General features: G+C 43.2%; 5 protein-coding genes across 6 annotated transcripts; 1 reads left to right on the top strand and 4 right to left on the bottom strand.

Moving 5' to 3' along the window:
• Positions 1–17,383: 17,383 nt before the first annotated feature.
• Positions 17,384–33,156, bottom strand: uqcrc1 (ubiquinol-cytochrome c reductase core protein 1). The gene is made up of 13 exons (XM_080727562.1): positions 33,082–33,156; positions 28,851–28,991; positions 28,216–28,302; positions 27,319–27,448; positions 26,443–26,641; positions 25,814–25,893; positions 23,156–23,271; positions 22,510–22,653; positions 22,197–22,357; positions 21,972–22,057; positions 19,849–19,937; positions 19,529–19,604; positions 17,384–17,908 (listed from the first exon to the last, which is right to left on the bottom strand). The coding sequence occupies exons 1-13, from the start codon at positions 33,142–33,144 to the stop codon at positions 17,844–17,846; spliced, it is 1,437 nt and encodes a 478-aa protein (XP_080583688.1). The 5' UTR covers positions 33,145–33,156; the 3' UTR covers positions 17,384–17,843.
• A 1,294-nt stretch (positions 33,157–34,450) lies between these two features.
• On the bottom strand, positions 34,451–62,248 carry ttll3 (tubulin tyrosine ligase-like family, member 3; the record flags this gene model as incomplete). Its single annotated transcript, XM_080728359.1, has 13 exons — positions 34,451–34,951; positions 36,538–36,713; positions 37,234–37,493; positions 39,072–39,315; positions 39,806–39,954; positions 40,461–40,842; positions 41,229–41,343; positions 42,178–42,306; positions 42,405–42,460; positions 43,824–43,992; positions 45,822–45,877; positions 47,545–47,643; positions 62,206–62,248. The coding sequence occupies 13 exons, from the start codon at positions 62,246–62,248 to the stop codon at positions 34,451–34,453; spliced, it is 2,379 nt and encodes a 792-aa protein (XP_080584485.1).
• Positions 62,249–79,003: 16,755 nt separating this feature from the next.
• LOC308287626 (RNA-binding protein 38-like) lies at positions 79,004–93,645 on the bottom strand (the record flags this gene model as incomplete). The annotated part of the gene is made up of 4 exons (XM_080728855.1): positions 93,221–93,645; positions 89,482–89,605; positions 88,821–88,875; positions 79,004–79,340 (listed from the first exon to the last, which is right to left on the bottom strand). Exons 1-4 carry the CDS (start codon positions 93,434–93,436, stop codon positions 79,004–79,006), a joined length of 732 nt encoding a protein of 243 aa, XP_080584981.1. The 5' UTR covers positions 93,437–93,645.
• Positions 93,646–95,723: 2,078 nt separating this feature from the next.
• rae1 (ribonucleic acid export 1) lies at positions 95,724–105,865 on the bottom strand (the record flags this gene model as incomplete). 2 transcript variants are annotated; one of them, XM_080728853.1, is made up of 13 exons in its annotated part: positions 105,833–105,865; positions 104,330–104,443; positions 103,793–103,897; positions 103,392–103,484; positions 103,195–103,281; positions 102,591–102,677; positions 101,919–101,990; positions 101,228–101,335; positions 100,508–100,614; positions 99,343–99,418; positions 97,966–98,160; positions 97,783–97,868; positions 95,724–96,134 (listed from the first exon to the last, which is right to left on the bottom strand). In XM_080728853.1, coding segments are annotated over exons 2-13 (1,107 nt in total). In that variant the 5' UTR covers positions 104,420–104,443; positions 105,833–105,865. The 2 variants fall into 2 exon arrangements, with proteins under 2 accessions (XP_080584979.1, XP_080584978.1); XM_080728852.1 differs by lacking the exon at positions 95,724–96,134 and having other exon boundaries at positions 97,779–97,868.
• A 9,031-nt stretch (positions 105,866–114,896) lies between these two features.
• Positions 114,897–143,709, top strand: LOC308287241 (bone morphogenetic protein 7-like; the record flags this gene model as incomplete). The annotated part of the gene is made up of 7 exons (XM_080728356.1): positions 114,897–115,302; positions 128,754–128,943; positions 134,768–134,916; positions 138,712–138,918; positions 140,729–140,802; positions 140,923–141,033; positions 143,560–143,709. 7 exons carry the CDS (start codon positions 114,897–114,899, stop codon positions 143,707–143,709), a joined length of 1,287 nt encoding a protein of 428 aa, XP_080584482.1.
• Between the last annotated feature and the right edge of the window lie 470 nt (positions 143,710–144,179).

The following is a 144,179-nucleotide window of genomic DNA, read 5'->3' as shown; positions in this document are numbered from 1 at the left end:
TTGTAGATCAGCTATTTTCGCTATGTTTGTCTCGGGTCCTACCTTACCTCATTGTCCAGTCCAGTGAGTGAAAGTACAAAAGTATTAGATTAGATTAGAATAGACATTTAGACTGCATTGTACATCAGCCAGTCACATTTGGTGAGGGTATCTAGACATTTAGACTGTATTGTACATCAGCCAGTCACATTTGGTGAGGGTAGCAAACCGTTTGCCCTGTTGCGGTTCTGCTATGCCACAGACAACTTCCTGCTCTTTGTAGAAAATGCAGTCTCGCCCCTTTGGCCAGACAAAACCATTTTTCATTTTTCCAAGTTGATTCATGCAGTTTATCTCTAGCCCCTCCTTATTAATGGTAACAATCTGCCCCACATATGGCTTTCCCTCATATTTGATTATGACAAACTGTCCTTGTGTGTATTCATCTGAGGAGGTGTCTGAATCCTCAGCTTGGGCCTCTCCAATAGATGCACTTGTGTCCAGCACCTGAGTAGAAGACCTTCAGGAGGAGACATTTAAATGTAATTTATTTGTCAGGTAGATTGTTTTTAGTAGTAAAATGTAATTACTAGCAAGTCCTCAAGTTTGCCAAGTATGTTATACTCACTGAGCTCCGGAAGCTGTTTTGGGCCTGCAGCTGACCTGGGAAGGGGGCAGTTCCGCAGATGGGCCACCACTTAGTTAAGGAAGAAAAGGAATGAATGGATGACATAAGTTACTTTATTGTCATTAAACAGGTACAATTACAGGTATCATAAAATTGGCAAAGAGAATGATTTAGTTATACTTACTCATCACTTGTCTTGTCACCTGGCACCTCAGCCCTGGAGACTTGGTCGAACTGTAATTTCTGTGGGTTGTGACAGGTGCAGATCTGAGGAAACTGGCAGAAACAACTCAGGTCTCTGTAAACTATCTTTCCCGGGAAGATAGAAAGAACCTGGTGCGTAGTGCTGATGCCAGTCACTGGACGCACTGATGGAGGGACCATTTCATCCATGTTGGATATCTTCTCTTCTTCGATCCACATGACAGTGACTTTTTCAGAGGACTTCTGTAAATACTCACACAGATCCCTCGGTGTTTGTAGGTCACTGCCTCCGAGGACATACATGTCTGCCTTACGCTTCAGCACCCCTCCCACACCATCAGGTGCGCCCTTTCCATGGGAACGCTCTGAAAAGTTCCAGGTGACCCTCTTGAATCCCCATGTATAAGGAATGCTGCTCATGAGGAAGCAGTTTGTGCGATTCCGGTACTGGGTTGCTGGCCCATCACTGAGGACATGCAGGGTGTCAATTGCATTGTCTTGTTTTCCTCGGAAATCATCAATAACTGGCTTGATGTGTGCCCACACAGCACGCTCATCATGGCGTGGTGGCATAGCACTGGGAGCCACTGACTGAGTAGGCAACTCCGGTATGCACTGTTGCCTGCTGCCTATTGCCACCAAAATGAAACGCCTGAATCTCCGTGTTTAGTTTACATGCATAGTTCTCAGAAAAGTCTATATGCAAGACCATTTCATTGGGTTGGATGCTCTCCTTGATGTGTCTGAACTGCTTCACCTGATGAAGCCAGTTGAGCTGATGACTTGCAATCGCACTGAGCCTCTGGTTGAACACATCAGTGAGTCCAAATTAATCAATTTATTTGAATTGTGCTAAATCTATAACTAGTAGTCCTACTTTTTTTCCTTCTTTTTTTTTGTTTTGCTGTATCCAAGTAAGGATAAGAACAGCTATGGTTTTGTTTAAATGCCCTTCCTCCATATCCATTCATTCATCACTATACAGTATGTTTGTGTATTTTGGAAATAATAAAATCACATTTTCTGTACCACCCATTTTCTGTTGTCAAGTGTCTTATATTAACTGCTTATAACGGATAGTTATTATAAAGTGTTACCACAATATAAGGTTTAGGTTTCTGTGAAGGGGTTTCTGCTCTGTCTGATGAATTTGCTGTATCACCGAATGAAGCTAAATTAAATTATGTAAAAATGTTTAAAACGTTGTTTTAAACATGTTAAAATGTTTTAAATGGACAAAAGAAACATGGGACTTGTTATTTATTGTTATGTCTGTAGGAAAATACAGTATATATCATCTGGTGTGACAATCAAGTCATCTGGCGTGACAAGCAGATATGTCACACCAGATGACGAAGTGTCACACCAGATGACGTTTTCTGCATTTAGGACTACCTTGAGGCTACCAGGTACACATTAGCATGCTAACAACATGCTAGCTATAACAAAACAACCTAGATTTACATGTAATTATGACCAAAGTTTCAAATAACTTTTGCTTTATTAATGAAAAAGGTGTCACACCAGATGACATCCAGAAGTGCCACACTTGTCAAAGTTTCAACAAGATGGCATTTCATGAAAATGTTAAAATCATAACTCACCTCAGACACCTGTCTTGCAGTTGTGCTGGGAGTGCTGAATAGCCTTACAGAAGAAGGACCTCTCTAGCCCAGTAGGTGTCCAAATTATTGCCTGTTTAATTTTTCCAAACTAGTGTCACACCAGATGATTTTGGTTTGGGGGACAAAATCTTTTTGATCAGAAATGACTGAAAACATTATGCTTGGACTTTGAAAAGATATAGGCTCACAAATAGAAATTTTTTTTTTGCCTAAATTCATTTTTAAATGAATTTTAGCAATTATTTTTCTTAGTTTTATTCAAGTTCCCACTTTGAGAAACAAGGTCGGGACAGTCACACCAGATGACATTTACCATGTTTGGTTGAAGATTCTGAAGAAATGAGGAATGAAATGTTTTAATCTTGAGTAAGTTCACATAAAGCTTAATGTCCTGCACAATATTCAGAAGGTTTTTGACAAATATATTTTTTATTTATACATGTTTGACACCGAGGACAGCGAAAACGCTACGTCACGTCACCCACCCACGTATGTACATAATGATGTCAATTTTATCCCCCGTCCAGACTTACACCACAGTTCACTTGAAACTGTATGGATTGAGGTAATCTTTGAACATGCCAAAAACATACTAATGTGCGCTGTCTATAGACCACCTGATCAGAATGATTTCTTTGAGCTGTTTGATGAGAGCTTAGCAAAGGTGGACGGTACTGAGTATCACATTTTGGGCGACTGGAATGTGGACGTTTTGCGTAAAGACGCACCCATGTTCAAGTCCTTTGATGGGTTATGCAATCAATACAGCCTCACTCAGCTTGTCACAGTACCCACCAGGGTGACAGAGCACTCTCAAACCCTCATAGATCTCGTCGTAACCACTGACAAGTCCAAAGTCACCGCTAGCGGGGCTATTGTATGCGGTCTTAGTGATCATTATATGATCTACTCTACCCGTAAAATACACAAACCCAAGGCTAGTGGCCACAGAACTGTCGTTGCTAGAAGCCTGAAGAACTACTCCAGTGAGGCTTTTAATCTCAAACTAGCGGGTGTAGACTTTTCCCCAGAGCTGCAGTGTACAGATGTCGAAGAAGCATGGTGTGGTTTTAAAACCAAATTGACCAATGCTCTAGACGACGTGGCCCCCTTGAATACCACCAGGGTTAAAGCCCGCCAAGAGCCATGGTATAACTCAGATATTGCAGAATCAGCTAAACTCAGAGACAAAAAATACGATGAAAAACGAAAGTGCTGCAAAAAGCTTAGAAAAAAATACAACCATGACCTCAAAATCCACATTGAGCATCTTACTGCTCAATGCAAGAAACTTAGAAACCAGACAACCGCCCTAGTTAGATCCGCCAAAAAAAACTACATCGACGACAAAATCGAGGAATACAAAAACAAACCACGAGACCTATGGAAGTTGCTTAACAACCAATTAGGCTTAAAATCAAAAACCATATGCCACAACATAAACATCAAAACGGACGCCGCTCTCATTTCTGACAAAGGAGAAGTGGCTACCCATCTTAACAAAACCTTTACCACCACAGCCCGTTCACTGGTCGAAAGACTGGTCGCCCCATCTGGGCGGTATGGTGAAGAATTTGTTAAAAAATTCTACAAAAAACTGGGCGTCAGAAAAGACAGCTTTAAACTTTCCACAGTGACAACTGATGAAGTGTTTAAAAAATTGAGCGCCCTACCTCAGCACAAGGCCACTGGCCTTGATAAAATCCCAGCTAGATTTCTCAGAGATTCAGCCGCCACCATTGCTCCAATCATTACCCACATAATTAACCTTTCCATCGAACAGGGTCATGTCCCCCAGGACTTCAAACTAGCAAAAGTAACCCCCCTGCACAAAAAAGGTAGCAAACTAGACCCTGGAAACTACCGCCCCGTTTCCATTCTTAGCTCCATATCCAAAGTCATGGAGAAAATAGTCTACGAACAGATTGCAAGTTATCTCGATGAGAATAATCTGATTTACGAGTTCCAATCTGGATTCAGAAAATCCCATTCCACTGACACATGCCTTCTCTATTTGACTGACCAAATCAAACGCGAAGCGGATCAGGGCAAATATAGTGGCATGGTCATGATGGACCTCCAGAAGGCATTTGACACTGTGGATCATGCTATTCTGATTGAGAAACTAAAAGCCATCGGTCTTGACAGCGCAGCAGTGAGCTGGATGCAATCTTACCTGGTGGGGAGGGAACAGGTGGTGGAGATTAACGGAACCCTGTCCCCCCCCCTCCCAGTAAGCTGTGGTGTTCCTCAAGGTAGCATACTGGGACCTCTGTTGTTCCTAATATACGTGAACGACATGGCATCTGCTTGCGACTGCAACCTGTTCCTGTTCGCGGATGACTCGGCTCTCCTAGTCTCGGGCAAGGACCACTTGCAGGTTGAAAAGACACTTAACTCTGAACTGAGTAAGATCTGCACATGGCTTAACGACAACAAATTATCAATTCACCTGGGAAAAACCGAGTCCATCCTCTTTGGATCAAATCATAATCTCAAAAAGGTAGATGACTTCACAATCAAAGTGGGTGACAAGGTCATAACACGAAAAAACGAAATCTCTTACTTAGGATGTATCCTTGAAGCTAATCTTTCCAGCGAAAAGATGACTTCAAAAGTAATAAAAAAAATCAACCAACGAACTCGTTTCCTACAGAGGATCGCCCCAATGGTCAACTTCAACACACTGAAGACCATAGCTGGTGCAATAATCCAGCCCCTCTTTGACTACGGAGTCCACGTATGGTATCGTGACGCCCCACAAGCCCTTAAAACTAAACTCCAAACAGCCCAAAATAAACTAATTAGGGTCCTGCTTAACCTTCCCTATCAGACTCACCTCACCGCTACTCACCAGTTAAGAGTAGGGTGGCTCAGAGTAGATGACAGAGTACAGCAACTTGCAATGGGCCTGGTGTACAAGATACACCACACCACTATGATACCCAAGTACCTGTCAAAATACTTTATAAACGTTAAGGATGTCCATAATTACAACACCAGAGGCAGTGCCACAGATCACGTTCAACCCAGAGTCAACTCAAAGAAAGGGTCGAACTCGTTCTTCTGCTACACCACAAAAATGTGGAATGCCTTACCGAAGGCCATAAAGGAGTGTGGATCACTAGCATCCTTTAAAAATGCCCTGAAAAACCACTTACAGGCAGCAGCCGTTCGCAACTGGTAAAAAACCTAGCCCAACCCTACCCTCCCTGCCCCTTCCTTGTATATACTGTACATACTGATTGTTTAGACTTACTGTTACCTGCCCCTTCCTTGTATATATTGTATATACTGTACTTACTGATTGTATAGACCTACTGTTTTCTTTTTTTCTTTACATATCTACTGCATAGTACTGTGTTCTATTTGTCTGTCATTCAATGTTATATGAGATACTTTAATGGTTTCCTGTTGAAATAAGCTTAGTCTTTTCATGGATCTCCTTTTAGTAGACCTTGTACCAGTGAACTGTACCGTCATGAATCTGTACATTTTCCTATGCAAACTTCTAATAAAGCCTTCAATCAATCAAAATCAAGTTGGGCTCCCATCGACTTTCTATACAGGAGTCAGGAGGAAAATACCCAGAAAAAGAAATCTGCTTTAAGCAGGATGTGAGGGGTCTTTGACATGATGCTGAATCCATTGCAAGCATTTGTTTTGCACAAAAAACATTCCTTGGGCTAACAATGGCCCCAGAAAATGATGGTTTAGTGATGAAAAGTGATGAGTCATCACTTTTCCACAGTTTTGTGGGCGTTTTATGGGGCCAATGAATGTTTTTGTGCAAAACAAAATGCTTGCAATGGATTCAGCATCATGACAAACCCCTAGTTAGACCCCTCACATCCTACTTAAAGCAAATTTTTTTCTCTGTATTTTCCTCCTGTATAGAAAGTCGATGGGAGCCCAACTTGATTTGGCCACTGTGGGTATTTGCAGTGAGCAGATTATGGTAGATTTTTTATCCTGGCTAGTAGACCTAATTTCCTGTCAGAATCAGTTGAAAAACAAAATAATAAATGTTTGTCCAACCTCAGCCTTATTTTTACTGGACTAGTTAGTCAATGGGAACTAGACCAGGTCACCTGGTTGTGCCAGACCCGCAATGAAAACTAGTATGGCACTTAACTAACACATGAACACACAGGATTTTATAGTCTCAGCAACAAAGCGTAGTGAGCTTGTAGATCGGCTGTTTTGACTAGTATGGCACTGAACTAACACATGAACACACAGGATTTTATAGGCTGAGCAGCTGGAAATGTTTGTGAGCTTGTAGATGGGCTGTTTTCACTAGTATGGCTGTGGGGCAAATGTTTTGCAGCACTGAACTAACACATGAACACACAGGAATTTATAGTCTCAGCAGCTCGTCAGCCAACTCAACTCAGCTGGTCCCGTACAGGTGACGGCACTCAAGGCAATCAGCCGAGCAAGGGAAGGGAGGGGCAGATGAGCAGTCAGAGGCAAACACAGGCACACTGAGGAAAAGAGGGACACTGAGGAAAAGAGGGACCGACCGACCGACCGACCGACAGACCGACAAAGCCTTATGTAGGCCGACCCCCTGGGTCTGGCAAAAACACAGAACCGGCTGAACCTCTCATCCTGACCTTCCACCTTTCGCCACGCTTCTCCTAACTTCTTCACTCCTTCCATTACAGGAGTAGTTCACCCCCAAAACGACAGAATTGACTAGTCACACCATGGAGACATGAGTTCAATAATATTGTTTTGTATGTGTTGCATTCCTAAGACAAAACATTTATTATAGTACATTTCCCCCCCTTGATTCTGGATGGGGACCCAAATACAAGGCCCTGGATGGGGAGTTGGGGACCCAAATGCATTTGTGTGAGAATCAATGGGGGTACATTTACTTGACCCTTGACCCTAAATTAATTAATTCTGACCCAAATGCATTTGGGTCCCCATCCAGAATCAATGGGGGTAAATTTACTATAACCATTTTTTTTTTGTCTTAGGAATTTGACAAATACAAAACAATATTATTGAACTCAAGTCACCATGGTGTGACTAATCAATAGAAAAAAAAGTCATTTTGGGTGTGAACTACTCCTTTAATTCCTTTTCAAGTCACCATGGTGTGACTAATCAATAGAAAAAAAGTCATTTTGGGTGTGAACTACTCCTTTAATTCCTTTCACAGGTCTCACCTCTTCTACTATTCAGCATGTTTCAGTATCACCACTACTATGCATCTAACTGACATTAGGACATTTGTACAGTTTAATCCAATTTAAACCAATGTTCTGTGACATGAAGAAATAGCCCAACATTATCCACTTATAGATCCAAATATAGATGAAATGTTGACTGCATGTTTGTTGTCCTTTGGTTATTATCGGTACTGTACTGCTGTAGACACAACAGACACTACAGAATTCATTTGTAGCATATGTATAGTACCATAGTCTAACTTGACTCGGACTCATGTAGAAGGTAAGAATCTTCATGGAAATCTGATGTGCATGTTGTTTCACTCTCTGTTAGGCCAATTCCACATTTCACGCTGGCTGCAGGGAGCAGAGATGACTCATGCAATCTCATTTAATGTAGTAACACCATCAGGCAACTGAATTCTTTATTTGAATAAAGCAATGTTTTGAGACTTAAAATAGCCGTTTATTGTTCTACATCATTCAATCTGAATGGAGATCCGTGGTAGGGAAAAATAGGATTGTCCTTGTCTTAGGTCAATTTCCTCCCCAGTCTTCTCCCGTTATCAGAGATGCCCTGTTGCGAGTGATGCACATAGATTAGACTTGGGCCCATTCATTTGTGCTTTATTGGCCACTGATGCTTGTAATTAATAAGCGTGGCTGATATCAGTGCAGAATGAAAGAAATCAGAGTCTAAAGAAGGACAAAGGATTGTATTATATTTAATAAATAACATGTGAATTCTCATAAGATAAAACATATATAAACACAAGAAATAGAATTTGAATTTTATAGTTTCACATTTTGCTCTTTTTTTTTTACTGCTGCACGGACAAAAGGCCAAAATGGCCTACATTGTCTTCATTGATATGAATTGGCACAGTCTGTTACAGTTAGTAGCATTATTTCTAATTCATTCTCTTTTTTTCCCCCAAGAGGCAATCTGTGGAGTGAATGAGGAATGAAATGATGCAATAAGAGCTGAAGTCTAATAGACAGAGACTGACTGGAAGGATACAATGATATGTATTTTTTTGTCATTCCTGAACTTGTGTGGCGTTATTTCTAAACCGCTATCAATGCCACAATGTGAAAGGTTTACCCCAAAGTCAATTGCCTGGGCACCGACCTCCAAGACCCCAGTCATTATTTCCTCTTGCCGATGCGCGCCATCAGTTCTGCATTGGCTGCTGCCTTGGACCTTATGTCCTGGTTCTTGGCCAGGTCTATGAGAACACTGAGGATGCTGGTGGGAACGTCAAGGGAGAGGGCAAAGCGTGAGCCCTGCTGAGCTCTCTTGGGGACCTGGGAGGAGGGGAGGCGTGGGTGGGCTCTCACTTGTCGAAGAAGAGGGTGATACTCCGGAGGGAACAAGGAGCTCAAGACACCACTCCGATTTAGAACGTCAACGGCCAATATGTCTCTCTGGGTGTCTTTGGCGGAGCTGCCCCTCTGGCCCTGGATAGACCATGGCAGGAGTAGAGCCAGACACAAACACACACGCATGCCTCTCATGGTCAGATGTCTGTCTGCAGGGGGGTGGACAGTCGAGGAGACACATTTGTTAATGGCTCAAAAAGTAGAGTTCAAACACACACAAAATGCATTGAGCTTCATGCAACCTTTACATGACACAACATTAGAATGTCTTTCCTTGTGAATATCATTAATATTACATTTCAGTTACTCTAAGTGATGTGTATTATTCAGGATTTTCATTTAAATAAAATTGGTAGTTTTAAAATGCCTGTGACAGGTCATGCTGCTACTATAGCACCACAATTTCTAGAATGTATCAATAAACTGTCTAACAGTAAAGTAAATTAATAGTGTAGTTTCAAAAATTGTCAGTTATTTTGAGAAAGAAAATCAATGCTAATTGAACTTACTTTAAGTCACCAATGTGGATGGATGGTAACTTGACCAAAAGGATGCTCTTAATGTTGTGAAGCAAGGCTTTGGTGATGCTGTCCTCTGATCTTCTCTGTCCTCCAGCTTTAGTCTTCTGCTATGTGATGAGTGACCACTGTAGCAAACAGCCTGATACTCAACTGGACTCCTCTCTGTTTGTCCAAGACTCCCACATCCTCCTTCACGTCACACTACCCATTTTCCTCCACTCCTCCTTTTACATCTCTACAGGCCTTTCCCTCCCCTCTACCCCCACCCATTTCATCTAATTTCCTCTCCATTCATGCTTCTTTGTCTAAAAATAACGGTGATGATAATTGCAATATTTAGCCATTTCTGATGTCCTTCACGATCGCACCATCTTTTATGATTTAGCCAATCAGAAAACGAATGTGTTTTGTGTGATTACAGAGATATTTTTATCTTTTTAAATCAATTTATTTAGCTATTATGTCCCCAGGTATGAGTCAGCCACTAATAGCCTGAGAAATAAAAAGCACATACTGTAGATGAATAATACTATGTCATGCAATAACACATGAGGCAGAGACAAAAGGACTGGCTAGTGGCTACTATAAATAATTATTAGGAGTTGTACTTAAGATCGTTTTGGTGGCGCTGCAGCAAATATTATTTGTAATATACATTACAATGGTGTACGTTGTGTCAATTATTATTGTCTTGTTGTATGACAATATATTTATATATTTTAAATGTACTACTTATTTCAGCTGTTTCTTTTATACATAAACACATGAAAATAATGTCTGTGGATATCAATTTCTGAAACAGCTTATGTTAGGATTTGAGCAGGACCAGGAGAGGACAAGGAGGAAGTGGCTGTCAACCCCAGGAGGAAGAAAGGGCAAGACAAACCTTTCCTCGTCTCCTGAGTCATTTCCACTCTGGCCCATCAAGTCATGGTGCACACATCTAACTAATGATAACCACTGTTTTAACATCACTTCTTAGACAACCTAAACCTGAGTACCGGGCCCTCGGGGGGCCTCTGGGATGAGAAGCCATCTCGGTGACCTTCGAAGCACCATTTGACATGGGGTTCACCAACGTCACGCAACCTTTTTACATCAGCACCCTGCACATGAGTGAGAGACACTGTAATGTGGAGGAAATAGTACACACTTAACCATGTTAACCGTGGCATTCCCTATGTCCCTATATTATAGTATACACAAAAAAAAACTATAACAACAAAAATCTAAAAATAATTCTACAAGAGCACAACTGAGCTATCGGCCTGAACTAGTGAACTACTAGACTACAGAAGGTAATTCATGCCAGTGAAATTGTTGCAAAATAACTACTGTAAATAAGTATTGCCCTTGAGGCCAAAAGACAATTATCCTGCATCGGTGTAGGATAACAAAGATAGGTTGAATTGAATTGCGTTGTTCTACTGAGCCCCAACAGCACTTTCACTGCCACAAATAAATACAGAATGACAACATTGTGAGAATGTGTGATGATCTCACACATCATATGATTCAAACTGTATTTTCATATGGCATTATCCTGTTTTGTGCCCGAGGTTGTGACGTTGGCGCTGGAAATGTACTTTACTCATGCTGTGCGCACTGTAAGATGTGTCAAACAAAATTATCAAGAGAACAATGATCTCGCGGGTCTCTTCTGGTGCTTGGATTAGAGAGAAATGATCACTTTATATTCATTATATCAATTACGTTTTATATATTATTGTCCAGTTTGTTACAATTCAACAAATATGCTGCATGATTTATATGCGATGTATAAATGCCACAGATTTAGCAATAACTAGAAAAATATTGTTCCTTCGAAACAATTGTGGGCTCGCTTCAAGCCAGAAAACAATGGCTATAAAAGCACAGAATGTCAAGATCGCAGGCAGTGCTCTCTTTGACGTTACTGACGTCAAAGATTGGTCCATTTTGTTCCAAAAATGTGTTGTGCAAAAGTTGACCCGCTGGTGGCGCTATAACAGGCCAATGTGAGAAGGTTGGTATCTGTTCCTTGACCTATTGGGAATGTGCTTGCAAGATTTCACGCACATCCCAGGCTGTGTTCATGATTTGAGGTGTTTTTGGCTTTGGACACTTTATCGCTGCTTGCAGCTATATTTATTATTATTATTTTATAATTTTTTTGTGTGCACTTCATAGGCATGTTAGATAAAGGTCCTTAGATTGCTTGTAGAATGTTTCATGCAAATTGCAAAAAAAATCCTAGAATAAAAACGGGTTTAAGCGTTTTACAAACTGCTCAAAATTATATAGCGCCCCCCTTTGGCCATTTGGGGTAAGATTGGTTTCAGTGATATTTGAACTAACCCTCTACACTATTTTGTCATGAAAATGTGACTTTGCTTGTATGTTTTAGAGGCAGAAGAATAATTTGCATAAAAATGCAATATTGTTTGAATTATTTAAAAAAGCATGTTTCAATGTTAAAGAAATCCGCTCTGACAGATCTTTAGATATCGGTCCAAAGTTCACGTAAAAAAAGTTTTGTGCACGTGACGCGAAAATTCCAGAATAAAAGCGGGTTTACGCGTTTTACAAACTGCTCAAAGTGGCGGAAAATCGAAGGGCGGAGCTTACTTAACAACGACACAGATGTCTTCCGCTTGAGTCAAAGCACGCGTGTAACAAGTTGCATGTCTTCAAACGAAACGAGTCATGACTTATGCCCGTTTGAAGTTTGAATTTTCAGACGCTTTGTATAGCGCCCCCCTTTGGCCGATTGGAATAAAATTGGTTTCAGTGATACTTTGACTAACCCTCCACATCTTTGCCAAATGCCATGAACGTGTAACTTTGCATGTATGATTTAGAGGCCGAAGAATAATTTGCATAAAACCGCAATATATATTGAATTATTAAAAAATCATTATTTAACGTACAAACTTCTCACCACATAGCCTGTGTAGATATAGGTTCAAAGTTCATGTGAAAAAAGTTTTGTGCACTTGACGCGAAAATCCCAGGAGGAGATAGATTTTTACTGTTTTTCATATAATTCCGAATTGTGGGAGACCTAAAGGTCAGAGGTCAAAAGTTAGAGGGTAAAAGTTGTTCGGCATGAGGAGACGCATAAGTGTATACAGGTTTCATGGCTGTATGTATAACACAGCATGAGCTATACCTGTTCAAAGATCGCACTTTCGAAGGCTTCCTACAGCGCCACCATTTGGCCGATTGCTATAATAAATAATAGCACACTTCGCCACTGTAAACTGAACACATTGATGTTTTTATTTTCATTTTCTCACTAAGTATGTAGGAGTAGAAAGGAACCGAAAATCCCGTCTACTTACTAGATAAATAAATAAATAAACTAGAATTGACAGAGTCAATTTTGACAAGTGTGCCTGCAGCTCGCTAAATGCGCGACCTTGTGCGGCGGTTCGGACTGTGAGACCATCCGCCGAGTCGTCCGCGTTTCGTTTTGAGAGGGTCGTTCCCCCTGAAAAACGCGTTCTGGCACGAAACGGTTACGTTTCGCGCGTTTGTGACGCCCCCTATGGGTCGAAGTGGAAATGCTTTTGGGGATCTGTTGAGTATGCCACCCGCAACCTGTGGTTGAAATTTAGTGTCGACTCGACCTTTTGTTTGTGAGTTAGGGCAATTTTTTGCCAAACGGGCCCCTCCCGCTAACTTTGGAAGCGCGTTACGAACGAACGGTATGGACTATCAAAATATCCTTTGACTATGTTTATTGCGTGGCTTCATAGATCATGTGTACCGGTTTTTAAGACATTTGAAGAAAATATGTAGGAGAAGGAGCAAAAACTCGAAATGGTGAAAAATCTCGCCCTGTTCAAATTCGCGTGGCCTATATGGAGAGATGCGTCTTGACCCAAGGAATCCAGGGAAAAAATAATTTTAATTATCCGACCTACGGTTCAAGACTTACAAGGCAAGTGGTCCGTTATAGCGCCACCATGTGGCCAAGTGGAAATGCTTTTGGGGATTCGTTGAGTATGCCACCCCCGACGTTTGGTTGAAATTCAGTGTTGACTCGACGTTTTGTTTGTGATTTATGACTATTGTTTGCCAAACAGGCTCCTCCCGCTAACTTTAGAAGCACGTTACGAACGAACGGTATGGACTATCAAAATATCCCTTGAGTATGTTCATTGTATGGCTTCATAGATCATGTGTACCGCTTTTTGTGCCATTTGAAGAAAATATGCAGGAAAAGGTGCAAAAAGTGTGTTTTGGAGAAAATTCAAGATGGCGGAAAAGCTATCCTGGCGCAAATGGGCGTGGCCTATATGGCGAGATGCGTCATCACCCAAGGAATCCAGGGAAAAAAGAATTGTAATTTTCCGATCTACGGTTCAAGAGTTACAGGCCAAAACGTAAAGTGGGCTGTTATAGCGCCACCATGAGGCCAAATGACACTATTATTTTTTATTTAATCCTTGAAATCATTATGAACCTCCTCTCCAAGTCTTGAAACTGTAGCCCCTATGGTTTGCGAGAGACAAATAATTGAATGTGAGTTTTTGCGATTCCCATTATAAGTCAATGGGGAAAATTAATTCACTAATAAATTAATATCAATTAAACTATAGAACCTTTCTCTTAGCAACTTAATAGCACACGATTCCCGCGTAAGCCGGTCGATTTGACATATGCCGCGAGTGTGTGGTGCAAAAACTGTGGGAGGAGTAGCGTGCCAAACTTTTGGGGAATTGCATGGACAGACTTAAATAAATATATAAATATGAGCAAGAACAATAAGTGTCCCCATGCTATGCATAGGCACACTTAATAATGACAATATCTAAAGTGTGCTCGCCAGGTACTGGCGAGCCCACAATTACAAAGTGTGAAGAAAGAATATAGCAAGCTCATTGTGAACACAATTAGCTCAATGTGAAGACAAGAATCCAAGACTTGTATCTTGGGAAATCATAGAGAATACATATACTTATCAAATAAGGCTGAGAGTGTCCTTTTAAGCGAGAATATATAATGCAAGCACTATATTATATATTATTCTGTCCAGTATATAGTTTGTTACAATTCAACAAATAAGCTGCATGATTTATATGAGATGTATAAATGTGCAGTTTTTAATTGCAATTCACAGATTTAGCAATAATTACAAAGTGTGAAGAAAGAATATAGCAAGCTCATAGACAGTTCAATGTGAAGACAAGAATCCGAGACTTGTACCTTGGGAAATCATAGAGCACACATATATACTTATCAAATGAGGCTGAGAGTGCCATTTTAAACGAGAATATATAATGCAAGGACTACAACTACAATATGATTTAGTCTGGCCTTTAGATATAAGTGCTTTATACAATCTGTGTGGGATTTCTTTTTCTCTTTTTTTTTATTTAATGGTGAGTGGTTTGACACCAAAGGTTTTGAATTGAAGCAGGGACGTGCAGAGAATGTTAGAGGCAGGGGCTGAAATTTCTAAAGGGGCCTTTTGGTGAAAATATCGAAAATAGCAGACCTCCTTCGGCTATTTTTGGTACTTGATACCACGCAAAATTAAACTAAATGTTCGTATGACATGGAAAGAGGGCATTTGCATTTCTTTCACCTTAGTGAAAACTAGGGATGGTCCGATCAGGTTTTTTGGAACCGATCACCGAGCACCGATCACAAAAGTTTGATCACCCGATACCGATCAATCACCGATCCGATCAAGTTATTATTTATATATTATTTATATTTTCTAAATGTTAATGTTTTAACTTTAATTAATTAATTCACTCATGAATTCATTTATATATTTGCCTTATAGTTATTTACCAGCATTACTATGTATTTATTATCATAGCAGTAACTAATTATTCCTTCAGCACTGTGGAAATCAATACCCCAAAATGGCCTCAAGTGGGCATACTGAACGGCTGGTTGATTGGATGCACCGATCGGATCGGATCGGTAAATTTACCTTTTGATCTAAACCACCGATTATCGCCGATCACGCTTTGATCGGCCCGATCCGATCCATTGCCGATTGATCGGTAACATCTCTAGTGAAAACTGCGTTCATGGTCTGGAGAGGGCACTTTTTACAGACGGGTAAAAGGGCAGGGGCTCAAGCCCCCTTTGATGTCTATGTGTGCACATGCCTGAAGTGAAGGATGGCGGGGCTGACTCACATGGAGCAGTCTTTGGCTGTAAAGGGGTGTTCAACGCATGGGGACACCCATGTCACCGGTGTCACGCTTTAAGGTGGATTCAATGCAATACCCATGTTGTTAATGTTTGTCAAATGCTTCCTTTTTTTTGGTCCATAGGAATAATAAAAAATGTTTTGTCAGCAGTCGCAAGTTCTGGAGATTAAATATTATGTTCTGGAATTGTAGAGGCTTCAAGAAAACAAAGTTATAAATAGACTTAACCTTTTGCAATGGAAAATTCTATATTAAACACATTTTGTTAGCAAAAGATTGTATTCAAATGAAAAGGAGGTGGTGTGTTTTCAGCACCAATACTATTTTTAAGTCAATACCATTTCAAGTCACACCCGCACCCCCGAACCTCTGAATGACATATTGTTTTAGACAGAGCCGAACCGAAATAAATTCGTCTCTAAAAGTGGAGTATGAATCGGCCCATAATTTGAAGGGACATTGGGTCAGTGGAGTAACTGAAGAGAATTGATAATTCTTATTACAAAGTACAGGATGAAGGCCCTAACATGCCTCACATTAATGACTGCATGGTGGGATGAAGATGGACCGTGTTTGATTCATTTTTGCCAAGTTTATTGAAAACATTTAAAAACAAAATAATAGTCAATATTGGGGAAAAAAAGAATGCAAGTTCTCATCCTTATATATGCTGTGTGGTCTCAAAGATCTCTGAATTTCAATACAGTGTCCTTATTTGCCAGGAAGGATACATACTAAACTGACCACCACTAACAAAAATAAGGAATCCGCTTTATTTTCATCTTGATGTGGAATATGGTCAATGTGGTGCTAAAGAGGTCATTGCTTTGTACGAACACTGTACAGTGACAATTCCAGCCACTCATTTGTATACAATAGCTTCCATATCTAAAACTATGACTGTTTTATGTGACTGGTCATGAATCTGTATGAGTCAGCTGCAACGTCACCAACCTATGTAACAAATGCTGCACTTGCATGTAGCCGTAAATTGCACAACTGCCCATAGATAGAGTTGCCCATAGTTGGGAGTTATGCAATAGTATTCATCGTGGATAAAGAATTTCTTTTCAAATGTAATCTCGTGGTTGTTCTTTGCACCTTTATTTCCTCTACACCAAATATTCGAATATCAAAGTCACTATTCGACGTTGTTCACCAAAGTCGAATTTTCGCTTTTTTTTTCTCTCTTTAAAAAATATAGTTTATAAAACTTGGCTAGATAGGAATAGGAAGTCATAAGAATGAGTTGTCAATGCCCCTGGTGGATGAATTTGTTAATGCTCTATACCAGGGGTTCTCAAACCTTTTTAGGCTGTGACCCCCAAAATAATCATATTTGAACTGGGGTCCCCACCCTGACAAGCACTTGGAATTGTAGGTATTACATTTAATGTGACTCGGTTCCGCAGATAAATAGTGTGAAAATGGCAGATCTACATTGTGAGCATGTAGATCGGCTATTTTCACAATGTTCGCCTCTTGCTTACTTAATATTTGACAGTTTGCAGAGTCATGTTGAATATTCGACTATTCGAATACTTTGAGGTCGAATAATTCGATTACTAAAAATTACTATTCGTGAATGCCCTAGCACACAATGACCTCTATTCAAAGAAAATTAAGTTTCACAGACACTGGCAGGCTGGCAGTATCACAATGAACAGAAAACAAACTCAAATGTTTATAGTATTTTATTTTTATCGGAATGAGAGCTTCTGTTATGTACAATAGGATAGATAGGACAGAAACAAAATGTTACAGCATTTATAAATATTTTTCTGCTCCACAATGAATGGTTGTAGTATCCTGTACTGATTGTATCATGTCCTGATATCAACTGCAGATGGACCATTACAAGTTCGAGTGCCCATTGCCCACCCAATGTAAAGGAGAATGGATTGGCCATCTGTGGGTGCCGTCAAAAATAAAATCATCACCTTTCCTAGGATGGGAACGTGGATGCGGTGAACAGAGGACAATCCTGGTATGTGCAAAACGTACCACTACAACAACTACGGGCACAATGTTTATATTTGTATTCATTTGAATTCTTTGATTCTTCTTCTCCCTTGCATTGACGCAAGAACAAGAGCAAGCAGGGGGATGGGGGGGCTGGAGCAGAAAATGGACAGTGGAGCAACAACGTGAGCGAGAGCTTAGAACCTGAGCCAATACATGGCACTCCGCATCCGGTTGTAATCTGGTAGCTGCTCGCAGGGGCCTGCAGGAGAGAGGCAAAGGGGTCACGGTTAGACTGCTCACTACTATTGCATGCAGGGTGATTTCTATTGCATTGCATTGTTTCTTGCCCAATGTTTCAACCAAGTCTGCACTTTGTCAGGTGACATACAATACACAGTAAGGTTGTCTATAATGTGCTAATGTGTTATACCACATTCATAATGCATTATAATGTACTTATAAGACTTATAACACTAATTATGCATAACAACCTACTATAACAATGTTTATGAAGCATTCCAACTTATAATAATAATAAAATGTATAAGTGATGCTCATAATACATTATAAACTCAGTGGAACAGCACATTATGACTACAACACTTTAAGGGCAGGTCTATAATGCATTAAAATCACATTTGGAAATCATTATAATGCATTTATAATGCTTCATAACACTCATTAATGTTTATAATTATGTAGAACTCCACCAGGCACTTTATAACTAAGTTAAGGTATTTATAAAGTGATGTTCGTTCCACTGAGCTTATAATGCATTATGACCAGAAATGTTATAAACATTGTTATAAGTTGTCATATACGATTATAAACATTTGTAATGAGTGAAATACTGTATAAGCGCATTATAAATGTGATTATAATAATGCAAACAGCATTATAGCCTGAAGTGTTACCCAGTACACTTCCTCACCTGATGCTCACAGCAAGAAATTATAATGAACCAAAATAAACACAAAAGTAGTTGGCAGTATTATTATTATTTTTTTTCTTGCAGTTTCCTGAAGAAAATAATTAGTTTAAGTGCTACTGGAGGGGGTGCACGTGTGTGCACATGCACTGAGGTGGAATGGTATCGACAAAATGTCATTACCTATACATTTCTGCCATATATTCAGGGGTGAACAAAACCTTTTTGGGGTAGTTGTCAGGGGAGCACCTGGAGACATGCACCTTTAACTTTTACAGAATATTTGACCATTTGTATTGTATTTTATATACAAATAGGTCTTTATGACCATATAGGAGGCTACAATGCAAGCGTGTCTGTGCTGATTTAGAGCACATTGAGTGCAACAGAGCCATATGAATATTATTTGCGCATTTAAAAGCAATGAATCCGTTAAGAGAACAGACGGCAGACTGCTTATTTTAATTGACGACAATCCATCAGACTTCAGACTGTGTGTGTGTAGGACAACAGTTATTTTACGAAATAAATAACAGTAAAGAGAATAGAGAAAAGACACCGGCCATGGCCGAATCATTGTGCACCTGATAATTGCAGTAGCGTTTTATTGGAGCTGCAGCTCTGTGCGCACGTCTCTCCTCTACCGCAACGTTACCTTGGCCAGCATGAGCCAGATTAACTCACCTAATGCAGAGGTTTAATGCACTTCCAAAGTGAGAGCCACTTCAATAGCCACTAGTTACCGACGCTATAAATAAACTGTTGGTCCCGGCAGCGGTACGCAAGAGCGATTATTTTGTGTGATCTGCTGCCACGCAACATTTATTTTTACCACACATGCACACTAGCGGACCAGTTATGTACACCCTTGCTTATATTGAGTTTTGTTACAGAGCACATGGCAAAATACTCTAAGTGTGGGCTCATTGAACGACTCCAAACAGAACTCACCAACAGCAGTAATAGCAGGACACTTGTCATAAATGTATTTTGAGCAGACTTCACGGACCAACTTGGGTGTTACAGCCTAAAGAGACAAATGTGGCACAGGAAAAAAAAAGGCATGTGATAATTATTTTCACAATAATTGTTTAATCTGTTAATTATCTACAGTCTATGTGATTCATTTAGAGCATTTTATACAATGAAATGACGGTAAAATAAGATGAAGTAAAAAATAATATGGTTATTTGAGCCCACAAAGATGGTTTACCTTTCAGTCACAAAACATAACTATTTTAGAATGAGTGTTCTTTAAAGTGCAAACTCACATCGATCCGTGCGTCCCACTCAGCCAGGGGAATACGCCGACCGTAGTTGAGGACGTGTCTTCCGATGTCGTCACAGATCGGCGTCGTCCCTAAAAAGGCGATAACCATGTGTTAACTCTTTTTGATGCCACAGACATAGATTGACTAGAATCATTAATTAGGCAACCAGGCCACTGACGTAGGTTGACGAGAATCATTAATTAGCCAACCAGGCCACTGACGTAGGTTGGCGAGAATCATTAATTAGGCGACCAGGCCTCTGATGTAGGCTAAATGGTAAATGGTGTATTTATATAGCGCTTTTATCCAAAGCGCTTTACAGAGATTGTGCATTACATTCACCCATTCACGCACACATTCATACACCGGTGGCGGAGGAAACCATGCAAGGCACCAACCTACTCACCGGGAGCAATTTGGTTGACGAGAATCATTAATTAGGCAACCAGGCCACTGACGTAGGTTGACGAGAATCATTAATTAGGCAACCAGGCCACTGACGTAGGTTGACGAGAATAGGCTATTTTTGTTATAAAACAACTCAAAATACATTATTTTTGCCGATTTTATAAAACAGGTGTTTCATACGAAACACTTGCTTGCCTCCAGTGGCAGATCATGTGTCTGAACGAACACGCGGAAGTGCACGATCCATTCTGGGTCTGCTTTGTTGTGATTCTGGTTAAAATGGATTATAAATATAAACACACACAGCTCCTCACCCGTAAGTCGGATTTTCAATCCGAAAAAAGATCTGAGCAGCTGGTGGCAACCCGGTTCCGATCGTTACCATCACATGCACGGAGCGCGTGCGTGGAGCGCCCGACGCAAAAGTAGGTATTTGCTCATTTTGTTAGAATGGTTGTATGAGTCTAACTATGGTGGAATTTAGCGTCACCTAGGGTACTGAAAAGAATGGACAGAACGGATAGATGTGTCAACAGCGTTTTTTTGTGGTCTTAAAAAAAACACTGAAATGGGCTGGCATTGAAAAAGTTAAGACTTGTGACTGGCAGAAGCCTGTGTGTTTTCTTAAATGGTTGCCATGTATACGTGAGACTACATAAGTAGGCAGCACAGAATACTGGATTTGATATCAAAAGATATCTCTTTTATTTTGCTGTATAAGCATTCTACTGTAAAGCAGAGTATGTTTAGCCTGTGTAATGATGACTGTGTTCTCCAACATTACAGCTAACACCCCTCATGCCATTGTGTACATGAAAACAGTGTACTTTTGATTACAGCTTAGAGGAAGCCTTTCAAACCAGCGATAAAAGTGCTAAAATACCAACAGCTACAGCAGACCATCTCACAGCCAGGCTACAGATGTAAACTTTTAGTTATCTTTGATAGCCCAGGCCTAGGGCATGTGCACCAGCTGGTTGTGAGGGGCTTACAAATGGCCGGCCTCTCCAAAAGAAGGGCCAAGCAGTTAGCAAGGAACCGCTCAGTATCAGCCATTATAGGAAGCTGCTCAATTTGGAGGCAACGTTGTTTTCTTTATCCCAGGGGTCTTCAACAGGGGGTCTGGGACCCCTAGGGGGTCCTCAGAGTTACTATAGGGGGTCCTCCAAATCTTTGAGTGATCGAATCTTTTTTTTCTCCTTTTTTATATTAACCACTTGAACCCTAGCTTCCATATTCTGAGAACTTTAGCCAAAAATAGCAAATCTGCAAGCTCACAACGCCTCGCAGCTTAAGGCGTTATGAGCTTGTAGATCGTCTATTTTTGGAAAGGAGGTTTGGTGTAGAGGGGAAAAAGAGCAAACTAACAGAGGGAAAGGTCAAGTTTATTAATTATCGACAGTTAAATATCTGAATCTAAAATACACTGGTGATTGTGCTGTCAAACAATTAAACTATATGGAATCTATGAACAGGTTATGGGGGTCCCTGCTTCATCTCTCTCTCAACTAAAACGTTGAGGACCCCAGCTTTATCCATTTTTATGTCTGTTGTAACTATATTGTATGTAACAATTTTCTGCCGTCTAGGCACTTTTTAACTGTCTGTTTTCCGACTGCACTGTCAGTGTTTATGTCCTTTGCCCAAGGCAAACTTGTACTTCTGTTTATGCGGACATAAATACATATTTCAAATGTGCGAGTTTGAGATCGTACCGTTCAGCTGTCCCACCAGGCTGGCCTTCAGAGCCATCTTGCCCCTGGCAACATCACTGTCCGTCACTGTCGTGCACAGATTCATCCTTCATGTACAGAGGAAGATAAAGTGGTCACACATCAGAAACCTTATTATCATCTATAAAATAAGACACAAAAGGCTTTTTAAATGTCATGTCAGTGTAGTAGTGTGTGTGTGTGTGTGTGTGTGTGTGTGTTTCTAACCAGGCATTCTGTGACCAGTGCATCATGTCTTCAATTGTCATTCCATTGCTGACAAAGTAAATTCCCAGAAGGCCGGTGTCAGAGTAAGAAGAGTGGAAGGCCTGGAAACTGTGACAGAGGTTGTAATCCACCGCCATGCGGGCCAACCGACTGCTCAGGTGCTGCAAACACAACGGATGCACTTTAACTTTTAAAGACGTCATTATTATTAGATAACAAAACAAAGATTTATTCAATTCATTATCTCTTTCCTAATCAGCATTAACCGAAAGAAGGGGTGTAATGTATACCGTCAGTATTCAATTCTCCTAACCTTTCCACCACCGTAGGTGATGTCGTAGCTTCCGATGATCGAGTTGGCCACCATGAGCGGCACAATGTCCGGGCTGGCCGCACTAGCTCCCTCCACAGCGATGGCGACGTGTGCCAGGGGCATGCCGTCGTCGCGCATGCGGACCTGAGAATCACAATACGTTAACAATCTGAGTAGGGATGTCACTATATGACATTTTACATGACGATTAATTGTCACTCAAATAATTGCGATTAACGATTTAATTGTGTTTCTGTCGTTGACAATTAAATTTCTGTTTGGCTTTTAGGCTTTGAAGTTGCACATGGTAGATATGACACATAACCTAAAATACACAGAAATTACTGACATATTTGACAACTTACCACTATCATAACATTGATAGTGGAAATAGCCGATATACAAGCTCACAATGCGTCGCGATGAGACGCGACACGTTGTGAGCTTGTAGATCTGCTATTTCCACTATTTCTGAAAATGTATGAACATTTTTCAACATTCACGATTATGACGATTATGTCAAATAATTGCGATTAGATGATTATATAATAATTGTGAGTGACAGACCTAAATCTGAGTTCTGTGACTGCGACCAAAATACGCATATAATGCTTTATGCTCATCCTCTGATCTGGTATTCTCTCACCTCACTGCCTGTGAAGCGGCAGGGGGACAGCACAGGGACGGCATCATCCTGGTACTCGAAGGAGACATTACTGAAGTGAGTCTTGGCCAAGCTGACCAGCTCGTCGTGGTTCACACCTGCACAGACGAACACATGCTCATTAAAACTGACATCCACAGGAAGGTTGAACGTAAATGTTATTATGGGCCGAGCACTGGACCAGTACGAAGCCCTGTTAAAATGCAAGGACAAATTTATTATTAAGGCCAGAGCACTGGACCAGAGCAAGGACCTATTGAAATGCAAGAATTATAACTTTGCAATAGTTGCACATAAAAGGGAAAGCAAAATGGCTCAACACCGCCCCCTAGAGGATTTCTAACATTCAGTACACACATCATGTCCAGACTTAAAGAAAAAGACTCTTGGATCCATGACCAAATCTCACATTTATAACGGGTTGTACATTAAGTCCTCCTAGGAGGATAATCAGATCCAACTCAAACTCCTTGCTCCTTGTCCGTGGAGCAGGAAGACCTATCATCATAATGACTTAAAGTGCCAGTTCAGTGAATTAAGCTATTTGTTTATAGACATAGTTTATATGTAGAATTGTTGTTTCTAAACCCCTGTTAAAAAAATTGGAACTTTATATTGCAGCATTGTGATATAAGACTGCTTTACGTTTTTTAATCATAACTGGGGTGTCATATTTTAATGCTTGTCACCGTGGTGCGTAATCTGCGCATCACGGTGATAGCTATTAATTAATTACATCTGATAGCCTATGAGATCAGTTACTAGGCAAATCATCACTTCTTCCAGCTAGCCTGGTCGCTAACGTCCACACAGTTGTTGTAACGTCCACTGTTGTTGCTGCTGCTGCTCCCCCACACACACACACACACACACACACACACACACACACACACACACACAAACACACAAACACACGCACACGCGCGCGCGAGTTTAGCTGCTGCTAGCCTGCTAGCATTAGCCACGTCCCTCTCTCTACAGTAGCACCATTAGGTCTGTCTGTGTGTGTGTGTGTGTGTGTGTGTGTGTGTGTGTGTGTGTGTGTGTGTGTGTCTGTCTGTGTGCGCATGCGCGCGTGCGTGCGTGTCTGCACGTCCTGTGACGACGACACGAAACACTGGAGAGTGATATTTTACTTGAGTAAAAGTATCACTACTACTGCAATAGTTTTCAAATGCATCAAATATTTTGAAAATAGCAGATCTACAAGCTTGACACATTGTGAGCTTTTTTCTTTTCTTTTTTTTTATTTGGAGAAAAAAATATATAGCCTACTCAAGTCAAAGTACCTCAAAATGATACTTAATTAGAGTACTTGAGTAAATGTACTTAGTTACTTTTTTGAGTAAAAGTACTTTTTTAACACCCCTGAAAACGGAAGCAGATACTTCCATGAGTGGACGTGGCTTCATGCTGTACATAGGCCACGCCCCTACAGTCCTTGGAAGACAGGCTAGAAAAATATTGTATTGGATTTCAAACATTTTAAAACCTAACTTTTCAAACTTTTTGGTTTTTTTCATCATTCAAATGTTGTCTGTTGGTTAATAATACATTACTCTACGTGTGACAAACTGGGAATACACTTGTTATCATCTTTATTTGACTGAACTCCCCCTTTAAACTTCAGGTTCAAGTAAGGATAGAGGAGCAAGAAAATATCAGGCAAGAGAACTTATTTTTTGCGTGGCTATTTAGTTATCGCTATAGTATTTTCTTTCACTCAGAACAGAAAAATGTTGCATGGTGCTTTTTAACGGCCGTTAGAGAAGGCTGCATTTTAAACATGAACGTGATTTAAAACTTAGATTAGGAAATAAATGCACTTTTGCGCAGCAGCATAAGACTTCCTGGTCATGTGATACTCTCACTCATTTGGGGAATTGGAGTGATTCTCTTCACAGGCGGGTGCCAGATTACTGTACAACGCGTCAAAGGCACAGGGAGACATCAAAGAGTTTGACGAGTCGGCGCGTCGTGGGCATCAAAAAGTTAAGAGCAGTAATTGAGAATCTTCGACTGATTTACTGGTTTCAAGTCATTTGGAACTAGTTCCTTAACTCTCAAATACCGGGAACACGCCCGAGTCGCGTTAGATTTGAACCACTTTAACCATTATTGTATGCTTTAACCTTGGAAAACTAGCAGATATACAAGCTCACAGCGCGGCACCGAGTGCCGCGCTGCGAGCTTGTAGATCTGCTATTTTTGAAAAATCCTGAAAATGCGTGCAAGTCTTTGAATATCTTTGACCCGATCTCTAAATCCTTCCTCTAAATCAGTGGTTCTCAAACTTTTTCATGTCAAGGACCCCCAAAATTACAGGTATTTAGCCACGGACCCCCATCTCAAAATATGTTGTTCCAGGGACCCCCCAGAAGCAAATATTTGAGTTACAAATGTTCGCTTTTAAATAGATATATTCAAAGACTTGCAAAGAAAAATCATGATTTTTCAAAAATAGCAGATCTACAAGCTCGCAGCGCGGCACTCGGTGCCGCGCTGTGAGCTTGTATATCTGCTATTTTTCACTGGTTAAAGCATTCAATAATTCTAGGCCTAAATGGGTTCAAATAATCTTGATACCCATCCCTACAAGACAGACACTATGGTCAGACGGCCAGCAGGAAGAGCTCATACCTCCAGCAGCAGCCAACACCATGCGGGGAGCCTTGTAGTGGCTGTTGATGTACTCCACCAGATCCTGACGGCTCAGACTCCTAGGTGGAATCAAAACAAATATTAGAATTTAGGCATTTAGCAGGCGCTTTTAATCCAAAGCGACTTACAATAAACAGCATCTTTATTACACTCAACATTTCTTCCTCTTAATAGATTTCTTAGGTCATATGGACGTTTAAATATTGCTGGTACATCAATCTTTTTTTTTTGGCTAGACTTTTCAACCAATCCACACACTTTAAAATGCATTAATGATAACATCACTTTGTTAGAAGTACGGAGTCAATTATATTCTGTGCGTTGGATCGTGTAGCTCAAGCAGTGTTCCAAGTACTCTGCATGTTGATTTATTTCATACGTTAGTGAGCTGAACTGAATCCAATGACTTCCTTGAAAATCAAACAAAGTACAGTATGCTTTGGAAAATGGTCTGCATTCATGCCAAGTATACCGTTAGTCATAGAGTCAATGGGCTAAAAATGCTGCCGGAATGGTCCCATTATATAAAGTCAAGTCTTTTTTTGTTGATCTATCACGAAAAAGAAAACTAGATCTTGGTCGATCACAAAGTGATCTCACACACATACCTTGCGTTGCTGGAGGGTCCTAGGACACTGTGTCCCAGAGGGGTTCCCTGGAAGGCTGTGGCGTGCAGCAGGTCCAGGCACACTTCCTGCAGGTTGCCTTCAACCTCCTCGAGCTCCCGCAAGACCACACCTCTCTGCTGCTCAATGTCTGCCTCGCTCAGCGAGCTGCTCTGCACAACCTCTGACAGCAGCTCCACGGCTAAGGACGCACAAGAAGGGGAGGGGACACAGACAGGAACTATGAATACACAGAATCTCTGCGTATCTGTCCCAGAGACTGACCAACTTCAGTTCAAACATGCAGACTGAGTGAGGCAGCTCGCTCCCTACTGGGACGCGAACCCCAGCCCCCCACTCAGCAGACGAGGAAGCAACCTGCAACGCCAAGAAGGCTAGCCCGCTTGGCGGAGCGCGTTACGGCCAGATCTCTTGCAGGGTCGTTACACTACCCCCTCCTCACAGAAGCGCACCCTCGCGGTTCACGCTTCACTGCCCACGGCCGGTCCCTCACGTCCCTCACGCGAGGGCACACTCCACGGGTTCGCCCGTCGGACACAAATGTAACGTTTTGCGGACAGAGTGAGGCAGCTCGCTCCCTACTGGGACACGAACCCCGGTCCCCCACTCAGCAGACAAAGCAAGCAACCCGCAATGCCAAGAAGGCTAGCCCGCTTGGCGGAGCGAGTTACGGCCTGATCTCTTGCAGGGTCGTTACAATATTTCATTTTCCATTCCTAATGTTTTGTGTGTAGCACCAATGGAGTACAGTAGAATTATGATAGTAGGAATATGATTTGTATTGTACTAGTCATCATCATAAATGTGCAGAAGGTTAAATCTTCATGTTGTTCTAGACTAGTTAAGTAATCCTCTCACCTTTGGGAAGGTCTTTGGCCAGGGTCTTCATGTAGTAGGCAGTGTGCTCCCTGGAGGTGTAGGCACTCAAGTGAGCACCCATGGACTCCACCTCCTTCTCCAGGGCAGACTGGGGGTAGTTCTTGGTCCCCTAGAAAGGCAAGGCATTTATAAAGAAATTGCAGAACGGTAGGAATGACATGGATAGAGGAAGGAGAAAGCAGTGTTAAAGCGCATTTAATTTTTTTTATGTACCAGTGACGTTGTTAGATAAACAAAAATGTCAACATTCTGCACCCCAAGACTGGATATTAACTCATTTAGTGCCCATGAAATTTACGGATTATAAAGTCCACGATGCCAGTCTCAGGTTGGCATCACCCCCGTTATCTTATTTTGAAGGCCAGAAGTCCACAGCGCAAACACTTCCGGTCTGACGTCATCGCGTCCTGCGCCGGAACCGATCGTTGTCCACGTGGAGTTGTGTAATTGCGGACCGGGAGCTTTTATACATGTGTAACATAAGCGAGCATCTGCCTCCATCCTAGCTTCTAAAGTGTAGTTTTGAGATAATGGACATTAAAGATGAGATCCCCCGTCCACCTCAATGTTATGGATGGGACTATTTTGTGCTCGTGGAGCCGTGATGATGCGAAATCAGCGACGGATTTCGTCTCCGGACCTCCGGCCATTGTTCTCGGTAATGTATCCGCCGTTACAGTAATATATTACTTTTCACGAGTATACTCGGGATTGGCACCATGTGATACTCGAGTATTTTTCACGAGTCTTCTCGGGATTGGCACTATATGAGTTAAGTTTAATGCGTCATTACAGGTCTTTAAGACACAGGATACACAGAACAAAAGTCATATTTCTGAGTGATATATCTAGGACAGCTGTTTGCAAGATATCTACCTTAAAAGCCATGTGCTCCAGAAAGAAACCTGCTCCATTGTTCCTCTCACTCTCGTAGCGACTGCCAGCACTGATCCACAGACCAACCTGAAACAGAGTGAAGGGTGTAATAATGAGATAACATCCACTCAATATCAACAGTACATCATCACATGAAACTGACCCACACCAACACCTACAGACATGATAGCAATAAAGCCTTTTGGAATCATCTCCACTGAGGTAGGGCTGTCACAATTATGGAATTTTACTTGACGATTAATTACCACACAAATAGTTGTGACAAACGATTTAATTGTGTTTGCCGCTAAACATTGGAACATAGAAGAATTCGATTTCTGTTTGCCTTTTAAACAAACAACAACATTGAACAGGGCAGATATTACAAATCATATAAAAAATCACTTGCATATTTAATAACTTTAAAAGCATCAAGTTTTAAATAGATAGAACGATAGATCTACAAGCTCACAAGATTACACAATGAATCATGTGAGCTTGTAGTTCCGCCATTTTTTTTTTCTTTTTGTAAAATGGAATAACATGGAAACGATTACAGTATGCAAAAATAATTACAATTATCTAAAATAACAGAATGTTTTAATGGTTGGTATGTATGCTGTAGTTCTTCTTACCGTGCAGGTGCCATGTCCGGTCTCCTCGGAGGCGATCCTCAAGCCATTGTCCAGGGCAGTGAGGTGGGTTTCTGGAGCTCCTACCAGGCTCTGGGCATAGCTAACTGATCCTTGTCCACGCCTCAAAGACAGGAGGATGGGCTGAAGTCAGAAATACATTGGTCAAAAGGTTAATTAACAGAAATGTAATCCATAGCCGTGCATGGCGGCAGAAAGACGTTGTGTCGTCTCATCTCTGCTCATTGACAGTGCGCAGTTATGTTACTATAGTAGCGACTTTAAGCAACGCTACAGCAACGGCAGATGACAACGGTAACCGGAAATGATCCGCGCTCGATAGATAAACCTGCTGTCGCCGCAGCCGTCACTACTACGGCAGAAGGTCCCTTCCCACGTAGCGCCTACTCCGTCGCCATGGGAACCAAAGCGTTCAGTGAAAGCGGTGGGAACCCGTCGCTATTAACTGGACACTGGCACTGCACATTACAGCCGAATGAATACTTCGTCATACGATGGGGATGTGCGCCGAAAATAGCAGATCTACAAGTATACAGTCACAAAACGGGGACTGCCCCATAGGTCGAACTCCTGTTGGGTCGAACCGAGGTTAGGGTTAGGTTTAGGCATAGTTTTACTGAGGTTGGGGTTAAGGTTAGGTTTAGGAGGTCGGGCCAAAGGGTGTTCGACCTAAGGAGATGTTACCTCACAAAACTTCACGGAAACAACGCATTGTGAGCTTGTACAGTAGATCTGCTATTTTTTACCCATGACCCACTGTACGGGTCGGCGAAGTATAAATCAAGCTCAAACGACTGGGGAGCAGTTCTCACATTAATTCATTTTCTTGTGCAAATATATAAGTAATCGGCAATCGCCAATTTTGGGGCTGACGGTGGCTGATAGGAATATCAGCCAACCTCACTGCAGTCTGAAGTTCAGAGTAAACTTGTATTGCAACTTATGTGTTTTCACTTGACTGTTCTAATTTACATTTTCTTTTGAGAACACAACTCTTTAATTGAACAGACGCACAAACCCAGAAAAATAGGTTTGTCAGTGAAACTACCGTAGTGACATCAGAGATGTAAACGGCAAAACTATTAATGAGAGAAGGAAGTACAGTAAAGTATCCTGTTCTACATGCCACCAATTTGCCGGTCAGAGTGCTGGGTGATCAGAGGAAAATAGTACACAGTAGTACCAGGTGAACAAAATAGAACTGCTCCCGTGCACACGTCTGTGTGTGTGTTAAAAAACCTCCCTCGGTCAATTTGGGTCAGTGAAGTGAGGTTCAAATTGTTAATAATTGCGGCGCAATTATGGTGAACAAGTGGCCTCGCATGTCACTGATGCAAGCGACATTTGATGCTTTCTAAGTGTCAGGGCTTTTAGATTAATAATGAGTTGTTCTCTAATATACACCAGCAACTTCAAAACATGATAGCTTGACCTTGCCTGCCCTAATGTAATGTCCACAGGAAGAGTGGATGACCACAGGCAGGCCACCATTATCAAAGCAGCTACAGGGGAAATTAATACATAGGCGTCTGAACAGCTTTAATTCATGTAATCTCAATCTGTTACCTACATTCCCACCTACTTCTGAATCACGTTTGACAGACATCATAACACAAAGGACTGTCTGCCGCACTCCATATTTAATAAAGCAAAAACAGCCTTTTTAAGTCTCTCTAGTCTCTACTAATGAATTATTATAGTGGGTTCCGGTGGTCCCCTCAGAGGTTTCTCTCTTCCCACCTACAGTACAGAAAGTTGTAGAATCCTGTACTAACTTAAGCCTCTATCAGAGTCCAAGGTGAAGAGCTATCCACCGCAAATTCTAGGTGGAAAGCTTTCCACCTCAAGTCAGAAAATAAGTGGAGGCCACAGGGCTCCAGGGTGCGACCTATTAAGTCGCATATGCGACTTAATTTCATAAAGTGCGAGTAAAAATGTAACCAGGTCGCGCTGGTGCGAGTTGGAAAAAAAGAGGGAAAAAAAAGAAAAAAGAAAATCCTCAATCGAAGATCGCCTGACGCCTCTCTCTCTCTCTCGCTCCGTCTCTCTCTCTCCCTGTCTGCCTGCCTGCAGAGGCTATGCTCGGCCCCTCCCCTTCTCTTTCTCTTTCACTCACATACAGTACACACACAGTACTACACACACACACTTTATCGTTGGTCCGGTGGTGGCTGGTGGGTCACACGCAGACAGACAGACAGACAGACAGACAGACAGACAGACAGACAGACAGACTCTCTCTCTCTCTCTCTCTCTCTCTCTCGCTCACATTGGATAGATATTACATATAATAACCTTTCTTTGTATAACCGTGCTTTTTTCTGTTGTCATCGTGGATCGTGGATGTTTCCACCGTTGGTTACATTAACCTACTGTTACGTTAAAACAGCTGTGTGACTCGTTAAGTTCCTCAGTGCCCAAAATGCGCTTCTCACTTCATAGCCAATTAGCTCAAATGAACGGCAGCTGTACATTTTTCTGTCTCGGTGTCTCGTGTGTGTGTGTGTGTGTGTGTGTCTTTGGTGTAGCGTGTGTGTGTGTGTGTGTGTGTGTGTGTGTGTGTGTGTGTGTGTGTGTGTGTGTGTGTGTCTCCAAGTGAACGTTTTCTGTTGATATCAAGCAGCTTACTTCCCAGTATCTCACTCTAAAACCATAAGGACAATTTTATTTTTCCATCATGCATGAAAGCAGGCCTATTGCATTTAGTCTACGTTGTGCAAGTTTAAAGTCATAGTTCTATATTGCATTTGTTAGCCGAGATATTCGTAAATCTTTCTTGAATTAATGTCTTTAGTTTGCAAATATTAACTTGAAGCAAAAATACATAAAAACTAGGCTACAGCTTTTTTTTTTACTTATCATGAGACATATTGTTATCGGGGTATTCAACAACATTATATTGAATATCAAAGGCTTTCCTAATATCACACAGCCTTAGTGCTGACCTATTTTTACTGCTGCTCATGCAGAGAAACCTAAAGTTCAGATTAAAATATTTAGCAAATATCACGTTTGGGTCATTGTCAATCTTTACATCAAGGCAAATTGAAATGGCTTATGGTATGGAAATGAACACAACTGTCATCAGTATAATAAGGCTATGTATTAATACCACACTAATACGCTATACAAAGAAAAATATGGTGCTACCTAATTTCTGATGGTGCTACTTAATTAAAACGTAGGTGGCACCAGTGCTACCTGTGAAAAAGTTAGTCTGGAGCCCTGGGAGGCCATCATAGTCAGTCACGGTGAAGTCCTATTCACCGTGACTGACTGGTCCAGGTCGACCAATCAGTGAACGGGGTGAAGAGCCTATCTGTCAGAAAGTAAAAACAGAGAGATGTGTAGGGACTCGCGGTGGAAAGCTCTTCACCCCGAGGAATGATGTAACGTTGTAGTTTTATGACTCAAAAAGACTACACCGCGGTGGATAGCTCTTCACCGCGGTACCGACTCTGATAGGGGCTTAACAAGTGCACAAAAATCTTCTTCACTTATATTTTGGTGTTCCCAGGCAACACATATTTTTCAAATGGGGGTCCGTGGCTCAATACGTATCAAGTTGGGGGTCCTTTACATAAAAAATGTTTGAGAACCACAGATCATTTCACAACTACCATAGTTTAACAAATCCTGTCACTTGCCAGAAAAGTAGTCATACAAACACCTTGAAATGACATTTCACACAAAATATGAATAATTTAATAAAAGATGTTTTTAATTGTAAAGTCACGTTATGATTAATGATCTCGAAACTTAGTTAAACTACTGTTACTTACTATAACTATCGACATCTGTTAGGCACAACAAGATAGATACAGTTGGCTAGATAGCTTAGCTAGGGTAGGAGGGAAGATGAGGACAATTAAGTGACAAAAGGTTGGCTTTCTTTAACAAACAGTATATGAGATTAACGTGATTAAGCAATGACCTGCTGGTCTGCATATCACGCACAGAAAGGGTATTCGACATGCCAGGTGACTGAGACAAGAACATAACATGTTTCTTCACAGTTGACCTTGTGTTTGCTACCGGCTAACAAGTGATGCTAACCATGGATGTGATGCGAGGCTAGCAGCTAAAGACTTTAGCAAGCGGTTCCGTCTACTTCAATAAACGTCAGTAGCCTTTTATATGGGACGTTTTCCTGACCCAAACACGGACCAAAATCATATTATAAAAGCTATAGATTATTCCTGTTTTAACTTACACTGCGGGTTTTGGTGAGGGTTCGACCCAGAGTGCTGCCGACTCGGCACACGGACGCCGCCATTTCTGCTGTCAAGCTGGGAGAGTGGTCCTGTCACAGGTCACGTGGTCTTCTCTGAGCAGCACTGCGTTGATGACGCGGTGGGTAAAAAGGGTCTCTGTTTCCAAACCTCTTTTGATAAATTACAGTTTAGGCCTAGTTCATGTTAAAAGGTAAAAATAAAAATAAAATAAACGTGGCAGCCAGCAAAAATTGCATTGTGGAGGAAATGTATGTGATGGAGAGATTTACACATAGACTCAGGAGCTGTTTATTGAAAAATGACACTACGGAGGACTGATATGGACTGAAACATAACGAAAATGATGTAAAAAGTTGACCCTGTGAATGTCTGTACAAAATAAATGAATACGAAATAAAGAAAATAAACGGAGGACTGTAATTGACAAAACATGCCCCCCTCAGCATTAGAGAAGCTGAACATAATTATCATATCAGTCATCAAAACTAGATGTGTCATGTGTGTCAACAACTAACATGGTTAAAAAAAACTGAGTTTGAAGTTAAATGGCCTTATAATGGGTGTCTCATAAAAATCAATATCAAATATTTATTATAATATTGAATAAAGCAAAGGTTCTGGGCACACAAAAGCCTAGACGTTAAAATGAAGTGTTATAGTGAAATACGTACCCCTTTAAATCCTATCGGAGTCCCCCACGACAGCGGGCTATACTACTTTTTCCCTCTAGTCTACACCAACTCTCTTCTGCAAAGCCCAATCTCAGAAGCTCACAATTATTGGTTAAACAGAAGTTATTGACTAGACAGAACACAAAACAAGTTACATGTGAAATACTTTATTTTTAGGTAGACCAACAGCTTAGGGCAAATTATATTGACTGAAGTATTGTGGTCTCTCTCGATAATCCACTTTCTCCATCAAGAGTGCTTGATGTCGTGTTGATCACAGACATAAAAAAGTAGACGCCTCTTCCGGCTCTCTGGTACCCGTCTCGCATTGATAGGCATTTTTGATTGACATGCTTGGAATTCTTCAGTGTGCGTAACAGACATGGAAGGTCGGTAGGCAAATCAGAGGCAGGTGGGGGCGGGTCTTTTCGTACGCAGCTCTTAAAAACAGCTGCGTCGCGCAACACTAGGAACTGGCTCTGTTGAATTGAATTGTAGTCCTTGGATAAGTCCCGGAAAAGACACGCTGTGATTGGCCAGTAGTTATTATTTTTTTGAGTGGCAGTCTGCCCTCGACACCTCCGCTTTTCTGCCTATCAAGTTGGACGGGTCGCTCCAATCAAACTGCAGCGGTGGACCAGGTATCTAGCTTTTTATATCTGTGGTGTTGATTACACTACCCAGGTGGCAGGTGGCTCTTAATCTGTCTCTGATGGAAGCTCTGATGCCGCGGGAGGTTTCTGAAACTGATCATAGGGTGTGATACTCTGGCCGTGGAGCTCCTGGCGGGAGGCGACTCCTTGTCTGGATCATGGAACGGCTCTATCATCCTCAAAGGTAAAAAGAGACCTTGTTGCCTTCCTGGGGTGAGATGGCAAACTGTCCCTGACCGATGTTTCAATACCTGAGGCCTCCTCCAGCAGTCCAGTGACTGTGCCTGGGCACCGATGGGCAGGTGGAAGCTGTTGATCTTGCCCATGGGCATCAGCTGAAGCCTTACAATCTCGAAAGACCTTGTTTTTTCGATCCAAGGCTCCGCCTTGACCTTGGAAGGGCCCCGTCTCAGGGCAGGAAGTGCAGGCCAATGGGAGGGTTTTGGACGATGAGCAGGATGTGGGATTTGGGAGCCCTCAACATTTAGGCTGATTCCCACGTAATGTGGCACTTCCACTGCTGCCTGGATAACACAGGAATAGAGTGGGTGAATGAAAGAGTGCACATTTTAATGAAATAATACTTAATGGCAAGAAACACATAACCTGAACACATAACCTCAAATATTACCAAGGATATACCAGTAAGACTCCCTAATCAGAAGATAAGCGACTGTGAGGTCGGCAACCTCATGTTGGCGCTAGAAGAGGGGCATGTGAGAAATCAGGGGCAGAGGTTGTGGTGTGCCAGCCAAGGAGTGTGTGAGCAAAGTCTGCAAACTGCAAAGTTTGGCATGGATATGGGCAACGGTGTCGGAGATAAGAGTGGGGCAAAAGTGTGATGTGACGTGGCGTAGCGTGATGTGACGGACAGACTGACGGACAGCCGGTGGAGCTTTTCATAATATGCGACCTGGCGGTCGCAATAATCATACTGTAGACATACAATGTTACAAAAAGAACTAAAGATGTTACAATTTATGCATTAACGTAGATGCTCAGTAAAGGTGTCTACACACCAAACAGCCTACAGGAGACTCCTTCTGACTGTACACAGACTGCAAAGAACTGCAAAAAACTAAGCACTTATTTTTTATTTTATTTTTTTCAGACGACGCCGACTGTAGTTACTGTATGGCAGTGGTGCCAGGTCTGCTCCTTATAAGCAACGTTGATCCTGTTTTCCTATAATGTTGCTAGATGTGGGTTGCTTTTGTTTGGGCTTGTTTCTGAAGTGTAGTTGCTTATTTGGCCTTGCTTTCAACATTATTTTATAAAATAACTAATGTAATAGAGTTCAGAGGTGAAACTGGTCGCGCTTTTGGGCTTATTTTCATAGACCTGGTCGCGTATTTCACTCACAGAATCTGGCAACCCTAACCCGGCCGGAGGCAGCTCTGTTCTCCGTGCAGAGGAGGGAAAAAAAGAAAACAACAACACGGGCACTTGATGGACTATTACTAGCCTACTACTAGCTTTGCTTTGGATCCGATTGGAATAGGAATTGAGAGTTGAGATTGAGAATATGGTATTTAGTAAAAATATGCGACGGGAAAATGTCTCTGGCTTGTTTTGGCTTGGTTTTGGAGCAGTAGTAAACTATTCTACAACTCCCTCAATCTTACCGACGGCGAGGGGCGACTGAACAAAACTGAGCAAGTCCAGTTTTCCAGTTTTCGGTCGATAAGGTTCCCGACCCGCTGCCGAAAACCTGACGATGAGCTCCCGTTCGGCAACAGACGCTTTCCGCCGCCGAATCGTCGCCGAATCTGTGCGGTTAAAAGTGGCCTTAAGTGTCATGCATTACAAAGTAACTAATATAGGAATTAGACCACCAATCTAGCATCTATCTAAATAATATAATTTAGCATCTGCCAACAATCCAAAATAAAGTGCATCTATCTATATACCACCACTAACATCTATGGTGCACAGAGTGCATTTGCCAAATGTATTAAGCGTTGGTAGAGGAGGTGGAGTCTGAAGAGTGGGCCAGGAGGAAGATCACTCTTGGCCACTGGATCATTGGCCTGGTTGTCATCATGGAAGGAGGGATAGACTACCTGTGACAACCTTTACTGATCATAGGAACAGGCCAGCTCCTCCTTACCTGCTTGTATATGAGCTGAAACTCGCCGGTATTTGCTGTCCTGTCTTGCCTGCGGTCCAGGACAACCCTCAGTGTGTCCTCCTGCACAGCAGCACACAGACGAGCTGTCACTGTGGTGGAGGGGGCCATGGTGGGACTGGCATTTATCTCTATCAGCCACGGGCACATGTCACGGCCTAAAATATCAGAAGGAAAAAACAGATAGGGCAGTCATGATCATGACATTTTACATGACGATTAATTGTCACCCAAATAATTGCGATTAACGATTTAATTGTGTTTTTGTCGTTGACAATTACATTTCTGTTTGGCTTTTAGGCTTTGAAGTTACACATGGCAATCATGACACATAACTTAAATATACAAAGAAATTACTGACATATTTGACAATTTTATACTGAAAAAAGAACATTGCTAGTGGAAATAGCCGATCTACAAGCTCACAACGCGTCGCATCGCCTCAAATAATTGTATTAGACAATTATGTAATAATTGTGACAGACCTAGCACGGACCAATTTTTATGTGTGTTTATGAGTAAAATCCCATTTATTTTCCTACAAAAAATAATATATATATTTCAAAAGATGGAAAATATTTTGAAATGTAACGTTTTGAGATCTTCTTGGAATTGGAAAGTGGCTTCACTCTGCCTCTAAACTTGCAGCTGACAGCTGAATCCACCATCCCATTTTACCTAAAATGAAGTCAGCGCCGTAGAGTTCAAAGGTGTTTTTGCGTGACTCCACCAGGTCTTGTGCCGTCTGCATTGCATGGATTACAGCCATCTTCATTCCTGGGACCACTATGTCCCCCCAATGAGCTTCTCTGCCCTGGCTGGACAGAAAGGCCCTGAACTGGTCACAGGACCACATGTTGTCAGCAGGCACATCTGGATGGCGTAGTCGGGAGGGTTGCAGGTGCTTCTGAATTGAGTTGTTACACAGGTGGACAGAGCTGGTGGAATGGAGGGAGCAGACAAAAGAGGTACAGACCAGAGAGTCAAAGAGAATGGAACAGAGTAGTAACAAGGACAAGAAGGAGAGTTACGATTGGAGCAATGGATGAGGGATTATACAATATAATAAGATACTTTCATCACTTTTTACAAGTTTTAACATCCTCAACTCATTTTTGAGCGGTCCTAACCGCTCCTACATCTGGTTCTGTCTGTATGAATGTATGTCTGTATATGTACCGCCCGTCCCGCATTGGCCAAACTTTGTGGGACGCTCAATGAAATTAACTCACAAAAGGCACCGCTCATTTCACACTGGGTGTGACTTTTATTTAAATGGGCAGTGCCATGGCAGGAATTCATAAACTGACAAAAGTGCATATTATTCGTTCTATACAGTAAGTTCTGTATTAGAATGCCATCTAATCAGGGCCACTGTCATAGCTGTCTAAATGAGGGTGAGGATATTGGGATAAATGGGTCCTATATCCATGTGGTCACTCCTTACAGCTCATTAGATTTGTTCACACAGCAAGGGGGCTTGGGTGGTTCCCGTTGTACATGGGGTTAGCATTTAATTGAGGTACTTAACATTTTGACCAAGCATAACACTGGACCACTGGTCACTCAATATGATGTTTCCATAACAACTGCATCTTGGATTGGATTTATGATGCATGCCTTACGATATATGCCCACATATCACATATCAACACACATTCACACACACACTAACAGCAGAGGCAGCCACAGGGGCGCCACAAGCCCTTGTGGTGCCTGACTCGCAACTGGCTGTTGGGTGCCCCCCCCCCCCCCCCCCCCCCCCCGCGCGCGCGACAACGCGGGGTAAACTGCTCGGCCAAGTTGATATTCCATAGTAGTAGAGCTGGGAAGGGATAAGTTAATTCACATGAGGTGGAAAAATGTTTGATTCTTACTTGCAATGTATCAGATCAGATCAGACTATGACCATTGGATCTCCACTGGGTGAGTGTCTGTGACTCTGTGAGTGAGTGAGTGCAGACTCAGAGTGCGTTGTGGACTGCGCTGCGGCCCCGCCCCCAGATCAAATGGATCGGCTTGGCTCTTTTTTCTTTTCTCTCTCATTTTTTGGTGCCTTTTGGCAACGTGATGCCTGACTCACAGCGTGTCATGCGCGTCATAGTAGCGGCGGCGCTGGGCAGCCATGCAGCCTGCTCGTCAGTTGGTTCAGTCTTGCTCAGGAACACTTCAACATTCTTTATTCATTCGGATCCCCATTAGCTGTCACCAAAGTAGCAGCTAATGGGGAGCAACATGATGCCAGCTCGGGATCTACCAAGTAACCTTCCCAATAATAGGAGACCACTCTACCTCCTGAGCCACTGTCACCTCGTATTTTGAAAAGGGTTTACATTTAAAATCCTGTAATACCTTGACCTTGACCGTTGCTGTCTGTTTCCGTCTGTCTGTTTCCGGGCCGTCTGATTCCGGCCACAAGTAGGCCATACATGGCCATGAGTGCACAAGGCGCAAGTTGTCACCTCGACAGAGCGCAGTCTAGTTTCGGTTGTTGTACCTTATTGTTGCTGTCTCACCTGTCCAGTGTATCTAGAGAGTACGGCTGCGTGCAGAAGCGGAGGTAGCACTTCCTATAGAGCCAGATGGTCAGAGGGTTCCAGTCTGTGACCAGGAACCATTGGCGCACGTCAAACTTGGTGTCGTGGACCAGCAGGGGGCGCTCTAGGTACTTCTGCACCACCCATTTGCTGTCCTTGATCAGGGTTGGGTCGCCCTCCACCACCTGGAGGATCTCATCCAAACGTTTGGCGCACACGATGCCTAGAGAGCAAGGAGAGCTTTAGCTCGGTCAGGCTCAGTTTGGTTGGTTGACTTATAATCTATTTCAGAGGTCTTCAACGTTTTCAGGCCAAGGACCCCTTAGCTGAGAGAGAAATGAAGCAGGGACCCCCACAACATATTGTATAAAATTGTGTTGCAGATCAAAAACGTTCATAGATTTCTTAGACAGCTTAGACTTGTTTGACAGCACTGTCATCATGTTGGAGTAGTGTGTATTCTCAAAACATTTAACCGTTTGAACCGTCAAATGCTCTTCTTTTCCCCCTACACACCTCTTTGCCGATACATGCCTCACAAGCTTACAAGGCCTTGCAGCGCGAGGCCTTGTAAGCTTGTAGATCTGCTATTTTTGGCTAATGTTCCACTCAGAATAGGCGCACAAAGATTTGGCGGCCCCCCTGTAGTAACTCTGAGGACCCCCTGTTGAAGACCCATGATCTATTTATCCTGTTCTTCTCGTCCTTTGTACCTCTGCCCCTGGACTTGGCTCCAGGTTTGATGATCCAGATGTTGTGGATGCCATCGGTGTCCAGCTGTGGGCTGACGTCCCGCAGCCTGGACAGCATCGCCTGGCAGCGGTTCACAAAGTGAACACTGTCCTCAATCTCCACCCCATCACTAGAATAGTAAGAGAAAGAAAGAAAGAAATAAAGAAAGAAAGAAAGAAAGAAAGAAAGAAAGAAAGAATGACTGAGGAGTAGGGCTGTCACAATTATTACATAATCGTCTAATCGTCTACTTATTTGAGGTAATCGCACTTATTTTGCATAATCGCCATAATCGGTTCCATGTTGAGAAATGTTAATATAGTTACAAACACTTTCAAAAAGTATAGCAGATCTACAAGCTCACAACGCGTTGCGATGATTGTAGATCGGCTATTTCCAAACAGAAATGTAATTGTCAATGACAAATACACAATGAAATCATTAATCGCAATTATTTGAGTGACAATTAATCGTCATGTAAAATGTAATCGTGACAGCCCTACTGAGGAGAACACAAACACTCACGCAGGCACGCACACACACACACACACACACACACACACACACACACACACACACACACACACACACACACACACACACACACACACACACACACACACACACAGTGCTTACTGAACGGCAAGGTAGTAGTTTTTGATCAACTCAGACCACTGCTCCGGTGTAAGTGCTTGTGATGCTTCCAGGCTCATGTCGATGTCGTTGTGCTCCAGACTGTCAAGGAAGTCCCGGCAAACCTTCAGTGCACTGTCAATGGTTTTGGAGGGAACCAAAGGTGTGTCTCGCCTTTGTTTCTTCTTATCTTTTATAAGGTGGAGGAACAAAATGTCAAATCCATGGAGGTACAGTATAGTGAGACAATAATTGCTCTCAGTGAGCAATGACTTGAAACAGAGATTCTTACTCTGAGTTAACTGATCCTTGATACCACCTTGGCTTTGCGATCTCTCCACAACGCACTGCAAAATACTGGTGCAGGCTGTCCTTCTGAAATCCTCTACAAAGTGACATACAGTTACAATTGGAATTTAGCAGGTATTAACCAGGGTGACTTACAAGTGCAAGATCAGAGTTTAGTTTAGGCATTTAGCAGAGTACATGATCAGACTATTATGTACCGGTACCTACAAGGACCTGTGTTTGAACCTGACCCCAGGCTTGTCTTGCATGTCCCTCATCTATCTCTGCCCTTATAGTCTCTAAACTGAAACACACACCTATCTGAAATAAAGCATTAAACAAAACAAAAAAAAAAAAAATCTAGTAGACTTCAAATGTTTCATAATCTTATCAGACTTATAGAGACTTGCCAGTGGAATCTCAAGCGGGGTGGGGTGATTGGTTGAAAAAACGAGGAAGTATGGTGGATGAGAAAGTTCTCACCAATGAAAGCATGTTTATCATCCTCCGCTCCAAGTCTGTAGCAACGTGGGAAAAAGGTTTCTGGGTCGGCTGAGTCAAACCAGGACAGGTTCCTTAGGTTCACACATAACCCCACCTGGGAGGGAAAGAGAGGGCAACGGATCAAGGGATATTAAGGAATATCAAACTTCAAATAAATTCTCCTGAATGGTACGAAGGCTGTCCACATCATGAACTCTCTCCGTTCCTGAGCCTTGATTGTAGGGATGGGACGATATGAAAATTTCATATCACGATTACTGTGACAAAAGAAATCACGATTTACGATATTATCGCGATGATCAAAATCCATTATCCTGGGGCAGAAACATTTACCAAAAAATAGCAGATCTACAAGCTCACAACGCGTCGCGTTGCGAGGCGTTGTGAGCTTGTAGATCGGCTAAAGACATTTGATAGAGAGTGAAAAAAGACTGTATCTAGTACGTATATTACCTTTTACCAATTATAGAGGGTTTAAGTGGTACCGGATATGCAGCTCGGCAAATAAAAGGTGAATTGATCCCAGTGCATGATGGAGGACAATATCACGATAAATCAAATCTCCACGATACGATTATCGTGAGTGTTTTTTATCACGATAAACGATATGATCGCTTATCGTCCCATCCCTACTTGATTGTGACATTGACCAGCTCGTTATTTATTCTTCTCCAGATATTACATTAGAGAATACATTTAGCCATTCTTCTAAACAAGTATCTTTACTCTATAGCCTTTTGACCCAAAAATGTATCATCTTTACAAGGCAGCCTACTACTCATTCCCACCAAGTTTAATCAAAATCCAGTCTACATTTCTCAAGTTATTTTGTTCAAAAAGAGATACAGAGATTACACACACACACAGGAGCAATTACAACCCCCTTCCTGCAGGCACAGTAATGATGATGTCCTACTTGTAATGATACCTTAGTGGTGAAGCTGCCTGCTTTTGCAAAGTGGTTTGTAATTTGCTCCTTGTGTAACATGCGGTTGTCGATGGCATCTCTGCGATTTGTCCAATAGAAATACACTGTTTCATTTCGCACCATGCGGGACTGGGAAAAGACAAGAGGGGCAGAAAAGCTTATTATCTTGATGGAATAAATTAGATAGAACAGCAAAGAACACAAGCCTGGATGTTCAGAAATGTTACCATTATGTCATACATTCCGCCGGAATCAGCCTCTTTCTCTACATCTTCCATATTGTCTGCGGAGAGTGAGTACAGATAAGGAACGGAAAGGTTAGACAGATGGGTGAAATATCCACATTGATTGTAACGGCAAATCGTCGTTGTCGGGCAGACACCTCGTATTCCAAGTTTCAAATTTGTAAGCTTTTTCACCAAGTAAAGCCCAGCTTCATCATCATACAAGGCTGTTGCACAAAAGTAGTGAAAACTATTTTCACTAGTTTAGTTCATTTGTGAGCGGTGGTCACACCGTCTCCTATACGTGGCCGTGTGTGTGGGTATGTATGTATGTATGCGTCCGTCCGTCCGTCCGTCCGTCCTTCCGTCCGTCCGTGTCTGTATGTAGCCTGCAGTACCTTTTCTGACCACACATGTTAAGGGAGGGGCGCTGTTGTTCAGACTCACATTCACACACACACACACACACACACATACACACACACACACACGCGTATGCACGCACACACGCACGCACACACACACACACACACACACACACACACACACACACGCAGCCTCCACCGCTCAGTTCACACGAGTGTGATTTTTGGAGCTGTGTGAAGCACAGGCTCCCTATACGTGGCTGTGTGGGTCTGTGTGTCTGTCTGTCTGTCTGTGTGTCTGTGTGTCTGTGTGTATGTAGCCTGAACTTCCTAAACTTCGGCACGCTACTAGTCCCACAGTTTAGCCACCACACACTCGCGCCATATGTCAAATCGACCGGCTTACTCGGGAATCGTGGGCTAGTAACTTGCTAAGAGAAAGGTTCAATAGTTTAATTGATATTAATTTATTAGTGAATTAATTTTCCCCATTGACTTATAATGGGAATCGCAAAAACTCACATTCAATTATTTGTCTCTCGCAAACCATAGGGGCTAGAGTTTCAAGACTTGGAGAGGAGGTTCATAATGATTTCAAGGATTAAATAAAAAATAATTGTGTCATTTGGCCGCATGGTGGCGCCATAACACCCCACTTTACGTTTTGGCCTGTAACTCTTGAACCGTAGGTCGGAAAATTAAAAATATTTTTTCCCTGGATTCCTTGGGTCATGACGCATCTCCCCATATAGGCCACGCCCATTTGCGCCATGATAGATTTTCCGCCATCTTGAATTTTCTCCAAAACACCCTTTTTCCTCCTTTTCCTACATATTTTCTTCAAATGTCACAAAAATCGGTACACATGATCCACACACACACACACACACACACACACACACACACACACACACACACACACACACACACACACACACACAGCTCCACTTCACACGGGTGTGATTTTTAAAATGATAAATACAACACGAACGGTCTTGGACGTACAAGGTTTCCACCCGACAACGACGAAATCTAAGTGTTAACTCGACCAGCTCACAGTCATCATCATCACTGGCGTTAGTGGTGCTTCCTTCGTTATTCTCATTTCCATGGCGACGATGCGTATGCTGGCTGGGGCGAAGCATGCGGCGCTCAACCCAGCCTCTGGCCCGCAATGCTGCCCTGACAACAGGATAGGGGCCCTGGATGGAGAATATCATGTGCATCTTGGGAGAGAGGGAGAGAAAGCAATAGAGAGAACGATGGGGGTTTAAAACACATTTCTTGCACGCGCGTGTGTGTGCCTGTCTCAGCCTGCCTGTGTGTGTGAACTTCGTTTGAATCGTTTCAACTGCTGCGTGGATTGGATATTCGTTAAACCCACCCCCACCCCCCCGTGCTCATTGGATCAGCCGCAGTTTTTGGCTGCTAAACTGCCGATTCATGTACTCAGCTCCAGACCAGAGACCCCGTCCACTCTGAGAGTGGGCGGGGTCTATGGTCTGGAACCAGGCAACCACTCTCCCATCACTCCAGCATCAATATGAAGACATGTTTATTGTACTACTGTACTGCAGGCGTTGAATCTATATAGAAGTCAGAAGGGGCACCACAGCATGTAAAGAGAGACACTAAGGGGTGCTGGCGGGCGCCGAAAATGACTCCTCTGGCTGCCATCTTTGACGATTGGGGGATGAGATTGTGTTGATTTGGAAGGTTCCTGGTTCTGTCCTGTACAGTAGGGGTTCCCAAACCTTTTTGTCTCAGGGCACCCCATAAATACTTTTGGAGCTGTGTGAAACACAGGCTCCCTATACGTGGCTGTGTGGGTCTGTCTGTGTGTCTGTATGTAGCCTGAACTTCCTAAACTTCGGCACGCTACTAGTCCCACAGTTTTGCCACCACACACTCGCGCCATATGTCAAATCGACCGGCTTACTCGGGAATCGTGGGCTAGTAACTTGCTAAGAGAAAGGTTCAATAGTTTAATTGATATTAATTTATTAGTGAATTACTTTTCCCCATTGACTTATAATGGGAATCGCAAAAACTCACATTCAATTATTTGTCTCTCGCAAACCATAGGGGCTAGAGTTTCAAGTCTTGGAGAGGAGGTTCATAATGATTTCAAGGATTAAATAAAAATTAATTGTGTCATTTGGCCGCATGGTGGCGCCATAACACCCCACTTTACGTTTTGGCCTGTAACTCTTGAACCGTAGGTCGGAAAATTAAAAATATTTTTTCCCTGGATTCCTTGGGTCATAACGCATCTCCCCATATAGGCCACGCCCATTTGCGCCAAGATAGATTTTCCGCCATCTTGAATTTTCTCCAAAACACACTTTTTGCTCCTTTTCCTACATATTTTCTTCAAATGTCACAAAAATCGGTACACATGATCCACACACACACACACACACACACACACACACACACACACACACACACAGCTCCACTTCACACGGGTGTGATTTTTTTTAATCTGAGGCACCCCTACATTATAATTTTCACTCCCAGCACCTTATATTTATAGCATATCGTCGTTGTCGGGTGGAAACCTTGTACCGGTATGTCCAAAACTGTTCGTTTTGTATTTAACATCTATAAAATGTACTAAACTAGTGAAAACAGCAGATCTACAAGCACACAAGGCCTTGCATCGCAAGGCGTTGTGTGCTTGTAGATCTGCTGTTTTCACTCGTTTTGTGCGACAGTCTTGTATGATGAAGCAGGGCTTTGCTTTAACAAAAGACGTACACATTTGAAACTTGGAGATACGAGGTTTCTGCCCGACAGTGACGATATTTTAGTGATTATGTTGCGAGGAAAACGTTGAGATAATAGCCATTTTGATTAGAACTGACTGAAAATAACGTTGTCCTTCAAGTTTAAAATGATACTAAATATTTTTTCAAGTGCACCCCTGGACTGCCGTCATGGCACCCCAGGGTGCCCCGTCACCCACTTTGAAAACCCCTGATGTACAGTATGTGCTGAAACTGGTGCCATGCATGGAAGCCTGAAAAAAAGCTACTACATGCAGATCACTTACCTTCACTGCTTTGTCGACCAGGGCCTTGGCTGTTCTCAGCCTCTCTGGGTTAAGAACTGGACGGCCGGAAAGGCTATGACATATTTTGCTCTCAGGAGGTGTAGCTGACGCTGTTACATTCACAGAAATACAAAAATGTAAATGAGGTGATTCAATTAAATTATATTACTGTCTCTGGCTATTTTGAAAAACAACATGATATTGTTCATAACATGTTTGGAAATCGATAGAAAACTAAAATAGAAATGTTAGTGATCAATCTAAAGATTTGCTATAGGTGGCATAGATCTATACTATAGAAAATCAATATAGTATTCCACAATGTTTTGCGACATATTGGTAGCTTGTTGATAGTAGTAGTAAAACTGACTTTGATGCTATATTAAGAGATTTTGCTGGGGACCCCCTGGAAACCTCTCAAAGACCCCTGAGGGTCGCCGGACCACACTTTGAGAAACATTGATGAATTGAAACTTTAGCTATTAGCTATCATGGAACTATAGTAATATCAAGAAACATTGGTACCTAATAGTTACTTCTCTCTTTATTAGCCTGTAGTTCTGTAGTAGCTAGCTCAGTGGCGTATGCAGGAATAGAGTCAATATAGGCGAAATGCCAGCCGAAATGCCAGCCAATGGTTGTCATCGTACTTCTGCGTGCACATTTGAGACGTTCAACAGGGCATGTTGTCATGGGCAGTGTAATTAGTGCTTTTAAGAAGTAGGCCTAATGGTAATGGACAATGGTGAAAGCGCCATCTGAGCACACATCCAAAAGTAGTGTGTCACATTTAGCTCCCTTGCTTTCTTTGATATCAAGGTGAGTCCAAAATGATGCAAGCTCATGTTCTTTAACTGTAACACCAAAAGCACTGCCAGAGACATTGAGAGCCCAAACCCCCCTGTCACCCCATGAAAACAATAGCAAAAATGTACATCTCTATGTGCGAGGTGAGTAATTGGCCGCCTACCAGTCAATGGACAAGGAACTGGCTGAGCGACATTCTTTTGGAAGCTGGGCTGTTAATTCTCTGATTACGCGCCTGAGCTACAGTAGCTATAGCTACTCTACAGTAATAGTTCTGTACTACTATAGTTTCTCTATAGTTCTATAGTAGCGAGCACATTTATTACTGTAGAGTAGCTATAGCTTAGTCTGGGATCACTTCACTTTTCGGGTTTGTAACCCGGTCTGGAGCGGAAACCACAACACGTCATGTTGTAGTACTCAAAGGACTATAATTTGGCGGAAAGATCAAACCGGATTCAGTTTTAACCCAAAATAATTCCCCTGCGCTCAAGGACATACTTTTAGGGCCTACCTAATGAACTCCTCGATGCGGAGTAGTTTTACTTTTGAAAAATGTGTTTGGTATATGCATCTTTTAGTCAAACTGTTAGCGACTGGCAAGACTACACTAGCTACTCAAGCATTTTAATAGGGATTGGGGAAACAAACGGAGGGAACCAAATTAAAGCGACACCGCTTCTTCTAGTGGTTTCCGCTCTTTAGGCGGAAATCAAACGGCCTGTTGTGAACGAACACCAGGCTTTCCCCCAGAAAGCCTGGTAGGCCAGGTTAGCTATAGCTAGCTACTACAGAACTACAGGATAATATAGAGAGAAGTTATAACTATTAGGTACCAAACAACTATAAGTAAAATTGAGACATGATAGCTAGTATCTAGTATAAAAATGTAGTAATGTACATAAACTATAGCTACTTGATAGTACGCTTTTCTCTCTGTTGACACTCTGGGGGACTTGGTTGACGGTGTGCTCATCCTTAGATGGGTTTCCCATCTCTCCAGCAGAGGCAAATTCTAGAGAAATAGAAAAGATCAGATGAATACAACAAATCATCATCACGTCACCACAACAAAAACTAGATAAGTGTGTTCAGACCTGTCATAGCACCATCATGAGGCCGATTTGAAAGATGTCATGACAGTTCTTCCTTGGCCTGCCCAAGTACAAAAGTGTGTGCAAATGTTCACGAGTCACGACAATTGGATGTTGTGTTCATGACCAATCCCTCTCCAATTCAGTGATGCTTTCTAATGGTGACTGTGGTGCGGGGGGTGGCTGATTTAAGCAGTCATGGCCTGAATCAAACTACTTGTTGTGAATCTAATTGCACTTGTTGTGGATGCATGGATAGATCAAATCGATGCAATGTTTAAATCAGTCACCAGTCACCACCCACACCACAGCATCAAAGTCACCATTTTAGATTGATGCATAACAGGTGCACAATTTATTTACACAATTAGTTAATGTAGTAGCCTACATGTCACAACATACAAACAGACACACACATGGATTTATACAGTATGTAATGAGCTTATAAGATAAATATACCACAAGTGTTCACAAAACTACAGAGTGTAACTGAAGCCTTGAACTCTTCAGCTCATGATGGCCCGAAACAGCATGGCTATGAAACTTTAATGGATGGCCTTTCCATCATCAAACATTTGGTCATCTGGAATTTGTAAGTGTGACCTCATGATTAATTCAGAATTCTTGATGTATATGACCAATTTATGAACACAAAGACTATACAAACAAAGTACAAAGGACCCCAATGGAAAAAAGCCATAGGCTTTCTTGGGTTTAAAATCCTCTTGTAGACCTTGTATTGAACTGTAGCCTACTTTCCTGTGATTTTCTTTCCCCAGTATTCTATCTATCAATCAATCAATCAATCAATCAATCAATCAATCAATCAATCAATCAATCAATCAATATCAATAATAACTCTGAGGGTGATAGTCACATATTTTATTCCTCCGAAAAACTGTAGCCTATAGGCTATGAGTGGGCAACTTTGATGATGGAGAGGGCCACTATATTTTCACACTCACTCCAGAGGGCCACAATGCATATGCAGTCAAAAATAGCCAATCTACAAGCTCAAAACTGTTCCAGTGCGAGGCGTTTTGAGCTTGTAGATCGGCTATTTTTGAATTGAAATCCTGAATAATGTTTAGCTATTTTTTTATTGGAATCCTGAAAAGTTAAATTTGTATTTAATTTCCAATGCATTTACATGTTCTTATGTATAACTTTATGAACTTAAATACAAATACATTGTACATAAAAAAAAGACTAGTACTAGTCATTAAGCTACTATAGACTGAAGTAATTAAAGTGGGTCATGTTTGCATGTTTGGAATTGTAACAGCTGAAATCAATAATATATCAGTATTCAGATATTAACATGTGGGCCACATTAAGTGAAGGTGAGGGCCGCATGTGGGCCAATGGGCTATGGTCACATCGCTTTGCAAAAAAATCTGGTTTTAGTTGTGATCTTTCAGTGTAGACTAGCCAAATACATTTTCAGATATTTATGAATCAGTAATATATATAATACATTGATTAAATGGGGTCAAATTGCTGTGTGCAGGAGAGGAGACTGTCAGCTTGTCAACCTGTGACGTTACATCAACCCTGATGGATGGCCTGGACGGGACAGTGTTACTAACAGCCAACTTTGAATGCCCTTGAGAATTAAAGAGCTGCGCAGTGCTGCACACAACCCCTCGCATAGCCAATCAGATGCAGTAGCCTACTGAAAGCAGTTCCTTACTTTATGTTTTTTACATAGACCTATTTATAATAATGTTAATGTCTGATTGAAAAAAAAAAGTGACGTGCGAGAAATCGCAACTTTCTCATGTAAGAAAACAAAGAAAACATAAAATAGCTCAGTCTGCTTGGTTGACACTTATAGCCAGCCTACTTCTCCTCAAACACACCTTTAAAAGCTACCGACTTAAACGTTAAACTAAACATAAACTAAAATGCTTCCACAACTGAACTCACCCAGAAATGTGTCAACTTCAGTGCAGTGGCTGCACGGCACGCTGTCGCTGCATCAGACCAGACGAGCGCGCCACGACAGATCAGCCATTAGTCTGTCACCTCAGTCACCTGTTTACCTGTTTCCATAGCAACCAGTGGCGTCAGTTCAGAAAAAGGTAAGGTATGGCAACATGACTGGTTTGCACGCGCGCGGGCGAGCACAGATAGACAATTGGACATTCATGGATTTATATTTTAAAGTAACTCATTTTATTTCCCCCCCTTGGCCCAGGGTTTGGCAGCTGCCATACCCAATTGACGCCCCTGATAGCAACATTCTTCTTCTTCTTCTTCTTCTTCTTCTTCTTCTTCTTCTTCTTCCTCACGGCCTAGGTCCTAAGGAGGTCAGCAGCGCCAGCCCGTAGCATGCATGAGATGAGATTACAGATAGCCTCGGAAACCCAGGCTTTTAGATTAGATTACCGATGATGAGACAGCTAGTGATGAGATTAGTGCACGACTGCACGTGTTCCAAGAACGCTAGTATTGCATATGTAGCCATGTAAAAACAAACAAATCTAAGAGATGAGTGTGTGTGTGTGTGTGTGTGTGTGTGTGTGTGTGTGTGTGTGTGTGTGTGTGTGTGTGTGTGTGTGTGTGTGTGTGTGTGTGACGTGTGTGTGTGTGTGTGTGTGTGTGTGCGCGTGCGTGCTTGCGTGCGTGCGTGCGTGCGTGCGTGCCTGCCTGTGTGCCTGTGTGTGTCTGAGTCTGGAGGAGGCATTTTATGTAGAACATTTATATATTGACCACTAGATGGCAGGCAATACCCATTTAAACAATCCAATGTACTGGCGCGCGGCGCGCCAAATGCAGATTAAACTTTACTGCACTTTACAACCGCCTGAGTAGCTGAGTTGACTTTCCACCATATTTATTTCAGTGTTTCCGTTGAACATGTATGGAGTCATAATAACGTTATTCTATAGGCCTAAGCGATGCAACATGTTAACAGATTGTTATTACATGATAACACGGCTTTAAACGCACGAGGGAATCCCCTCCCTCGTGCCTCGTGGTTACCGGCTATCTGTGGACAGTGGAGGCCTGGTTTTATGCTTCGTCATAAGTAGGCCTACGGCTACGACGGTGTTGCGCGCTGGAAATAACCCATGCATCTACAAGCTCACAGCCGTCTCGGACGCAACGCCTTGTCAGCCAGGGGATAATTAAAATTCAGTTTCCCTAGGGCAAGGGTCTTCAACAGGGGTCCGGGACCCCTAGGGGGTCCTCAGAGTAATACTACAGTACAGGGGGTCCTCCAAATGTTTATTAATAACCACTTGAACCCTAGTGTCCATATTCTGAGAAATTAGGCGTTGTGAGCTTGTAGATCTTCTATTTTTGGCAAAGAGCTTTTGGGGAAAAAGAGCAGACTAAGTTCAGAGTGAAAGGTCAAGTTTATTATTAGTATTGACTGTTAAAGTGGTTAAATATCTGAAAACACAAATTGACATGAATCCAACTTACACTGATGATTGTGCTGTTAAACAATGAAACTATAGAATCTATGTACAGGTTGTGGGGGTCCCTGCTTCATCTCTCTCTCAACTATAAGGGGTCCTTGGCCTGAAAACGTTGAAGACCCATGCCCTAGGGGAATCTGTGACAGCTGCTGAAAGGTGGGGTAGGTAGGCCCACCATTAACTTTACTATATTATGAGTAAAAAAAAAAGGTTTTCAATTTAAATAAGCCTTAAACTAAAGGACTAGTTCACCCCCAAAATGACTTTTTTTCTATTGATTACTCAGTCACCTCATGGAGACTTGAGTTAAATAATATTTTATTAAAAAAATTGATTATAGTAATTTACCCTTATTGTAATCAAATTGTTGTCTTAGGAATGTGATGAAAACCAAAAAAATATTATTGAACTGTCTCCATTACTCCATAGCTTGAGTAATCAATAGAAAAAAAGTCATTTTGGGGGTGAACTATTCCTTTAAGGCTTTCTTGGATCTCCTTTTAGTTGACCGTGTACTACCAGTGAACTGTACTTCCATGTAGTCTTCAATCAATCAAAACTATAGGCTACAACAACAAAATAAAAATAAATATGCTTTAAGTAGCATGTGAGGGGTCAAACTAGGGTTTTTTCATGATTCAGAATCCATTGCAAGCATTTGTTTTGCACAAAAAACATTCCTTGGGCAAAAAAAATGCTTTTGATGACCTGGAAAAGTGGCTATGGCCGTTTTTTTTTAGCCCAAGGAGTGTTTTAAATGCTTGTAATGGTTTTCAGAATCAATCACATTCTACTTAAAGCAGATTATTTATTTTCTCGTATTTGTTTTTGTATTTCTTTCCTGTATAGTAGGCCAGTAGCCTACCCCAACTCTCAGCAGCTGTCACAGATTCCCCTATGGGGAAACTGAATTTAAATCTTGTGAGATGTGTTTCTAGACAACTTTAAAAACACGTTGGTGAAGAAATGTATTGGTATGGACATTTTCCCCCCCAGATTTGACTTTATTCTGATAATGTTCACTGACTATGTGATCTCGTAGAGTGGCAATTTGTGTGCATGACACCGCCTTACAACAGAGTATACATTAAGCAATAGGCCTGCCATGGGCGTCACACCAAATTCTGGGCCCTGGGTACAAGGATTCACTGCGGGCCCCCCATGAATGTTAACTATTGAAAAATAGCAGATATACAAGCTCACAGCGCGGCACCGAGTGCCGCGCTGCGAGCTTGTAGATCTGCTATTTTTGAAAAAGTCGTGAAAATGTGTGCAAATCTTTGAATATATGTATTTTCAAAGCGAACGTTTCTAACTCAAATTTTGCTTCTGGGTGGTCCCTGGAACTAGATATTTTGAAATGGGGGTCCGTGGCCAAATAAATATCACATGAAAAGGTTTGAGAACCACTGACATAGTAGTCTCTCAAGAACAGACTAGAGTTCCAGTTAAGTGAAAAGGACCTTTTCTTTGACGATGGCTATAGCCAGATTGCTGACACATAAACATACGTTTTTCAAAAAGTCTTAGAAGGATTCAAAAGACACTTATAGAATCGGGTCAAAATTCTAATTTTCACGATTTAAACAAAATAGCAGATCTACAAGCTCGCAGTGAGCTTGTATATCTGTTATTTTTTTGCCAGACCCATGAAATGGGTAGGCCTACATAAGCAAATGTCGGTCTGTCCGGGTTTTCTATATAAAGGGTATATATGATGATGACATGATGATGACATGCCTACAAAAGGCATGATGTCATAAATGATGATGACAGACAGGGGGTCTGGCACAACCAGGTTGACCTGGTCTAGTTTTTATATTTAAAGCATAAAATATTGCGTCATAATGTGTTCAGGCCTAAATGGGTGTATGCAATAGGCCTGCTGTGGAATGTCAGTCATATGGAACTGACAACCCACTGTGGGGCCTGAAGCCCGTGCAGCCACCCATCCAGGGATCTCACCAGGGACAGAAGAGGTGGTTAGGCTATAATCAAGTCACATAGCTGGCCAAGCACACTGTTCCTTTTTTTCACAGGATCAGAGGGCAGGGGCGTCACAAGGGGGGGGGGGGGGGGGGGGGGGGGGACGAATGGGACTGAGTTACTAGGGCCCAAGGTGGAGGGGCCTTAATTATTTTATACTTTAGCTATTGAAAAATAGCAGATATAAGCTCACAGCGCAGCACCGAGTGCCGCACTCACTGCAAGCTTGTAGATCTGCCATTTTTGAAAAGTCATGAAAATGTGTGCAAATCTTTGAATATGTATTTTTAAGCAAACATTAATTTGTAACTCAAAATGTTGCTTCTGGGAGGTCCCTGGAACATTATGTTTTGGGGGTCCTTCACATGAAAAGGTTTGAGCACCACTGACATCGAAACATAGTTTTTCAAAAAAACCTTAGAAGGATTTGAAATATTCAAAGATTTGCACAAATGTTCACGATTTTTCAATAGTTAAAGCACGAAATAATTGTGTGTGGGCCCGCAGTGAATCCTTGTACCCAGGGCCCAGAATTTGGTGCGACACCCCTGTCGGAGGGACTAAACAAGCTGTGCTGGTAGTCTGCTCTGAGCCTGATGATAACTTAACACACCAAAATAGACACAACGTATTGAAATAATTCTAACATGTATTTCTTTTCTGTGTGGCCTTATTATGTGTGGATTCATACAACGCAGGTAAAATGTTTGAGCTGAAACCCCTTGGCTTTAACGGGCAACCACCATGGCATGTAAATCATCCTCTGAGGTCTGCCTGCTGTAGGCAAATTCAAAATACCAGCAACCAGCAGCCATCTTATGAAAGCTTTAATAACAGGTGGACCCATTGAATGCCCAAAGGTGAATGTGAGTCTGAACAGGTGACTGTGGCAGCAGCAGCCCCTCAAGGCATGGGCGTATCGCTTTTGTTCAGTATTTGTTCTCATGTAAACTGAAGGGCAGGTGGGCTTTGTGTTGATTCGGAGCTGATATACACGCTCAATGATGCTCATCCGCTGTTTGCACAGCGCCACAGTGAGTTGTTTTTTAAATGCTTAGACCGAGTCCTTTGACTGTTAGTAGGCTACCCAGGTGGTTTGCTCCTCTGGGCTGTCATGTCTGCGAGGCAATTACTTTGACCTCAGCAGTCACACATAGCTATCTCTTCTCTAATGTGAAATTCAGCTCAGAGGTGAGCTTATTCACTCCTCCCTGTCACCGTGGCCTGTAAACATTTATGGGTGTTTGAGGAAGAGGGCGCTCTCTCTCGCTCTCTCAGCGCGTTGGGTAAATACAGTAGATGTTCATTTATACCCAAGGGCGTCACAAGGGGAGGGAAAGTGGGACTGAGTTACCAGGGCCCAAGGTGGAGGGGGCCTTAATTATTTAGCTATTGAAAAATAGCAGATATACAAGCTCACAGTGCCGCACTGCAAGCTTGTAGATCTGCTATTTTTTAAGTCATGAAAATGGGTGCAAATCTTTGAATATATGTATTTCTTAAGCGAACAAAGTAAAATTTTGCTTTTCGGGGGTCCCTCAAACTAAATATTTTGAGATGGGAAACATACGTTTTTCAAAAAAACCTTGGAAGGATTTGAAATATTCAAAGATATATATTCAAATGTTCACGATTTAAAAGAAATAGCAGATCTACAAGCTTGCTTGTATATCTGCTATTTTTCAATAGTTGAAGCACAAAATAATACATAATAATGCGTTCCCAGTCTAAATGGGTTAAACCCCCTCCTCCCTATATGAAGAACATTCATGGGGGGCCTGCAGTGAATCCTTGTACCCAGGGCCCAGAATTTGGTGCGACACCCCTGTTTATACTGGACATTACTAGCCCTTAACTGGCACAACATTGTGGCAGGATCGAGGCACACAGTGGCATGTGTAGTTGCCAGCACTGTGTGTGAATGTCTCCTCAGGGGTTGAAGTGTGGACGAACGCATAGTGCACAGCTGCTTCGTCTGGCTGGACTATATTTGTGTTTGTGTGCACGCGCCATGCATGCATGCGCTTGTGTTCATCGACATTTGTCTATGCTACTATCTCTCGCCCTATCTTTTCCAAGTGGGGGTGCATCTGTCCATTGTACCTTTGTTTGGCTGACTGTATGAACCATCTCTCTCTCTCTCTCTCTCTCTCTCTCTCTCTCTCTCTCTCTCTCTCTCTCTCTCTCTCTCTCTCTGGGTTCTCCTCCTACTCCACCTCTGTCCCTGCGTTCCAGAGCCAGAGGGGGGAGAAACTGAAAGTGGATGAGAGAGATAGAGAGAGAGAGAGAGAGAGAGAGAGAGAGAGAGAGAGAGAGAGAGGGGGGGGGGGGGGAGACCAGGCACATGCACACATAGACATGAAAGGGGGCTCGAGCCATCTTTAAAAAGTGTCCTCTCCAGACCATGAATGCAGTTTTCACTATGGTGAAAGAAATGCAAATGCCCTCTTTCCATGCCATACCTGAAGGCAGCATTCAAGAGAATCGCCTTGTCCAAACTCTCCTGAACTTGAATGCATCATCTTATGTTGAAATAATTGACCTCTCTGTGTAGAAATCCATGCCGTTACGCCACATCTCCAGACAGTATTGACCTTTTTTATGCTTTGTTTCGTGTGGTATCAAGTACTGAAAATCAGGGACGTGCTGGCCATTGGGAAAAGCGGGACAACTCCCGAGCGGCCGGTTCATTCCCGGCCGGTCCAGGCCGGCCATTAGGAAAAAAATTAAAATAAAATGACGGCCTTCGTTCAATTTTGGGCACTGGGTGGCCAACAAAGTAAATCGTTACTGTCGGGCAGTAACCTTGTATCTCCAAGATTCAAATGTGATGATTTTTCCGCAAAGTAAAGCCCTGCTTCATCATACAAGGCTGTCGCACAAAAATAGTGAAAACAGCACATCTACAAGCACACAACGCCTCGCGGTGCGAGGCGGTGTGTGCTTGTAGATCGGCTGTTTTCACTAGTTTAAATCATTTTTAAAATGATAAATACAAAACAAACGGTTTTGGACATACAAGGTTTCCACCCGACAACGACGAAATATAACTCATGCAATTGGCCCACTGGCTTGTCACTTGTCATGATCTGAAATGGCAAATCTTTGAGTACTATATCTCTCTAGCGCGCAATGAGGGCCTCTCCAACTCTTTTTCCCGGGATGAATTAGGGGCCCAGCATGTCGCTGGTCAGGCCCCTGCCTCTCTAACATCCTCTGCACGTCCCTGGTTGAGAGACAGCTGCTGTGGCCGGCCTTGCGGCCCAGTGAGAGAAGCCTCTGTCCCGCTAGGCCCCGCCTCGGCTCCTTCCCTTCACAGACAACCATTGTCTTCAACACTGCTTCTGCTATTGTGATGTAATGTAGTTTGTCATTCCCCCAGTGGTCTGCTGTCCCTGCTGTGGTAAAACACTGACCAACACTTTAGAGTGTGGAGTCAAAATCACAAGAGAATGTATGTACACACAGTCACACACATGCACGCACGCACGCACGCACGCACGCACGCACGCACGCACGCACGCACACACACACACACTCTGTGTGTAAAGCAACATTGATAGAGCAACTCTTATGATATGATGTAATGCTATGACACAGCATCTTTGCCGCATGGCAATCCAGTTTTGCTCTTATCAAATATCAAGTTCAAGGTTCAATAGGTTCATGTTTTTTTCTTTCTTTTTTTTTCTTTTTTTTTTACTGTCACATGCACTTAAAGGGGAAGACCACCCATTTTCAATATTGAACTACCGGTATGTCATTAATATACCTTAGAGGTGTGTGGAAGTAAAAAAAAAAAAAGTTCCCCCTCTTCTGTGTTGCCTAGAACTGGAGGATTGATTTTGGGGTTTGTATTGCAAATCACAACGTGATGCCATCACACCGTTGTACTTTACAATACAAACCCCAAAATCAATCCTCCAGTTCTAGGCAACACAGAAGAGTGGGAACTTTTTATTTATTTATTTACACACAACTCCTATGGTATATTAATGACATACTGTAGTAGTTCAATATTGAAAATGGTGGTCTTCCCCTTTAAAGTACTATACAGCAGTGGTGAAATTGCAGTTGCAGGCTGTCAGTGTAACTCTTTTAAAGACTAGTTAAAACAGTATAACAGCAATAAAAATACTAGACAGTATAATCCGCAGTGTTAATTTAACTCTGAGTAAAACTGACCCTCAATCCCTAAAAAAGGACAATTTGTGGATTTTACAGTACAGTGAGTGACTGTGAACGTCATCTTAACATACACAGAAAAGCTCTAGATGGTTCTTTTGTCTTACTTCTAACCCTTTCTTTATCGCTCATCATTTGAATATCATTTGCATTTCATTTGCATGGCAGTTGAGTGCGTGTCTTGTGTAATTCTTGAATTTGACAGCAGATGCAAATCAGACTCTTCTGGGCTTGGTTTGTACTCAGGGGGTGAGAAGGTTCAGATGTTTCAAAGTGATGTTTTGAATCCTGACTGCTCCACGTCGCTCCCCCAGGCTGTTGTACCAACTGAACAGTCACAGCAGACATGTAATTAATACACTGACAGCAAGTTCAACAGGCAATACACTCTCTAGGCTTGACTGTAGGGCAGGGGTCTTCAACGTTTTCAGGCCAAGGACCCCTTAGTTGAGAGAGAGAGAGATGAAGCGGGGACCCCCACAACCTTATCCATATTTCATTGTTTGGCAGCACAATCATCAGTGTATTTTGGATTCATGTCAATTTGTGTTTTAAAATATTTAACCACTTGAACCATCACTACTTAATAAACTTGACCTCTCACACTGTACTTAGTCTGCTCTTTTTCCCTTCTACACCAAACCTCTTTGCCGAAAATAGCCGATCTACAAGCTGTGTGAGCTTGTAGATCTGCTATTTTTGTCTAAAGTTCTCAGAATATGGACGTTAGGGTTCAAGTGGTTATAAATCACTCAAAGATTTGGAGGACCCCCAGTGGTAACTCTGAGGACCCCCTAGGGGTCCCGGATCCCCTGTTGAAAACCCCTGCATACTGTAGGGTGTTTATTGTTGTCCATACAACAATAAATATCTTACGTCTACAACAAGACCCTACAACAAACATTTAGACAAAACTGAATTGGGACAACAGTACTTTAACCACATGAACTCTGGCATCCCTATTCTGGGCGTGTCATAGCCAAACATATAGCCAATCAAGTTCACATTGTGTCGCATAACACACATGATGCATTGTGAGTTTGTTTTCGGTGAAGAGATTTGTGGAGGGAACAAAGGAGGGGAACCAAGTATAGATCCGGAGGGACCCCGGGCCACACACTATGTAGGGTTTAAGTGGTTACATTTGACAATTGAAACGTGTTTAAACAATGTATCTTCTATATCTCCCAACTGGACCCCTCAGTGGTCCTCCTGGACACATCCAGGGGTGTCACAAGGGAGGGGGGAAGTGGGACTAAGTTACTATGGCCCGAGGTGGATTTTATACTTTCATTTTGGGGGTCCTTGACATGAAAAAGTCTGAGCACCACTGACAAAGAAACATATAGGTTTTTAAAAAGAAACTTAGAAGGATTTGAAATATTCAAAGACTTGCACCAACTTTCTTGATTTTTCAAAAATAGCAGATCTACAAGTTCGCAGCGCGGCACTCTGCCGTGCTGTGAGCTTGTATATCTGCTATTTTTCAATAGTTAAAGCACAAAATAATGCGTTCCCAGTCTAAAAGGGTTAAACCCCCTTCCCCCTATGAAGAACATTCATGGGGGGCCCACAGTGAATCTTTGTACCCAGCCCAGGGCCCAGAATTTAGTGCAACACCCCAGAACACACATCCTAGTGACAAAAGCGGTTGCTCCAGTGACAGAGAAAAAGACCCACAACAAAAATTGTCGCCATGATGTGGCGATAACACAGAAGCTTATAACTGTCAGCTTGATCGTGTTTATCTTCACGTTTATACGACTCAGTTGTGTTTCCTGAAGACTTATGCCAAACCCCATGACCAGCGCTTAACTGAAGTTAATCTACACAACACCCGGGTCGTTCTGGACCAATAGCGAGCCTTGTAGTAGTAGCTGGCATGATGCCAGCGTTGTTTGACTACAGTTACCACCGCTACACAGAGTTTGTTAGAATCACCAGGTAGTATAAGAGATAACAGAGAATGATAGGTCTGAGCATGCCAGAGTAGAGTGCTACACAGGGGTGTCACACCAAATCCTGGGTCTTGGGTACAAGGATTCACTGCGGGGCCCCCCATGAATGTTCTTCATAGGGGGAGGGGGTTTAACCCATTTAGACTGGGAACGCATTATTATGTGCTTTAACTATTGAAAAATAGCAGATATACAAGCTCACAGCGCAGCACCGACCGAGTGCCGCGCTGCGATCTTGTAAATCTGCTATTTTTTTTTTTTTGTTATCAAATAAATCTGCTATTTTTGTCTTTGAATATTTCAAGTCCTTCTAAGGTTTTTTTTTTTTGAAAAACCTATGTTTCTATGTCAGTGGTGCTCAAACCTTTTCACGTGAAGGACCCCCAAAATGATATGTATTTGGCCACGGACCCCCATCTCTAAACAGTTTGTTCCAGGAACCCCCCAGAAGCAAAATTTGAATTACAGCTGTTTGCTTATAAGATATTCAAAGATTTGCGCACATTTTCACGACTTTAAAAAAATAGCAGATCTACAAGCTTGTAGATCTGCTATTTTTCAATAGCTAAAGTGTAACATACTAGGGCCTTGGGCCCACTCCCCCCCCCCTTGTGACGCCCCTGGTGGTGCTACAGATGGCAAATATGGCAGACCGAGGTCAGACCTCTTGAGAAATATGGGTTGGTGCAGATAAGACAAGATATCAGGGTAATGTATTGTAGAGGGTGGCTGTAGGATGAAGAGCCTCGGTGGACGCTCAGCGGCTCAGGCAGGACTATGTATGGAGATGTAGGCTACATGCATGCTTGGGAGTGCATGTGCAAGCATGGCCCCCTCATGACACACCAGTGGTGTAAACTAAAGTAACCAAGTACATTTAACGTTACTGTACTTGGGTACAGTTTTGAGGTGTTTTCTTACTTTGCTGGAGTACCGGTATTTCCAATTTTCAATTCTTTTACTTTACTCCATTTGTATATTTTACTCCACTACAATTATTTGAAAGATTTAGTTACTAGTACTACTTTGTCGATTTTGATTATTATTTACAAAACATACATTACCCTCTTCAGCCCTATACATTTCGGCCATTCGAAAATAGCCTATCTACAAGCTCACTATGAGACGCATTGTGAGCTTGTTGAGCTGCTATTTTCAAAAGAGTTTTAAACATTTGAAAACTTGAAATAGGACATTCTGCATAATGAGTACTTTTCCCACCACTGTGACACACACACACACACAATATAGATGGAGGGTGGGCAGGAGGCATGCTGGGAAGCCCGCCGGAGTGGAAGGAAAAAGACTTGTCCAGTGGCCACAGGATTGACCCCAGGGGGGACGTCAGTCCTCTCTGCAAGCGCTGGGACAGACAGAGTAAGACAGGGACAGGTCACCACAATGTCCACTTGGGATAACAGTCATTTGGCTATTTTTGTGAAGACACAATGAAAACAAACTTGGCTGGGGCGCCCGCTGTGCCTACTGGTCCAGGCGCATACCACTAGGCATTGTCATATAGGCATGGATACTTGGCGGCGTCACCGGTTCGATTCCCGATCCGGATGAACTTTACAGCGTGTCACTCCCCATCTCAGTGCAACTGAGGTCCAAATTGCTCAGATTGGTTCAGACTGCAGGGAAGATCATAGGAGAAAGACAGCTCCCCTCTCTGCAGTCCATTTATGAGCAGACCACACTAAGACAGGCTCAAAAAATAGTTAGCGATGCTACCCATGTTTTACATGGAGAATTTGTACTCCTGCCCTCTAAGGTATAATGAACCTACATGGAACTATGTTAGGTTTAAAAAATCCTTTGCACCAGCGTCAACTAAAATGTTGAACGAGGCTCTGAAACTGCATTGATTGTGACATTAGATCAACTACCTTTTTGTGCATTGTGTAATGTTGTGTCCCCCCTGTATGTATTTCTATTATGTCTTTGTCATTGATGTTTTATGTGTGGCTGCAGCAGGGGTGAAAGCCCAAGCAAAATTTCCCTTGTGGACAATAAAGTTTACCTTACCTTATCTCTCCCCCATTTCCTGTCAGTCTACTGTCCTATCAATAGAGGCATAAAAGCCTTTATATATACAGTATAGTTTAATCGTTTGACAGCGCGATCGTCATTTAGGATTCATGTCAATTTGTGTTTTCAGATATTTAACCCAGTGAAGCGTCAATACTTCTGTACTGCTCTTTTTCCCCCTACTACACCAAACCTCTTTGCTGAAAATAGCTGCGAGGCGTTGTGAGCTTGTAGATCTGCTATTTTTGGCTAAGGTTCTCAGAATATGGACGTTGGGGTTCAAGTGAATAGAAAAAATCACACTCGGGTGAACTGAGCGGTGGTGTGTGTGTGTGTGTGTGTGTGTGTGTGTGTGTGTGTGTGTGTGTGTGTGTGTGTGTGTGTGTGTGTGTGTGTGTGTGTGTGTGTGTGCCCCCTGTGTGTGTGTGTGTGTGTGTGTGTGTGTGTGTGTGTGTGTGTGTGTGTGTGTGTGTGTGTGTGTGTGTGTGTGTGTGCCCCCTGTGTGTGTTTGTGTGTGAGTGTGCCTGGCCTATGCCTGGCCTATCCTGAACAACAGCGCCCCTCCCTTAACATGTGTGGTCAGAAAAGGTTACTGCAGGCTACATACCCGGAGACAGACAGACAGACAAACAGACAGACAGACCCACACACACGGCCACGTATAGGAGCGTTGTGACCACCGCTCAAAAAGGAGAAACAAGGTTTCTATCACACAAAGATTTGAAGGACCCCCTGTAGTAACTCTGAGGACAAATCTTTATAAAGAAAACAAACTTGCTCTTGACCTTCTCTCTCTCTCTCTCTCTCTCTCTCTCTCTCTCTCTCTCTCTCTCTTTCTGTCTTTCTTTCACTGTACTATGTTATTATCACACTGATCATTATCAGTCATTACTCTCATCTTGGACACGCTGGGGAGGAGAGTCGGCCTCCCACATGGCTTTGGTGAGACTCCTAGCAGCAGCGTGGGGGTGGGGTGAGGGGACGGAGACAAGAGGCCCAATAAAGTCTGTCTATATATAGAAGAGGCAAGCCAGTTTTCTCCCCCCTGTCCTTATAAAGAGCTGCTAGTGAATCCATGTGGACAATCCTCCTCGCTCTGCTGCCAGACCATCACTCCCTCCAGGACTGGGAACACACACACACACACACACACACACACACACACACACACACACACACACACACACACACACACACACACACACACACACACACACACACACACACACACACAGCCAGCAGGGGCGTCACAAGAGGGGGGGGGGGGGGGGGGGGAGTGGGACTGAGTTACTAGGGCCCAAGGTGGAGGAGGAATCTTAGTTATTTTATACTTTAGCTATTGAAAAATATCAGATATACAAGCTCACAACGCTGCAAAAAAGTGCCAGGCTGTGAGCTTGTAGATCTGCTATTTTTCAATAGTTAAAGCACAAAATAATGCGTAAAAATACGTTCCCAGTTCCCCTTATGAAGAACATTCATGGGGGGCCCGCAGTGAATCGTTGAACCCAGGGCCCAGAATTTGGTGCGACACCCCAGCACACAGCCACACACACACACGCACGCACGCACACGCACACACACACACACACACACACACACACACACACACACACACACACACACACACACACACACACACACACACACACACACACGTCACACACACACACACACACACACACACACACACACACACACACACACACACACACACACACACACACGACACACACACACATGCAGTCACGCATGCACGCACAGTCGCACAGCCACTTTAACAGAAAGAGAGAGCATGACAGAGAGAGAGTCTGTGAGAGAGATTTCTTATCAGGGTTTTTATCTTTGCAGTGCACAAACATACTAAAATAGGAGTGGTTTAGAGGAAACCACCAGAAGAGAATGATGTGGAAATAAGGTACGGTGACTGTGGGTGAATGGCTGGCTAGCTGGCCCCGTCAGAGTGAGATAATGTGGGAGATTAGGAAGTGACTTTCACATGAACTTCTGTCCACAAATATCCCCGTGTGGATTAGAATATCCATATTCATGGCAGCGTAATCTCTAATCTCTGTCCAAAACACGGTCATTGCTGGCCCTCATACGGCAACACAAGCAAGTTGTGTCGCACCAAATCCTGGGCCTTGCATGGGTACAAGGATTCACTCACATTTTGTGCTTTAACTATTGAAAAATAGCAGATTTACAAGCTTGTAGATCTGCTATTTTTGAAAAATCATGAAAAAAAAGTCTGAATATTTCAAATCCTTCTAAGGTTTTTGGAAAAAACCTATGTTTCTATGTCAGCGGTGCTCAAACCTTTTCATGTGAAGGACCCACAAAATGATATGTATTTGGCCACGGACCCCCATCTCAAAATATTTCGTTTCAGGGACCCCCAAGAAGCGAAATTTGAGTTTAAAAATTACACATATTCAAAGATTTGCACACATTTTCACGACTTTTCAAAAATAGCAGATCTACAAGCTTGCAGTGCGGCACTCGGTGCCGCGCTGTGAGCTTGTATATCTGCTATTTTTCAACAGGTAAAGTATAACATAATTAAGGCCCCTCCACCTTGGGCCCTTGTAACTCAGTCCCACTCCCCCCCCCCCCCCCTCCTTATGACGCCCCTGAACACAAGTGTAAACCTCTTTCTCGCTTGGAACGATGAACCGCAATCCAAAAGAGGAGTCATTTTGGCAAAACATAGCTCTGTCCTCCCCAGAAATGATTCCTTTCCCACCACCTTTTGTTCTCCCACATACAGTAAATTACCATCTCATTGCTTTCCCTCTTTTACCTCTAAATTGAAAGAGGTTTCATACTGTAGGTGACAAGTCATTTCGTTATTTTACACACTGATCCAAAACGGAGCAAAAGTTCAAAGTAGAAACAAGGTGTCATAAATTCACTCACATTGTACTTCCCCTTTTGATCCAGCGATCCGTTTACAAACTGTAGGTGTCATGTGATTTCCTGACATGTGTGTATGTGTTTGAAGTCCCTTTCAGTAACGACAGACTTGTTGCCCTACTTCTGTATTTGTTCTTTATCTTCCCCTGTATCCTTGTTTTATCCCTGTTTTACCCCTACTGCTGTGATCTATCTTTTTAGTTTTAGTTTTCTCTTGCACCCCCATGCTTTCTTTGGGTACTTAGAAAAGCGCTATATAAATCTGAGATATTATTATCTATCTATCTATCTATCTATCTATCTATCTATCTATCTATCTATCTTTCTTCATGCAACTTTCCTCGATCTTGCACCCCAGGGGTCTTCAACGTTTCAGATCTACAAGCTCACTGCGAGGCGTTGTGAGCTTGTAGATCTGCTATTTTTGGCTTAAGTTCTCCGAATATGGACGTTAGGGTTCAAGTGGTTAATAGAAAAAAGGAGAAAAAAGGTTTCTATCACACACAGATTTGAAGGACCCCCTGTAGTAACTCTGAGGACCCCCTATAGGGGTCCCGGACCCCCTGTTGAAGACCCCTGCCCTATAAGATGCTCTGGATAAAAGCATCAGATAAATGCTTAGATTATATAAATGTGTTTTGTACTGACAAAACGAGACATAATGGGCACACATAAATGACACACATAAAGACACACATCTCTACTGTTTATGAAGTAAACGCTGTATTATCTATACAGCTGTCCCCGTCTGCTGACAAACGACAGCAAAAGGTTCAGAAGTCAATGGGAGACAAGGTTCATTATGTGTGCTAAACGTCTCCTCTACACCTGTTGCTCACACTCTCCTGCCTTGTTGTGACCACACACTGTGAGGACAATGAGTAGGTCTCTCTCTCTCTCTCTCTCTCACACACACACATGCACTCTCGTATGTACACGTACACGCAGGGACGTGCAGAGAATGTTGGAGAGGCAGGGGCTGAAATTTCCAAAGGGCCTTTTGGTGGAAGCACCGAAAATAGCAGACCTCCAAGCTCACAACGCGCCGCGCTGCGACACGTTGTGAGCTAGGAGGTCGGCTATTTTCGGTGCGTGAAACCACACTGAACTAAGCATAATCAAGTCAATACTGGAGATAGGCGTAATGGCATGGATTCCTACACAGAGAGGGCATGTTCTTTCAACATAAGATGCTGCATTCACGTTCGGGAGAGTTTGGACAAGGCAATTCTATTGAATGCTGCCTTCAGGTATGCCGTGGAAAGAGGGGCATTTGCATTTCTTTCACCATAGTAAAAACTGCATTTATGGTCTGGAGGGGGCAGTTTTTACAGACAGATAAAAGGGCAGGGGCTCAAGCCCCCTTTGATGTCTATGTGTGCACGTGCCTGACACACACACACACACACACACACACACACACACACACACACACACACACACACACACACACACACACACACACACATCCATCGGGCATCAACAACACTCAACAGCTTCTCCGCAGTCTGACAGTCAATGTCAACATTTGGTGAATGACTACAGTTGGACTGTAGGGAACTGTCTGAGGGGGGTGGAAGTGTGCGTGTGTGTGTGTGTGTGTGTGTGTGTGTGTGTGTGTGTGTGTGTGTGTGTGTGTGTGTGTGTGTGTGTGTGTGTGTGTGTGTGTGTGTGTGTGTGCGCGTGCGTGCGTGCGTGTGTGTGTGTGCCTGTGTCAGTTTGTGGTCATGAAAGCCCCGCTGAGAGAGAGGAAACTCAGCTGTCAGAATTCATCAGACTGGCTCTCTTCCTCTCTCTCTCTCCTGGTTGGTCATGCTGTGGTTAACCTTTCCTCCTGTCCTGCATTCACCCCACCCCACCACCACCAGCAGCACCACCACCACCAGCACTAACTCCACCCAGGGGCGTCACAAGGGGGAGGAAAGTGGGACTGAGTTACTGGGGCCCAAGGTGGAGGGGGACCTTAGCTATTGAAAAATAGCAGATATGTCTCCATGCTATTTTTGTAAAGTCGTGAAAAAGTTTGCAAATCTTTGAGTATATGTATTTTTGAACGGTGGTAAACCGCTCCATAGAGTGGCTGTGCGTGTGTCAGTAACCACTTTTCCTCAGCGTTTTGCCATAGCAATGTGTTTTCCTCAGCGTTTTGCCATAGCAATATGTGTGTGTGTAGCCATATTACATCACCAATTACATCCTAGACCTATATCCTAGTCTTTTTCCTCAGCTTTTTGCCATAGCAATGTGTGTGTGTGTACTGTAGCCTATATATATTACATCACCAATTACCAATTGAAGACGTTATGCAAGCACGACAACCGCTCACTTCACATTGGGTGTGATTTTTTAAGCGTCCGTGGCCAAATACATATCATTTTGGGGGTCCTTCACATGAAAAGATTTGAGCACCACTGACATAGAAACAACAGAAGGATGTGTGCCGCGCTGTGAGCTTGTATCTGCTATTTTTCAATAGTTAAAGCACAAAATGTGAGTGAATCCTTGTACCCAGGGCCCAGAATTTGGTTCGACACCCCTGACTCCACCAGCATGCACCCAGACTACCATGCACCCAACCTCTTTTTTTTGCCCAAAGTATGGTTCTCAGAGGCTGGGTTTGGGGCAGAGGAGGAGGCCCTGCCCCTCGTTGTGAGCATGTTGCTTAAAGATAAGCAAATCAGACAAGGAAACCCCCCTGTGGTAAGCACGCACGCACGTACGTACGAACGTACGTACACTACGCACTCTTTCTCTCAAACAAGGGTTCGCTCTTTCTCTCAAACAAGGGTTCGAATGAACATGAGACCACAAGGAAAATATGTCCTCTGTGGGAGAGGGCACATTTTCTTTGAATGACAAATATTTTGTCATATTTTGATTGGCAAGACATTGTTATAAGACCCAGAGCAATAATCCATCAATCTCCCCGACTCCCTCCCCAGTCAGAGTTCAGGGTTTTAATAAATGTAGAATTATCTGCAAGATGTAATTTGCTAAAATTAGCTAACTTCATTTAACTCTCCCCACGCTTTGAACGTTCACGTTCGCCCCAATTCGCAAGACCTCTCCGCCAATACGGCGCTCGTTCGGTTCGTTCGTCTGATGACTGTAAGCTGATGAGGGGTCGCGCGGCCGTGTACTGTAAACACATTTTCCGCGGTGATGGTGTAAAAAATCCATTATGCGTTAACATCAACGGAGAACAATTCACTTCCTTGTTGATTTATCTGGCTCTGAGGCGCTGTGGCCAGTGACTGGACTTCTTCTTCTTCAACACATAACAGGCAAATTCACATTCATTCTCGCATGACGCCGCCCTCTGCTGCCTGGCAGACCAAAGTGCACTATTGCACAACCCAAAAAAATAAAAATAAATAAATAAATGTCTGTCTGTCTATCTACTATAACGTCGCAAAGGTAAGCCGCTTTTTGATGGCACCAGACCCAATAAATAAATAAATAATCTGGCAGTAGGAGAGTTAATTGACCACGTTTACATTTTTTTTAATGACAAATATTTTGACATATTTTGATTGGCAGGACATTGTTATAACGATCATTAGACCCTGAGCAATAAACCACCTCCCGACTCCCTCCCAGGGATGTGCTGGCCATTGGGAAAAGCGGAACAACTCCCGAACGGTCGGTCCATTCAGGGCCTGTCCAGGCCAGCCATTAAAAAAAATGGCCGGCCCACAAAGTAAATATAACTCATGTAATTGGCCCACTTGCTTGTCTCTTGATCTGAAATGGACAATCTTTGAGTAGCAGCAGCGCTATAGAGAGAGAGATCTCTCTCTATGGGGCTGTTAAGTATGACATCATTTTGTAGGCAGAGGAGAATTTCTGCCCCCAGTTTCCGTGAATCTTTTTACTATTTTTACTATTTACACATTTTTCTTCTCTTTGTTGTTGAAAGGAAAGTGTTAGAATTATACTTTAGTCGTTATTTTTGTCTCGGCTCTGTTGAAATAGCGAGGGACAGAAAATGCTCTGGGGGCAGAGTTCTCCTCTGCCTACAAAATGATGTCACGGCTTAAAAGCCCCATAGCCCTGAGTAGCAGCAGCCCACAGAGCCATCACATTGGCCCCACTGGCTTGTCTATCATCTGAATACGGGCGCACTATTCTTCCTTGACTACTCCTAGATGGTCTACATACAACATCATTAGACTCTCTTTACACCAGAAAAAAAGATGAGACCTAAAATCACAGTAACCGCTCATCGGTTAGTATTTAAGGCCTCGCAGTACGCCCGGAAGGCGGAAAAATCTGGTGCGCGGCCATTGGCCGCAAGCGCAATGAGTGCCTCTCCAACTCCTTTTCCCGGGCTGAATCAGCCCATCTCGTCCTGAAAACGTAAAAAAAAAGATTTGTTTTTAAAATAAAAATCCTCTCTCTCACACTTCTGCCATGTTGGCAAATGTGCATAAGGTTGCCTAGCCCTGCTATATACTAATACTGAACATTACATCCTGTTCTTACTCTCATTGCCCTCTCTCTCACCCAAAGCAAATGGATTCACGTGTTTGTCCTGAACTGGTTTGTCCTGTGTGTGTGTGCCGTGCATGCAGGCGCATGTGTGCAAGCACTGGTAGATCACTGAGTGTGGCTTGATGTGAAAGGTAATGAATTTAACCGATTTGTGCTCAGACTGTGTAAAATAACAGCTCTACAAGTCACAACAAGTCTCTCTCTCACACGCACGCACGCACGCACGCACGTACGCACGCACACACACACACACACACACACACACACACACACACACACACACACACACACACACACACACACAGTTCCTCAGTTAAGGCCGTTTCACTTATAGGGAGCAAAACGGTGCCTGTGTTCTTGCTTTGATCCTCATCATGTGAATGTGAATACATGGGTTTCTATGTGTCATGGAGAAAAATGTTTCACAAATCAACTCTTTTTTTTTTATATATTTTTATCCCACGGTTTTGCAACCCATTTTCTCACCCAGTGCCAACTACCTAACCTGTAGTCCTGGTTTCCGCTCTCTCCCTGCCGCGCCAGGGGAATTGGGGAGCACCTGGCTGGCTAGGGGGAGGTAGTATAGAAACCAGGACTACTGCATGTTTTTGTGAGGGCATCTACCCTAGGAGACACGGGGAGAACATGCAAACTCCACACAAAAAGGCCCTATCGCCAACCCTGGGCGCTGATGACGCGGAGGGAGGAACACGCCCCCAGCGCCCACAGCGTCCCCCGGCGGGAATCGAACCCAGGACCTTCTAGCTGTGAGGCAAAGCGCTAACCACTACGCCACCGTACCGAATACAAATCAATTCTTGACATGCATGGCGACTGTGTGCGCGAGACGAGGAGCACGAACGCGTCAATTCCAAGGGACACACACAGCCATGGATCAAGAGGATCAATGCCTATCCCACACCTACCTACATGGATGGACGTCCTAAAGCAGGGGTCTTCAACAAATCTTTATGTGATAGAAACTTTTTTTCCTCCTTTTTTTATATTAACCACTTGAACACTAGCGTCCATATTCTGAGAACTTTAGCCAAAAATAGCAGATCTACAAGCTCAGATCGGCTATTTTCGGCAAAGAGGTTTGGTGTAGAGGATAAAGAAGCAGACTAGTTTATTAAGGTTCAAGCGGTTAAATATCTGAAAACACAAATTGACATGAATCCAAAATACACTGATGATTGTGCTGTCAAACATTAACAATGCAACTACATGGAATCTATGAGAATCTAGGCCAAGGACTGAGGGGTCCTTGGCCTGAAAACGTTGAAGACCCCTGCAGTGCTAAAGAAAGATGCTGGTGCGGAAGCACAAGCAAGATGACTGGAAATGATCAAACCCTGTTCACCGTGGTGCGTAACCATCGTTATGTGAATCAAACAGGGAACGTTGGTTGAATTATTCCAAACACATCGCTGTATAGAATCTGGCAATGTCACTCCCCTCCCTCTGCAAACCAACGGCTTTAACAGCTTTTGATAGATATAGCCAACAGTATCACTTCCATAGTCACATCTGTTCTGGCTTTTCTCATTATCACAATTCACAGTGGAGGTGCCAGCAGGGGTTTAGAGGTGTGAGAACGGCGTGCAGAGCCATTAGAACAGCAGCTCTGTGTTCTTGCTGCTCTCCTGTCCCAGCCTTGGAAGCCCAATCTGACCCTGATTCATAAATTCCATCCTCATGCTTGTTTATAGACCTCAAACAACAGCATTTCCCCCCCCATCAACATCCTACTACATGTTCATACAGTTACATGTATTCACAGCTGTCCAGTAATCTCTGTACAGTAATGTCGCCTGACCAGCTCAGAAACCTACAATCACAAGAACACTTGTTTTAACCACTTAAACCAGGGTTGTCAAACTGGCGGCCGGCGGGCCGTTTGTGGCCCGGGGAGAGGTCCAATGCAGCCCAGGACATGAGTTTCAATCTAGGCAAATCATACAGTTTTTTTTGTAGTTAGTGGCTGTAATTATTTTATTTTCAAATGGATTATTGGGAATTCTTAAAAAATAGCATATTTTTTCACCACTCATACCAAATTTATTGTAGCCTATAACTGTACTTCCAATAATTAAAGTACTTATTCTTCTTACTAATAAACAATAAACTAAAGTCATATATCGTAGTTATACTGTAGCAGTGACTGAGACAAAGCCAAATACAGCTCTGTAAGTAAACGTAACCGAACACGCATGCGTGTCCGCGATTGGCCCTCACCAAATCACCTTTCGTCCAATGCGTCCTGCATTCCGAAATGATTTTGATAAACCTATACTTTGTTGACCGGAGTCCCCCAGGGGTCTATCCTCGCCCCCCTAATTGTGTCTGTCTACAGTGTAGACAGACACAATTAGGGGGGTGAGGATAGATCGGCCATTTTCAGGTGCGCTTCGCTGAAAATGGCTGACCTACAAGCTCTTCTATGTTGTGATGCGCTGTGAGCTTGCAGATCTACCATTTCCCCACAGTATGATACCCAAAATAGGGATGTTAGGGTTCATGTGGTTAATGTTTAGGCTACCATAATCCTGTTCATCTCTCCTTGCCCAATGATTTATTATCAATAACAACAATAGATCAAGCCCTCCAACTATCTCCTCTCCATACCCCCATGATCCCCCCATTCTTAACAGGCTAACCCTCTCCAGACCTGTCTATGTTATCTGAATGAATTGTAGGCCATGGGAGAGGACTTCGTTGACCTGGCCACTTCTTGTGAGAGCTTGTTTAAATATAGCCTGTATCTGGAGCCAATCTGACCTGGCAGCCGACAGTCCCCAGGCCCAGACAGGACCACTGTAGGCTGGCTGGGACACACGGAGCCAGACAGATAGGGCCAAACAACTAAAGGAGAGTGGCTGGCAAGGTGCGAGGTACCCCGGCTGCCATTAGTCTCTCTGACAGCATCTAAACACCTAACCTGTCAAACGGAAAGAAACTACAAAATGAATGCATGAACCAGGAACGTGCAGAGAATGTTAGAGAGAGGCAGGGGCTGACATTTATAAAAGGGCCTTTTGGTGAAAATATTGAAAATAGCAGACCTCCAAGCTCATAACGCGTCGTGCTGCGACGCGTGTGAAACCACACCGAACTAAGCATAATAAAGTCAATACTGGAGATGTGGCGTAACAGCATGGATTTCTACACAGAGAGGGCAATTCTTTCAACATGCTGCATTCAAGTTCAGGAGTTTTGACAAGGCAATTCTATTGAATGCTGCCTTCAGGTATGGAATGGAAAGAGGGCATTTGCATTTCTTTCACCATAGTAAAAATTGCATATATGGTCTGGAAAGGGCAGTTTTTACAGACAGATAAAAGCATGTCTATGTGTGCACGTGCCTGAAGGAGAGTGGCTGGCAAGGTGCGAGGTACCCCGGCTGCCATTAGTCTCTCTGACAGCATCTAAACACCTAACCTGTCAAATGGAAAGAAAAGACTAAATTAATGCATGAACAAAAAAAAATAATAATAATGAAATGAAAACTCGAAAGTGTTATTCATTGATCTGGCAAAACTGGGGTCTGGTGAGCCACAGGCTCACAGCCCACGGAACCATGAAGTGTTGCGGGTTATTGCAACCAAAGGTCGCAGTTTACCATGAGAAATGTCACAGCTTGTGTCTGTCTGTGTGTGTGTGTGTGTGTGTACACATTTTTACAGTCTATGGGTTGGTTCCCTTGACACATCACAGGTGACATCACAGGTATGCCCATATATGAAGATCCCTGATGTCATCGATATATAGGCCTATCACAGGCCAGATGGCCAAGACATGGCCCATATCTGTGTGGCTGGTTCAGATAGGGATCTCCATGTATGGGCATAACATATATTGTATGTTGTGATGTCATGGGAACCACTCAAACAGAATCCCTGTTATGCCCATACATGGAGATCCCTGATACAGGACTTCATATGGGAATGCCCATATATGGAGGAAGACAGCTCATATCTGTGCGGCTGGTTCAGACAGGGATCTCCATGAATGGGCATAAAAGGGATGTAATATATTGGCTACAGTACATGGATCTCCATATATGAGTACTGGTCCGATAAACATCATTGGGGGGTGGCAGAGGTTATAGGGTATGAATCACACTGCAGGGCGAGAAGTGTGTGGAGAAAGCAAGAGTTGACTATTAGTGCTTTGTCAGACCATGTGTGTCTGACAAAATGAAAGAAAAAGAAAACCGAGCGAAAAAGAACGAGACACTACAGAATGAATACATAGTTAGATAGATACATAGACAATATATAAATATGGAGAGAGAGAGAGAGAGAGAGCAAGAGGCCAATGGTGACTCAGCATAACATGCTCCTCTGGGCCTGTATGACCTCGTTCATCAAGCTGACACTCAGCTCTGTTTCTCCCTTCTGTTGTGATTCACAGGGAGATGGCGAGAAGCTGGGGGGGGGGGGGGGACGATGAGGAGGGACACTGGGAGTCCAGTGAAGGAGGGAGTGAGAGGAGGAGGAGGGTAGATTGGTGAAAGTGGAGGGAGTGAAAAAGAAACACCACCAGCCCATGAGGAGAAACAGCAGCACATAGCAGACGACATGGAAGAGTGTGTGTGTGTGTGTGTGTGTGTGTGTGTGTGTGTGTGTGTGTGTGTGTGTGTGTGTGTGTGTGTGTGTGTCGGGGACATGGAGACAGGTTGTGTAAATAGATGGGGCGAGAAAGAACGCAACAACCCAACGGGGAGGTGTGGTAGTTGGGGGATAAACAAGAACACGAGAGATAAAAGATAAATGATACATAGTCCAGGGCTGACTGAGACTTTGTAACGTCCAGTAAACATGGCAAACACTGCGCACATCAATTCTCTCGGCACAAGTGTGTTATAAAAACCGTTGACACAAGCCAGTAATGAATGCTGCAAACTGTTCCATTCTATTAGCTACCGCCATGCTTCATTTTAACACAGGAACCATAAGCTAAGTTGTCTTAACTCACTACAACAACATGCTGTTACACTACAGAGCACTGTATACTCATGCAAGCGCACACACACACACACACACACACACACACACACACACACACACACACACACACACACACACACACACACACACACACACACACACACACACACACACACACACACACACACACACACACACACACACACACACACACACACCTCCTGACATTAAAGTGCCACTTATCTACACACAAACCAATATATTCTGTACATTATCTCACCCGTGTGAAATAGTCCACTGACCAATGCCATCCAGGGGACATTGAAGGCAGGGTTGATAGAGAAAAGGCTACATACAGACAAACACGCATACACACACGGCCACGTATAGGAGACGGTGTGACCACCGCTCAAAAATGAAAATAATTACTGAAGAAATGGCATGCGTCAAAACTAACCATCTAAAAAAAAAACAGTTTCTAAGTAGGCTAATTAACTTGTGTTGCCTACTGCGTCGAATGAATCGTTTCGTCTAAAGTCAAACACATAGCATAACAGGCATATATTAAACTCAAGGTCATCATAGAGGGAGTACTGAGAGGGAGTAACAGTTCACAGCAAGATAAGAAGCAATAGCGGATCCATTGGATACAATCTGTAAAACTAGTGTTACTAGAGAACGTTGTGTGTCACACTTTATAAACTGGCTGATGTTAAGTGCAAACGTGTGAAGTGAAGCCGCTACTAGGAAACCAAGCTGGCCGAGCCCGCTTTTGTTTGTCAGCTTCTTGTTGTCGGAGCATAAAAATAAAGTGTTGCTTGCTGGCAGCTTTTAACCACATACTGACAAACCCCTCCTCCTCTTCTTCTTCCACACAACGTTCTCCCCCGCAGGGGCGTCACAAGGGGGAGGAAAAGTGGGACTGAGTTACTAGTAGGGCCCAAGGTGGAGGGGCCTTAATTATCTTACACTTTAGCTATTGAAAAATAGCAGATATACAAGCTCACACGGTGCCGCGCTGCGAGCTTGTAGATCTGCAATTTTTGAAAAGTCGTGAAAATGTGTGCAAATCTTTGAATATGTGTTTTTTTAAGCGAACATTTGTAACTCAAATTTTGCTTCTAGGGGGGGTCCCTGGAACTAAATACTTTGAGATGGGGGTCCATAGCCAAATAGATATCATTTTAGGGGTCCTCCTTGATATGAAAAAGTTCGAGCACCACTGACATAGAAACATGAGGTTTTTCAAAAAACCTTAGAAGGATTTAAAAGACATTTATAGAACCGGGTCAAAATATTCAGACTTAATTGCACAAATGTTCAAGAATTTTTTCAAAACCAGCAGATCTACAAGCTCACAGCGCGGCACTCGGGTGCCGTGCTGTGAGCTTGTAGATCTACTATTTTTCAATAGTTAAAGGCACAAAATAATGCATTCCCATTCATGGGGGGCCCACACAGTGAATCCTTGTACCCAGGGCCCCAGAATTGGGTGCGACACCCCTGCTCCCCCTTGCAACAGCGTGCTGGTTCTGAGGGAACACCCTGTGCCCCTGGCAGGTGGTTGGTGTTGTGGGCTGATAAAGCGTGGGCCTCTCGCACCCCTGACCCCCCCCCCCCCCCCCCGGCCCACTGAACACAGGCAGCAGGCTTGATAACAAGCACGGAACACACACACACACACACACACACACACACACTGCCATGCAGTCGTCGTGCCTGAACCCTCTCACCCCGCAGCGTTTTCCAAAAGAGTCATGGCGGAAAGATTGCGTTGTGTGTTGTGAATACAAACCCACTGCACCAGACCTGCGAGACGTAATGCACACACACAATATGCAGTAAACAAAACACACTTTTTTTGGTCAAAAGGTTTAGTTTTAAGGGGCTAAAAGATCGATGGGAAAAGCTACACACAGGCCTGAGACTAATAAAAGTAAAACAAAATACTTTTTGTGTAAAGTTTAGTTTTTAAGGGGTTAAAGACATACAAAAAGCCGAGAGGGGTTCCTTTTTCTAAAGATGTATTATTTTTTGCATTTATTGTTTAATTTAAATAGAGTATAGACAGACAGCAGAGAGGTGAGACATGTCTGACAGGAGTCAGACTTTGAGCCCCATTTCCACTGTATGGCCAACCCAGAAATAAAACTAGAACTTTCCAGAACCAAGAACTTTCAAGAACCTGTGAAGTTCCGGGACCAAGCCGTTTATGTTTCCATATAACCAGAACTAACCGGGAAGGACCCAAAAAAAGAGCATCAGCGCTGCTGGCCCCTCCCATAGGTTCCCAGAACTTAAGTTTAGTTCTACCTCAGGAGCAGGAACTAAAAAAGGTTCCAGGAACCTTGTCTGGAACCAGGCCGTACGCAATGGAAACAAAACCAGAAACAACAAAAAAAGAATATATATATCCATGTTCAGGTTCCTGAAAGTGCTGGTTCCACCTTGCAGAGGAAAAGGGTCCTCATAACTCATGCATTTGGTCCAGTGAACTCTTGAGTTCAAGTAACTCTAGATTTAACGCCTTTTGCGTCATCCTTTTAGCATAACTGTGCTACATGTAAATAAAGTATTCAATCAAAGCAACCAGACACCCCAGAATGTTCCCTTTTTAAACGATCCAATTCATCATTTCACCTCCACAGACTACATCAAGGAACAAGTCTTTTTTTTATATACAAATTCTTTATTTACTTTTTTGGTATGGCTTCCTTTGAGGGTCCGACGAATACATTTCACTGGAGCAGTCCAAAGAACATCTCTGCTCCAGCCAGGCATACTAGAGACCTACAAATGAGCATCTAGATGCTGGGCACACAGGCAGATCCACAGATGTACCTATGGTGACATGGTAAAAAATAAAATAAAAATAAACTATACGCAGCCCATGAAATGAAATAAGAACCATACTAGCAGATCTGCCAAGTACGCCTCTCTCTTGCAGGTTATGTGGCTTCAATTCCACAACTATAAAACATACACAGTAAAATCCAGAGTGTTTAACTCTAAAAGTGTAAAAATTGACCCGTAAGAGTCCCCACAACTCTGAGTTAAATTAACACTCTAGATTTAACAAAAACTTTTTTTTTAACTTAGTATCTCCTATAAATACCTAGACATAAATATTGTAAATGTACTTTTAACTGAAATATTTTTTTAAAATGCTGTACATGAATGTCCTTTTCAGAGCAATAGTTTGTGACAAATTCTGATGATTAACAGTTAGAAAAGAGGAAAGAAATAGCTAAATAAAAAAAATGGGAGAACCTACACTGCCGTTTTTAGCTCAGTGTCCGCTACCTTCCGACATCGATAAACCAGCGCTCCCGGTCCCCCATTCGCTCACATACTGCTTGCACAATGATTATCTTTACATCCACTTGGAATCAGAATAAGGCGTCTCATCTGAACATTATTCTCTCTAAGCATCTAAACTTAAAGCAAGTCCTGTGGCAGTTGGGGTGAGAGGAGCGCTGATTTAAAAAGAAAAATATTACAAAAATTGAGTTTTATTATTAAGGCCTCTTCAATTACAAAAAGAAAAACTAAATAAAAAGGTAGTGCTGAGATCACAGTCTCAAAATGTTAACTGTGTGGGGAGGGGTTGTCTTGGGAGTCTTCTAGTGAGACGCTCAATTTTGTCCTTTTTTTGGGGGGGGAATATCAACAATCCCAGTGTGAGCTGTTATCAACCCACTGTGTGGAGCTGGACAATGTGGATGGGATGGTGGTTCTCCGTCCTTCAGTAGCTGGGATACCTGTAGATCAGTGTTTCTCAAACTTTCCAATGTCAAGGTCTCCTCTTAACTCTGACAGTGTACAAATGGAACCAAATGGACCCTGACGGGTCCATTTGGTTCCATTTGTACACGGTCAAGAGTTACAAACCTCTATGGGTCAATTTAGACCCCCATAAAGGAACCCACAGTAAAGGAACCCACAGTCCCCCTGGAATCCACTTTGAGAACCACTGCTGTAGATGACGTGATCGGCGAGCAGAGGCTGCCAAACTCACCGTCCGGTTCTCATGCACTCCTCTGTCCGTTTTTGAGAGTCCTAAAAAAGCAGCAGTGCCTTTCGTTTCACCCCACGCCTCAGGGTGCCTTTAGTTTCACCCCACGCCTCAGGGGGTCTCATCCCAAAAAGCCCTCTAATCCCACTAAACGCAAGTAACAAAAATAAGAAACATAACATCGGTAATAATAATAATAGGGTACTTACAAACATTGACAGCAACATTAATACGATAATAATAATAATAATGATAATAAAATAACAATAAAGTGTCAGCTTCTGGAAGCCCTTGGAAGTGACCACGACGTTATTTTAGGCTGTTTTAACTTCCCCGACCTGAAATCCTGACACAGTCCTCAATCAAACCCTTCCCACCCTGCCCTCCAAGCCAACGGGGAAGGGGCTCATCCATGATGGTATAGTGCAATAGTTCCGCCCTTTTCCTGAAAGCCCCTGCTGATGGCAGCAGGTTCAACTTGTAGGGCCTTTTCACCCCGTCCTGGGTGCAAGGCTCCATCACCACCTCTACTACTACTACTATAGCAGGGGACCCAGTCACCGAAATGGGAGAGGACCTGTGATGTTCTGCCGTACTTTTTATTTTTGTTTTATCTGTTAGTTTGGTCATTAAGGTCCACAGAATGAGAAGTCTGCTCTGCCGGAAACATTGCGAAAAAAAAGTTATGGCTATTTGTATATTCACTGTCCCATCGACTCCACTAGAAATATTTTTTTTTTTAAAAGAAAAGAAAACTTCTGTAAGTAGCATGTGAGGGGTCAAACTAGGGGTTCTTTGTGATTCTGAATCCATTGCAAGCATTTGTTTTGCATGAAAAACATTCCTTGGGCAAAACTTCGGCCCCCAAAAACTGTGAAAAGTGATGAGTCATCACTTTTTTTCTTCCACTTTTCACAGTTTTGGATGGCCAGAATTTTGCCCAAGGAATGTTTTTCATGCAAAACAAATGCTTGCAATGGATTCAGAATCACGAAGAACCCCTCGTTTGACCCCTCACATGCTACTTAAAGCAGATGTTTTTTCTTTTTTAAATATTTCTAGTGGAGTTAATGGGACAGGGAATATACAAATGGCCATAACTTCTTTTCGCGATGTTTCTGGCAGAGCAGACCTCTCATTCTGTGGACCTTAATGACCAAACTAATAGATAAAACAGAAAGAAAAAGTACGGCAGAAAATCACAAGTTCAACCCTATTCCTTGAGCTTTGTGGGCTTGTGGGTCCCCGACTACTACTACTTCCCCCCCCATCCCCATCACCACCAGCACCCTCCTCCCTCCCGCATCGCTCCCTCACTGCATGCGGTCTGGCTGGACGTGCTGCTGCGGGGCATAATGGAGGAAGGCTTGGGCCGGGCCGGGCGCGGAGGCGTGAACGGCGGCCGCGGCGGCGGTGGCTGCCGTGGCCGGGCCCGTGGCGGCGGAGGGGCTGGGGGCGTAGCTGTAGCCCAGGAAGCTGGCCGGGGAGGCGGCGTACGGGTACTGCTGCTCGAAGGCGGCCTGCGCGTACTGGCTGTAGGCGGCGCTGTAGTCCAGGTACGGGCTGCTAGACACGGAGGTGGAGACCTGAGTTGGCATCACCAGGCTGGGCTGGACGAAGGCTTGGGGGTAGACGTACTGCTGGGCCAACCTACACACACAGAAACAAAGACAAACAGGTTTAGTTTGTTTAGTTTTCTTTTTGCAATAGCAGGACAAGTAGGGCTGTCACGATTATGACATTTTACACAACGATTAATTGTCACACAAATAATTGCGATTAACGATTTAATTGTGTTTTTGTCGTTGACAATTACATTTCCGTTTGGCTTTTAGGCTTTGAAGTTGCACATGGTAGATATGACACTTTTGTATGTTTTTGTCTTTTTGTTCTTGTCTCTTTTACGTTTGGGGGGGGGGGGGGGGGGGGAATAATAAATAATTAAGATGTATATTGTGATAATGGGGACCTATAAGGCATTGTAAGAATATTTTGTTGAAATAATTAATGCCTGTCAAAAACCCAATAAACAAATGTTTACAAGCTCACAAGCTCGCAACGCGTCAGGATGCGATGCGTTGTGATCTTGTAGAGCTGCCATTTCCACCATTTCTGAAAATGTATGAACATTTTTCAACATTCACAATTATGACGATTATGACAAAATAACTGCGATTAGACGATTATGTAATAATTGTGACAGCCCTAAGCAGAACAAGAGAGAACACTTCGAGGCCTGGGTTCCATCGTTTTGACGACGTCGTTCCCACAGGGCCAGCGTTAATCTTTCTTTGTCTTGAATCTACTGTGTCATTATCACACCTGGCTGCCATTCACCGCAGTACTAATGTGTAAATAAAATAAAAAAAGAGTGGGTTAGGAGGAAGGGAAGGTGACTCAACCCTCTGTCTGTGTCAGTTAGAAAAACCTACTAAACCTGTTGGGCCGGGCCTCTAGAGAGTGGCGGGGGGGCTCGGGCGATAGAGGCAGCCGTTACTGACAGGTTTTCAAGCTCAGGCACCATCCGAGTGTTTTAACAGCTGCTACTCTTCACTCGCTGCATGCGCACACTCACGCGCACACACACACACAAAAAGGGGAAGTGTGTGCTAAAAGGCGGCCGAGAACTTTTTTAGACTCGTAGTTCCCATTTGGTGTATTAAAATCTCATACGTCGTCGCCGGTTGGAAACCTTGTATCTCCAGTTTAAAAAAAAATAAGTTTCCAAATGTGTACGTTCTTTCGCAAAGTAAAGCCCTGCTTCATCATTTATACAAGGCTGACGCAGGGCGGTGCGAGGTGTTGTGTGCTTGTAGATCGGCTGTTTTCACTAGTTTAAATCATTTTTAAATTAAAAATGCAAAACGAATGGTTTTGGACATACAAGGTTTTCACCCGACAACGACGACATACTAGCTGTCAAAGCCTAATGACGAGGATGGAGCCGGCAGTGATGAGGGGAGCTTATCGGCCTGAGGTGTCAGGCTCTGCTGGGCCTCACGACACGGCCAGGCCTCTCAGATTAGAGCTGTGGTGGTCTGGGGACTGTACTGGTCTCTCCTCCCTTCTGTCTTCACTTTGCCACTCCATCCATGGAGTGCATGTGTGGGGTGGGTCTATTTTTACCCAGGCCTGAGCACCTCTCATGGGATTGTTGCTCTGTAGAGGACTGAGGGAGGGATGGTGGTGGCAGGGAGGAGAGGACCCCCCAATTCCATATAAAGGACGATGTTAAGTTTGATTGCTTTCAGAGCCTTATAGTTTACCCTTGGTACTAGAGCTGAGGGAAAACACCCACAGAGACAGAATGTTGTTCACTGCAAACAACAACAACAGCAGCAGCAGCAGCAGAGCAGTAGTAGTAGTAGTACACACAGAAAGACGGGAAAGTCACTCAAATGTCACTCTGAATCACACAGTAGAGCTGCATCTCAGTACAGAGGGAAAAAGAACATTCTTCTCTCTGGCTTGGTTGTCAATATAATATCGCTGTTCTGTCAGATTAGTGGTCAGGAGGAAAACAAAGGATGATTGTAATTGACATGTAATGAGAGGCAGCTATTAAAGGGCAACTTTTGCCCGATTTTTAACCTGAAGCCCATTGTTCTATTGTGAGCGGGGACACATGAAAAGATGAGGGAACAAAGAGCTTGCTCTCAAAAGTAACTGAAGAAATTGTAGGACGATGGGATTCAGGTTAAAAATCTGCAATGTTGCCCTTTAAGTCAACAGGAACACAGCAAAAAGGTGGATTTTTAACCTGAATCCCATTGTTCTATTGTGAGCAGGGACACGTGAAAATATGAGGGGAACGCTTCCCAGTGCATTCGGTGTCTCAAAGAGCTTGCTCTCAAAAGTAACCGAAAAAAAGAAATGTGTCATTGTAAGACGATGGGATTCAGGTTAAAAATCTGCAATGTTGCCCTTTAAGTCAACAACAGGAACACAGCAAAGGGTGGAAGCATGCAAGGACAGGAATGCCAGCACATATTACTCCTGTCCACCCCACCCCGACACAACACTTCAACTTCAGCCAGCAGCACCCCAGTCACCACCACTGCAAACCCCAAACCATGCCATAATAGGGAAGAGTTACCACCGCAATCGGTATAAGCTCTTCCCTTCATATCACACACACACAGAAAGATAAAAGTCACTTCAAATCCATCACAGCACACTGCACTGCACTCTCAGGTCATCACTAGCACCTTGGAGAGGGGGGTGGGGGGGCACACAAATTCTGCAAACCCTCGTCTGGACTAAGCACCATACATGTCCTGCACTGCGGGCATCTTCCATCCCCCTGGTCAGGTGGACTGGTCAGCTGGTAGCATACCAAGATAGGAAGGAGTTGATAGGGAGAATAGTGATTATTTACTAGTTAGCAATGACACAAAAAGGTCACTGGTATCAGTCAGTCAATACAGGGGTGTGATGCAAGACACAGGAATAAGATTAGAATAATAACCACAAAAAATGACTAAAGGGTTAAAGAAAACAAAAAGTAAACTCCTGTTGGTACTGATTGCAAGGGAGTCACATGAAAACAATCCAGGGGAAAGAAATGATGACATCGAAGTGCACACACACTTTTGGAGAAGTTCAGAATAAGACTAGAAGCAGTGCTCTTCCGAGCACAGGTCTCCACCAGGCCGTGCGTACTGGTGGTGTTACTGTATAATAGGCCAATGTAAAAAGGGTGGCATATGTTCCTCACCTTAGATCTTTCATGGCAATCGGACGCTGCATGCATGATTTGAAGCATTGTGTTCCAAAAATGTGTTTTGCTAAAGTCTACCTAATGGTGGCGCTATAACAGGCCAATGTGAAAAAGGTAGCATTTGTTCCTTGACCTAGTGGGAATATGTGTGGCAAATTTCACGGTAATCGCAAGCTGCGTTGATGATTTGAGGCATTTTGTTCAAAAGCGGAGCAATCCTGCAAAATTTGGAAGCTAATATTAGCCAATCAGGATGGAATATGAAATATCAGACTGATCGGACTTGATCACATGACTATAGAGATACCGTGTACCAATTTGCGTGATTTTTGCATAAAATCTCAAGGAGTAATATCCAAAAATGTGTTTTACATATGTCGGCCCAAAGGTGGCGCTATAAAAGGCTGATGTGAAAAATGCAGGGCAAAGGTTTATCCTTAGCCTCTAGGGAGTGCGCTTACAAAGTTTGAAACTGATCGGTGGAGTTATAGGTAAAACCACAAATCGGCCTGTTATAGCGCCACCATGAGGCTGATTTTAAAAGAATTAAGTGGCATTTCTTCCTCGGCCTAGTGGGAACGTGTGTGCGCGATTTCATGATAATTGCACTTTGCGTTTGTGATTTGAGGCATTTTGTTCAAAACGGCTCAATCCTACAAACTTTGGAAGCCAATCTTAGCCAATCAGGATGCAATATGCAAAATCGGACAGATCTGTGTCGATCACATGACTGTCGAGATACTGCCTACCGATTTGTAGGATTTTTGGACAAAATCTGTAAGAGTAGTAGTAGTGCACAGAAATGTGTTTTGCGAACATCGGCCACTAGGTGGCGCTAGAAAAGGCCCATTTGAAAGATTTAGGGCAGAGGTTCTAGATTGGCATCCAGGGAATGTGTGTGCTCACTTTGGCAGCGACCGGGCCAACGGCGACTGAGATTAGGTGCTCACAAACTGCGAGGACGCACGGACGGACGCACGCACGGACGGACGGACGCACGCACGGACGGACACACGGACGGAGGGGAAAACATACTCTCCCTCAGCCTTCGGCTGGTGGAGACAATAATGACAAGAGATAGTGGCAGCTGTAGCTGAGTGAGTCCCAGGCAAAACTGTCCGCGTTTTCACCAACATGGGGTGGAATATTCAAATCACACCATTACATATTTCCCTCAAAACAAGGGGGCTGTACAGCCATGTTAAAGAGGCCTACTGTAGTTGGCAGAGATATCCAATATACATGAGTGAAAAGGAACAGCGCTACAGTCTTACATACTACTACTCTGACTTCTAACTAGTAAGCAAATGAACGCCAACCCCCCACCCACATACACAATCTACACTTTGCCCTTGCAGTGCTACCGAGCTACTAACAAAGAAGCATTCACTCTCACACTCACAGCTTTCAAAGATGACCATACATGAGTGCTGTGAGGCACATCTAGCCTACATTCACATACATGTATAATGAGCTGGCTTTCTCTGTGCTGTTAGCAGTGTGCGTGTGTGTGTCAGTGTGTGTGGGTGTGTGTGGCCAGAGGCAGCTTTACTTGACCTCTGCTTTAGATGAAGTGACCCGGCATGCAGCGGAGAAGTGCATTGGCACAAAAGCAGTGCAACCCTATAGGGATGGACTGAATAAGAAGATGGTATCATCATCCTACCATTTTAAATACCCAGGCAGAAGGGATGTATACTGTCAAATACGTCAAAAACGAGAGATGGCTGGCTAGTGGCTAGCAGGGGACTTCAACAGGGGGTCTGAGACCCATAGGGGGTCCTCAGAGTTACTACAGGGGGTCCTCCAAATGTTTGTGTGATAGAAACTTTTTTTCTCCTTTTTTATATTAACCACTTGAGTGTGTCTGCGAACTTAAGCCAAAAATAGCAGATATACAAGCTCACAACGCCTCACGCTGTGACTGCGAGGCATTGTGAGCTTGTACATCGTCTATTTTCGGCAAAGAGCTTTGGTGTAGAGGGGGAAAAGAGCAGACTAAGTACTGTACATAGTGAAAGGACAAGTTTAAGTATCGACGGTTCAAGTGGTTAAATATCTGAAAACACCAATTTACATGAATCCAAAATAATAGATGATGGGGGTCCCTGCTTCATCCCTCTCTCAGCTAAGGGGTCCTTGGCCTGAAAACGTTGAAGACCCATGGGCTAGAGGCTAGCATAGAAAACAGAATGGGGAAACGACATTGACAAGGGTGACGACTGACGAGCCCGCTGGGTCAATCGAGGATCTCTGACAGTGCAGTCAGTGGCGATGGGCAGAATGTGGATGATGACCAGAAGATCGGGGGTCAGCTGTTTTTTCTGCTGACAGTGTGCGAGAGTTTGTTGGCTGACAACATGTCACTCATTCGAAAACAGGGGTCTTCAACAGGGGGTCTGGGACCCCTAGGGGGTCCTCAGAGTTACTACAGGGGGTCCTCCAAATCTTTATGCGATTTCTCATTTTTTTTTATATTAACCACTTGAACCCTAGCGTCCATATTCAGAGAATTCTTTAGCCAAAAATAGCAGATCTACAAGCTCACAACGCCTTGCGCTGCGAGGCGTTGTGAGCTTGTAGATCGGCTATTTTCGTCAAAGAGCTTTGGTGTAGAGGGGAAAAAGAGCATATTATTATTAAGTACAGAGTGAAAGGTCAGGTTTTTTAAGACAGTTCAAATGGTTAAATATCTGAAAACACAAATTGACATGAATCCAAAATACACTGAAGATTGTGCTGTTAAACGATGAAACTATATTGATCTCTGTAAACTCTCTCTGAAAAGGTTGTGGGGGTCCCTGCTTCATCTCTCTCTCAACTAAGGGGTCCTTGGCCTGAAAACGTTGAAGACCACTGGTCTAAAAGACTGTGCTATTCCAGCTGGACTCTCAAACCACAGACGCTGTGATTACGTGGTCAGCGCGGTATCTGGTTAGCTACCAGCGCACCCTTATGCATCATCAGCCGTTAATGTGCATTTGTGGTCGTGACATTTGTGGTTGTCTGATGAGCTAATCTGAGGAATCCGCACGATTATCGCACCCGGTAGCCAAATATTGCTAGAAGATTAGATAAATACCTCTCAGTGCCTGACGACGTCTCACTGAAAACTAAAACAAAGTGTGAGGACAGTGGCTAGCAAAGAGCCTAGCGAAAGAAAAGCATCAAGGCTTGAACAAGAGCTCAATATTTGCCCGCAGGAAAAGACTTGTGGCGATTGGAGAAAATGGCTGGATTGATGCTTTATTGCAGTGATTCTCAAAGTGGATTCCAGGGACTCTGTGGGTTCCTTTAGGGGGGTCTAAATTGACCCATACAAGTCTGTAACTCTGACAGTGTACAAATGGAACCAAATGAACCTGTTAGGGTTCATTTGGTTCCATTTGTACACTGTCAGGTTCCATTTGTACACTGTCAGAGTTAAGGGGAGACCTTGAAATGTGAAAGTTTGAGAAACACCTGCATCTCTCCTACTGAGAACCAATGCTTCATTAGGCACATAAATGCATAGAAAAACCTTCCCCATCTCCCTTTGCACTTCACCCCCACCTCCCTCCTGAATCCACCCTCCTCCTCCTTGTGTCACAGAGGTGTCGGTTTTCAGTGGCTCTGTCTAATCGCTCTCTGACACCCCGGTAGGAACAGAACACTGCCGGGGAGAGGAGTTTTAAAAAATAAAAACACAGCTCCTTCCTCCATGGGCACCAGGAAGAAAAGAACACAGGGAAATGGACACACACACACACACACACACACACACACACACACACACACACACACACACACACACACACACACACACACACACACACACACACACACACACACACACACACACACACACACACACACACACACACACACACACACACACACACACACACACACACACACACACACACACACACACACACACACACACACAAGTAGAAGAATGGATAGAGTGTGGACCACACGATTGAAAACGTCCCTGGTTCGGTTCCGTCCTGTGCCGAGGGCCCTTCCTCCTCTATGCCCCAAGTTTCCCTGTCTGTCTGCTCGACAGCTGCTGTGACAGCTGCTGTATTGAGAAAAGTGTGGAAGAGACGATGTGTGAAAGATGAATATGCACATTTTTAAAGACACGTGGCCCTTCTACATTCTCCTCTGTCAGGACGAGTGTCCCCTAGCATTGGCGACACCTTCAAAACTTCTACGGATCACAGCTATGCCTTTTCCTCGCTCTCTCAATGTTGCACACAGCGCAGGGGGTCCGGGACCCCTAGGGGGTCCTCGGAGTTACTACAGGGGGTCCTCCAAATCTTTGAGTGATAGAAACCTTTTTTTCTCCTTTTTTATATTAGCCACTTGAACCCTAGTGTCCATATTCTGGGAATTTAGCCCAAAATAGCAGATCTACAAGCTTACAACGCCAACGCGAGGCGTTGTGAGCTTGTCGATCGGCTATTTTCGGCAAAGAGGTATGGTGTAGAAGGAAAAAAATACCACACTTAAGTACAGAGTGAAAGTTTATTTAGTATTGGCGATTCAAGTGGTTAAATATCTGAAACAAATTGACATGAATCCAAAATACACGGAGGACTGTGCTGTCAAACGATTAAACTATATGGAATCTATGATAAGGTTACAGGGGTCCCTGCTTCATCTCTCTCTCAAGTCTCAACTAAGGGGTCCTTGGCCTGAAAACGTTGAAGACCCCTGGGATAGATGATACACTGCTACATCACTGATCGACACCCCTAGTCGTGTACAAAAACCTTCTCCCCCTCCCGCTCTCACACACACACCACATGTCGAAGGGCTTGCAGGCGGGAGTGTTTTTGATAGAAAGGCCATTTGTGTGCTTTATGTCTTAGTGAGGGGCTGTGTCTGTCAAGCAGCACAGAGGAACCTCAGAGGCAGGGAGACAGGTGCTGTGTCTCTCTCTCTGGGGCGGTGGTCATGGGAGATTAAGGGGGTGTAAAAGGCTGTAATAAGAGCCAGCACCTGTCAGACACATGCCACTGAGCGGCACACTGCTGCCGCAGCCTTCAAACCCTCGGGGCTCTGGCGCCATCCCTCGTTACTATGGCAACGAGAGCATGGGCACGGAGGGACTTCCTTGTGCCCTCTTGAAACTCTTGGAACATGAATGGATAAGCCCCCAGCGGGTCTTGAGAGGTGAACTGTGCATCCTTGTATCGCTTCTTGTCGCATATTTTTGATCGACACTAGTATTGTATTATGCAGATGTTGGAAACTTTTTCCACATTTATTAGGTCATTTAGGACAGTGGTTCTCAACCTGTGGCTCCGGACCCCCAGAGGGGTCCCCACTAAATTTTAACACAGTAGACAGGCCAACATACAGGGTACCTGCACATTCCCAAAGTGACAATTGAAGGCCGATCTACATGCTCACAACGCCTCGGGTTGCGAGGCGTTGTGAGCATACAGAACCGTTATACAAAATGTAATGCCTCAACTCTTAGTGCTCGTAGGATGGGGGGTTCCTGGTTAAAATATGATTCTTTTGAGGGTCGCGGCCTGAAAAGGTTGAGAACCACTGATCTAGGACATACCACATATTGGTTTCTTGACCACAAATGCTAAAGACGTTAGATTTAGATAGCATGTTGATCAGACAGATGCTAGGTTTGATGTTGACATGGTATCCTAGTTCTTTGAAGCACCAATTTGTTTTTCCTTTAACTCTACCCACATGACCTGATGTTTGCCGACTAGAGTTCATGTCATAGCCTCTGATAGAAAAGCCCAAATTGTGAATGTCAGGATTCATCTGGGACTCTTCTATGGTATCCCCAAATCCTCATTTATAATTTGTTGTAGACCGTGAATATCCTGAACCTCTCATCCAAACCCCGCCCAACCCCACTGAGGTTGATCCGACGTTGTTTGGTTTGCTTTGGACCTTTACCATAAAGCGATGACATCAGAGAATACGGGTAGAGTGTAGCCTAGTTTATACATTGTCAGAGTGGTGTTGCTTGCCAAGGCATAAATTAGGCTCATCTCTCCCGTGGTGACACAGCCATTAACTGCTCAGCAGACCGTGTAGGACTGAGACACATCTCCATCCAAGCCACTTCTACAATACTGCCATTTTGTGGGCAGCGCTTTTGCCAGTACAGCACAGGTAAAAAAATAATAATAAAAGGAGTCAGTATACTCATTCACCCCAGGAATGTCCTATCTAACTTATCTTATTACCACAGATATGTTAACAATTGCCCAACCCTTGCAATGCTCAAATATGTTAATAGAGTACTTGCGGAGTTTCACATAGACGTGAAATTGACGCGCACTTTCCAGCGGCCTTGTTTGTCAAGAGAAATAACAGCCCAGTAGCTCAACAGAGGGGTAGTACAACTGAACACAACAAGGGAGTGCCTACTCCCACTCGCTTACCCATACTGCCTCTGGATGAGCGCTGGGTGAATGGGCTGTACTCCGATAGATATGCCTGGAAGACAGAGGAAGCCAGCAGTCAGACACGCATTTGCATTTACAGAGGAGGACTGCAGAACAATGCACAGAGACTAAACAGAGGCAGGGCTTGTTTCAAACATGCCAATATTGCCACAAGAAAATGGAAGATTTTTTTTTCCTTCTGTGGATTAACTTATGTTAAAAATGCAAATTAAACTATTAAAAAAAGAAAAAGAAAAAAGGATGAATATGTATTATGAGAGATGGTAATATAAACTGCTTATTTCGAACGCGTGGATCAAAACACTGTTCCGGTTCCAAGGGCGGAGTGCTTGTTTTCGATGGAGATGACGGAGGCGCGCCGTCTCAGGCGACCATGAGCCATGTGAGACACTGGCGGTCGCATGAGCCAACTCAGATTCGTTACTAAGTTATGTGCTGTTAAGGACAGAATAGTAAATCTTTGTCCCCCCGACTTTCGGCACCTTCGCACGGTCCAGTTGAACACAATGGAGCGCTCCCTACCTCCGGTTCAGCCAATCACAAGCTTCCGTGGGCGGGTCTTAACTGGGACCAGAACAGCGTTTTGATACACGCTACTGAAGGGGGATAGGCTTTTTCCAAACACCATCGTTCTCACCTGTTTGCATGCTGCGAGGTTTGGCACCAAGGTAGGCCAAGTTGACGTTGGCCTTCCTCCCATCGATGATGGGGTTGGGGTCCTTGCAGGCCCTCTCCGCTGCCCCTCGGTCCGTCATCGTCACCTGGGGGAAAAGAGACGTGCTCGTCAGCATATTCTCAAAATGAGCATGTTTCCTCTCAAATCAAGATTGGCCGAGGAGGAAGCGCTCACAAGAAAAGAGCACCATGCTGTGGCTATGGTCACCGTGACCCCCTAGGTACGAGAACAAAACAGTTTGAAATAAAAACAGACTCCATTCGTCTGTCATCATAAAAGAAAAATCCCCCTAGATGTTTACCTCTCCCTTTTTTTCCGGAAAAGAGGAAACTACAAACAAAAGAACAATGATTAGCTGTTGGAAATGACACAAACAGCCACTTGACTGTAGGGCTGTCACAATTATTTATTACATAATCGTCTAATCGCAATTATTTGACATAGTCACAATTATTTTTTGATGATTGTTTACATGTTGAATTTTCTTTAAGTTCAAACATTTAAAAAATAGTAGAGCAAATAGTTGTGAGCTTGTAGATCGGCTATTTCCACTATCAATGTTCTTTTTTAAGTATAAAAGTTGTCAAATATGTCAGTAATTTCTTTGTATATTTAGGTCACGTGTCATATCTACCATGTACAACTTCAAAGCCTAAAAGCCAAGCAGAAATGTAATTGTCAACGACAAAAACACAATTAAATCACACAATTATTTGAGTGACAATTAATCGTCATAAAATGTCATAATCGTGACAGCCCTACTTGACAGCAATGGACAGAGACAGACCTGTTGAGATATGGATCTTGGAAGAATAACAGGGGGCTTATCCAATTAGGGAAGAGATATTAAGAAGAGTGTTAGGTTCACCCGCCTCCCCTTCTCTCTCTCTCTCTTCCTGGCATTAGATAATCCCTTCTGCTTTGATTGCCCTCTTCTGCCAACTCAGTGGGTTCAGACACCTCCATATGTGTAACGTCACCCACGTGCAACATTATCGTGTAGGCTGGCAGCTACTGCATGTCTCGCAATGTTTCAGAGGCAGTTCACCACTTCCATGCTGGAGGAATGAGACCACACTGGGCGCTTTTCGACCGGCAAAGAACCGGTTCGGGTTCTTTCTCCCGCCTATGGGATGAACCAGAGGTGAGCTTTTCCATCGAGAACCAAGTTGGTTCCGAACCGTAAAAGTTGGTTCGGAACGGGAACCACAAAATCCTTGGTTCCTCTGGTTCAATCTGGTGGAAACACAAGCCGGTTTGCAGGCCGGTTTGCAAGAACGAACCAAGGTTCCAAGAAAGTTGAGCGGCACTGGTTAGACTTGAACCAAGGTTCTTTTGGTGGAAAAGGCCCCACTGTGTTGTGTGAACGCAGAAGAAAAGGGGACTAAAAACAGGAGGCCATGTTTACATTGTGAAGAACTGTGCTGAGGGGGTGGTTTACTAAGCCACTACTGTTGGCTTTTTTTTTTTTTTTTTTTCAACCGTGGCACCCCCCCTCCCCATCCCATCCAATCAACCACCTCCACTGACGGGTGCACTCAGCAACAGGATTAACAGGTTGCCCTGTGGGTTCGCAATGGAAAAAAAAGCGGTACTGGCTTGCCTACTGTACTGCACACATTGCAGATCACCTCAGTGTGAGTATGTGAATTAGTTATCTCTTGCTCTCTCTGGCTCCTGGCCCCAAGGCAGGCCCACATTGCTGTGAGCCTGTCCAACCTGAAACACCAGGCTCACACTCAGCAGCCGTTGACACATAAACTAGATTCACAGGACAGTTTTTCCTTGGGAGTCCTTATGGGGGCTTATGTGTAAACACACAGAGAGCAATTGTCTTACATTGCTCTAGATGGATGTAAACACACATACAGTAACAATTTTCCATTCCATCTTTGGCCCACCCCGTTGCTGTGATGATGCATCCCTCCAAAGTATCTGGTAAATATTTGCATTTCTTGTTATGCTTCTGTTCTTTGTGTCAGAGTGTATGACACGTTCTTTATCCGCCTCAAAGAGAAATGTCAGCCCTCCCAACGGACAGAGTCAAGACATCAAAAAGCAAGCTCCTTGAAGGCCTTTCATCAATTAGGAGCAGCCATGGCCGAGAATCAAGTTATGGCCAATGCTGTGACCCTCCGCACAGTTGGCCTCCAGATCAGATGACAACATGTAGGTCACAGACTGCTCCTCTCAATTATCATTTTCTATCCAACCACTTAACCAGAGCTTCCAAACTAAGACACTACTCTTGTTTCCCCCGGGAGTCTGGGACAGTCCTCGCTATTGAGAGAAACTTGAGTCAAAGGGAAAACTGTCTGTGACCATCTGAGGGGATGGCGGTGTGTTGCTTGCTGGCCTGCAGGCAGACAGGGTGCAAAACAAAGTGCTGCTCTAATAGCACGTGTGGCCAATTAGATCGTTTTAGGTTAGCACGTCCTTCCAAATAAGTGATTTATTGCTTGGAATGGCAGACTGAAAGTGAGGCAAGGTCGACCAGTTCTTAAAAAAGAACGGAAAAAGAGAAGAAAAATCACCATCACCATATAAAGCAATGGACTGGGGTCTACATGCACACGCACACTCACACTCACACACACACACACCTCTTTAAAATGATAAGCTGTACTGTTCAGTCACCAGTGGAGGGCAAGTTTGTGGATGGAGCTCTTTTAGGGGGGTTGTGGGGGGGCATAGACATATGTCCAGATATAATCTTCTTAGTCTTAGTTGTCCATCAACTCGTGATCCCTCATCCTCATTAAGCTAAAATAACAGACCGTGCGGCTGTGAGTTACTGCAATATCAGACCTCGATGTAGGATCAGTTTCTACAAGTATCTGAATGATGATGACCAGCTAAAAACACAACTAGCATAGCATCATTGTGGGTGTAGTGTCCACACATGTTGGCCAAATAGTCAGGTATGGCATACAATAAACCCCAACCTAAAGAAACAGTTCTGCTTTAACCAGTGGTGTAATGTAACTAGTTAAGTACAATTTGTAGGTATTTGTACTTTACTTGAGTATTTCCAATTTCCAGTACCTTTACTACCTTTACTTCTAGTTCTACTCCACTAGGCCTACATTTCGGATCCAAATATTGTAGTTTTACTCCACTGAAAAGGTTATGTAGATTTTGATAATTATTACAAAACCTACATTAACAATTTCAGCCCTGTATACATTGATTGCAGCCTTTTGAAAATAGACGATCTACAAGCTCACAATGCTTCCCGAATCCCGATCATGCAACGCATTGAGAGCTTGTAGATCTGCCATTTTCAAAAGACGTTTATACACATTTGAAAACTTGAAATGGGGATATTCTGCTCAATGAGTATTTTTATGCCAGTACTGTTGTACTTTTACTCAAGTACAGTTTGAATTCCGGCCCTTTTACTTGTAACAGCATTCCTATATTGCATTATTGATACTTTTACTTGCCGAAAATAGCCGATCTACAAGCTCATCGTGAGCTAGCTTGTAGATCTGCTATTTTTTGGCTAAAGATGCGAGTACTTTTTCCCACCCCACTGAAAACACACACAGGCTGGACAGTCACCAAAGTTGTGACAGAGCAGAGAGCACGCGCCCTCCGCTCCGTCTCAATCTTATGACAGACATTAGTGGGAAAATGATCATGTTGTCTTCTTGTTTTTTTCCCCCTCTCCCCCTCTCTGCTTGCTTGCTTTACTTACAAAGCCATATCCTCTGGACTTGCCGGTCTGCCTGTCCGTTATCACCACAGCCTCGTCTATGTCCCCGAAGGCTTCGAAATACTTCCTCAGGGAAGCATCGTTCGTGTGGTAGGGCAAGCCGCCCACGAATATCTTGGTGAAAGTCGTGTCTTTTTGAATGGCCGTAGGATGCATGACTTCTAGGGCTCCGTGGTTCATATACTGGTGCAGAAGCATTGGTCACCCCGGTCAACACAACACACCAACTTTAACAAATGTAACCACTCGTTTAACTTCCCAGCATCAATAAATAAGGCAACGCGGAAAAAAATAAAGTGCAGTACAGCGTTGTTGTGTTCTAGTTTGGTTTGTCCTTCTGCGTTGCGGTCCTTAAAAAGTTGTGGCAACCTGGCTATAATGACATCTAGTCGCTACGCATCACGCTGCTTCTTCAGTCGGCACCGTCACGTCAAAACCAGTTGCCTCTTCTTGTGTTGAAATGTTCCGGGAAGATTTTATACTCCGGCACTTTGACCACGCCCCTCGCCGGCTCTCGGCCAATCGACGCGCAGGGTCCGGGTGACAGCTGGGGCTATAGCCCCTCCCCTGGCCCCGCCCACCGGCGTTCTCGTGCACCTGCTTTTGTCCTTTACGACACAAAGAAAAGCTTCTGCTGCTCTGATGCTGCTGTGAGCAGAAAGCGCGCCTCAGGCACGTTACAATACGCTGCAAATTGCAATAAAGAAGTTATTGTCTGGCCAGTTAGTTAAACCAATCTAACAATTTCAAAAAGTGGTATACCCACCCGACCCCCCCTTACACATGAACTGCTTTAGCTGGATAAATCAAACATGCATCGTTAACGTTTACCAGATAATACTGCGACGCACATGGTTTTTGAGCCTTACATCTCTTTAACACATCTTAACACAATCTTTGAATATCTGTGTCTGTGACATGTTGAACCCAATAAAGCACTAACTATTAGCCAGTGGTGTAAAGTAATTTTTATTTTCTTTACTATTTTCAATACTTTTACTCCACTTTAGGCCTATACTCCAATTGTATTATAACTTTAGTATAGTTACAAGTCACTTTGTACAATTTGATTTTACATAACACACCATTGTGAGCTTGTAGATCAGCTATTTACAAAATATTTTTTAATACATTTTGAACTTGTTAATGCCCAATATGTAGGCCTACTTTTACCTTTGGTAGTCTACTTTAAGTATATTTTGATATACTTTTACTGAATACATTTTTAATACGGTACTTCAACTTGTGTCTACATTGCAGTATTGAGACTTTTACTTGAGTAAAATATGTAAGTTTTTCTCCCATGACTGGATATAGCTATAGTTGCTTATAGGCCCGCCACGTAGGCCGCCTTCAACTGTGATCCTGTCATAAAGAAAATTACTATTATTTGCTCTAGCATTCATGACCCGTAGAAGAGGCAAAGAACTCAAACACTGATATGATCCTTAGCAACATATTACCCCAACGTAAAAAGTTTCACAAAAACTCACTTGTGTGTGTGTGTGTGTGTGTGTGCGTGTGCAAGCACCCATTGGTTTCATTTACCCTGAAATGTCAAGTGTTTCATTAGCTGAGAAATCAATCGTGCATTTCAAAATAAAACCAGTCTCATAGGACCCTGAGCATTGAACATTCTAGTGCAAATAAAGTGATTTAGAGATTGTGTCAAGCTTGCTTCTTAGTTGAGCTGGAGTCATATTATGTTCTGTTGGATACAGGAGACTGGTACAGTTTGGTGCAGCAACTGAACTCTATTTCCATCATTGATCAAAAGGAGGTAAAAGGGAATCTTTCCAAGATATTGATACATTGCCCATGCCCTGGCTGTAAAGTCCAAGAACCCATTGTCTGGATTACTAGCTCCATCTGAGGGCTAACCAACAGTACCTTCCCAGTTCTCACCTTCGGTTCCTTGGAGCTCTACTGCTAAGTACCCAGGGCCAGACTAACAGTGAGGTGACACCCTAATGACCTCAATAAAAAGGGGTTTAATTCACACTTTCCTCTGTATGAGCTGGTTCACTTCTCACACAGACTTATTCATATCCTCCTGATAAACTCCCCTATCTCCCCAACTCTTTCCCTGTCAAAGGACCATACCTTGCATGAGAATTCAACTGCCCTGCTTTGATCCTGTCTGTCTACCCCCCTGACCACCTCTACAGGTTGCTAGCAGGCCCAGGGCCACTACTCCGAGTAGACAGACTGCTCCATCTGCTGGTGACAAGGATGAAAACACACATTATCGTGGTTGCTGTTCAAGGTTTATCCATTTCATGTCATGGTGAATTCGATGTACAGGAGAGGCCCACATGAATTGATACATGTACAGCAGTGATACAGTACGAGACCCTGGTCGATTCCACATAAGAGCATGCACAAAACAGTTCCCCAAGTAAATCCCCAATGAACACTTACCGTACAAATAACCACAAAGGTTCCTTTATAAACCTACTGACTCCCTCAAGTCGGAACCAACGTGTGAAGACCTAAGAGATTATTTATTTTATATATCCATTTCAGTATCAGAACTAAACCACAGAGTAACAGCAATCAGAGAATGTTAAGTCTTTGGAAAGCTGTAGAAAAAATAAAGAACCGAACACAATGATAAAAACAAGAACAAAATGAAACATCGATATTCATGACAAAATAAGCCCCCCCCCCCCCCCCCCCTTTTCCACGATGACCTCCGAGACAAATGGTCATGCAGCTGTCATCAACGCTGGGTTGGGTAGGCCCCTCTGATTGGTCCATGCATGGAACACAGTGTCACTGCATTGGTCCAGGTGTTTGCCAAAAGGAGGGCGTCTCTGTCTTGAGCATTTAACACACACTAAAGCAGCAGGTCTTCCATGTTCCCTCACAGGAGATGCACCTCGGCGTGGTGAATCTGGAGACGGGGAGGGAGCAGTCAGTCACAGAGAGCTCCTTCAAAGTGTTTGGTTTGTTTCTATTCTGAAATGTTTATCATGTCTCATTCTTCAGATAAAAACATTAACAATACCTCAAAATCACAGGGTTCCCACTTCCCACACATCTTTACCAATTAATTTCCAAAACTTTTCCAAAACCTTTCCAGAATATTTAATCCGATTTTCAGGACTATATAACAATAATTCAGCTCAATAACAGGTCGCTTACTCCTATGCGCAATGCCCAAAGACAGGTAGTGTATGCCAGTGGTTCTCAACATTTTTAGGCCGTGACCCCCGAAATAATCATATTCTGGGGGGACCCCGGCACCCTGACGAGCACTAAGAGTAGATGAATTTTGTAAAACACGGTTTTATTGTGAAAATAGCAGATCTACATGCTCACAACGCCTCGCGTTTCTGCCTCTAATATTTGACAATTTGGCCAATGTTTAATTTGTCATTTCAGAGGTATTAACAAATTCAATAACCAAAGACAATGCATAGCTATTTTTTCCAGGACCTTCCAGGACCCTTGATCAATTCCAAAACGTTTCCAGTACTGGAAAAATATTTGTATAATTTCAAAATATTTCCAGGAATTTCATGACCGTGGGAACCCTGAAATCAAGCTAAATTAATAGAAAAATATAGTAGTGTTCCTTCAATTATAGCCTATATAATTGCTCAACAATTCATCTATTCATTCTCCATTAGCCACAAAGTGCAGAAAAGCCTACGTTTATTGAGGAATGCTCAGCAAATCCTCACCACTTCACATGACGTATTAAAATTCAAAGTATTGCATTCTACAGGCGCACATACTGTAGAGCTTGTAACAAACGCCATCAAACTGCAAACCTTGACCTTTTTCCATCAAGTCAATGTGGCAACAATCTACCGTAATAGAACATTATTTCTTAGCTGTAGCACTACACACAGCAGCACTGAAATCTGAACCACGTCACAATTGTATTTGTCAATTGTCCATACATGCCAGGATGGCCTGCTGACAGCCAAGTGTCACAAGGGTACTGAGGAAGCAGGCCAGCCGCCATCTGGGCAAACCATGATGGTCTCCAGGTTTCATGGACACAGGGTTCCCACACATTTTTACCAATTAATTTCCAAAACTTTTCCAGAATAATTAACCCAATTTCCAATACTATATAACAATAATTCAGCTCAATAACGAGTCCTATGCGCAATGCCCAAAGACAGGTAGTGTATGCCAGTGGTTCTCAACCTTTACAGGCCGTGACCCACGAAATAATCATATTTGAACTGGGGACCCCGGCACCCTGACGAGCACTTAGAGTTGAGGAATTTTGTACAACACAGTTTTATTGTGAAAATAGCCGATCTACATGCTCACAACGCCTTGCGTTGCGAGGCGTTGTGACCATGTAGATCGGCTATTTTCACACTTTCTCCCTCTAATATTTGACAATTTGGCCAATGTTTAATTTGTCAATTCAGAGGTATTCATTTTTTCCAGGACCTTCCAGGACCCTTGATCAATTTCAAAACCTTCCAGTACTGGAAAAATATTTTTCTAATTTCAAAATATTTCCAGGAATCTCATGACCGTGGGAACCCTGTGGACAACCATTGCCCTACTCTCACCATTTCTTGTTCCGGGGCTTGAGCTCCTCGGCAGCGTTCCGAAGGAAGATGTAGTTCTTCTTCTGGGGGTTGTAGTACTCATGTCCCTGGGGGGGAAAAATTACATAATAGGCAATCAACTACAACCTAATATGTAGTGAATAGTGAAATACGAGTCCTTTGTATATCACACACAACTCTTACCTTGGACCAGTCATAGCTGGAGGCATAGGCGAATATGTTTCCGTTGCTGTTGAAAGCACAGGCGGTAATGGGCTGGTCTAGCTGCTCGGACGTCTTCAGCTTGGTGCGGGCGTCTTTGTCCCAAAAGCTGAAGCGTCCGTCAGAGCCCACAGTGGCCAGCGTACCGTGGACAGGGTGGAAGGAGATGGCATTTACCTGACGAAGCGATAAGAATATGAGGGGTAGAAAATGTTGAAATTTAATGAAATGGCAAAGTACATGTTGCTTTAACATGGTGAATGATCCCACAAAACTATGTGGGCTACTTGACACATGCATGATTTTTCATAGTATGTAATAGTGATTGACAGCTGTCCCTCCAGCAGTCAGTCAGTCCCTCCGTCTGTCCGGCATGTCACGTAACACTTTTGGCCCTACTCTTATCTCCGGCACCGCTGCCCCTATCCATGCCAAACTTTGCACACACACTCCTTGGCTGGCAAACCACAACCTCCACCCCTGATTTCTCACATGCCCCTCTTCTAGCACCACCATGAGGTTGCTTTTTTGCAGACAGCATTAATGAACACTGCTCCTACAGATGTATGTATAATAGTGATTGACAGCATGAAGATTGAAGAGGCGACCAGTTGAACACGTTGTGGGAAGATTTTTGTCTCATCGCAAAACACCCAGCAACCAAAGTCAAACGATTCAAGTGATTAGAAGATTATTTCATCTTTCAGTGGGATGGCACCTTTAGAGTCTCGTAGGAGCGCTACTGCTTGACAAGTCGTACTGCCTGAAGCTCAAAATTCAATATCTCCCCTGATCAACAAATGGTAAAGATTTCAGCACTTGCACAGGGACCTGGGTTCAAATCCCCAGTAGATGATGTCAGTCAAGTGCAGCTTTAGATTGACGTACAAGACGTTAACCAGTTTTCTTGATGAGAAAGTGGTGTGGAATGTTTAAACACCTTTTGTATACAGTATGTTACTGTCAAGTGTTATTCAGTCCGACTTGTTTAATTTCAGAATCAACTAATTAACTCCCAGCAATATTCAGATGAATCGTGCAGTTCACATCTACGTTTCTATCTTTATATTCAAGTTAATAGATATAAATAACTGAAAAATCTTTCTACACTGTTGCTTTCAGTGTAATGCACCAACCTTACTGAGATTTGATTCCTCTACGGTATATGCACCTGGCAATATCTGATATTTATATTTGAAAAGAACACCTAATTTCAGAATGTGTCTTGCGAATTAGTAAATACACAGTTACAAATAGTAATACATGTCAATTTATGTAAATAATAATCACATCTCATTTCAATCACATTTCCTCAAACAATATCATAACCGATGGGCTAAGAATGCAGGTGCCACTTACAGCATAGATGTCCTGTGGGGTGGCTGTGTTTGTTCCATTAGACCTGTGGCACTTGAAGGTGAAGTTGTCCTTGGCTCTGTTAGATTTGAAAGAAATATGGAACTGTATCTACACAAATATCATGGTATCTATATCAGTGGTTCTCAACCTTTTTAGGCCACGACCCCCAAAATAATCATATTTTAACTGGGGAGTGGGGAACCCACCCCACTCTTGTGAAAATAGCAGATCTACATATTCACAACGCCTTGCGTTGCGGGGCGTTGTGAGCATGTAGATCGTCTATTTTCACAATTTCTGCCTCTAATAGTTGACAATTTGGCCAACGTTTAATTTGACATTTCAGAGGTATTAACAAGTCCTTAACTCATCTAGTGCCATTCGCGAGATGTCTCGCGAAATGTACTCGAGTATCTGTAGTGCCATTCACGGGATATCTCGGGAAAAGTAATAGATTACTGTAACGGCGAGTACATTACCGAGAAGAATCGCCGGCGGTCCGGAGACGAAATCCGTCGCTGATTTCGCATCATCACGGCTCCACGAGCACAAAATAGTCCCATCCATAACATTGAGGTGGACGGGGGATCTCATCTTTAATGTCCATTATCTCAAAACTACACTTTAGAAGCTAGGATGGAGGCAGATGCTCGCTTATGTTACACAGTTATAAAAGCTCCCGGTCGGCCATTACACAACTCCACGTGGACACGGATCGGTTCCGGCGCACGATCCGATGACGTCAGACCGGAAGTGATTGCGCGGTGGACTTCTGGCCTTCAAAATAAGACAACGCAAGTGAATGGGACCTGAAGGAGGCACTTTGGACATTATAATCCGTTAATGTCTGGGGCTCTGAATGAGTTAAATTGCCACTTTAGAAATGTGCAGATAGCTGCTATACACTTAAAACCTTATGTAGGTTTGTTTACTGTTGAGTGAGAAAAACAATGTTTCACATTAGGTTACTCATCTGGGGACCCCCCCAAAATAATTTGCGGACCCCCCCTGGGGGTCCCAACCCAAATGTTGAGAACCACTGATCTAATTTATATGACTACACAGTACATTTCTACAATTTAAGAGGACAAAATGGAACCTTGTTAACATTAACAAACAAAAATCTATTATTTTGTTTAGAAATGGATCCCAAGTCACCACTTACGGGTTGGGAGGGCTTATGTAATGGATGGCCACTCGACCCTCAATGCTTCCCAGGGCAAAGCCTGTGGGCTTGTTCTGCTTGTCCTTGAAGATGGCCACGCATCGGTGCTGCAGGATGGAAGCATACATACAGTACACGGGTCAGAGAGGCCTTTCATGCATAAACAGCAGACGCTGTCTTGATTGCCTTTGAGCTTGGCATGGTTTCAAGGACAACGAATGAATAAAGGATTTATACAAAGATAAAGGGATAACTAGGGCTGTCACGATATGACATTTTACATGACGATTCATTTTCTCTCAAATAATTGCGATTAACGATTTAATTGTGTTTTTGTCGTTGACAATTACATTTCTGTTTGGCTTTTAGGCTTTGAAGTTGCACATGGTAGATATGACACATAACCTAAATATACAAAGAAATTACTGACATATTTGACAACTTTATACTTAAAAAAGAACATTGACAGTGGAAATAGCCGATCTACAAGCTCACAACGCGTCGCGATGCGACGCGTTGTGAGCTTGTAGATCTGCTATTTCCACTATTTTTGACTGGAAATGATTATGACGATTATGAAAAATAATCACGATTATGTCAAATAATCACGATTAGACGAGTATGTAATAATTGTGACAGCCCTAGGGATAACAGGCTGGACAACAGAGAAAAATAAAGAGTGAAAGACAAAAAAAAAAAAGAACAAAAAAAGGTGTTCACCTGATGCTTGAGAGGAGAGTCTATTCTGCGAAACTCCGAGGGCTGGTTCTCTAGCTGGTAGACAATCAGTCCCCTCTCAGCTGTAGCCACCACTGCCATGGGGTACACCTGGAAAAAAAGAAAAAGCCCTCAACAACTTGCCAGGTTCATGTTAAGCTTAACACTTATGTTATCAATTAAATCTCTTTGAAGGTCCAAGTTGCCATGGTCTCCATAGACTTCCATGTAATTCATTTCATAGTGCACGGATTATGCACGCCCATGCCTAATCATGCACCACGTGTGTGCAGACTGTTCACAGCTTTCAAACAAAACAAAAAACGATTGGAAATCCGTTCAGGCATTCATGAGATAGCAGCCATTATGTTTTCTTCAAACATGGCTGCCATGTTTGAAAGATGGGGTTGGTATGGGGGTTAAACATGCAATTTCTCGATCCCGATCATGCATAGTACATTTTTTGAGGTCCAAATCTTTTTTTGATTTTTTTTAAATTCCCTTAAAAAACGGCCCAAACTCGGGAAACTCAGGGTTGGCACGGGGGGGGGGGTACCAATACAAACTCGGGAAACTCGGGGTTGGCACCAGACAGGTTAATTATACTTCCATGTCCCTCGACCAAAAACAAGTGATTTTTAGCTAAAAAAAAAAAAAAAAAAAAAACATACCACATTATGTGTTTTCAACTTACCACATCTGCACAGTAGGATCTCTCTGGCATCTGCAGAGACATCATGGGGTTGGGAGAGCGGGTGTCCCAGAACTGAACAAGGAAACACAGATCAGACTCATGACCCTGAAGACCCAATAGGTTTGCAACTGCCTTGTCCCTCAGAGAATGGCTACAGTGATGTGACGATAGGGGATGTATCTAAACAATTGCTTATGTCTGGTCATAAAAGACTAGGATCTATTTAGAAGAGAAGGAGTTCCACCGTGCATCAATTAAAACGGTCCGGTGCATCTCAGGAGCAGGACACATCAGCCGACAATAGGAATGAGGCACTGGAGCATCACTAACTATGAAATGTATTATTTATTCATTTAAATGTGTGCTTGTGGCTAACAATCAATAGATCCAGAGGAACACATGTTCGATCTCACAAAAGATTTTGTTAGTATGTATGTTCAGAATACTTCCAGCTTGTTGAAAATGTGGTGTCTTTTGGCGGTGACATGTTGCTGCCTTCCATTTCTGATACATTTAAGACCCTACATTATATAGTTAGGTTATTGTGGATTTGGTTTTCCGAGGGCTTTAAGATATGTTGTTTACAGATGCACAGAAACACACAGACAGTAGAGATAATAATAAATACAGTGTACCCTGTAGGCAGAGCAATAACTAGACCGAAGGTCGTACCTTCAGTGTTTTGTCCCAGCTGCCAGTCATGATGCAGCTGTAGTTGGGGGCTTTAATCCAGTGGATTGATTTGATCGGGCCTTCATGCTAAAATTAGAAAGACAGATACAGGTTCATAATAATTTAAATAGCACAGTTAGGACTGTCACAATTATTACATAATTGTCTAATCGCAATTATTTGACATAATCGCAATTATTTTGTGATAATCGTCATAATCGTTTACATGTTGAAAAATGTTTATATATGTTCAAAGATTTAAAAAAAATAGTGGAAATAGCCGCTCTACAAGCTCACAACGCGTCGCAATGCGACGCGTTGTGAGCTTGTAAATCGGCTATTTCCACTATCAATGTTCTTTTTAAAGTGTTAAGTTGTCAAATATGTCCTTCATTTCTATGTATATTTAGGTTATGTCATAACTGTCATGTGCAACATCAAAGCTTACAAGCCAAACAGAAATGTATTTGTCAACAACAAAAACACAATGAAATCGTTAATCGCAATTATTTGAGTGACAATTAATCGTCATGTAAAATGTCATAATCATGACAGCCCTAAGCACAGTCACTAATTTTTAGCTGCCATCTATCTAACCTCTAACCTGTGCAATCTGCATCGCCTGGTTGCTGTTCAGGTCCCACATCTTGGCAGTCTTGTCACAGGAAGCTGTGAAAACTTTACTCCCATCCTGCTCAAAGAGAACAACAGAACATTGAGACTTCATACAGTGCAATGGATGGGCTCATTGAATGTTTCTTTGACGCTACAATGACAGGTGATGAACGAGTCAAGTCTCACATCGCTCCAACAGACGTCTAGCACTGGCCCAGTGTGCATCTGCTGTGCCTTGGGGACGGTCTGTCCATTGTCTTGCACCTCCCAGCACCGCACCTAAGGTGAGATGGTATACTAGTAAGGATTGTGTGTATTGTTAAATACACAATACAACGACGACAATGGAGTGTACAGTAAGTCAGTGGTTAGTAAGTGGATTCCAGGGACTCTGTGGGTTCCTTTAGGGGGGTCTAAATTGACCCATACAAGTCTGTAACTCTGACAGTGTACAAATGGAACCGGTTCCATTTGTACACTGTAAGAGTTAAAATGAAAATTAGAAAGTTTGAGAAACACTGCAGTAAGTCTTGCCCCTAAATCAAGATGGTCAGAAATTCTCAATATCTTAAGTTCTTTGCACTTACATCATTGGCCCATGACCCCCCAATGAGGAAATTTCCTGGCATGGTGGGGGGGCTGAAAGCCAGGCAGCTGATGCTGTCATCTGGTGGAGAAGTCACTTCAACATCCTGCAGCACAAAAGAGGCTCCAGTCAGCAGTGGTGGGAGAAATTTCAGTGAACGAGTGGTGGGAGAAATTTCATGTTCACCACGGCAATGATCCGTTCAAATGATTCGTTCACGTTCATTCAGTAGCGCTATTGTCTAGTGAAAAACTCAACTGCAACACTGTCTGTCCCATCCTGTGTATGGGACAGGGACAGGGGCATTAATGAAAGCATGAACGTTAACAGTTTCAAGAAGTGAACTAGATCTTTTGAACGAATCATTTATGAACGACCCATCACTATCAGTCAGAAACATAAATGAGAACTGCAAGCTAACCACACTCACTGATGTTGGTTTTCATTTCTACAAAGGGTGTGGTGATGATGAGGCAGGTCTACTTCTTGGGAAGTGCCAGTGTGTAATACTCATTTTGGAGTACATCACATAACGTACCTTCATAGGATTATGACTGTCTGTCGTTGTGCTCCCAAAGACACCGGTCCCTCCTGTTCCGAACCCAGTACTTGCCCCAAATAAACTCATGATTGACCAATTGTTACCAGTAACCTAGAGCAAGGAAGACAAGACACTTATAAACCACATGTGCTGGGTAAAAGAAAAAGTAGTCTATTTAAATGTTAGATGGCCAAGTTACACACATTACTAGTTGAGTTACATCTGTCTTGTCAGGCTCAATACAGAATTTAGGGTTGTATTCACATATACAAAATATATTTTTTATTTTAGGATGTAAACATTCTTGCCATTCTTGTCATTAAAAAGAAATGTGCAGATACACTATATACACTTAAACATTATGTTGGTTTGTTTACTGTTGAGGGAAAACAATGTTGCACATTAAGTTAATCATCTGGAGACCCCTCAAAATAATTTGGAGACCCTCCTGGGGGTCCAGACCCACAGGTTGAGAACCACTGATCTAGAGGGAGTAGGGTCAACTCAAGTTAGGCAACCACAGATATTAGATCAGGAATTAGCTCTGGTCCAGAACTCGGACTCCTCTACACTGAATCTCAGGATAAAAGCAATTGATTGATTGATTGATTGATTGATTGAAGAATTTATTAGAAGTTTCAAAGTTTGCAATAGAAAAAGGTTTCATGACAGTACAAATCACTGGTACAAGGTCAACTAAAAGGAGATCCTAGTAAGCTCTACGCTCTAAAGCTACTAGTGCTCTATTTCCACAGGAACGACACTTTAAAGCTGGTTGCACACTGCTACGTTTTTCGGGCCGAATATCGGAGTGAATTTCGGAGCCCGCAAATAAAAAATCAACCTCACGTTATGTCAGTCACGTTTGCACACTGCCGCCTGTTTCGCGCACCATTCGGTCCCTTGCTCTCTCTATCTCTCTCTCTCTCCTTGCCCTGAAAAACGCATTTCGCAACGAAAAACGCAGCAGTGTGCAACCACCTTAAGAATGTCACACCGGGTATCTCATAATCATTTAGCAAGGTTCTGTCACAACATAATAATAACATGCTTGCCTCAGTTGCCTTTCACTGGAGTTATTATTGGGGCCCGCCTGTGGCTGTGCTGTTACAAGCTAGCATTGTAAGCCGGCTGCATTAGCGTTAGAAAGACGCTAAATTGCGCAAATACCGCACAAACACTGATTTAACAAGCAAGATAACGTTGCGAATTGGGTGACACGTGAACCCTCCCATAACAACCAGTGCTGGGCTGTGTTGTTATTTGAACTGTTGTTGGTAAGCGAATCTACTCTACAACCCACTCAAACGGCCACCGCCGATCACCGGGCTGCTCACATTTGACTGGTTTAATTGTAAAGGCGGTTATCGCACAACGTTCGTTAATATGCAGTGATCACCGCTGTACATCATTCTGTAACATGGCATACTAGTTAGATAAATATACTTGGCCAAAAATGTGTGCATAGGTGTCAGAAAAGTAAATAAAACAGATAAATACCCCGATTCTCCGGTGCGACAAACATCAAACATGTGGCGCATGCGTGTTATAATCTGTCGCGGATGGATGACGTACCATTCCCCATTAGATGTAATAATACAAATGACCACAAGGAGGCAGTGCATGACCAAGGTATGACATTTTCACGTGTATAATTTAATTTCACTCTTAAAAAATTCAAGCGAGGAGAAGGAGACACCGTCCGTGATAGTCTTGCTCACTGGTTCCCAACAATGAGTCTGGACCAATTTGTGGGTCATGGAATTTTTTTATGGGTCCCTTAATTTTTAGTTTCCTACATTTTGTTTTTAATAATTTTTATTTCAAAACTTCTTTTCAAAAGATTTTAATGAATTTAAAATGTGCACATATTTTTCTAAAAAATCCATAAATTAGAAAACAAATATTTAAGAAGTAGATCTACAAGCTCACAACGCGGCGTGAAGGACACGTTCTCATTTGGGCCTAGAGCTAAAAAGTTTGGGAACCATGCATGCCATGCACTGGTCTAGCTGAACTATGGTAATGACATAGTCATACACAGGGTTTTCTTTTTTTTCTTTTTCTTTTTTTTTTGTCCTACCTCCTGAATAAAGAGTCGTTTTTAAAAGTCCATTAAGGTCCTGTGTATTAAATTAATCGAGACATTTAAAGACAAAAAATAATATACAATAAACTAGAAAAATATTGTTCCTTCGAAACAATTGTGGGCTCGCTTCAAGCCAGAAAACAATGGCTATAAAAGTACAAAATGTCAAGATCGCAGGCAGTGCTCTCTTTGACGTTACTGACGTCAAAGATTGGTCCATTTTGTTCCAAAAATGTGTTGTGCCAAAAGTTGACCCGCTGGTGGCGCTATTATAACAGGCCAATGTAAGAAGGGTGGTATCTGTTCCTTGACCTATTGGGAATGTGCTTGCAAGATTTCACTGACATTGCAGGCTGTGTTCATGATTTGAGGTGTTTTTGGCTTTGGCCACTTTATCGCTGCTTGCAGCTATATTTGTTATTATTTTTCTTTTTGTGTGTGTGTGCACTTCATAGGCATATTAGATAAAGGTCCTTAGATTGTGTGTAGAATGTTTCATGCAAATTGCAAAAAAAATCCTAACGGGTTTAAGCGTTTCACAAACTGCTCAAAATGATATAGCGCCCCCCTTTGGCCAATTGGAGTGAGATTGGATTTAGTGATATTTGGACTAACACTCTACATCTTTGCCAAATGCCATGAACATGTTACTTTGCATGTATGATTTAGAGGCAGAAGAATAATTTGCATAAAACTGCAATATTCATTGAATTATTAAAAAAGCATGTTTCAATTAAAAAAAAAAATCCGATCTGACAGATCTTTAGATATTGGTCCAAAGTTCACGTAAAAAAAGTTTTGTGCGCGTGGAGCGAAAATTCCAGAATAAAAGCGGGTTTACGCGTTTTACAAACTGCTCAAAATGGCGGAAAATCGAAGGGCGGAGCTTACTTAACAAAGACACAGATGTCTTCCGCTCGAGTCAAAGCACGCGTGTAAGCAAGTTGCATGTCTTAAAACGAAACGAGTCATGACTTATGCCCGTTTGAAGTTTGAATTTTCAAACGCTTCGTATAGCGCCCCCCTTTGGCCGATTGGACTAAAATTGGTTTCAGTAATACTTTGACTAACCCTCTACATCTTTGCCAAATGCCATGAACGTGTAACTTTGCATGTATGATTTAGAGGCCGAAGAATAATTTGCATAAAACCGCAATATTGATTGAATTATTAAAAAATTATATTTCACTTTAAAAGAAATCTGGTTGATCAATCTGACCGTATTGGTCCAAAGTTCATGTGAAAAAAGTTTTGTGCGCGTAACGAAAAAAACCCAGGAGGAGATAGATTTTTACTGTTTTTCATATAATTCCAAATTGTGGGAGATCTAAAGGTCAAAGGTCAAAAGTCAGAGCGTAAAAGTTGTTCGGCATGAGGAGACGCATACGTGTATACAGGTTTCATGGCTTTACCTCAAACACAGCATGAGCTATACCTGTTCAAAGTTCGCACTTTCGAAGGCTTCCTACAGCGCCACCATTTGGCCGATTGCTGTAAAAAGTAATAGCACACGTCGCCACAGTAAGCTGAACACATTGATGTTTTTATTTTCATTTTCTCACTAAGTATGTAGGAGTAGAAAGGAACCGAAGTTTTTTGATACTTGCACTGACTGCCTGCCTAGTATAGAAATAATGACAATATCTAAAGTGTGCTCGCCTTATAGGCGAGCCCACAATAATATAAATCTAAACATCTTATAAACGACTAAAACGAGTAGTAATCAAGAATATATTTTTTACAGTAAACATTTGGGGGATGGCCCGGTTGGGGGGTAATTTTTTTTGTCAGGGCCACTTATTGAAGTGTGGGCCCAGCCCACCCTTCTGACCACTTTTGTTATGGTCACATGGGTGCATTTTCATGAGTTTATTTTCCTGATCAATCTGACCCCAAAATACATAACCTAAACATGAAATATGCCTTCGTTTTTTTTTTGTTTTTTTTAGTTTTATGGCCTGAGTTAGGTCTATACTTCATCATGCACAGGTGTTGCTCACCAAAAACAGACGATTTTGTAACCCATTTTTCACCCAGTGCCAAATGCCTAAGCTGTAATCCTGGGAGCTACTCTCCCTCTGCCAACATGGGGAGAGCCCCCAACTGAGCACATGCTTCCTTCAATGCATGAGGAGTGAGCAGGCCGCTTCTTATCACCTGAGCACGCTGCTTCTTATCACCTGACAGGGGGGGAGTTTCCCTGTAGGACGTAGCACATGGAAGGAATACATTATTCCAACCAGTAAGGGATTTACTACGGTATATGATGGGAAAGGATTACTGTATCTACCTTAGGCCCAGGGGACACAGGGAGAACATGCAAACTCCACACAGAAAGGCCCTTTCACCAACCCCCTAAGGCTATGGGCACTGATGACGCAGAAGAGAGAACATGCCCACAGCGTAATCAAACACAGGACCTTCTAGCTGTGAGGCGACAGCACTACCAACTGCGTCACCGTGCCCTTGTGGGGGGCCTTTTGTGCCATATTGACACTCTTGTAGATGTATAAGTAAGGGAAATAGAAGTAGGACTTGAAGTTGTCATAGGTTATTTTGAGACACATCAAGCCATGGACCATCTGGAGGACTTTAGACAGAGACGTGAATGTGTGAAGGTGTAGGCTACTTATCCCTTTGTGGAAATATGTCCTGTGCATTTTATCCATCCTAACTACTCAGAAGCAGTGAGCAGCTATGGTGAGCAGTGATCACACACTGTGCAGTGCTCAGTGCTCAGGGAGGAAACCCAACGTGAACACGAGAATATGTAAACTCTGCACAGAAAGGCCGCCCCAGCCGAGGATCAAACCCAGGACTTTCTTGCTGTGAGGGAACAGTGCTAACCACTGTGAGTAGTACACGGTCACCTATGCTACTGTGTAGACCGCTAAGTTAGTGGTGGCGTCTTATCTGCCTATGGCAGGTGTTCAGGTATGCCCAATTGCCCGTATATGCACTGGACATGCCTTTTTCTTTTGATCTCATACTTTCCTATGTTTTCTCCTTGCTCTGCTCTTCCTCTTTCTTTCCCCCCCTGAAAACACTGAAGAATGGAGCTTGCACAAGAAAGAATTTCACCATGGATCTCATGGAGAGACCTCATCACCAATGAGGAGGTGATGAGAAGGGTAGGTGTGGCACCACTGTCTGAAATTGTTTCTGACAGGAGAGGGAGATTGGCTGGACACGTACTCCGACTGCCAAGACAGAGACCTGCAAGTGTGGCAATGGACTGGATACCAGAAGGTGGAAAGAGGAAGAGAGGGAGCCCAAAGAAGACGTGGAGACAGACAGCCAAGGAAGACCTGAGTCAGATGGGAGTCAGCTGGCATGGAGCACGAAGGGTCGCGAGGGACCGGAGCAAATGGAGGGGACTCGTCGCCCAATGTTCCAATAGGAACGGGAGGAACTAAGCTGTGAGACCCCAAACATGCTTACTCAGTTATTCGTTATGTGGAAGTCCTATAACGTCTATGACATCTGACATCATACATGGGCTTAATATTGATGACATCAGGGATCTCCATATATGGGCATAAAAGGGAATATGTTAGTGTGGTTCCCCTGACATCACAGTGATGTCAGAGCGTGATGTCAGAGCGTCAAACCCATTGACTGTAAAAAAAACTGACAGAGACAAAGATGTGCCGTTTCTCATGCTAAACTGCAATCAAAAGCCAGCTACTGAAAAGCCCAGTAGTTGGCAGTGTGATTCCCAATGCAAATTTGTCCCTGCCTGTTGGTCCCTCTTGCCGGTGGTCTTAACTTGGGCTACGCATGGCATCATAGGTGTCACAGTCTCTCTCTGTCTCTCTGACGAATTGTAAAACAGTGATGTTGGATTACACACTCACACTTTCCACTAGATAGCCTTGCGGACATGTGTAATTGGCAAGATTAACCACACACACACACACACACACACACACACACACACACACACACACACACACACACACACACACACACACACACACACACACACACACACACACACACACAGGCAAAAACATAACCTCCACAAAACAAAAAACACAAAGTAATATAGTGAAGTGACAAAAACATTATAGTCATAGTTAAATACATGCATGAGTTTTAGAGCAAAGACAAGAGGATCAAAACAATAAACCAGTCATAATCTATTCATCATGTGAGAACTGTTGTTTTGATTTTAGTTATAATTTGAGTCCTTACAAATATTGCCATTGGTCTCTAGTTTTAGATCAGTGCGTACCAGAGCTCCAGATGTTTGTCCCCTTTACTGAAAAGACAGACAGAATGACAAATCACCATTGGTGGAACCTTGTGTAGTTTCTCTAGTAGAGCTCTGACATCACATCTAATAGTGAATTCAGAAGCCATGGGTGAAACATGATTATACTATATAACAATAAAAAAAGAGAGAGATCTCCTATTTCTATTCAGCATATGCATTAAATACATAGGTTTGTATACACATTGTTTATACTTTAGAGCAGTGTTTCTCAAAGTGGATTCCAGGGACTCTGTGGGTTCCTAACTTCCTTTAGGGAGGTCTAAATTGACCGATACAAGTCTGTAACTCTGACAGTGTACAAATGGAACCAAATGAACCCTAACGGGTCCATTTGGTTCCAATTGTACACAGTCAGAGTTAAGGGGGAGACCTTGAAATGTGAAAGTTTGAGAACCACTGCTGTTGAGGCCGGCGTACACACACACCCCCACTTGTTACCACCTCCCAACTTTCCCCTATTTCCATTCTAATGCTCTCTCTGTGGTGTGCTTTCCTCCTAGAGTAATTAATTCAAGACATTGGCATGTCCCTTCATGTGTCTCCACCACTGCTGTTGATAATTCCTAAAACCCCACACTAACAACAAGGGTGGGCCCAAGTCCATTGTTCGCGTTCCAAGGTGTCTGTCTTGAACGAGGGATTAGGGGATTATCCCTCATTACCTATTGATTGACCACAAAGGAAGAGCTGCTGGAGTCCTTCGTGTGAGCATGTGTGATGTGTAAACAACATCACGTGCATCATTCACATGCCTATCCTGGTTCAGGAGATCACATGAAAACATTCCAAGTTTGCGCATAATGCAGACACATTTGGTGGCATGTTGCATGCAGCACAAGCATTCACAATATCACAACAGGGTCTTCAAACTGGACCGTGTCCTGCCGAGTGCACACATAGACATCAAAGGGGGCTTGAGCCCCTGCCCTTTTACCCGTCTGTAAAAAGTGCCCTCCCCAGAGCATGAATGCAGTTTTACTATGGTGAAAGAAATGCAAATGCATCCTTTTGTATGCCATACCTGAAGGCAGTATTCAAGAGAATTGCCTTGTCCAAACTCTCCTGAACTTGAATGCAGCATCTTATGTTGAAATCAAGAAATGTGTAGAAATCAAGTTCACAATGTGTAGAAATGAAGCTCACAACGCGTCTGCGATTTTCGATATTTTCACCAAAAGGCCCTTTTAGAAATTTCAGCCCCTGCCTCTTTAACATTCTCTGCACGTCCCTCCCTGGTGTGGTCACGTTGTGAGAAAAAACTGCTCTTATGTTTGCTCATATTGTTTGAGTGAACGGAACTTTTCAGATGGACATTTCAAGTCGGCAAACGAGACCCCTGTCAGTAAATGAGTGTGTTGGACTCTTTTGACCTTTGAGCTGGGGACTGGCGTGAGGTCAGAGAGGGGTTCCCTGGGGTGGTCCCAGCAGAGGAGGGCACAGGGTGGGAAACCTGGCACCCACAATAGGAAGTGAGACACAGGCACAGTGGGAGACAGACGGAAGGCTTGCTCGCATCTGGTCCCACTGGGCACATGTCTGTCTGTCTGTCTGTCTGTCTGTCTGTCTGTCTGTCTGTCTGTCTGTCTGTCTGTCTGTCTGTCTGTCTGTCTGTCTGTCTCTCTTTCTCACAAACTCTCTCTCGTGTGTGCATGTGAATAATAAGAACCAATACTGGGAGATAAAATAAATGGGCCTATGTGCCTGAATAGTGATCAGCCAACCCTAGCCATTAGAGCCCACTTGGAGGGGCCTTAACTATTTTATACTTTAGTTATTGAAAAATAGCAGATCTACAAGCTCACAGCAAAATAATGCGTATCCCAGTCTAAATGGGTTAAACCCCCTACCCCTATGAAGAACATTCATGGGGGGCCCGCAGTGAATCCTTGTACCCAGGGCCATGGACGGATTAACCCCTGGCCTATAATTTTTTAGGCCCCCCCCCCCCCCCCCACCCCCACCATAACCCCCCTCCCTCCCGACACGCACTACCCAGCTCGGATTTTAAGCCATGATGATCACCTGTGGGCCAAGAAAGCACCTGTAGACAACAGAGGAGGGGCCCACACATTTGATTTTGATTTAACATATACATTTAATTTTAGTAAGTTGTCAATGACCACGCGACCCAGTTCCCCCAAGGGGCCCTGAGAGCCAAGGGCCCCCACCGGCCCAAATGGTTAATACAGCCCTGCCCAGGGCCCAGAATTTGGTGCAACACCCCTGTCTCCGACTCACTCGTCCACTGATTGCACTGAATGCAGACATGGGCTATGCCATTGGTTCTCAAAGTGGGGTCCGAGGATCCCCAAGGGGTCCGTCAAGGGCCGGTTCCTGGCATAGGCAACATAAGCGGTCGCTTAGGGCCACAACCATAAGGGGGCCACATCACAGGGAGAAGACTGCAACGCGTTTTGAGCTTGTAGATCAGCTATTTTTCACTATAGGCATTGTGGAGTGAGTGTGAAGTGGCCCTCTCGACATGTGGCCAAGACCCACAGGTTAATATCGGAATACTGATATATTATTGATTTCAGCTGTTACCCACTTTAATTACTTCAGTCTATAGTAGTAGCATAATGACCAGTGCTATAGTCTTTTTTGTCAATGTATTTGCATTTCATAAGGTTAACATACGAACATATAAATGTATTTGAAATTAAATAATAATGTTACTTTTCAGGATTCCAGTTAAAAAAAAATAGCTAAAAAGAATACAGGATTCCAATTTAAAACAATTTGAAAATAATGGATCACCGCAATGCTTGTAGATCAATTTTTTTTTACAATATGCATTGTGGCCCTCTGGAGTGATTGTGAAATATAGTGGCCCTCTCCATCATCTAAGTTGCCCACTCCTACCCTATCCAAATGCTACTTATTATTTTAATGCGCAATACAATTTAGATCTCACACAAGACAACAGAACTGAAAATATGCCACATACTGTAGAGTTGAATAGGCCTACAAGTTGCAATTTGAGACCAAAAGAACACAGGATGAAGGTGTGCGATGTTTTGTATGAATCTGATTCAAATCAATTGTTGTTTTTTCTTGTTATAACATTACACTCATGTTTTTGGACAAATTAAACAGTGTCTAGAAATAGATAATGTATTATAATAGTTATATCTTGGTTTTGAAATGTTAGCTTTTAACCAGAGAGAATGATCTAATAATGTTTTACCTCCATTGTAAACTTTATTGTGTGTTATAGGTAGAACTGTCTGATCTGTGCCAAAATGCAGATTTCTATGCATTTCTGGGGTTTTGACCGCCCCTCAAAACCCCAAATATTTTTGGCCGCCCGCAGTATTTGAATCTCTGGGAGTTGGCAACCCTATGTGTAGTTAGTAGATACATGCTTGAGTGCTAACAACAGACACCACATGTTCTACTAGATAGAAGAAGACATTATTATTTATAACTTTGGTTTTGGCGATTCAAAGACAGTTAATAAGTGCGCGCGTCCGTCAGTGGGGGGCCACCTAAAATAATCTTGCTTAGGGCCACCTGAACCCTAGAACCGGCCCTGGTGGGTTCCAGGTGGTCCCCTGCTAAATGAACCAAATGGACCCTTATGGTATGTGTTACTCAAAGAGTGTACAAATGGAACCAAATGGACCTGTTCCATTGGTACACTCTCTGAATTAAATTAACATTGATTGTCAATATAATTTGGGGTCTCAGAGATAGCAATAACAATGCCATTAAATGGGGATCTGTAGCCTAAAATGCAAGTCAAACTGGGGGTCCTTGAAATTAAAATGGTTGGGAATGACTGCTAATCACTCTTCTCTTATATGGGGGTCCCTCCCTGGCATTATATCTTTTCAAATGGGGGTCCGCGGGATAATACGTGTACATGTGGGTGTCCTTGACATGAAAAAGTGTGAGAAGTATTGGGCTATCCCTTCCTAATCCCGCCCCTCCCTCCCCGGGCGCAGTCAGGAGCACCTCAATAAAATACATTCACAAGTTTAGTTCCTACACGAGCGCGCACAGCAGTACTACGCAATACGCAAGAAGGGGAATCGGGGTCGCCCTGTTTCCATCATCTTCCTCTTTACTTTTTTCCTCCCGTCATTATTTTGTCCGGTCCCTTTGACTTGTTTGGAAGTACTGTCTGAGTTCTGACTGTTGTACAAGTTCAGGCAATCAATAAAAACAACCGCGCGTAAAGTCGCAGCAAAAATATGGTGACCAGTGCGAGCGCGTCGGCGGTGATCGCGTGTCTTTTTACGTGGTGTTCCTGCACGGTGGCCCAGGTCGCCTTCTCCTCCAACGTCTCTCTGGACAACGAGGTGCAGTCGAGCTTCATCCAGCGGCGACTGCGAAGCCAGGAGCGCAGGGAGATCCAGCGGGAGATCCTGTCCATCCTGGGGCTGCCGCACCGTCCGCGACCGCACATCCACACCAAGAACAACGCAGCGCCGATGTTCATGTTGGACCTGTACAACACGATCAACACACACGGAGAGCCCCTGCCTGGCTATTCTTATTACAAGCCTCTCATCGCGACCCAAGCGCCGCCGATGGCGACGCCGCAGGATAGCCGCTTTCTGCAGGACGCAGACACGGTGATGAGCTTTGTCAATCTAGGTATGTCTCTCCAGTTATCTGGAGGATTTATTTCCTAAATCAGTGATTCTCAAACTTTTTTCATGTCAAGGACCCCCAAATTGACACTTACTACCCCGCGGACCCCCATTTGAGAAGATAGGCCAGGAACCCCCCATAAGAGAAGATTTTTCTGGCTCTAGCAGTGATTCTCAACCATTTTAATTTCAAGGAACCCAGTTTGACAGGCCACATACCCCCATTTAATGGCATTTCTATCTCTGGGAGTGGGACCCCAATTTATATTGTAAGATCAATGATAATTTAACTCTGAGAGTGTACACATGGAACCGGTTCCATTTGTACACTTACAGACCCACAAGGGTCCATTTGGTTTTATCATTTAGCTGGGGACATCACCCCCCTGGAACTCCAGGGAGACAACTTTGTGAGTCTAAGTCCTAAATCACTCGAATGCTCGATGGTTCAAACACTATTGATTGAAGACTTTATTAAAAGTTTGCAAAGAAAAAGGTACAGTTTCATGACGGTACAGTTCACTGGTACAAGGGCAACTAAAAGGAGATCCTTGAAAGCACTTGGCTTATGTACAACTATAACATAGCCTAGCCTATACTGTAGGAAACGTACGTGTAATAAGGCCAAATGTTTATTTTAGTTAATATGTTCACATCAGACAGAATGTGCATGTCAAATTACTCATGCAAAATGCATTACTTCCCTTAAAGCTTAAACAAAAATGTGTGTTTGGCAAGAGATGAGAATATTAAGTAATAACATCCTCTATGCTGCAAAGAGGTCAGACAAGGTGAGGTTCTGGTAGCCTATTCAGTCTGTTTTCATGCTGCCCCCCACAGCCCCACACTCTGGACTCAACCTGCAGGGAACTCAGGCATGCAACTCTAAAGTGACTGCTTTATAAAATATGTAAAAAAGAAAATAGCAATCTGCATTCAGATTATTCGATTCAAATGTGCAATTTATTTAGATAAATCCTCATTACAAGGATCTGAATCATTATTAACTTCTTAATATGTTTACTGGCAGTAAACACAACATTTTTAATATAAACTACCCTACCTCCCTCCATCGTTGTGTCTGTGGGGTGCATGTGGTGACATTGTGTTGGCATTGTGCGTGTGTGTGTGTGTGTGTGTGTGTGTGTGTGTGTGTGTGTGTGTGTGTGTGTGTGTGTGTGTGTGTGTGTGAAAATGGGAATGTGTTGTTGTTTTTTCCCCCAAAGAAAAAAGAAGCTTGCAGGGGAAATATCAATTTAAAAGCTTGTTGTTTCAACATTTTTTATTTCCAGAAGAACTACAGACATCTGTAGGATTGCTGGATTACCTTTCATTTTTTGAGAGGTGCTCCTGGAAGGAGCTATGCTCCAACATCTATCTGGCTTTGTATGTCCAAAGTTTGTTGTAGGCCCAGGGTCACATCTGGCCTATACATCTTTGCACAAAGCGCCCAAAGTTTGTTGTCCACAATGGCCAAGCTTTGTGCGACGCTTAATGAAATGAACGCATAAATAGCACCGCTCACTTCACACTAGGTGTGATTCTTTTACAAACATGTTCAGAAAAAAGGTATTGAGTGTCTTTTTGCCAGTCCTGCACTCAGCTGGAGCTTTACGCATGAAGCGGAACCTCCTCCCAGTGCTAAACAGAGCTAATAATACACATTCAATTCCTCAGTGTTCATTTAATTTGTGCCTCGCAGGGACGTGCTGGTCATTGGGGAAAAGCGGGACAACTCCCGAACGGCCGGTTCATTCCCAGCCGGTCCAAAAAATTCAAATAAAATGATGGCCTTCATTCCATTTTGGGGGCTGGGCGGCCAAAAAAGTAAATCGTCACTGTCGGGCAGAAACCTTGTATCTCCAAGTTTCAAAGTTGTAAAGTTTCTCGCAAAGCAAAGCCCTGCTTCATCATACAAGGCTGTCGCACAAAAGTAGTGAAAACAGCAGATCTACAAGCACACAACGCCTCGCGGTGCGAGGCGCTGTGTGCTTGTAGATCGTCTGTTTTCACTAATTTAAATCATTTTTTAAATGATGAATACAAAACAAACAGTTTTGGACATACAAGGTTTCCACCCGACAACGACGAAATATAACTCATGTAATTGGCCCACTGGCTTGTCACTTGTCATGATCTGAAATAGCAAATCTTTGAGTAGCAGCAGTGCTATGGAGAGAGATCTCTCTCTATAACGCACAATGAGGGCCTCTCCAACTCTTTTTCCCGGGCTGAATCAGGGGCCCAGCACGTCCCTGGTGCCTCGATTGTAAAAATGGTCAGTTAACACTGAGGATTTAACAGTGTAGTGAGTAGTGAGGCTAGCTGTATTAAGTTTCAGTGTCAAACGCTTTTAGTGTCTCACTGTTTGTTGCCGGGGTCGACAGCACTAATACCAACAAAGTGCATCAGCTGATGTGTTTGTGTCTTCGTGATGTTGGGGAGCTTTCAGACACAAAAGAGACTTTCCTGGTCACTTTCTCTTCTCCTTGAAATCGAGCTGTCCTGCATTCCGAGTTATAAATGTTATGACAACATGCCTATATCCGATTTCCCCAGAATCCCTTCAAAGCCCTGGGAGAGAGGCTTTAGCATGGCTTTGTTTCGCATGACTAGGATTTGGATGGACATTTTTGAACCCCTAGGGAGTGGATGACAAGTTTTGACTAAAGGATTGGGGACTCTCAGACAACTAACATCTAAACACATTTAATTGCTGAATTAATCTGTGTGGGTGTGTGCTTGGGTGTGCATGTGTGTGTGTTATGAAGGCTGTGAATAGCGTCGTTGTTGGGTGAAAACCGTCCAAAACCGTTAGTTTTGCATTTAACATTTTTAAAATGATTTAAACTACTGAAAACAGCCGATCTACAAGCACACAACGCCTCGCACCGCTTGTAGATCTGCTGTTTTCACTACTTTTGTGCAACGGCCTTGTATGATGAAGCAGGGCTTTACTTTGCGAAAGACTGTACACAATTTGAAACTTGGAGATACGAGGTTTCCACCTCGACAACGACGATAGGTGGGATTCAGGGGTCTTTCTTCATTCAGACACTGCATTCAAAAATGGCAAATCCCGCTTTTGTTTCCTGTGGAGATGTTGCTGTGGCTCTGCTGTCACTATGGTGAAACAGCAGACGGCGCGGTGCCTGCAGCGCTGATGATCCGGATGTGGGGTTTCATCCAAAAGCCAAGCCTATCCTCTACTGCAGCGGCCTCCTCCTCCTCCTCCTCCTCCTCCTCCTGCCCCCAGGCGTGGAGGAAGGTTACAGGTCATCTTCAATATGAAGCCCGTTCATCCCAGAGATGTGTCTCAATCTGACCTCTAACCTTAACTCTTGGCGTGTGTTTATGGGAACACGATAGACACTCAGGGACGTGCAGAGAATGTTATGAGGCAGGGGCTGAAATTTCTAAAAGGGCCTTTTGGTGAAAATATTGAAAATAGCAGGCCTCCTTGCAGCGTTGTGCATGAGCTTGGAGGTCGGCCATTTTCGGTTCACACATAACCAAGCATAAACAAGTGAATACTGGAGATGTGAGGTGTAATGGCATGGATTTCTTTTTTTTCAAAGATTTGTTTTTGGGCTTTTTTATAGGACAGTAGACTGATAGGAAATGGGGAGAGAGATGGGGAATGACATGTGGCATAGGTCGTCCGGATCGGGAATCGAACCGGCGACGCCAGCAGGCATCATAGCCTAGTATGTGGTATGCGCCTTGACCACCAGGCCAGCGGGCGCCCCAATGGCATGGATTTCTACACAGAGAGGGCAATTCTTTCAACATAAGATGCTGCATTCAAGTTCAGGAGAGTTTGGACAAGGCAATTCTCTTGAATGCTGCCTGCAGGTATGGCGTGGAAAGAGGGGCATTTGCATTTCTTTCACCGTAGTAAAAACTGCATCCATGGTCTGGAGAGGGCACTTTTTTTACAGACGGATAAAAGGGCAGGGGCTCAATCCCCCTTTCATGTCTATGTGTGCACGACACGTGGCTGACGATAGACCATTTAAGGAAAATAGCAGCTGCCATATGATTGTGGTATGAATCCAAAAATCCTTTGCAGTTATTATACGTAGCTAAAGGGACTTTTAGCACAGCACAGCATTTTAAAGGTTCGGAATAGTAGTCGCTTGTGAAAATCCTTAATAGGCTTATATGCGGTTCTGCGTCTGAAAGGTTCAATATAGCAGGGGTGGGTGGGCGGGGGGGAGCGTTATGAAGGAAGACACCCTGAGAGGACATTGTTCCTCCGTCAAGCCCTCCGCAGCACCTCTGCTGCTCATTGCCAGGGGGGGGAAAGGGGGGTCTCTCTCACCATGGTGGTCTCCAGAGTGAGCGCTTCAAGACCAAAATGGATAATGGTATTTCCCCTTCATAGACCACAGCTTCCACTGTGAGGGAGAGCACGGCTCGACTTTTTTCAACCTCAGTGCCCGCTCGCAGTCTCGCACACACATAAGCACACACACGCACGCACGCACGCACGCACGCACGCACGCACGCACGCACGCACGCACACACACACACACACACACACACACACACACACACACACACACACGTACAGGTATATATATCTCACATTTTTATTTTTCATTATACTTTCTTCCCTAATTTTAAGTATTAAAGGGACAATTTGCCTTTTATATCATGCATGGTTTGGGTGGTGTCATTGGTTACTTGGAGGTATACAGTCTACACCAGGGCCGGCTGCAGGATGAAATGACTAAGGGGGCTTTGGAAAATTGTGAGGGGGCACATATTTCTTTATATAGGCTAGTAATAATGAACATTAATTTTATTATCTATAATACCTACAACAGATGCCAGTTTTATTATAATAAAATATAATAATAATAATATTCAGACAATATTTGTGTTGTTTTTGATATTTTCTTGACTTAACATATATAAACTGAGGGGGCACAACTTGCAACTAAGGGTGCAATGCCCCCCCAGGCCCCCCTGTAGCGCCGGGCCTGGTCTACACACCCACATTATGCTGGCATTATGATGTCTTAAGTCCAACTACAGCATCCTATACTCCCATTGTAATATGTTCATCTCACACCTAATTCAAGGCTTGGTGAATAAGTGCAGTGTGACAAAAAATGTGCATTTACTAATGAATAAATTACCAATAATTATTATGTGACTTGGACTATCCAGTATCCACATCTGTAGCTTTAAACTTTCGATAATAAAGTCATATAGAGTGAATGTATATCCCCAATCCCCCACAATGTAAAACCCACAAGTTCAAACAAATCTGTACGACGGGTCCTTTTACAATCTCAGAGTTAAAGTGAAACTTTAAAACATACACTGACTTTACAGGTCTATCAATCTTTGTTCTGTGGCATATTTATTTTGGTGTGTTTTATCCTGTATATAGTTAATTTAATGGGATCCCAACTTTCAGCAGCTGTCACGGATTCTCCTAGGGAAACTGAATTTCAGTCTTTGTGAGATGTGTTACTAGACACCTTTACAAACACATTGGTGAAGGATTTTTTTTGGTAAGGAATTTATTCCAGGATATGACACTGTTTCTGAAGATATCCCCCGACTATAAACTGACACTTTGAAATTGGATTTTGCAGTGTGGACACTCAGGAACAGGGGCAGTATTGTCATTCTGAGAAGAAACAGGTTGAAATCTCACTGTTTTCTTCCTTACAAAGCTGATCTGTAGGCAGCATAAGAAGATCACATTAAGGTATTTTTTTTACTTCCTCCAGAAAATCTCATTATCCCTCCAATTATTTTTACATCCCCATGTGAAAAGATGTCTTTCTTTTCGCTGTTAAAGCCCCTTATGAAATACTGTCACCCAGTTACTGGCTGTATGATGTGATTCATCGAATTGAAGACTTTTTCTCTTAACCCATTAAACCCGGGAAAGCATCCATTTTAGATTTCAACCACTTTAACCATTATGTTATACTTTGGCTGTTAGCACGGTTTTGTAAAATCATCACATTTTGCAAATCTTTATTATATTTAAAGCGAACATTTTTAACACTTCCGATGCGCCGTTATCACGCGTCCAGGGACGTGTTAGCTGGTTACCATGATAACCAGGTAAACAGGTGCTGCGGCGGCTGGTGGTGAGCGGAAAAACTTCATATCCCATGATGCAACTCGGCCGCCATCATCAGGAAGCGTGTAATCTCCTATTCATTGCTGCTGCAAAGAAATGGCTTCATCTCGGAATCTTTCTCCAGAAACGCTTTAATTGCAGAGAAACACTTTTTTTCACGGCGACACTGGGCCGTGACGGTTGGCCGCGGTTAGAATTTATAATTTCTGTGTGATAGTAAACATCCCGGTCTACATCCGGATTTAGTGAATTTCCACAACATGGACGCAATCGTGGCTTCCGGGGTACTTCAAAATAAAGCGCCGTGAATGACGGCACTCTGTATCCAAATAATTAGAAAAATGATGGCATCTCAAGTGTTGACTAAAATCTTTGTTTCTGGTGAGTCCCTGGAACAAAATATTTTGACATGGGGGTCCGCAGCCAAATCCATATAATTCTGGGGGTCCTTGACATGAAAACATTTGAGAACCACTGATATAGCCAACATTAGGGCTGTCACAATTATTACATAATCGCCTAATCGCAATTATTTGACATAATCGTGTTTATTATTCGTAATCGTCATAATCGTGTCCATGTTTAAAAATGTTCATAAATAGTTTTTAAAGTAAAGAAATAGTGGAAATAGCCGAGTGACAATTAATTAAAGTGTCATAATCATGACAACCCTAGCCAACATACGTTTTTCGTTTAGAACAGGGGTCTTCAATGTTTTCAGGCCAAGTTGAAGGACCCCTTAGCTGAGAGAGAGATGAAGCAGGGACCCCCCCCCCCCCCACAACCTGTTCACAGATTACATATAGTTTCATTGTTTGACAGCACAATCATCAGTGTATTTTGGATTCATGACTATTTTCAGATATTTAATCACTTGAACTCAATACTTAACAAACTTGACCTTTCACTCTGTACTTGGTAAGCTCTTTTTCTCCTCTACACCAAACCTCTTTGCCAAAAATAACCTATCACACAAAGATTTGGAGGGTCCCGGACCCCTTGTTGAAGACCCTTGATTTAGAAGACAATCGGCTTCAGGTCTTAATGGGTTCAATTTGAAGTTCTATATTAAGATAGTAATCATTGCTTTAGAGTGTTTGTTGTTCAGTAACAGGGGTCTCCATCTCTCCTGCTCTTTTGTAAACAGAAAATATTTTCTTAGGTGGCTTGCGTATTTAATCCAATCAGAAAAGAGTACACGTATCCAATAGCGTCAGTTCAGAAAAAGCTAAGGTATGGCAACATGACTGGTGTCTTGAACGCGCGCGAAGGCATGCGTTCAAGACACCAGGCATGATTAATTTATTTTGAGAAGTACATTTTCTTTTTTCCCCCGTTTCTACGGTTTCTGGCAGCCTGGAACAGTTGTTCAAGTGCAGCTAAACTTGGCATGTTAGTAAACGTGCCACAATTAACAATAATGCATTGCACCTGTGCAGCTGACCTGCGGAACCTGGGAATATACCATCTTGTCAAGATTGGGGAGAATAAAAGTGTGGAGAATATAATTATAAAACCTTGTTGAAGTGACCATTTTGTAAAATTTTGCATTTGTAGTTATTTTACTGTATTTTATTTAACAACATAATAACCAGCACAGATAGACAAAGAGACATTCATGTATTTACATTTAAAAGTAACTTTTATTTCCCCCCCTGGACCCAGGGTATGGCAGCTGCACACACCCCTGCCATACCCAATTGACGCCCCTGCACGTATCCGCTTCAAATGTAGTGTTCCAGTTCCAATTTTGTCTGCTCACTTTCACTTGCACTTGGTGTGCTGAACTGAAAATGTATTTTCTGTTTACTAAAAAGCTGAGACGGGGAGAATCAAATTTTAACCAGAATCATATCATGTGTGAAAATATGATGCACAATGTGTTTTTGTGTGTTTAGAAGGCACTGGAAAATCCCCGCCAGCTGACGTGAAACAACTCGTTTCAGCACGTTTTACAAAAAAAAAGGAAAGAATCGGCTGAATTGTTCCCTTTAAAACTACAATCTGGGACTTATTTAAACGAATAGAACCAATCTGTATGGTCGGGTATGTTAATGCATAATATAACTAGCACATCTGCAGTGGTTGGAGGAAGTCTATTTATTTTTTATTCACAATGCTGTATACTACATAATTGTATCGTTTTTGTGAATAAAAACAGTTGATAAGAAAGAAAAAATATCTTCACTGCCGGGCAGAAACCTCGTATCTCCAAGTTTCAAATTTGAACGTTTTTTCACCAAATACAGCCCTGCTTCATTATACAAGGCTGTTGCACAAAAGTAGTGAAAACAGCCGATCTACATGCACACAACGCCTCGCGGTTTTGTAGATGTTTAAATCATTTTAAAAATGATAAACACAAAACACACAGTTTTGGTCATTCAAGGTTTCCACCCGTCAACGACGATATAAAACCTATGGATTCCAACTTTAAATACCGGTAAGACAGAAGTTAGTAGATTTTCTTATTTCTTTAAAAGCAAATTGAGATGACAAAAAAAATACCCACATTGACTCATTAAAAACTGACACTGATTCTAAACATTACAGTAGGTTAATGATAGTGCTGTGTGTGGATGTGTGCAGGGACGTGCTGGGCCCCTGATTCAGCCCGGGAAAAAGAGTTGGAGAGGCCCTCATTGCGTGCTATAGAGAGAGATCTATCTCTATAGCGCTGCTGCTACTTCGTCGTTGTCGGGTGGAAACCTTGTATGTCCAAAACCGTTTGTTTTGTATTTATCATTTTAAAAATGATTTAAACTAGTGAAAACAGCCGATCTACAAGCACACAACGCCTCCCACCGCGAGGCGTTGTGTGCTTGTAGATCTGCTGTTTTCACTACTTTTGTGCAACAGCCTTGTATGATGAAGCAGGGCTTTGCTTTGCGAAAAAATGTAAAAATATGAAACTTGGAGATTTGAGGTTTCAGTGACGATTTACTTTGTTGACTGCCCAGCCCCCAAAATGGAACGAAGGCCGTCATTTTATAAAAAAAAAATCCCTAATGGCCGGCCTGGACCAGCCGGGAATGAACCGGCCGTTCGGGAGTTGTCCCGCTTTTGGCCAACATCCAGGGACGTGGCCAGCACGTCCCTGGATGTGTGTCCCAGCAGTGCTCAGGAGTACGTCTGAAGTGTTGAAATGCCTCCCCGAGGGAAGTTTGCATATCTGAGGTCTGATCTCTGGAGCTAATGGTCCCTAACGTAAACACACCAAGTCCTTACAAGCAATTATTTCTTTCATAAAACGCACCCCCGTTCACTTCCAGCATTTAATTGCGGTTAAACAAATGACTTGCAGGGTTCAGAATGCACTCTTCTTTACGACGAGTGGGTTGTGTGTTTGCACGGTGCGGTTTTTTAGGAGAGCATTTGGAAGAATGTGTCTGTGTGCTCTTGTTTCCCCGGGGCAAAGTATAAAATAATATTATACTTCTTGGACAAAAATGCTTTATTTTCAACTGATAATCCCATATCTTTTTGTCGAAGGATAAATTATGTGTGAGAAAGTTTTAGGATTGCCGCGTTAAGTTGATTTGTGTGTTGTTGCGACCGTAGGTCGCATTTACTACCAAAACCTCCACCGGCTGTCTGTCAGTGAGTGAGTGAGTGAGTCAGTGAGTCCGTCACACTTTTGCCCTGCTCATATCTCCACAACCGTTGCCCCCATCCATGCCAAATTTTGCACACACACTCCTTGCCTGCCAAACTACAACCTCCAAGGACCCCCGGAGCCCCAGGGACCCCCAGGTCCCTGGGGGACCCCCAGATGTAAAAAATGACCAAATGTGCAAAAATGACCAAATGACCACCCCAACGGGGCTGCTCGCGGGGAATTCCCGGGGACCACCGACTCCTGGTGCTCCAGAACGGATGCAAAAGTGGTGGCGCCCCCAGTGGAGGACCCCCTGCCACTGCAGCGCACATAAAATGCCGTAACTCGGGCTAGGAGCGTCCGGGAGAGCCGGGGCCGGTACCTATTCGTCCGCCAAGGCAACGCGGAGACCCCACCCCTCATTTCTCACATGGCCCTATTCTAGCGCCACCTACAGGCCGATTTTTAAAACACATTTTTGGACAATGCTCCTACAGTTTTTGCCCTAAAATCACGAATATCACTACACAGCATGTCTACACTCATGTCATCAACATGGATCAGGAAGATTTTGGAAAAACAAATTTTTGCCCTATTTGTGGAGATAAGCCACCTACGGTCGCTTATCTCCCGATTAGGGAGTCTTACTGGTACAGTATATCGTCGCTGTAGCATAAAAAACCTCATATGGAAACCTTGTATGTTTACCTTACATTTTGTCACAAGCTCTCATTAACTCATTGAGTGCCAATCCCGAACTAGTTCGGCTTTATTAGCGTATCGCAGTGTGCCGATCCCGAACAAGTTCGGCTTTTAAAAAAAAAAAAAAAAAAAAATTTTGGAAAAAAAATTTTTTGATTTTTTTTTTTTTTTTTTTTTGGACCCCATCAAATCTGGTGAACATGATTTCAATCGCGATTTTGCATGTTCCACCCCCATACAACCCCATCTAACATACAGGGCAGCCATGTTTGTTTACATAACATGTAAAACATAATGGCGATTATCTCAAGAATGCCTGAACGGATTTCCAATCGGATTTTTTTGTTTGAAAGCTGTGAACAAACTGCACAAATCCACTCCAATGCAATCCAGGATTGCATTGGATTTTTTAGAGCTCATTCTTCTCTGTTTTTTCCCATGCATGAGGTGTGCAAGGTTTAATCATGGCTAAGTTGACGAAAATAAGGCTTCTAAAATGCTTGGTAGCCAATAGCTAACTTCAAGCTAACTTCATCCTCTTCCTGTACATGCACAAAGGAAAGTGTTCAGGCAAGTCATGGCTGCAGGGCTTCTGCATATACCTGCATATACCAGCATATCTCTATGGGATTTTCTCTGGTCACTGGGCGCCCTCTAGTGGTGAATAGTTAATAGTTTTCTGACACACTTAACCACTTTCACTTTGTTAAAAAAAATTGCCAATTACAAGCTTGTAGATCAGCTATTTTCACTTTTGCGTGTCGCTTTTTTTTTGTATGACGAAGTAGGGCCTTAATTACCCCAACAAAATGTAAAAAAGTCAAAATATATGGAGATACAAAGTTTCTGCCCAACAGCAACGATATGCACATGTGTGCCTGTGCATAAATCTGTGTGTGTGTAGTGTGTGTGTGTGTGTGTGTGTGTGTGTGTGTGTGTGTGTGTGTGTGTGTGTGTGTGTGTGTGTGTGTGTGTGTGTGTGCAGGGGCGTCACAAGGGTGGTGGTGGGGGGGGGGGGGGAGTGGGACTGAGTTACTAGGGCCCAAGGTGAAGGGGCCTGTCTTTAGCTACTGAAAAATAGCAGATATACAAGCTCACAGCGCGGCACCGAGGGCCGCGCTGCGAGCTTGTAGACTGCTATTTTTGAAAATGTGTACAAATCTTTGAATGTATGTACTTTTTAAGCGAACATTTGTAACTCAAATTTTGCTTCTGGGGGTCCCTTGAACTAAATATTTTGAGATTGGGGTCCGTGGCCAAATACATATCATTTCGGGGGTCCTTCACATGAAAATATTTGAGCACCACTGACATAGAAATGTAGGTTTTTCAAAAAACCTTAGAAGGATTTGAAATATTCAGACTTCTTTTCTCGCAGCGCTGTGAGCTTGTACATCTGCTATTTTTCAATAGTTGAAGCACAAAATGTGAGTGAATCCTTGTACCCTGCAGGGCCCAGAATTTGGTGCGACACCCCTGTGTGAGTGCGTGCGTGCGTGTGTGAGTGTCTGCGCTCAATGAGCCACTAACTAAAACAATAGTAGGCCAGCATTTGAGAAGGCGGGGGTGATGTCATGCTGCTGATGTCATGGTCTGTGCCAGTAGGCAGGATGTGTTTAAGGTGGCTAATCGCTGCTCCAACTCCGCAGCGCACCGTTTGCGGAGCGGAGACCTCCTCGGCTGTTTCCAAGGACAAACACTTTGGGCCACACTGCTGTCAAAACACTACAATACTGGAAAGCTCCTCCAGCAGGAAACCATGGGGTCTGCCCCTGACCGCCATTCTTCTGGAAAGTTTGAGAGTTGCTCCGGGCGGTGTGTGGAAAGCCGAGAAAAAAGCTACATTTAGTGTTTTATTATCATCACTACTAGACGGGGAGTAGTAGACAGTGAAGTGAGTGGACAGATAGCTAAATGATCTCAGGGGGCGTGGGGGTTTTGTGGAACTGATGACCATGTCGTCGTTGTCGGGGGGAAACCTTGTATGTCCAAAAACCATTTGTTTTGTATTTATCATTTTTTAAATGATTTAAACTAGTGAAAACAGCCGATCTACAAGCACACAACGCCTCGCACCGCGAGGCGTTGTGTGCTTGTAGGTCGGCTGTTTTCACTACTTTTGTGTGATGGCCTTGTATGATGAAGCAGTGCTTATACTTTGCGATTTTCTTTTACAAATTTCGAACTTGGAGATACAAGTTTTCTGCCCTGCAGTGACGATATACCAGTGGTAGTTAAGTCATGCATTAGTGAGGCTCTCTACCCTTTGTGTGTGTGTGTGCGTGTGTGCGCGCGTGCATGTGCGTGCTCGTGCAATAGCTGCTGTGGTTTTCCGGGCAGTGCCGTAACAAGCTTTTTCTTGTGGTCGGCACATGTGTGTGATTTAAACGGGGAGCCAATTTGAGCCTAGAGTGTGGTTCCCCCCACACACATTGGCATGTATGCCAGACTTGACTTAAGTCGTGTTTAGATCAATCACTTCTCTCATGGAAGCTGGAGTTTTGCTATTTTCGACGGGGTGCTTCCGTGATGTGGGCAGATCGAGCAACGTGGATCAGTGAGCTGTTTCATTCAACAGTTTTGACAGACTGTATAACCAGTAACCACTGACCCGCAGGCCATCTGATAAGCAGCCTGAATTTTGGCACACATATATACTGTACTGATTTTCTCCCTATCAATCAAGAGCAGTAGACTATTATTATTTTACAGCAGTAGACTACTATTATTTTACAGTGTGTGTCCACTTGGAAGGCAATGAACCATTTATGAATCACAAACGTTTAGCCTGGTTTTGACAAAATAAACTAAAGCCTCCAACAAATGCGGGTCCAGAGCATTTCACCCCATCTCTATTAGAACTGATAGATAGATTGATTGATTAATTGATTGAAGTTTTTATTGACAAAAATGCATATATCGGAACATATATTTTATATATCTGTCATAAGAATAAAACACTCTGAAATCAACTAATCCTCCATCTTGGATTCATATCACTCTTCCAACCAGTCCACCTCTCTTTCTCTTTCGTGTCTCTTAGTTGATCAGGATCCTGACATCATACTTCAACAGCATCGAAGGGAGTTCCGCTTTGACTTAGCCCGTATCCCAGAAGGAGAGGCCATCACGGCTGCAGAGTTCCGGATTTACAAGCACCACATCCAGGAGCGCTATGAGAACGAGACCTTCAGAGTGGCCGTGTACCAGGTCGTGCAGGAGCCATCAAACAGGTGAGACCAGACGATTATAAAATTGGTCAACTGCAGGCTGTAGTTAAATATCCTAGTGCAGGGGTCTTCAACAGGGACCCCTAGGTGGTCCCCAGAGTTAATACAGGGGGACCTCCAAATCTTTCTGTGATAAAAACATTTTTTTTCTCCTCTTTTATGTTAACCACTTGAACCCTAGCGTCCATATTCTGAGAACTTTAGCCAAAAATAGCAAATCTACAAGCTCACAACGCCCGCGCTGCGAGGCGTTGTTAACTTGTAGATCGGCTATTTTCGGCAAAGAGTGATGGTGTAGAGGGGAAAAAGAGATTATTACAGTTTATTAAGTATTGACAGTTCAAGTGGTTACATATCTGAAAACACAAATTGTCATGAATCCAAAATACACTGATGATCATGCTGTCAAACAATGAAACTAAATGGAATCTATGAACAGGTTGTGGGGGTCCCTGCTTCATCTCTCTCTCAGCTAATGGGTCCTTAGCCTGAAAACGTTGAAGACCCCTGTCCTAGTGGATCAATGCATAAATATGTTTTTGATACATGATCTTATGTTAGTGAAAAACAAGCCGGATAAGCCAAATGATTTAAATAGGCACCCTGTGCTGACATAAGCTTGTCTAATGTGTGTGCACCTATGTAAAATGGTACTTAGACTTGTTTATACACTGACCTGTGTGCTTTAGCCGAGTTTGTCTACACGGGGTTACTTCTGCTGATGTTATTTCCAGGTCAGCTTCTCACAGCTCTATAGTAGCAAGGGTGTTTACATAGACATTAGTGTCAGTGGCAGACACCCAGTCTCCAGTAACCCTTTACACCGTCAATTGTAATGGAACAGAAAACATTCTCCCAGAGAGGCTTGCGTGTATCACATGGAACTCCAACCACTAATGATCCTTATGACGGCGTTCCCGTACATAGGCGCTTGTCTATATGTCTGCTTGTGCTTATCTTTGTATTTCTTCTTTAGATGTTAATCTGCCCGCCACTCTCAGTGTCTCTCTGTCTGTTGCTCTGTTGCACCAAAACCACATCAAGGATTAGCATACCAGATTTAAAGACTTAAGAATGGTTTGATTCCGCAACACCTCCTATATTGTCCCAATACTCATTATATACACCTCCACCATCCTCCACGTACCATCTCTAGTGGAACGCTCCTGTATTGACATATTTTATAGATGCTAGTTTTTTTTTTGTGTGTGACGTGTCACTTATGAGCGTTGAATGTTTCTTGGTCACTTTATGTATATAGGTATTCTTCTTTTATTTTGACTGCTTTTCAATACTTTATGTTTATATTCTTCTTTGTATTGTGCCTTGCTTTTTTGGCTGTACACAACAGTACTCTTTTTCTTTTTCTTACTTCTTTGTAACTTGTAACCTTAAACTGCTGTGCTGCCTCTGGGCAGCACAGCAGGTACCTATCTATCTAGGTACCTGTCTATCTTTACTGGTTATATTATACCTATCTATCTAGGTATCTATCTATCTTTACTGGTTATATTATACAAATCTCTACTGTTGGGCAGAAACCAGAAACCACCTAAATTTCCTTTTCAGGGAATTAAAAACATCCAGCTCAAGTGGAGTTGGTTTTGTCCAAAGCGCTTTTTTAATACTTTTCATCATTCACATTTTTTTTAACCAACACACAGATGTTAAGGGTTTTCAATAGAACTGATTTATGAAAGAAGGAAAAAAAAATCTAAAATCTGAAAATGGAGTTGCTGCCGGACAGCAACGATTTATTATATTGTGTAGAGCATGGGTCTTCAACGTTTTCAGGCCAAGGACCCCTTAGTTGAGAGAGAGATGAAGCAGGGACCCCCACAACCTTTTCATAGATTCCATATAGTTTCATCATTTGACAGCACAATCATCAGTGTATTTTGGATTCATGTCAATTTGTGTTTTCAGATATTTAACCATTTGGACCGTCAATACTTGATCAAGTTGACCTTTCACTCTGTACTTAGTCTGCTCTTTTTGCCCTCTACACCAAACCTCTTTGCCGAAAATAGCCAATCTACAAGCTCACAACGCCTCGCGCTGCGAGGCGTTGTTCTCCGAATGTGGATGCTAGGCTTCAAGTGGTTAATATAAAAAAGGAGAAAACAAAGTTTCTATTACTCAAAGATTTGGCGGCCCCCCTGTAGTAACTCTAAGGACCCCCTAGGGGTCCCGGACCCCCTGTTGAAGACCCCTGGTGTAGATGGTTGCTAATCATATTATTTAGATAGATGCCAGGTTTAAGTTAATACATTTCGACATTTATCATCTACTGAATGCCAAAATGCACCATACAAGTATCTGGTCTTTCTCCTTACCTCCTCCTGCTGTCAACAGTTAGCTTGTTCAGGGGAGACAATTGGAGACAGCCGATTCAGGGATGGTGTAGTAGAACAGCCGATTCAGGGATGGATGGGGCAGTAGAACAGTTGAGGATGTGTCCGTTCTGCAGGGGTGTCACACCAAATTCTGGGCCCTGCGTGCTTTAACTATTGAAAAATAGCAGATATACAAGCTCACAGCGCGGCACCGAGTGCCGCGGTGCGAGCTGGTAGATCTGCTATTTTTGAGAAATCGTGAAAATGTGTGCATTTTTCAAAACTATCCTTCTAAGGTTTTTTGAAAAACCTATGTTTCTATGTCAGTGGTGCTCAAACTTTTTCATGTGAAGGAAGGACCCCCAAAATGATATGTATTTGGCCTCGGACCCCCATGTGAAAATAATTCGTTCCAGGGACCCCCCAGAAGCAAAATTTGAGTTACAAATGTTCGCCAAAAATACATATATTCAAAGATTTGCACACATTTTCACGATGTTTCAAAAAAATAGCGGATCTACAAGTTCACAGCGTGGCATAGCTAAAGTATTATAAAATAATTAAGGCCTCTCCACCTCGGGCCCTAGTAACTCAGTCCCACTTTTCCCCCCCCTTGTGACGCCCCTGGTCCCTTCTATGACGATGGGGTTTAAGGGCAATACCATTGTCATTTACAAACACGCTCCTCCATGCAGACGAGCAGACTGCTGAACAAAGCTCACTCCCCCCCACCCCCCAGGCCCCACGGTCTGCAACTCAATCTGTAAATGAAGCCATTGTCTGGGAGCGCTGCCCTAAAGCATATACCAGTCTAGGAATCCTATCAGTGTTGGAATTTTTCATCTGAGATGATAAGAGGGGTTCTAATAAGTTGACTGCTGTTTGAGATAGCCTGGAGTTGGGAGTCATATCTCTGCTTAGGGATTTCCCCTTGGCTTCCAGGGTCTAATTGTCTTCAACTACACATAAAGAAGGTAAAGAACTTGTGATGTATGGGTTTCCTCAGCTGTCAGAGCTGATTTTTCACCACGTCGGAACCAGTTGATGATTATCGTCACTGTCGGGCAGAAACCTTGTATCCCCAAGTTTCAAATGTGTACGTTTTTTCACCAAGTAAAGCCCTGCTTCATCATACAAGGCTGTTGCACAAAAGTAGTGAAAACAGCCGATCTACAAGCACACAACGACTCGCGGTGTGAGGCGTTGTGTGCTTGTAGATCTCTTATTTTCACTAGTTTAGTTCATTTTTAAAATGATAAATACAAAACGAACGGTCTTGGACATACAAGGTTTCCACCTGATCCACGTTTTCAAACCCACAAACGGGGACCCTTAAATGAATGTGCACATTCATGCGCTCGCACTGTACACTAGGGCATTAACGACTTGTGATTTTTGCAATACAAGTCGACTTGACTCAGTAAAAAGTTGAGTTGAAGTCGACTTTATCGTTTGATGACGTCATCACATCACACACGACCCCCCCAATTATTTTGAGGGGTCCCCAGATGATTAACTTAATGTGCAACACTGTTTTCTCACTCAACTGTAAACAAACCAACATAAAGTTTAAGTATATAGAGGGTATCTACACATTTCTAAAGTGCCAATTTAAGGACTTTTTAATACCTCTAAAATGACAAATTAAACATTGTCCAAATTGTCAAATATATAGAGGCAGAAATTGTGAAAATAGCCGATCTACATCCTCACAACGCCTCGCATTGCGAGGCGTTGTGAGCATGTAGATCTGCTGTTTTCACAATAGAACCATGTTATACCAAATGTAATGTAGCACTGTAATATTGGATCATTCCGTCCTTGACAATAAGCAATCCTACTGTTTAAATGCTGTACAGACGCACACATGGAGCAAAAATAATGATAGAAAAAAAATACAAACTTCGACATTTTCGACTTTCTCTGGTGGGAGTCGACTTGTGTAATGAAGTCGACTCAGTCGACTTGTCGACTTTTTCGTTAATGCCCTACTGCACACCCATTCACTTGCACATGTATGTGCATTGTGCACCACTAGAAACTCGCGCCGCTACGCGGCGCTCCTGTCTAGCCGCCCTCGCCACGTTGTTAACGGGAAAAGCTCTGAGAAATGCAATACAATAATTACCTTTTTTAGCTGAAGCAGCATTTAAGGTCGTCATTGCAGGATTGCAAAGGGAGTCCTCCCTCCTGTGTCTTGCTAGTCGCTCTCTCTCTCTCTCTCTCTCTCTCTCTCTCTCTCTCTCTCTCTCTCTCTCTCTCTCTCTCCCTCTCTCACACACGCACACCTCCCTCTGTTGTAATTCGATACACTGCTCCGCTCAGCTCCACTTCTCTCTCTCTCTCGCTTGCCCGCCCCCCCTCCCCTGTTGCCTCCTCTCTCTCGTGCTTAGCGAATGAGCGGACGGCATAGGGTTATGGGCGGTATTAGAGTTCTACCGACATACATCTGATCTAGCTACATCTGATCTAGCTATGAGTTGAAGTCGACGTGAAGTGGGCGTGAATGGGCTTGGAAGTGGGATGCGGCTCTTAAAGGAATGTATATATAAGATAGTTGTCTTCATGACTGAATTCAACTGGATACCGAAATGCATTCGCGTTTCCAGTTGAATCCAGTTGGTGCACAAACATTCAATAATATGCATTGTTCATGTTTTCTGATTGGTCCGGTAATAGTGTAGCTGTAGCCTGACACTCAGCCTGAATTGACATTTCGTTTCACTCCATTATTCAGTCTGAACGTGCTTTCATCCGCAGCCGTTTCTGGGATGGGCGTTGCCCAAGAGGCAGTCTTCTGCGATTGGTTCACCGCCTGACCAATCACAACAGTAGTATAATGTGCAATGACGTAGTGTTGTTATGTGGCTGGCTAGTGGCTAGGCTAGCCTGTTGCTTGCTTGCTACTTGCTAACCAAAGAAACAGGCAGAATAGGAGCGCTACGAACTAGTAATCAAACACAACAATGTCTGCTACTGATGCGACGCGATGTTTATGTTTGGGAATGCGCGGTACGGTCCGGCGGCGGCGCTGGACCGCACATGAGTTCTGGGAAAACCCCACCCACGCTGCTCACAAGCCCCGACGTCATCGAGTTGAAGCGACACTGATTCGCCGGACGGATTTCCAAACGAGGAAAACAGCTTCAATGAGATCACTCCCAGACCTGCATCGCCGAAACATATATTTAAAGGGGTGTGGCTAGCAATTCAGGCCTGGAACCAGGCAAGTAATAGTGTGCATGTAGGCCTAAATGAACAGAACATGCTGATTAAATATCTTCGCTGAAAACAACTATTATTTTTTGAACTGTGGTGAAAACCGGGACAATTTAGTGGTGAATGATAAAAACCAGGACATGTTGGAATCGGGATATATCCGGCCAAACCGGGACGTCTGATCAGTGATCACCCTACCCTTGATGTCGGCCAGAGCTACAACCTCATGCAGAAATTGATTTAGTTATTTTGTCTTAACTGTCCCTCCCCAGTGAAGTGGCACTGTTCCTGTTGAACCAGCGGACCGTTTGGGCCACTGAGGAGGACTGGCTGGTTTTTGACCTGACTGCCACCAGTAACCACTGGCTGGTCAACCCCGACCAGAACCTGGGCCTGCACCTTGTCCTGGAGAACAACAAGGGTGAGTCACTATCATGGAACCGGTCGACATGGGCCAGTTGTTAGAACACCAGTCGACATGGGCCAGTTGTTAGAACAGTCACTATCATGGAACCAGTAGACATGGGCCAGTTGTTAGAACAGTCACTATCATGGAACCAGTCGACATGGGCCAGTTGTTAGAACAGTCACTATCATGGAACCAGTCGACATGGGCCAGTTGTTAGAACAGTCACTATCATGGAACCAGTAGACATGGGCCAGTTGTTAGAACAGTCACTATCATGGAACCAGTCGACATGGGCCAGTTGTTAGAACAGTCACTATCATGGAACCAGTAGACATGGGCCAGTTGTTAGAACAGTCACTATCATGGAACCAGTCGACATGGGCCAGTTGTTAGAACAGTCACCATCATGGAACCAGTAGACATGGGCCAGTTGTTAGAACAGTCACTATCATGGAACCAGTCAACATGGGCCAGTTGTTAGAACAGTCACTATCATGGAACCAGTAGACATGGGCCAGTTGTTAGAACAGTCACTATCATGGAACCAGTAGACATGGGCCAGTTGTTAGAACAGTCACTATCATGGAACCAGTAGACATGGGCCAGTTGTTAGAACAGTCACCATCATGGAACCAGTCGACATGGGCCAGTTGTTAGAACAGTCACCATCATGGAACCAGTAGACATGGGCCAGTTGTTAGAACAGTCACTATCATGGAACCAGTAGACATGGGCCAGTTGTTAGAACAGTCACTATCATGGAACCAGTCGACATGGGCCAGTTGTTAGAACAGTCACTATCATGGAACCAGTCGACATGGGCCAGTTGTTAGAACAGTCACCATCATGGAACCAGTAGACATGGGCCAGTTGTTAGAACAGTCACTATCATGGAACCAGTCAACATGGGCCAGTTGTTAGAACAGTCACCATCATGGAACCAGTAGACATGGGCCAGTTGTTAGAACAGTCACTATCATGGAACCAGTCAACATGGGCCAGTTGTTAGAACAGTCACCATCATGGAACCAGTAGACATGGGCCAGTTGTTAGAACAGTCACTATCATGGAACCAGTAGACATGGGCCAGTTGTTAGAACAGTCACTATCATGGAACCGGTCGACATGATGGGCCAGTTGTTAGAACAGTCACTATCATGGAACCGGTCGACATGATGGGCCAGTTGTTAGAACAGTCACTATCATGGAACCAGTAGACATGGGCCAGTTGTTAGAACAGTCACTATCATGGAACCAGTCGACATGGGCCAGTTGTTAGAACAGCGCAACCAAAAGCAGAAAGTCCAAAGGCCTTAAAGGAGTAGTTCACCCCCAAAATGACTTTTTTTTCTAATGATTACTCACGCCATGGAGACTTGAGTTCAATAATATTTTTAGTTTTTTGTTCCATTACTAAGACAAAAATGTGATTACAATAAATGTACCCCCATTCGTTCCGGAAGTAGGGGACCCAAATCGATTCGGGTCCCCAACCGGAATCAATGGGGGGAAATCTCCATGGCGTGAGTAATCAATAGAAAAAAAGTCATTTTGGGGGTGAACTACTCCTTTAAAGGACAACTTTGTTTTTTTACAACAAGGGTTCAGATTTTAGATAGTCATTAGAGAAAAGAAAATATGAGTTTTAAAATGTTTTCATTTACTTCTTTCTATCGTTTTAGTGATTTTAACGATTTTGATTTGCATGCATGCCCCTGAGGTTGGGGGCATGCATGTAAGTGGCTAAATATGTATTTTTAGACACAATAAGCCCATTCCCAAGATGTACCACAATCTTTCATGGGCAGATGTGAGTTATGGGGGCTGGTGTAAATAGTAACAAAGAAATTGCCGGCTTATTGAGTCTAAAAAGACATATTTAGCCACTTGTTACGCATGGCCCCACCCACTGGAATCAAAATACTGAAATCGCTAAAACAATAGAAAGCAGTAAATGAAAACATTCATTCATTCATCTTTTCTTTCTCTAATTACAATCTAAAATATTGTTTGTAAAAAAACAAAGTTGGCCTTTAATCCACTGTTTCCCAAACACTGGGTCGGGACCCATTTGTGGTTCACAACTCAAGTAAAAATCCATTTCCGCTTCCCCCCAAAAAAAGAATTCTTTACAAATATATATTTTTAAATACATTTTGAAGCAAGCAAACACATGTAAGAAATGCCATGAATAAATAAAAAATCACACCCGTGTGAAGTGGAGCTGTGTGTGTGTGTGTGTGTGTGTGTGTGTGTGTGTGTGTGTGTGTGTGTGTGTGTGGATCATGTGTACCGATTTTTGTGACATTTGAAGAAAATATGTAGGAAAAGGAGCAAAAAGTGTGTTTTGGAGAAAATTCAAGATGGCGGAAAATCTATCATGACGCAAATGGGCGTGGCCTATATGGGGAGATGCGTCATGACCCAAGGAATCCAGGGAAAAAATATTTTTAATTTTCCGACCTACGGTTCAAGAGTTACAGGCCAAAACGTAAAGTGGGGTGTTATGGCGCCACCATGCGGCCAAATGACACAATTATTTTTTATTTAATCCTTGAAATCATTATGAACCTCCTCTCCAAGTCTTGAAACTCTAGCCCCTATGGTTTGCGAGAGACAAATAATTGAATGTGAGTTTTTGCGATTCCCATTATAAGTCAATGGGGAAAATTAATTCACTAATAAATTAATATCAATTAAACTATTGAACCTTTCTCTTAGCAAGTTACTAGCCCACGACTCCCGAGTAAGCCGGTCGATTTGACATATGGCGCGAGTGTGTGGTGGCAAAACTGTGGGACTAGTAGCGTGCCGAAGTTTAGGAAGTTCAGGCTACATACAGACACACACACAGACCCACAAAGCTACGTTTAGGGAGCCTGTGTTTCACACAGCTCCAAAAATATAATTAAGAAGTAGTGAAAATAGCCGATCTACAAGCTCATAACGGTAACGCGTTTTGTGCTTGTAGATCGGCTATTTTCACTAGTCCTGGGCAAAAGTCTTAATTTCTTGAGCTAAAAAGTTTGGGAGCCACTGGCTTTAATAGGCCTAGTACTACCCCCCCACATCCTGTGGTCACAATGCATTTCACATATTGAGCAATTCTTTAAAGGGGTCCGTAGCAGAGTTTTTCGTTATGATTGTGGTTATGGTGGTCACATTAGGATGAATAGAACCATGACAAACCCCGAGGACGCATACATTGTCATCTCTACAGGGGTGTCACACCAAATTATGGGCCCTGGGTTCACTCATATTTTGTGCTTTAACTATTGAAAAACAGCAGATATACAAGCTCACAGCGCTGCACCAAGTGCCGCGCTGCGAGCTTGTAGATCTGCTATTTTTAAAAAATCTGTCTGAATATTTCAAATCCTTCTAAGGTTTTTTGAAAACCCTATGTTTCTATGTCAGCGGTGCTCAAACCTTTTCATGTGAAGGACGCCCAAAATGATATGTATTTGGCCGCAGACCCCCATCTCAAAATATTTAGTTTCAGGGACCCCTCAGAAGCAAAATTTGAGGTACAAATGTTCGCTGAAAAAGTACATATATTCAAAGATTTGCACACATTTTCACGACTTTTTAAAAATAGCAAATCTACAAGCTCGCAGCGCGGCACCGAGTGCAGAGCTTGTATATCTGCTATTTTTCAATAGCTAAATAATGAAGGCCCCTCCACCTTGGGCCCTAGTAACTCAGTCCCACTTTCCTCCCCTTGTGACGCCCCTGCATGCATCTCTAAGAGTTGGTTTAACAGAAACTCTTGTCCTGCCCTCTCTTGTCCTCTGTCTCCCTCTGTAGGTCAAAGTGTGAACCCCAGGCTGGTAGGGCTGGCAGGTGGCAGTGGGCCCCAGGACAAGCAGCCCTTCATGGTTGCCTTCTTCAAAGCCACAGAGGTGCGCCTCCGCAGCGTTCGGTCAGCCCATGGTCACAAGGGCCGGCACTCCAACCGCAACAAAAGCCAGAGGACTGCTCAAGACGTGCTGAAGGCAGTAGAGGCTGCAACAGGTAGGCTAATGCCATTTTAGTTTTTATTTAAATAAATACGTTTTCTTGTTTTGCCCTATTGCTACAGTAGCCTACATTGTCATTTATGACACTTGACTACTTTACCTTTTCTCTTTTCTTTGTGATTGGTTCTCATAATATGCGAACAAGACTTGGTTTAATGTACCAGTATGCCCTGATAGTGTGGGGATTTAAGGGGAGCAAATGCTAATTTCGTGCAAATTTGTCTTAAAGCGCAACATTTTGCACAGATGTAGCCCAGGGCTTGCTCTAATGATTTAGCTAGGGCGCCCGAGCCGACGACCTTCGGGGTCGCCACAGCGGCCAAATCAAGTTGGCCTCCCATTGACTTTCTATACAGGAGGAAAATACCCAGAAAAACATTATTTTTTCTGGGTATTTAAGTAGGATCTGATGGGTCTAACTAGGGGTTTGTCATGATGCTGAATCCATTGCAGGCATTTGTTTTGCACAAAAAACATTCCTTGGGCTAGAAATGGCCTCAGAAAACGATGCATGTATGGGTGAGCATTCATGTTAGTCGGAGGCCTTAGGGTTTTTTTTCTCGTGCTAATCAGTCTAAAAGTGCAGAATTTTGCACAGATGTAGCCAGGGGCGTTTATCCGGTTTTGGGCGATTTTCATTGGGGTTTTGGGTGATTTTTCCCCACACAATGGTATAGCAAGCCAGGAGCAGCAAACAGCTCCATAGTTAGCACACACACACACACACACACACACACACACACACACACACACACACACACACACACACACACACACACACACACACACACACACACACACACACACACCAAAGATTGTTCTGTTCCCACGTTAGATTCAATAGGCTATTACTGACAGAAAAAAATGCACAGCGGTTTTGCAAATAAGTCATGCTTTTTGCATACACAGCGGCAGCATTGTAAGAAATATATGTCTCCAAGGGGGAAGGAGGGAGAGAGAGATACCTTTTTAAAACCCCCCTTTATCCGCACGAACTGTCATGATGTCAATGTTGCATGCAATGTTGTTTACATATGCCTGGAGCCTCGCGGTTCTGTATTGAAACTGGGAGACTGCTTCCGGAAGGAACGTAAGCACAATGGTGGGGGCCAGTGGGCCTGGCAATATTAATAACCCCATATTACTTACCGGTATGTCACTGTAGGCTAATGAATGTATGGAGACAGTGAGTCTATGGGAACCAAGCTGATAATCATTGGTCTGATATTCAAAGTCAGCCCGGCCAGCAAAAAAGGTGGGGGGGATGAGTTCACGTTTTTATGAAAGTGGGGGTGTTCCGTCGTGCTCACAATGAATGGTGGTGACGCCCCTGGATGTAGCTCAGGGCATGCTCTAACGATTCAGCTAGGGCGCCCGAGTCTGCGACCTTTCTAGCCCAAGGAATGTTTTTTGTGCAAAAAAAATGCTTGCAATGGATTCAGCATCATGACAAACCCCAAGTTAGACCCCTCAGATCCTACTTAAATACCCAGGGTATCTGGGTATTTTCCTCCTGTATAGAAAGTCAATGGGAGCCCAACTTGATTTGGCCGCTGTGGCGACCCCGAAGGTCGTCGGCTCGGGCGCCCTAGCTAAATCATTAGAGCAAGCACTGGGCTACATCTGTGCAAAAGTTTGCGCTTTAAGACAAATTTGCACGAAATTTGCATTTGCTCCCCTTAAATCCCCACACTATGAATCTCAAATAAACACAACTGTGAAAAAAAGAAAAAGAAAAAAGTTTCACGTGCCCTTATAGAAATCCATTTGCATTACGGTCACGTTTGCATGTTTTTCAATTCCAGATAACCTCGGCAACTCCAAACAGGGGTGCAAAAAGCATGAGCTCTATGTCAGTTTCAGAGATTTGGGATGGCAGGTACATACAATACAATACAATTCAATATCAATACATTTATAGTGTCATAGTTTTATCTGATTTCATTTCAATGAGAAACGGACGGACGATGATGTGCTGCTATGCTCTTCCTCCTGTCAGGACTGGATCATAGCACCAGAGGGCTATGCTGCGTATTACTGCGAGGGAGAGTGTGCCTTCCCTCTCAACTCCTACATGAATGCCACCAACCATGCTATTGTACAGACTCTGGTAAGTGAATGTCTCTGGTGGCAGCCACGCTCTATTCTTATAGATCAGGGGTCTTCAACAGGGGCTCCGGGACCCCAAGGGGGTCCTCAGAGTTACTACAGTGGGGCCGCCAAATCCTTGTGTGATAAGATAATCCCTTTTAAATCCTTGAATAACTTGAACCCTCGCATCCCTATACTCTTGAGGAGAACTTTAGACAAAAATAGCAGATCGAGGCGTTGAGAGCTTGTAGATCTGCTATTTTTGGCAAATAGGTTTGGTGTAGAGGTAAAGAAGAGCAGACCATGTACAGAGTGAAAGGTCACGTTTACTAAGTATCGGCGATTTAAGATTTTAAGTGGTTAAAGGAAGGGTAACATAACGGGCACTACTTTGTGTCAATAGAACAGTGACATAGTTGTGAATATATTTGCCAATGCAACTATACCCTGAAAGGGTTAATATTGGGAGCTGTAGGAAGAAGGAGGTCCCAACTCCCGAGGCACCGCCCAGCCGCCTCGGAATGTGACGAGCCAAAACAGTGCGTCATCTGTGGGACACGCTCACGTGACCCAGTGTTAAGTGGATGGGAAAAGGCTGTGGGAATTACGCTATTGTATACTTTAATAATAAAGATAAATACATAACATTGTTAATGACCATGACCAACGATCTGAATTCTGTCCCCTCGTATATTATTTTATTAATTTACGTGACTGATTTCGCTATATTCATATTGAAAACAAGTGCTTGCAGTCGCGAGGGGCGTGTCTTGACTCGCTCCAGGCTTGCTAGAGCGGCTACTGGAGCTCTGCCCGGCCCAGCGGCCGGGCTCATCCGTGGGTAGAACTAACAGAGGAGAGGGGACTCGGTGTTTGGTTATGGAGGTTTTTTCCTGTTTTTTTACGATGACCAACGATATGTATGCTATCACACGTTGTGTTATGTTTCGTAATTGATGGGACTGATTTCGCTGTATTCATGCTGAAGCACATGCAGCTCGCACGAGTCTACAGTCGCGAGGGGGGGGGGGGGGGTCTTGACTTCGCTCCAGGCTTTGTGGATAGCGGCTGCTGTTCGCTGTTCATGCCGCGATGAGAGGTTCATGTGCGGGATGAACAAGCCATTGTGACTCGGTGATTTTTATGGAGCTTTTCTTTCCCGGGCCGTTTCTGGGACAAATCATCATGACAAAATAAGATAAATAGGGGACAGCCGGACAGGGCGACTATTTGTGAGGATAAGTGAATAATAATTAGAAGATAGAGTTAAAATAAAACATTAAACCAAGCACTTTGGCCGAGGCTTGCGCTCGCATCTACGCTCGGGACTCGTGTGTAAAGTATAAGTAGCCAACATTTACTCAAGTACTAAACCAAGCACTTTGTACCGAGGCTTGTCATCATTGTGAGTGGATGAGAGCCGCTCGCCCGCTAAAGTAACTAAGTAGCCTACATTTACTGAAGTATTGATTGTACTTTGAGGTGGAGATAGCCTTCTTCTAATCGGCTCGCCTGCAGTCGGTAACTAAGTACGCTACATTTACTCAGATACTGTACTTACGTAGGGCCCTACACTTTTGAGGTATTTTTACTTTATTGGAGTGTTTTACATTTCAGTACTTTTATTTCTACTCCACTTCATCTCAAAATAAATCATTGTAGGCTACTTTTACTCCTCTGCAGTTATTTAAAAAAAAAAGTTATTAAAAATACTTTGTTTAATTATTATTACAAACCATTCATTAATTACTATATATACATCGGCCATTTGAAATTAGCCGATCTACAAGCTCACAGTGCGTGACAGACATTTTCTTGTAACGGTTTATTTCTACATTGTAGTATCGATACTGTTACTTGTTGATACTTTTACTTGAGTACAAAATATGAGTACTTCTTCCACCGCTGCGCTGTCAGTCCGTGCAGCCGTGCTGACAAGGAAACAGCAAGGGGGGCGTGTCCAGCTTGCATTTCACCGAGACAAGAGGGCAGGAGAGAGTCTCTTGTTTACGTCATTTTCACGCGACAACTTTATTTCCGAAGTTATTTCCCAAAATGGCCCCAGTTGGTCTTATTAATTTATAAACCTCAAATGTAACTATATATTTCCAAACTAATATGACTCAAATATATGTTAAAAATACTTAGGGGGACCTTTAGAGACATGTGTCACTGTCAACAGTTTTACAAGGCAAATTTCATGGTGCCTACACTTTAAGTGATCTCCATACCGGTATATGGCAATAAAGGGGATTTGGTTCCCATGACATCACAGTGATGTCAGAGCGTGAGAGTCAATCAACAAAAAAGACAAGCGTTACCCAGACAGACAGACAGACAGACAGACAGACAGACAGACAGACAGACAGACAGACAGACAGACAGACAGACAAACATACAGACTATCCCTTTTATGCCCATATATGGAGATCCCTGTGATGCCAGGGGTGTAATAATTGTGACAGGCCTATAACTGTATTATGGGATTGAATAAGTCTGAATACGGTTGCATTTATCTCTGCCATGACCTTCTCCTGCCACACAGGTGCACTTCATCAACCCCGAGACGGTGCCTAAGCCATGCTGTGCCCCTACCCAGCTCCACGGGATCTCGGTGCTCTACTTTGACGACAGCTCCAATGTGATTCTCAAGAAATACCGCAACATGGTAGTGAGAGCCTGCGGCTGCCACTGATTGACATTTTGTCTCCCATGCGTTGGGGCTGAGAGACTAGAAGTGGGGAAACCTGAGAGAAGAGGACTTCCTGCCTTGTCTAGAAAAAGCTGTTGCCACCAGCTTTAAGCTAGTGAACTGTGAATCAGGAATCATGATCTCTTTATTGCCGAGTATGTGGTCGACGCAGAACTACATAAAGGGTACGTGGACTTTCAGGAATCTTGTGAGCCATGGATAAACTATGCACTGTATACTGTTCATAAAGTACAGTATTTACTACTATCACAAGCTATTCCATAATGTCAAGTCTCCTTATACATGGACATAGAGATCAGCTGGGCACAGGACAAATCCCAGTGCTAGAAAGCATGCCTTCGACGCAGTGAGAAGACAATATCAAACTTCTCCTTTCCAAAAATGTGTAATGTGCCTGGTCAATAGACAAAACTATTTAACTTGAATTTGTACAGTGTGTGCATCCAGCACTT

This window comes from Nannobrachium achirus, assembly GCF_963921795.1.
Source record: "Nannobrachium achirus genome assembly, chromosome: 6".
Taxonomy (NCBI): domain Eukaryota; kingdom Metazoa; phylum Chordata; class Actinopteri; order Myctophiformes; family Myctophidae; genus Nannobrachium; species Nannobrachium achirus.
The sequence above is the reverse complement of the archived record's forward strand: the minus strand, read 5'-3'. Positions and strand labels throughout refer to the sequence as shown.

Coding starts and splice junctions, on each gene's coding strand:
- uqcrc1 (XM_080727562.1), bottom strand. CDS start 33,144: ATGGCGGCGTCCGTGTGCCGAGTCGGCAGCACTCTGGGTCGAACCCTC. Junction 28,992..33,081: donor CCCTCACCAAAACCCGCAGT/GTAAGTTAAAAC, acceptor TTCTGACTTCAG/CCCATCCTCCTGTCTTTGAG. Junction 22,058..22,196: donor CACTGGTCACAGAATGCCTG/GTTAGAAACACA, acceptor CTGTACATGAAG/GATGAATCTGTGCACGACAG.